Source organism: Garra rufa, chromosome 11, assembly GCF_049309525.1.
Source record: "Garra rufa chromosome 11, GarRuf1.0, whole genome shotgun sequence".
Classification (NCBI taxonomy): domain Eukaryota; kingdom Metazoa; phylum Chordata; class Actinopteri; order Cypriniformes; family Cyprinidae; genus Garra; species Garra rufa.
In genome coordinates, this window is record NC_133371.1 from 38,893,492 (window position 1) to 39,001,469 (window position 107,978).

The 107,978-nt window shown below is 34.3% G+C and overlaps 1 protein-coding gene across 2 annotated transcripts; it reads right to left on the bottom strand.

Annotated features, from left to right (window-relative positions):
• Positions 1-33,089: 33,089 nt before the first annotated feature.
• Positions 33,090-101,367, bottom strand: sema3e (sema domain, immunoglobulin domain (Ig), short basic domain, secreted, (semaphorin) 3E). 2 transcript variants are annotated; one of them, XM_073850285.1, is made up of 17 exons: positions 100,919-101,367; positions 73,514-73,674; positions 70,632-70,691; positions 70,370-70,489; positions 57,026-57,119; positions 56,115-56,231; positions 50,882-51,024; positions 49,400-49,514; positions 47,892-47,961; positions 46,800-46,944; positions 45,053-45,275; positions 42,672-42,763; positions 42,529-42,570; positions 42,009-42,175; positions 39,608-39,675; positions 38,999-39,126; positions 33,090-34,051 (listed from the first exon to the last, which is right to left on the bottom strand). In XM_073850285.1, exons 1-17 carry the CDS (start codon positions 101,022-101,024, stop codon positions 33,596-33,598), a joined length of 2,307 nt encoding a protein of 768 aa, XP_073706386.1. In that variant the 5' UTR covers positions 101,025-101,367; the 3' UTR covers positions 33,090-33,595. The 2 variants fall into 2 exon arrangements, with proteins under 2 accessions (XP_073706386.1, XP_073706385.1); XM_073850284.1 differs by having other exon boundaries at positions 57,026-57,122.
• Between the last annotated feature and the right edge of the window lie 6,611 nt (positions 101,368-107,978).

Genomic DNA, 107,978 nt, shown 5'->3' on the forward strand with positions numbered 1-107,978 from the left:
TAGTATTTACAGTTTTTGCATAAGTTACTTATTATATTGGACTATATATAACTTTATGAAAATTAATTTATATGCAATGTTTTACTACAAATCAATTTATTTTCACTGTCTTTAAAACTGAGATTTATCCTGTGGCTCCCTCGTGTGGATAACATTAGTATTATGGCCTTCATCTCTGAATCACATTAATATAAATGGCTAATATTTTTTTGGATGATTACAAATGTTTAATGATTACTTTACTGATAATAAAGCCTGTATTAACAATGTGATTCATTTTGTGTGCGCCCCCCCTAAAGTTTTTTGCACCAGCCGCCACTGATATATATAGTCTATATATAGAAATTAAAAAATAATAAAGATAATACTTTTATTTAGCAAGAATGCTTTAAATTGATTAAAAGTGATAATACAGACATGTCTAATGTTACAAAAAATATATATTTCTCTTCTGAACTTTCTATTCATCAAAGTAAAAAACTACTTAGCTGTTTACAACATAATAACAATAATAAATGTTTGTTTGAGCAGCAGGTCAGAATATTTGAATGACTTCTGAAGGATTGTGTGACTGGAGTAATGATGCTAAAAATTCAGCTTTGAAATTACAGGAATAAATTACATTTTAAAATATATTCAAATAGAATATTTTAAATAGGAAAAAAAAATAGGAAAAATATTTCAAAATTGTAGTGTTGTACTGTAATGCAGGCTTGGAGACTTATTTAAAAAAAAACATTAAAAATTCTACTGTCTAAAAACTTTTGACTGGTAGTGTGTCTGTTATAGACCATACTGTTAAAGTAATTATCGTCCATGTTATTTAATAACTACAATCCAAATTGTGAGTTCAATTCTGCAGTTACAGTGACAAAACTCGGCAACGACAGTTTTACTACGGATATTGTTTATCAACATGTCTAATACTGCTTAAAAATGTAGCATGAATATGCAACACTGAAAATCTCGTGTAAAGCATGACTGCATTCGCCCTGTAATTGACTGAGCGTTTGGACGTTTCCCTTCAGCACCTTGGACAGCGCTCTACGCTCAGCTCATGCATCACGTCTCTCTCTCTGCCTTTCAGCGTGAAATACAACACGCCATACCATTCAGAGCAGTAACTCAATGCGGACACATTTATGATGAGCAACTTTAAAGGGTCAGTGGATTTTCTGTGTGTATTTCTTCGCAAATGCAGAAATGTTTTCAGTACACCGCACGTCATCAAAATTCCAACCACATTCACACTAAATAGTCACACTGTGTTCTTCCAATAGCCTACAAACATTGACAGATTAAGTTTTTTCAGCTTCTGCTCCTTCAACAACATCTATAGCCTGTCTATAGAAATCAGAAATCCTCCGTCGGCATATCCGGGTTGTAAACCTCCGCTGCATGTGTCAAACACAAATGGGTTTACAACCTAATGTTAAAGAAAACTTAACGTTACGTTATTTAAAGGCTTGTCAGTTTTGAATACAAAAAATAAGAATATGTTTAGGCTCTAATTTACCAAAAAACACTGTGATATTATAGCTTGGCTATTTGATGTGGTTGTAGATGGTTGATGATCAATCTCAGTCAGTCACGATCTGCAGCAATCACACTGATCTCGCCACACAACATGCATTGAAACGGAAATAAACGAGCAAACGGTGAGAAATTGAGGTTCCCTCACTGTCCCGATCATGATGCATTCGCCCTTGATCAAACCCTGTCGGAGGATTTCCCAGCCTCATCACTAAAACCGCATCCATCCAGACTAGAAGTATTCCTCTACTACAACACACCATAATCATCCTTCCTCACAACTACCGCTGTGATCACATGGAAAAACATGAATATTTTTATCAGAGCTGCCGGCTGGAGTGGCATAAACAGCATCCTACCTTACGGCGTACGAGCATCACTATTTATTCTCCCATTTCTGTCTCTCTAGTGCTGTTTGGTGATCGGCTGCTCAGCGTCTAGGATGGAGGTTACGAGGATCTGAGGGCATACCCGCTTTCACAATCGCCCCCTCTGCGCATGCGCCGCACATGACAGGTGATCAGCATACATCACCTCGCGAAAATTGAATTTAAAGCGACATAATCATTCGTCTTTGACAAACGGTCCGCTAATAATCAGCTTTCGTTTGTTGGGGGTTTGATATCGTTTGGGCAAAAAATAATCATTTTATTATTGTAAGCACAAAAGAATGTTGACAGTGCATTAATATAAATATATAAAGAAACAAAACATAATATTATTCATGGATAAATGGATTAAACAACAAACAAATAATCTAAATAAAAACTTGAGAACTGCAATATTATGCACCCTAACCAACTTCTGACCAATTAACAAGCAATTCCTCATAACAAATAATTTATGATTCCAAATGTTTAATCACTAATACATTTCAAAAATACTTTAGATAAGTGCAAACGTTTACATACACCTTGCAGAATCTGCAAAATGTTAATTATTTTACTGAAAAATATGAGTCCCAGTTAAACTGGCTGCTGTTCTTCAGAAAAAAATCCTTCAGGTTCCACAGATTCTTTGGTTTTTCAGCATTTTTGTGTATTTGAACCCTTTCCAACAATGACTGTATGATTTTGAGATCCATATTTTCACACTGAGGACAAATGAGGTACTCATATGCAAATATTACAGAAGGTTCAAACTCTTACTGGTGCTTCAGAAAGAACCACAATGCATTAAGAGCCAGGGGGTGAAAACTTTTGAACAGACTGAAGATGTGTACATTTTTCTTATTTGGCCTAAATATCATATTTTTTTTCATTTAGCACTGCCGTTCAGAAGATACTTAAATGTTTCCCAGAGGACAAAATAAGTTAAATTTACCCTGATCTTCAAATTCAAAAGTTTTCAGCCCCAGCTCTTAATGCATTGTGTTTCCTTATGAAGCATCGATAAGCATTTGAACCTTATGTAATAGTTGCATATGAATCCCTCAGTTGTCCTCCGTGTGAAAACATAGATCTCAAAATCATAGTCATTGTTAGAAAGTGTTAAAATAAACAAAAATACTGAGAAAACAGAATATGTGGGACCTGAAGGATTTTTCTGAAGGACAGCGGGCAGTTTAACTGTTCAGGACAATCAAGGAACTCATGAACAACTATCACTTAACAAAACACAGCTGTGGATCATTCAGGTAACAACACAGTATTAAAAATCAAGGGGATGTAAACTTTTGAACGGGGTAATTTTTATAAAATTCAACTATTATTTTCTCCTGTGGACTATGTAAATGTCTTACATTAAATATCTTAATAAATAAAAAACAACATGCATTTTCTATGATCCCTCTTTTTCGGTAAAATAACATTTTGCAGATACAAGCTGCTATGACATGCAATCTGGCTTATGTTTATTAATCTAGAAGGTCAACTGCAGTCAGTACAAAAGAGTGAGCCTGTGGCAATTGCCTAAATCAGTTCACCTTCAAATTCACAGTAAACACTGATGGGGTATGACAATTCATGCTCTCACTTGTCTCTTCCACTTTTTCTCTATGCCTGCTTGTCATTTGTCTGTACATTCTCACTCACATGCGAGAGAAGCATGCTTTTCTCTGTCTGCATTATAGGTTTTTTGCCTGGCAGGATCAGATATGGTCCTGGGAGAATCTAATGTGCTCCACTCTACTGCTAATGGTCGATCCATAAAAGACCATCAGTGCCGCCATGCCAGCACCATTACCTGAGTCTTGCTGCCCCATCCCTCTTGCAGAATGGAGCTCTCAACAGTCATCAGACTTTAGATATTTCAATAACCAGCCAATATAAGAACTCCACTTTCCTACTGTCTCTAAAGCAGTGGTGGGAATCCAACAAACACTGATTGCATTATAAATTTGCATAGTTAGCTAGTTTATTTTTGTGCAGTAAATAGTTATGGTTCTGCATTGGATCACCAATTCTGTTGGCGTTAAACTTCCAAAAAGTTTTCAAACCAAGTGTTAATCTCGTCTTTACTGAACATTGGTTCTTTCCCATAATATCCACTCAACATTTGAGTTGATTTTGTTAAAGCATTACATTTAAAAAGGCCTGTTAACTGCCTTCAATGTTTGCAGAGCATGAGTGGCCACTTATCACATCTACACCGTCAAGGGCCAGACATTCCTTATACAGTAAGTGCTCATCTTTTATCTTATTTTTTTTCAGGCTGTGAACTGAGCCAAACTTGTACCTGTTCAAATCAAATGATTTTATTGACTCCATATTCTCTCTCTGTTTTCCCCTTTTCTCCAAATGTCTAGTTGCTAGTGGAGATTTGTTCTCTCAAAAGCCAGACTAAAAACCATGTTGGATCGAGGTCACATAAATCAGGAGCACCTGGCTTACAGCCCAGGTGAGTTTTCTACAAGAAACATTTGATTCAAGCCAGTAGACCAAGCCTGTCACCCTGCAATGCTCTGAACAAGAGCAGTCTAAACAATCTGCCAAGAAGCTACACCACAGAGATTGCATCTCTTCAGCATCTCTCTGGGGATTAAGGCCAAAACCATAACTGCCATTTACTCCTTCCAATGCAAATTAATACTCATCACTTTAGAAGGAGCTCTCAATCATTCTGAGCTTTGGTCTAACAGTGGTCTATGGAATAATCATATATCACGTCACTGTAATGTGCAGAGTCAGATGATATTGGGGAGAATGTCTCTTCCAGCAAAGTCAGCATGTCTTGAAACCATATCATTAATGGATCTGATACAGAATTAAAGGGTTATTCATCCATAAAGCAGAGTTCATAATTGAACCGAGAATGCATTTTAAATGATAAATTAAATAAATAATTTGAACTTGAAATGCAGTAAAAATCAAGATGCAGAATTGCAATTCATATTTGAATATGTAAGTAGAATAACATTTCTTTGAATTTATTTCAATTTATTATAACACATTTTTTGAACCTTAAGTCTTTTAAAATGTAAATTTAAGAATGATAGATAGCCTGAAAGGTGGATATAATGACAGTGGTAGATATAATGATAGAATGATAGACATGACAACAGAATGATAGATACACAAATATACATGATACATAAATATAACAACACAACAGACATAATGCTAGATATAACGACAGAATGATAGAACGATAGATAGAATGATAAATTGATAGAACGATAGACAGACAGACAGACTGACAGACTGATAGATAGATAGATAGATAGATAGATAGATAGATAGATAGATAGATAGATAGATAGATAGATAGATAGATAGATAGATAGATAGATAGAGTGATAGATAGAGTGATAGATGGATAGTGTTAAAACTATAGGTAGAGTGATGGAACAATAAAAAAAATGATAGATAGTATGATAGAGCGATTGAGCGATAGTTAGAACAATAGATAGCGATCGATAGAATGATAGATAAAGTGATAGAATGATAGACAGAGTGATAGAACGATAGGTAGAGCATTAGAACTACAGAATGATAGGTAGAGCGCTAGAACAATAAAACTATAGGTTGAGCGTTAGAATGATTGATAGAGCAATGGAATGATAGGTAGAGCGATAGAACAATAGATGGAACGTTAGAACAATAGGACAATAGGTAGAGTGTTACAACAATAGAACGATAAGTGTGATAGAACAAGAGCGTTGATAGATAGATAGATAGATAGATAGATAGATAGATAGATAGATAGATAGATAGATAGATAGATAGATAGATAGATAGATAGATAGATAGATAGAAAGAATAGTGTTAGACCGATTAATAGAACAATAGATAGAACAACAGAACAATAGATAGAACAATAGAGCGATAGAGAGTGTTAGAACGATAGGTAGAGCGTTAGAACAATAGAGCGATAGATAGAGCGATAGAACGATAGGTAGAGTGTTAGAACAACAGAGCGATAGATAGAGCGATAGAATGATAGGTAGAGTGTTAGAACAATAGAGCAATAGATAGAGCGATAGAACGATAGGTAGAACGTTAGAACAACAGAGCGATAGATAGAGCAATAGAACGATAGGTATTGTTAGAACAATAGAGCGATAGAGAGTGTTAGAACGATAGGTAGAGCGTTAGAACAATAGAGCGATAGATAGAGCGATAGAACGATAGGTAGAGCGTTAGAACAATAGAGCGATAGATAGAGCGATAGAACGATAGGTAGAGCGTTAGAACAATAGAGCGATAGAGAGCGTTAGAACGATAGGTAGAGCGTTAGAACAATAGAGCGATAGATAGAGCGATAGAACGATAGGTAGAGCGTTAGAACAATAGAGCGATTGATAGAGCGATAGAATGATAGGTAGAGCGTTAGAACAATAGAGCGATAGAGAGCGTTAGAACGATAGGTAGAGCGTTAGAACAATAGAGCGATAGATAGAGCGATAGAACGATAGGTAGAGCGTTAGAACAATAGAGCGATTGATAGAGCGATAGAATGATAGGTAGAGCGTTAGAACAATAGAGCGATTGATAGAGCGATAGAATGATAGGTAGAGCGTTAGAACAATAGAGCAATTGATGAAGCGATAGAACAATAGGTAGAACGTTAGAACTACAGAATGATAGGTAGAGCATTAGAATAATAGGTAGAGCGTTGAATGATAGAGCGTTAGAACAATATAATGATAGGTAGAGCGTTAGAACAATAGAAAGATAGGTAGAGCGTTAGAACAACAGAACCATAGGTAAAGCGATAGAATGATAAAACAATAGAGCGACAGAACAATAGTCAGACAGATAGAGTGATAGAGTGATGGAATGATAGGTAGAGTGATCAAACGATAGATAAAGCGATCGAACGATAGATAGATAGATAGAACGATAGAACGATAGATAGATAGAACGATAGAACGATAGAACGATAGAACGATAGATAGATAGATAGATAGATAGATAGATAGATAGATAGATAGATAGATAGATAGATAGATAGATAGATAGATAGATAGATAGATAGATAGATAATACATTTCTTTAATCCAATATGAATTCCTACATTAGCACGAGGTTTAGTGGTTTGTGTTGAAATAATGTATTTTTACAAATTCTACCAACATGCTGGAAAATGTTATAAAAGTGTTTCGAATGAGGTATGTGTTGTAAACCAGAAATCGCCTGGAAACATACGCGTTGCCAAATAAAATTGTCTCTAATGCAGTAACATTAACATAAACACGAAATCCACCCCATATCTCTATTCCGTCATTAAAACACACAGATCAAGACAGCCAGAGAGAGAGTGACGTTTCCCCAGAGTCTGTTCCTGTGAGTGAGAGTGTGTACGGTGAGGACGTGAGTGAGTCGTGCATGGCTTCAATCCCCCGCGCTTCGCTCTCCCACTCGGCCTGTGCGTCATGTGTTGGGGGAGGGCCGCGTGTACGCGTGTGTGGTGCTGATTATGTGTTGCGTCATGCGTGGGGAAGTGTAAACACTAGGAAGCTGGAATCATTTTTCCTCTCCCACCATTAGTCTGTGTGTGGGTGGGTGGGTGTGTGTCTGTACACATTGCCAGATTGGATTGAAGATTTGCTTACAGCACCATTCTCACCCAGAGGAACATTTGATTGCTCAGATATTGCACTTTCAAAACTCAATAGACTGAATGGGTTTCTCATTTATGTTTCAAAATGCAAAATCAACTTTGTCTCAGATATTTCTACACCAATGAGATGTTAAAAATCTACACAAAAGAGATTATTGTTGACACATAAAGAGTAAAGAGAAGGAATATTTGCGCTTATATCGAGATCTCTGACTTCTGGTTGCAGACTTATACAGTCAAAAGTTTACATACACCTTGCTGAATCTGCAAAATGGTAATTATTTTACCAAAATAAGAGGGATCATACAAATGCTAAGTTATTTTTTATTTAGTACTGGCCTGAATAAGATATTTCACATAAAAGACGTATTACATATAATATAAAAATGACCCTGTTCAAAAGTTTACACTTGATACTTAATAGTATGTTTTTATCTGTATGATCCACAGCTGTTTTTGTTGTTGTTGTTGTTTAGTGATAGTTGTTTATGAGTTCTTTGTTTGTCCTGAACAGTTTAACTGCCTGATGTTCTTTAGAAAAATCCTTCAGGTCCCACAAATTCTTTGGTTTTTCAGCATTTTTGTGTATTTGAACCCTTTCTAACAATGACATTAAGTGTCAGGGGTGAAAACATTTGGAATTTGAAGATCAGGGTAAATTTAACTTATGTCTTCTGGGAAATGCAAATATCTTCTCTAGCTTCTGAAGGGCAGTACTAAATGAAAAAAATAAGATATTTAGGCAAAATAAGAAAAATTCATTCATTCATTCATTCTGTTCAAAAGTTTTCACCCCCCAACTCTTAATGCATTGCGTTTCCTTCTGGAGCATCAGCGAGTATTTAAACCTTCTGTAATAGTTGCATATGAGTCCCTTAGTTGTCCTCAGTGTGAAAAGATGGATCTAAAAATCATACAGTCATTGTTGGAAAGGGTTCAAATACACAAAAATACTGAAAAACCAAAGAATTTGTGGGACCTGAAGGATTTTTCTGAAGAACAACAGGCAGTTTAACTGTTCAGGACAAACAAGGGACTCATGAACAACTATCACGAAAAAAATCATCAGGTAACAACACAGCATTAAGAATCAAGTGTATGTAAACTTTTGAACAGGGTAATTTTTGTAAATTCAACTATCATTTTCTCTTGTGGACTATATGTAAACGTCTTTAATTATTCAGGTCAGTACTAAATAAAAAAATAACATGTATTTTGTACGATCCATCTTATTTTGGTAAAAGAATTAACATTTCCCAGATTTTGCAAGGTGTATGAAAACTTTTGATACTGAACTCCTTTAAAAATTACCATAGTATTAACTATACATATGCATAATATTGTATATATACACATTTTTATACACAACTGTTCAAATGCTTGAGATTAGTAAGATTTTGTAATGTTTTTCAAAATCATGTATGCTCAACAATAATTTATTTTTTTTTAAAAGTAAAAACAGTATTATTGGGAAATATTAACATTTTAAATAGCCATTTCTATTTAATTATTTTTTTAAATGTAATTTTTTTTTCTGTGATGCAAAGGTGCATTTTCAGCATCATTACTCCAGTCTTCAATGTCACATGATCCTTCAGAAATCATTCTAATATGCTGATCAATGCTGAAATATTTTCAGCTTAATATTTTTGTGGAAAACGTTTTTTCAGGATTCTTTGATGAATAGGAAGTTCAATTGAATCATTTAAAATAAGACCCTTAATGTCTTTACTGTCACTTTTGATCAATGTAATGCACCATTTCTCAAATAAAACATTGATTTCATTAGGAGGTGATCCTCTCTTGTCATTTTATTGCTTCATTGTAGCTTACTACAGGTCCATGTTTCGCTCAGCTGTTTGTTTGTTTGCATATGTGTGTGTGCGTGTGTGTTTGTGTGATGTCTGGGGATGTAGGAGCATGTCTGCGCTTTCGGTAAGCTCTGCTGCTCTGCTGGCCCTGATATGTTATTCCTTTAAGCATGCTTAAACCTTTTGACATTTGTCCTGAAACAAACTTTCTCTTTTTCGGTGTCTTTAAGTGCCTCAGCTTTTCACGCATAAACAAACTGAGATATAGAAATGGATGCAAGCATGCGTTAACACTGCTAAAAATATAGACGTACCAAAACATGAGGACACGAACAGATGGACAAAGCCGACATTGACAAATACACATTCACACGTGCTCTCATCACACTAGGCCTTGAATATTCTTGCTTTGACTCAGCAGTATTCATTCACGTAATAAGAGTATATTTGAAGAGCACATGCTTATGTTATTAATTGGATGTTGTAATCTACTTCCACACACACACACACACACACACACACACACACAAAAGCAAACATGCACACAAACCTCTCTGCATGTGGAGTACAGCAGAGGGTCAGGCTGTAATCAATACTGTAACTTGATCACACACTGTTTGCCAGTTTCATTAAATTTAAATGTCTGCCCTGGAGAGGAAAAAGATGGACCGGCTTGTCCAGCCAGAAAAAAATAGCTTGACAGCTAGTTCACGCTGGTCAACAAACCCCCATCCCTCCGTTATAACATCATTTCATATCTGCAAGCCAAGCATGATGTAAAGCATGCATGAAGCTTGCATGTATGATAGTGTATGGTTACACTGTTTAATGTATAATCTTACAGCCAACTTCATTCTAGCAAAATAAATAAATAAAATCAAGTATAGTTTAGAAAAAAAATAAAATAAAACATGATTGGAATCACTTACCTATTTAAGCCCTGACAAATTAGGATTGAACGCATGCAAATAACCCAAGTCCAGTGTGTTTAATAGCGTTAGGCTGTGAATTTCCTTTAAAAGCTGTTAAATCCACAGTACATCAGCGTCTTTCCTTGTCATCCATGTTCACAGACTGCCACTGCGCTGCCGCCACTAACTCTGATTTTCCCCACCACTGACCATCATCAACTATCAGCCTAAAAATACTCTTAAAGAGACAGCATCACTCTCTCTCTCCCCTCGCGCTCTTTGGACACCCTTCCAGCTGACTAGGGACTGCCCTAATCTCCTCCTGCTCGTACGGACCAATCAGAAGCAGGCAGGAAATCAGTAGTGATGTGTAGTGAGAGAAGAGGAAAGAGAGAGAGAGAGAGAAATAGGCAGCTGCGGATAATAGATATGGAGGGAGCGCAGACAAGAATCAGCAGGAGATTATGTACTTAAAAGATCCTGCTCGGTATATGATGGCTTTGAGGATGCCGTAGATGGGTTTTAACCATTACCATTTCAGCTTATGTTACAGCAATATAAAATGTAGATGATAGATAGATAGATAGATAGATAGATAGATAGATAGATAGATAGATAGATAGATAGATAGATAGATAGATAGATAGATAGATAGATAGATAGATAGATAGATAGATAGATAGATAGATAGATAGAACACTAAAGAGATAGAACGCTGTAAAATAGAACGCTAAATAGATGGATGAATAAAATGCTAGATAGAACACTACAAAATACAGTAGAATGCTAGAACGCTAGAGAGACAGAATGCAACAAAATAGAACGTTAGAATGCTAAATAGATAGACGAATAGATAGAACACTGGAGATATAAAGCGTTACAAAATAGAATGCCAATTACATGGATAGACAGAACACTACAAAATAGAATGTTAGAACAGTAAATAGATTGATAGATAGAATGCTGGAGAAATAGCATTCTAACATTATAATTTGTAGAATCCATCTATTTACTGTTCTGATAGATGGAAAGAATGCTCAAGAGACAGAACACAACAAAATAGAACACCAAATAGACAGATAGGATAGATAGATAGAATGCTACAAAATAGATTGTCAAATAGATAGATGGATAGATAAAACTAGAGAAATGGAACGCTACAAAATAGAAAGTTAGAGCACTAAATAAATAGATGGATAGATAGAACACTGGAGAGAGAGAATGCTACAAAACAATGTTAGAACACTAAATAGATAGATGGATGGATAGATAGAACGCTGGAGAGATAGAATACTACAAAACAGATCACCAAATAGATAGATGGATAGATAGAACACTGGAGAGAGAGAATGCTACAAAACAGAACAGCACATATATTAATGGATAGATAGAATGCTAGAGAAATAGCACATTACAAAATATAATGTTAGAATGCTAAATAGATAGATCGATAGAATGCTAGAGAGACAGAACACAACGAAATAGAATGCCAAATAGATAGAGGGATAGAACATTGGAGAGAGAGAACACTACAAAACAATGTCAGAACACTAAATAGATAGATGGATGGATAGAACACTGGAGAGAGAGAATGCTACAAAACAGAATGTTAGAACACTAAATAGATAGATGGATAGATAGAACACTGGAGAGAGAGAACTCTACAAAATAGAATGTTAGAACACTAAATAGATAGATGGATAGATAGAACACTGGAGAGACAGAATGCTACAAAACAGAACACCACATGGATAGATAGAATGCTAGAGAAATAGCACACTACAAAATATAATGTTAGAACGATAGATAGATAGATAGATAGATAGATAGATAGATAGATAGATAGATAGATAGATAGATAGATAGATAGATAGATAGATAGATAGATAGATAGATAGATAGATAGATAGAACACAACGAAATAGGACGCCAAATAGATAGATGGATAGATAGAACTCTGGAGAAATAGAACGCTACAAAATAGAACATTAGAACACTAAATAGATAGATGGATAGATAGAACACTGGAGAGAGAGAATGCTACAAAATAGAATGTTAGAACACTAAATAGATAGATGGATAGATAGAACGCTGGAGAGACAGAATGCTACAAAATAGATTGCCAAATAGATAGATGGATAGATAGAACACTAGAGAAATGGAACGCTACAAAATAGAACTTTCGAACACTAAATAGATATGTGGCTAAATAGAACGCCGGAAAGACAGATCGCTACAAAATAAAACGCCACATAGATAAATGGATAGATAGAATGCTAGAGAGATAGAACGTTACAAAATAGAACTCTAGAGCAGTCATTCCCAAAGGCGGGGTCCCGACCCACAAGTGGGTCGCGGGAAATATTGTATGGGTCGCCAAGTCGAGCACTATTTTTCAGTGCGCTATAAACTCTTGATTAAAATTTATATGTGTAGTTCACCTATTAGCCACACGAGGGAGCTCGTTGTTTTCTTCTTCTGCTTTCTTTTTTTTGTTGTTGTTCTTTAGCTGCGCTCTGCATCGCCTGTTTCATACTCCGTCTGCAGTGCGTATGCGTTGCGTATTTTTTTCCGCACCCATGTTAACGGATTAGAGCGTTCACACTGCACGCGGTTGCTGTCCAGCAGTGCGTCCCAAAAGCAGTGCGTTTGCAGCAGAGCAGCGATCGTTTCGGCAGAGTCTATTTTTTGCTGTGCTGCAAGCGTTGCATGTGCTGAATTAAAGTGACAGCGCATTGTTCGCTGTAAAAATGAACATGTATTGACACGAAAATATCCCATAAATGCATATAAATGAAGTCCACTTTTTCACAGTCAACACGTGGCTTTTTGGCTAGGTTTAAAATAAGGAAAAGTGCTTTTTTAAAGAAAAAGGCAACATAATACGTGCACTTGTCCAGGCAGTTCTTTAAAGCATTGTTTTTAATAAAGATTTAATGCGAAAGAAAAGCATGAGAGCCGACTGTTTCTGTCTGTGGTAAGTTTTAATTAAAATATTTTTGATAGCCCAATTTCAATTAGAAAAGGAAGCTATAGCCTCCCTATGTTGTGTTTAAATGTGTTGCAACTTGCTTGAACAACTTAATATACAAATCTAGAAGTCAAGTGCATTGAATAATATGTTGTTTTTTATTGAGTTTAAACGTGAAAATGTCTGTTACTGTATTAGTGTACTGTGATAAAAGAGGATCACAATGCTGAAAAAGCACTTGTGGATTTGAAATCAAAATAACGGATAAATATTGTGTTTGTGGTAAACAGCATTTTCTGCAAATCTGCATTTTACTTAAATAAAAAAAAGTGCTTTGTCAAATATCTGTATCTCTTTTAAATAGTTAAGTGGAAGCATGACCTTAAAAATGGTCACACATATTTTGTTAATGCATAAATTCTCTTCGTGATATATAAACTATATGGGCTTAATGTTTATTGGGTCACAAGGATTTATCGACTTTAAAATGTGGGTCCCCAGAAAAAAAGTTTGGGAAACACTGCTCTAGAGCACTAAATAGACAGACAGATAGATAGAAGACTACAAAGATAGACTGCCACAAATTAGAATGCTAGAATGCTAAATAGATAGATGGAATGCTGGAGAGTTAGAATACTACAAAACAGAACGCTAGAACGCTAAATAGATGGATGGATAGATAGAACGCTATAGAGACAGAATGCTACAAAATAGAATGCTAAAACACTTGAGAAATAAAACACTACAAATTAGAAAGCTAGAAAGCTAAATAGATAGACGGATAGATGGGACATTACAAAATAGAACGCTAGAATGCTAAATAGATAGACAGACAGATAGATAGAACACCAGAGAGATGGAACACTGCAAAAAAAGATGGAATACTAGAACACTAAATAGATAGTAGGGCTGCACGATATTGGGAAAAAATTACATTGCGATATTTTTTTTTCTTGCAATATATATTGCGATGTGTACAAATTCATTTATGTTCATCAGGTTGTTTTGAACTGCTTAAAAATCAAATAATAATTCAAGAATAATTGGGGTAATTTTGTAAGCATTTTCAAAGAATAAAAAATGTAAAAGTACAGTATAATCAAAACCCTGAAATAAAATACCTTTTAAAGCTTATTTTGGGTAGTTTCATAAACAGTTTGACTCAACTGTCAATTCAAGGCTCTAATATGAAATTAATAATGAATGTTGCTTTTACCCTGATGAAAGGGAAATCAGCTTCTTCCTTTCACGAAAAACATTAAAAGCTTAGCCAAGATGGAGGAACAGCTAGCTGATCATAGCTGTTACAGGGATAACATTTTTTAGCAGCAGAGCTATTGCAAGCAATTTTTAGTATTGGAAATCCATTTATCTTTGTTTATTTACCTTTGCTGAAACTTCCGCGTCTTTAGGAGAGCGCGGGTCATGGTTGCTTAGCAACGGCAGACGCCACTCTGCCACTTAAGTTACAGAGCGCTTTGGAAAGAAGGAAAAAGCGGCGCGCCTAGCGTTTTCCACGCGTTTTTAGGCGCGACATGTGAACGGTCCCTTAAATTCGTAGTGTTTCCGCGAGTTGTGGCAACAACTGCCAGGCACTCCCCACTAAAGCACCTGTTTTTGGTCAGCACAGCAGCATCCCTTTTGTATCCAAAATACTTCCATATGACCGACGTTGCGTTTCTTTTTGCGACCAAATCTTCCATTTCGGCGCCTTTCTCCCGTCCCGCGCTCATTTCGTCATGCGCACGCAGAGACTGCATGCATGAAGTAGGTGAAGCAACGTGTGCATTGTAGTTTTTAAAGAACCTTTAAACATGAGTTAATTACTTTATCTTAGACAAATATAGATCCGTGAATAGAAAGTTTAGAAATATAGAAAGTACATTTTTAAATCAGACACATAAAATTTTTTTTGGCCTGCATCGTGACTGCCACGATGTGACTATCGCGCATGCGTACATTGCGATGACGATGATGAAACGATCTATAGTGCAGCCCTAATAGATAGACAGATAGATAGGACACTACAAAATAGAATGCTAGAATGCCAAATAGTTGAATAGAACAAATCCTAGAGAGATAGAACGGTACAAAATAGAACGCTTAATAGATAGATGGACAGACAGAACGCTAGAGATAGAATGCTCAAAAAAAATGCTAGAATGCTAAATAGATAGACAGACAGAGAGATAGAATTCCAGAGAGATGGAACACTGCAAAAAAGATGGAATACTAGAACACTAAATAGACAAATAGGACATGACAAAACAGAATGCTAGAATGCTAAATAGATTAATAGAATGAATGCTAGAGAGATAGAACGGTACAAAATAGAACGCTAGAACGCTTAATAGATAGATGGTCAGACAGAACGCTAGAGAGATAGAATGCTCCAAAGAAATTCTAGAATGATAAATAGATGAGGAAGGCAAAACTATACAACGATATTTATATAGATATATAGAATGCTAGAACACTGGATGGATAGAAAGGACAATCATCTGAAAAAAGATGGGGAAAAAATAAGCTGAAATCCTAATTGCAATTGTACCACAGTACTTTTATAGAACTTTTCTTTGACAGTTTTTTTGTCTGTAAGATGTAGATCGTAACACGTAGAATAATTTGACGTATGGGAGAACAAGTTACATGCTAAAGTTTAGTACTTAGATTCATGGATTTGAACAACCATGCTATGGCTGTCAAACAACAAAATGTCTCACATATTGACTGAAGTAAATTATTTAAAGACGCATGGTAGATTATTAGAACCGACTCAGAAGTTTCTTTATTCCTAGGTGCACCATCAATATACCTCTTTGAATAAATGAACAGGACGAATCACAGACAGAGTGAGAGGATGTTTTAACTGTGAAGGCTTAACTGACATGGCTTGTTGATGAGTTTTAAGGTGAGGTTCTTACCCAAGCCGCATCCTCCTCCTGCCACACACCGTCTTTGATGGAGTAACGCAATAGCAAGGTCTAGACACCTAGCACTGTATAATTGACGAAGTGTAAAACAAGATGGGCATAAAACCTACCTCAGAAGTCTTGCCCTCGACTCTCAATGTTGTTTTAATGAGTCACACTCTCTCCAGACCTCAGGCATATCATTTTGTAAATGTTTGCTTTTGGGAACGCGGTGAATACAGTGCCCAGCATGTCTTCAAGCTGAAAGCAAACATCCAGAGACCATCTGTTGCATTGTGCGCTTGACATTTAAACAATCCATTTTATGGATTCAAATGAAAAGTTATTGGGATCGCATTGCATTGTTTTACAACAAAACATTTTTATTTATTTGGATTTGCCTCAACAGCAACTACAATGATAGTCAAGTGAGTTGTAGAACCTCTCGCTATAACTTTTAGAATTAAAGGAACACTACACCCCCCAAGGTTATTAAGTTGAGTTTTACCGTTTTGAAATCCATTCAGCCTTTCTCCTGTTCTGGTGATATCACTTTTAGCATAGCTTAGCATAGATCATTGAATCCTATTAGACCAATAGCATCGCGTTCAAAAATAACCAATGAGTTTCAGTATTTGTCCTATTTATAACTTGACTCTTCTGCAGTTATATCGTGTACTAAGAATGGCAGAAAATGTAAAGATGCAATTTTCTAGGCCGATAAGATTAGGAACTACACTCCTATTCCGGTGTAATTGTCAAGGAAGTTTGCTGTCGTAATATGGACGCAGCAGGCGCAGTAATAACATGCAGCGCCTGAAATTAGTTCCCAGCTAGGTAACTTCCAACGAGGAACGCTCCCTGTGCATGCAGCTGGTCACGTTGTGCTGCGATGTGCTGCGTGATATTACTGCGCCTGCTTCGGCAGCAAATTTCCTTGACTATTACGCCGGAATAGGAGTGTAGTTCCTAATCTTATCAACCTAGAAAATTGCATCTTTACATTTTACGCCGGTCTTAGTACATGATATAACTGCACAAGTATCAAGTTTTAAATAGAACAAATACCGAAACTCGTTGGTAATTTTTGAATGCGATGCTATTGGTCTAATAGGATTCAATGATCTATGCTAAACTATTCTAAAAGTGATATCGCCAGAACAGGAGAACGGCTGAATGGATTTCAAAACGGTAAAAATCAACTTATTAACTCGGGGGGAGTTGGAGAATGAGCCTATTTCCAAAAAAAAGTGGAGTGTTCCTTTAAGTAGGAATTTTTTTTTTTTTTTTTTTTTTTTTTTTGCTACTGTGCCTTTAAGTTGCCTTTAAGATGTGAACACACTCTTTGCATGTAAAATAGATAAGAATGCTTACTTGCAGGTTGTGGCTTTGCCGTTGAGTCCAATGAGCTGGTGCAATAACTGTCTCTTTGGGAAGTCATGAAACTGAGCTGAACTGTGCCAGAAAACTGTTATGGCCAGACTGAAATGATCAAGCACTTATAAACTTAATATAATAATTATAAACTTGCCTGACACTGGGATCCTTTAAAATGACAGGCCTGATTGTACTGCAAATTATAAACACTCCAAAATAATATCTACTTATTTTAGACATTTGCAAAATTCTGAATAGGCTTTGTTGATGCTTAAATATGGGTGATTATGTGTTTCTGTACTCAATATGAAGCTTTGTTTCAGTAAACTATATCTTTTAAATGAAAGGGAACTTCTCAGCTACAAAAATATTGCACATTGAACTTGTTTTTCCAGATGCAGCCCAATTATAACATTGAAAGCATCACATTTTAAGCGACTTCAAACTGCACATATGATGCTCAAATCTCAAAGCATTTTCTGGTGGTGCAGTACTGAGACGCTGCTTAGAAGTTCATGATTGTTCCCTCTCTATGATTTGGAATAACAAAGGCAGGTGCGTAATGACACCATTTCCAGCATATGGAGCGCAGGGTTAACATCTGCACTGCTGAAAGCTTTTATGTGACAGGACTGTCAACTGCAGCCATCACAAAGAACAAACGGGTAAATGTTTAGCTTTTATTCATGCTGGATTTAGAGTTAGCTATTTAACTTCAAAACTATTAGACACACATGTGGCTCTTTAATGAGCAGCATTGCCAAAATGAAACGAAATAGCTGTGTTTTACCAGAGTAAACACTTGCTTTTTCCTTTTAATTAACAATAAAATGGCATAGCGGCTAACATTAAGTGTTCTCACACATTTTAGCTGCAATTTAATGGTTGAAGCAACTCTGCTGCTATTCTCTATAAAATAAATTTAAAAAGGTTGTTGAAACTTTTCCACCAAGACTAAACAAGCAGTTTTAGTGCAAATAAATATATATCATTTGCTAAAACATCATACCATTGAACTGTTTGTTAATACTATAGTGAGCAACCCACACAGCATCTTTTTTTCCTTCTGGAGCATCAGTGAGCATTTGAACCTTCTTTAATAGTTGCAAATGAGTCTCGCAGTTGTCCTCAGTGTGAAAAGGTAGATCTTTTTGTGCAAGGAACAAAGCAAAAGTAAATCTTAATAATTTATAATTTGTGTTTATATACAGTATATATACTTTTTTTTGGCTTTGTACTGCTTCTAAAGTAGTAGAGTTTTACAAAAAAAAAATGTAGGTAAAGGTACACATTTCTACTGTTGCCAATGAAAGTCCTTGGCCTTTTGGTAACATCTCAAAGCAACTTAACTCGATGACCTTGAGTTTCATGTCCAGGTTGTTGTGGAAGGCAACACGGAAGAAAAATAGCATCACTTTTCAGGTGTAACTTTCATGACCGGGGGAGAAGTTATACTTCAATATCACCTTCACTGGCTCTGCATGCCCATGGGGGTGTAAAGTTAGGGAGGTTACTGTACTCCAGTGCTACACCGAGAGATCGAGTCTCTTCTCAAATATTTATAGGCCGTCACTGCCACACAGCTGTTGCCGCTGCTACTGCCCAAACGCACGCTAACTGGCCCGTGAGCCTGCCTGTCAATCACCACACTGATGCTATCACATAATACAGCTATAAAAATACACATTACGTTTGTCACTTCATTTTTGTGCGACTTAGTCTGTATGACGTTCTCTGAAATTATAAGGGCTCAAACTCAGTCGCCTGTTTGAAAGGAAGTGAATACAATGAGAATATTGCGTACTGTCAGAAGGCTTGATGTAAGACTGCAATGAACCATATTTTCTTACACAATGCAGCCTCTCATGTTAGATGACTGAAGCAGAAGTAATGAGACACTCTGTCCTTACGCAAACTCATTTTCCTCAGGCCGCACACATCTCGGCCAAACGCTTTTCATCACTTGTATCACTTGATATCCGACACTCACGGATTAAAGCTTTAGCTTTTGAGCTGACCAACTGGTGGGTTTGTAGGAGATGACGTACAAACACAGTAGGCCTCGTTCACTAACTGTGAGCATGAACATATTTATGCATAAGAACTGTGTGCAGATATTTCAGTGCAGAAATTATGAGTCATGACAATAGATTATTCTAAATTTAGAACCAATTTTAGAACAAAATCAAGTCAAGTTTTACATACAGTCAAGCCCGAAATTATTCATACCCCTGGCAAATTCTGACTTAAAGTTACTTTCATTCAACCAGCAATTTTTTTTATTTTATTTTATTTTTTATTAGAAATGACACAGATGTCTCCCAGAAGATAATAAGATGATGCACAAGAGGCATCATTGTGGAAAAAAATATTTTTTACTTTTTGCATGTTTCCACTGGTATTTTTGCCCATTCATATTTAGCGATGAGCTCCAACTCTTTCAGGTTGGAGGGTCTCCTTACCATCACCCTGATCTTTAGCTTCCTCCACAGATTCTCAATTGAATTTAAAGGTTGTATCAGCGATTTCTAGGCTGAAAAACAAAGTGTCAATTTCAGCTGACCTTTCATCACGATCCGCTCGCTGCCTGCCCCATAAATTGTCTGTGAAAAAAACGCGTCTCTCTGGTCAGCCTAGGGTCCGAGATATGCCAAAAAAAACAATCGGCACTACCAACCTTTCCACACATAAACAAACATTGTTCCAACCAATCAGCGTCAGGGGTTTGGTGTTGTGGACTTTCCTACTGGTGCAGGGATGTGAGGGAGGCGGAGCGAAAGTCCACAACACCAAACCCCTGACGCTGATTGGTTGGAACAATGTTTGTTTATGTGTGGAAAGGTTGGTAGTGCCGATTGTTTTTTTTGGCATATCTCGGACCCTAGGCTGACCAGAGAGACGCGGTTTTTTCACAGACAATTTATGGGGCAGGCACCGAGCGGATCGTGAAGAAAGGTCAGCTGAAATTGACACTTTATGTTTTAGGCTAAAAATCGCTGATACAACCTTTAAGCAGGGTTCTGGCTGGGCCGCTGCAAAATGTTAATGTTTTTGTCTGCTAACCATTTCTTCACCACTTTTGCTGTGTGTTTTGGATCGTCGTCGTGCTAAAATGTCCACGGTTTCCAAGTTTCTCTGCAGACTGCCTGATGTTTTTGTTGAGAATTTTGATGTATTGCTCCTTTTTCATGGTGCCGTTTACTGTGATTAGGTTTCCTGCTCCACCGGCTAAGAAAAAACCCTCAAAACATTAGGTTCCCACCACCATGTTTGCCAGTGGGGATGGTGTTCTTAGGGTTGAAGGCTTCTCCTTTTTTATGCCAAATGAAGGCTACATCATTGTGGCCAAACAATTCAATTTTTTGTTTCATCTGACCATAAAAAAGAAGACCAGAAGTCTTCTTCTTTTCTCAGATGAGCATTTGCAAAGGCCAAGTGGACTTCTGTGTGCCTTATCTGAAGAAGTGGTGTCTTCCTTGGTCTGTGTCCGCGGAACACAGCGGTGTGCATTGTCTGTTGGACTGTCTGCCTTGAGATGTTGCCACCAGCAGAGCCCAGATTCATCAGGTTCATTAAAGTAACTTTAAGTCAGAATTTGCCAGGGGTATGAATAATTTCGGGCTTGACTGTACATACAGAAAGTCCTGCACACAAAACTGTAATATTTTGCATGAAACCTTTTGTGTACACCTAAGGACACTTGTCAACATTATTAACAAATGAGATCCAATATCTTGGTGACAAAGTCCAATTTCAGCCTTAATTGTGATTTACGACATGATGTGTCGAGGTGTACGAGCCATGCAAATCTACAAGTCAATGCTATTGATTTTAAAATATTTCCTGTATTGTGTGTCTCCTTGTATATTTTGAGCTGTCAACATGTGTTTGCTCTCCTGGTAACAGCTGTTATGTTTTTACAGAGCAAAGGTCGTGATTATGTAATGTGTGTACACGAGAATGTGAGATTACAGAGCGGAACCGAAGACACGAATATCCACACAGCGGGTTATTACTCTCAGATTAAACACATTCCATCCTGACAGCAGTTTGGTTAAGCTTCCCCTATTGTACAGAGTGTAACAGAGCAGGGGTCATGTAGACAAACGAGGCATACAATGTGATATTATAGAGGACGTCATTTAATCCTGCAAGGGCAAAGGAGCTTGACTTTCTGTTTGAAGACCACTGGTTTTGTCCCATCACATTTAAGGATCTATATTTTAGATCACGTTTCATAATTTCAGTTTCCAGCCCTCTGATGTCTGAAATTACCTATAAATCTTCAACTCTTTCAAATTAAAGGCCTGAAATGCTTTGGACTCATTAGTCGATGTCATATGTGACCCTGGACCATAAAACCGTAAGTAGCATGGGTATATTTGTAGCTGTAAGTAAAGATCATAATCCATAAATATATTTCATAAATGTCCTACTGTAAATGTATATAATTAAATTTTTGATTTGTACAATTTGTACAACTCCAAAGTTCTCATAATATCGACTTTCTCAATATTTAGATTTTTTTTTTTTTTTTTGCAGCCTCAGATTTCAGATTTTCAAATAGTCAAATATTGTAGGCAGTGAATACCGGGGGTTCAAGGGCTTTAAGGCATTTAAGCACATATGCAAAAAGACATTATGCAGCAAGCCTTTTCTTGCAAATACAGGTAATTTACCATATAGGAATATTATGTTTTGCAACATTCATGACTCTTATAGCACCAGCTGTTGTCTGATCTCCTTAAAAGTTTGCATCCTTTAGGCTTTATAGGATTTGGGATAAATTCAGACAGGACACTTTTCTAAACAACCCAGTTAGAGCTTTCCAAACGGTAAATTTTAACATTGTTTGATAATTATTGACCTAAAGAGTCCAGAAAATTGTACTGCAGTGTTTTTTTCCCCAGATTGAGTTAAAAACCTAGGACTATTTCGCGGAAGTAGTTTTTTTTACATCTTCTCAATCATTTAACAAATGATTTGATTGACAGCAGTGCAACAGGCAAAGTTGTCTGAAATTAGGAGTTCTGTGTGCAAAAAAAAAGTGCAGTGCACAATCGTTTAAACCCTTGAAAAATGCGATATCGTCCCCCTAGTGGCCAATTTCTTTCAAAATTCCCACAGTCCTTTGGGACCATGAGTCAAACAGGTCCAGCAAGTTTTGTTCCGATCAGCCTCTGTTAACCATGTCTAATAGATTCTCAAACTTCATCTGCCAATGGCGGCCATGTTTTTTTTGAGATACGCAAATATCCTTATAGACACTTGTGGCACTTTGGACCAAGACCGTGCACAGCAATTTTCATGTTGATAGGACAAATGGTTGCATAGATATAGTTATTTTTATGTTTCCCCTCTTTTATAGCACTACCAAATGGCCAAGCTCCATGAATTTTGTCCTGCAAATGTCCTGATTTTGGCGAAGATGTCTCATTCCGTTTAGGAGTAATAGGCATTTTACTAAACCTGCCCTGCCCCTTATGAACGTTCTGGCGACCCTTTGCAACGGTGAATCGACTGTACGACTTTTTTTTTTAATAATTATTGACATTCACTCTACAGAGAATTTTTCTGCACTGGTTTGGTTTCGATTGGGCGAAAAACCTAGGACTAGTTTGCAAAAGTAGGTTTTGCAGAAAATACGATCAAATCTGAGGCATGCGTTTTGTCCGGCGTGAGCAATTGCAATGACATGAGACACTTGAGTCTGCAACTGATGATTTAGGAGTTATGAGTGATTTCTTACTTTTGATTTCTGTTGTGCCCCCCGTCAGGCTGACTGGGGCAAGCTGTGAGTACTACCATCCCTTCGAATTTCAAGTCTCTACGACTTATGGTTTGGTCTGCACGCTCAGTTTTACATGGAGATCGCTGATCTGTGACCATTCTAACAATCACAATAGCATTTCAGCGCTACAAGCTTGAACCCCTAAAAATTGACCCTTATGACTGGTTTTGTGGTCCCGGGTCACATTATGTTCTCAGTAATGATGTCTAATGGTATCCGGGTTGCCAGATCTCCAGACTAAACTAGTCCAAAACCAAAAGTCAAAACATACTACTTCCAAACCAGTACAAAAGATCCTAGATTATGCATTTTCAGATTTCCTTTCATTTCAAGGCATGCTGAATAAGTAAAAAGCATCAATTAAAAACTGATGCTTAAAAGCCAAACATTATCATTGCCAAATGTCAAACTCTCAAGCTTTGAGAAGAAAAATTAGGCCGCAGCATAATTAAAAAGTAGCTCAGTTCTGTGGGAAAACCACAGACTTGGCAACACTGCACTGTATGACCCATTAATCACATTACATTACACTTTCTTCATGGATGTCCCACAGGACTCTGTATTCGGCCTCTTAATATTCTCCATTTCCGCCAAATTACTCAGTTCTCTCTCAGCCGCATGACTTCATTTTCATTTCTTTTATATGCTGACAGCATACATCTCTACTCAAATGATCCAGTTTTTATTCCTGACATCTCTGAGATATCACTCTCTTATAACAAAAATGCATGTTACTCCTAGTCACAACCTCCTCAGATTAAACTCTCTTCACCTCAACTCAAAGTCACACAGGTCCCTCCAGAGAGAGAAAAACCATGGCATGACCAACTCACATTACAATCCTGCCGTTTCATGCTTCACAACTTAAAGAAAATGAGTCCCAGTTCCTTGGTCAAGCTTGAGGTATTTCACGACCACATAACTTGCTGGCTTTGAATTTACAAAAATGACCCCGTTCAAAAGTTTACATACCCTTGATTCTTAATACTGTGTTGTTACTTGAATGATCCACAGCTTTTTTTAATTATTATTTTAATGAGTCCCGTGTTTGTCCTTAACAGTAAAACTGCCTGCTGTTCTTTTCTGAATTTGAAGATATTTAGGCAAAATAAGAAAAATGTCTTCATTCATTCTGTTCAAAAGTTTACAACCCTGGCTCTTAATGCATTGTTCTTCATTCTGGAGCATCGGTGAGTGTTTAAACCTTCTGTAATAGCTGTAATAGAGTCCCTCAGTTGTCCTCAGTGTGAAAAGATGGATCTCAAAATCATACAGTCATTGTTGAAAAGGGTTCAAATACACAAAAATCTTGAAAAAAAAAATGTTGGACCTGAAGGATTTTTCTGAAGAACAGCGGACAGTTTAACTGTGCAGGACAAACAAGGGACTCATGAACTCTAAACCAATCCAAAAAAACAAAAAACAAAAAAACATATCTGGATCATTCATGTAACAACACAGTATTAAGAATCAAGGGTATGTAAACTTTTGAACAGGGTCTTTTTATATATATATATATATATATATATTTTTTTTTTTTTCTTGTGGACTATGTAAACGTCTTTTATGTGAAATATCTTATTCAGGTCAGTACATGCATTTTCCATGATCCCTCTTATTTAGTTTTCATTACATTTTGGCTACTTTTTATATATATTTTGTAAATGCTACTAGATAAATATTTACATTTGTATAACTATACTTAAAAAAAATGTATATACTAAATCATGCCACTTTCTATTCCATACAGCAATAAATAATTTGAACAAATAAATAAAAAACATAAAAAATTAAAAAGGTGTTGATACATTGAAAAAAAGAATACTAATATATAAAAAAGAATATTGATATATATTTATATAAATACATATAACTGTATTATTTAAATTGAAACCTGTAGGTTTAAAAAAAGTGTCTACAAAATGTCTTTTTTACAACATAGATTTTGCTATATGAAATGCTAATTTTATGCAATTAGCATTCCTTTTGCCAAACTGAGGTTTGGTGGTACTGTACATGATTTGTATCCATAATAAATATTTATGTCAATTTATATTCCTTTCTTTTCTTCTCTGCTGATGAATTTCTACTGGTCCTCTGCTTTTCTTTTCTATCTCTTCTGTCTCGTTCGCTGCCAGTAGCTCTCCTCTCTATCTCTCTGAGTCAGTGTCTGCATGCTCACGCTGAGTTGTAGTGGGTGAAGTGTCACACAGGCTGATGAATTGTGGGTATTACTTCCACTCCCTCGCTGTCCTCCTCCATAACTGTGCTCCAGGCAGTGTGAGTAAAGCGGAGCCTTGAGTGTGCGAGCGTGGTGTTTGCGTGCCTGTGCGTGATGTATTGTGCTCCGCAGACCAGGGACTGATGGCTATCTTATGTGACCTCTGTTCTCAGCGACGACACTCTTAAAAATAAAGGTTCCAAAAAGGGATTTTCACAGCAACGTTATGGAAGAATCATTCTGAAGAAGCTTTTTCCATTATAAAGAACATTTTGTGCAATGAAAAGGTTCTATGATCGTTACTGTCTTTGGATAAAGTTTATGTCTTGGTCGTACAGTATTTCAAGTAATTCTTGTTGTGAAATCCTCTTAAGACTCATGAGAAACTGATTTGGGATTCATCCTGAACTAAACTGCAATATTTGGAGAAATTGCTTCTTAATGGACGCTGGGAAAATCAGGCTGGGGTCTCTGATAACACATTTGCTCAGCCTCCTCTGGCGTCATTCTGAAGTCAGAGACAAGTGTTTATTGGAGAGCTGATGAACTTTGATAAAGAACAGTGGGACTAAGCTGTGCTCTGTGATGATATCTGCAGTGCCACGTGAACGCCTTTCAAGGGATTTAACGTGTCTGAGAGCGCCAGGAAAGCTGAAAGGGAATGTCAGCAAAGATTACAAATAATTATTGGTACTTACATTGTGTTTGATGGATTATTAAAATGGTAGAGTAAATCAGCAGGTACAGTAATTGGATTTGGTTAAAACTGCAGCCTGCTTTGATGCATACATGAATATTTTACATTGATGGTTGTCCTTTTTTAACTTTAAAGGATTAGTTCATCCAAACATATAAGATCAGTCATCATTTTCTGACCTTTAATATGTCACATCAAACTTCATAGCTTCTAAAGAGCTACAATGGAAAGTAACATTTTATTTTAGTCAGTAACCAAGCAAAGTAAAAATGTTTACAAATAGTCCGCAAGAGAAAATACATGTAATAGTTGAATTTATAAAAAAGACCCTGCTCAAAAGTTCACATTCATTTGTTGTTTACATACTGCGTTGTTTTGTCTTTTAGTGATAGTTGTTTGTGAGTCTCTGGTTTGTCCTGAACAGTTAAACTGCCCACTGTTCTTCAGAAAAATCCTTCAGGTCCCACAAATTGTTTTTTCAGGATTTTTGTGTATTTGAACCCTTTTCAACAAAGACTGTATGATTTTGAGATCCATCTTTTCACACTGAGGACAACTGAGGGACTCATATGCAACTATTACAGAAGGTTCAAACGCTCACTGATGCTCTAGAAGGAAACACAATGCATTAGGAGCCGGGGGGTGAAAACTTTTGAACAGAATTGTTTTTGTACATTTTTCCTATTTTGCCTAAATATATTTTTATTTCATTTGGTACTGGTCTTCAGAAGCTACAGAAGATACTTACATTTTTCCCAGCAGACAAAATAAGTTAAATTTACCCTGATCTTCACATTCAAAAAGTTTTGAGTTCAACTGTATTTTATATTATGTGTTACTTTTCCCCTCACAATTTTAAGAAAAAAAAAAATCTCAGAATTCTAAGATGTAAACTAAGAGCTCTGAGTTAAAGTTAATATCTCACAATTTAAAGTCTTTAAACTTTGCTTTGGCTCTATTGCTGCATGCTAGACCAGATTTTGCTCTCATGAACATCCTAAAAAACACATCAAGTTTTACAATCAAAATGGGAAAACAGCCAATTATGTTGCCTTTGAAATAAAAGTTCACCCAAAAATGAAAATTCTGTCATTAATTACTGACCCCCATGTCGTTCCAAACCTGTAAAACCTTTGTTCATCTTCAGAACACAAATTAAGGTATTTTTGATGAAATCTGAGAGCCATCTGTCCATCTGCATAGACAGCAAAGCAACTACCACTTTCAGAGAGCTTTCTGATCCTGCATAGACAACAGCACAGCTGACACGTTCAAGGGCCAGAAAGATGGTAAGAACACTGTTAAAATAGTCCATGTGACATCAGTGGTTCAACCATAATGTTATGAAGCTACTAGGATCATTTTTGTGTGCAAAGAAAATAAAAATAAGAACTTTATTCAACTTCTTCTTCTTTGCTGTGTCAGTCTTCGACATGCATTTATGTGTGGTGCTTCTGACACCATTTCAACCACTGATGTCTCATGGACTATTTTAATGATGTCCTTACTACCTTTCTGGGCCTTGAACATGTCAGCTGTGTTTCTGTCTATGCAGAGTCAGAAAGCTCTCGGATTTCATCAAAAAATATCTTAATTTGTGTTTCAAAGACGAACAAAGGTCTGACAGATTTTTCATTTTTGGGTGAAGACTAAAAGGTCACAAGCTGAAATGAAAGGCGTTCGGTGACTATGCTGAATATTAGGAGGATATCTATGTTAAGACCAGATAAGACACCTCCACAAAACGCCGGTGCACTGTCAATGGATCCCTTTCATCCGCAAGCATAGCACGATTGCACACTTTTTCAGGAATCCTTTATAAAAAGAAGTCTGTGGGCGAGGTGAGTAAAGCTAAAGACAGGAAGCCGACTGTGTGAGGTGTTCTTCTCATGAGAGGAATGAGCTCAATAAAACTCTCTCTGAATGAAACAGAGCAAACATCCCTGCTTAAGAGAGTGTGACTTGTTTGCCTTTCAAGAAGCTAAAATTAGCCCAAATCTACACCAACAGAATGAAGTGCTCAGCAAGAAAAGTCTTCTATGTATCTTCAGGAAATGATTCATAGATAACTTTCAACTTCGGTGCCTCCTTTATAGTTAAAATGTTTGGTGATGTTAAAAAACTGACCATCAGTTAATGAGATTCTAGGTAACAAATATCAATAAAAACTTGGCTTTTTAAAACTTTTTAAAATGCAAAATGACTAATTTCAACAATAAGAACGATAGTCAAAATGCATGTGCAAAAAAATGTTTTAAACTAAAATTAATCATTTTAAACTAAAAATTTTAAACTAAAATTAATATATAAAAATAAAAGCTAATTCAAAAGAGCAATAAGTACTATAATAGTATGTAAATGTATGTAAAAGCACAGACTGAAACGCATCAATCTGTCATTTCAATGCAATAAAACATTAAGCACAACGCTCGAACACGAGCACAAGGTTCTTGAACTCAGTGCTATGTTGAAATGTTTTAAATGTGAGAAAAATGAAGGACTGTGGAAGCAATCTTCATTATAATGAATCATCAGCACGGGGTCTGCCGCATGTTTATGGGAAGGCGTTATCAGCGACACACTTGGGCGACTGTCTCGCTCATAAATGAAATACATTATTTCCATTGCAGACCGCCGTACATATTGCTAATTAAGAGGCCCATCTGCAATAAGCAGAGAGAAGAAGAAGAAAGAGCAGAAGAATGGCTGTGGTGGAAAGTCACAAGGCTGAAGACAGACAGCAAGGACTGGAGAACCAGACTCTGAATATTAATACGGCATGTTACGGACCTCCATGAATACAAACCGCTTCCATCCATCATGTCAAAAACAATATGTTTTTTCCCATCATGCTCACCCTGAATTCCAAAGCTGGGTTTTAGCAAGACATAGGTTCATAAGAACATAAGATGTTTCGAGAATAAAGTCTAAATGATGAGAATAAAGTTGAAATTTTGACAATAAAGTTTGAAATGTTTCGAGAATAAAGTTGAAATGTTTCGCTAATAAAATTGTAGCAATTATGGCAAAATGGCCTGGATTGAGAGAACCGGGAGAAGTTCCCAGGCCACCGGAACAGATTTGGGATTATTAGCAGAAATCATACTATGTGTTATACTCACAGGGACAGTATGCTTGGAAATAATATTTCACGTCTTCGATTGCATTAATTTAGGCCTAGTTGCAGTGCACCAGCCACCTAAAAATAGCAATAAGCTTTGTGCTTTTGGTACATTTAATATAAAACAAAGTCTTAGCTTTCAAAATCAGCTTTTTCAAAATCACACTCTTTAATGTGGTGGAACAGACTGATTTATTCATGTGAATCAATTGTCTTTTTAATGATAAAATATACTATTTTCTTTGTAAAAAATGTCAACCATCTACTCTGCAAATACACCCCGAGGCATCCAATCTTTCATTCATCACGTGTTTAATTAAAAACAACAATAAAACGTTCTACTGAAGTGGACTCTTAACTCTAGTAGTTTCAGTTATATTTTTGTCTTTTCTGAGGTAGCCTAAAAGTGACTATTCACAAGCTGTTTTATTCAAGGTATAATACATGAAATAATTGAAAATATTATTTGTTGTGCGCCAGCCATCAAGTAATCTCAATAATGTTGTGATACTGTATGTTGCTTTTAATATAACACAGCTCAGCTTTCAAATTCTGTCAGTTTTAGCACAAAATACAAATTATAATGTGCTTTTCCTCTTTATTAGAAGTTCATAGCACAATGAATGAATATAAATGTGAAGGAACATCAGAAAGAATGAAAAAAAAAACAGTAAAGCGTGATTTAATGAAACAAATTCTCACTGTAATCGGAAAGATTCAGATGCTGCGAATACAGCAATCTGTCACGCCACATTAAAGAGCATGAAAAACACCTTATTGTAATAGACATAGGCTATTTTTTTGTATTTCACTATAAAACTGACAGATTTTTAAAAAGACATTGGAATATCTCCCATTTGCATATGCAAAAGGCTGGAATATATGGTTACTCTCAAAATATTATAACTTTAATCTCATAATTGCTACAAAGTAAATTTCATAATTTTAACTTTATTCTCAAAATATTTTGATTTTCTTTTTTAAAACATTTCGACTTTCTTCTCGTAATCGTAGATTTGTTTGTGTGGTAGTAAAACGACGTCGTAGTTGACTTTTGTCAGATGCAGTTTAAGTAAAGAATGCCTAAGAAAAACGCGATTTAGTATCTGAGGTAAGATGAGATGTTGTCAGGCAATGTCAGTGCTATTATTCTATCGTTATTTGTTACGAAATAGAACGTCTCTCACCTCCGAAAAACGAACAATCCTGTCTTATCAGACGTTATACTGTGCCGGTGGCGCGCACTCTGCAGTTGCACGCGCAAATGCGGTGGCGCGCAAAATAAAGTAGGAGAATGCAACGTATGAAATAAAAGTAAAGTACCTATAAATCACATAACTGGAACGATCGTGTGTTAGCTTGGAAGGATTTGCATGATATTCATTCTATTCAGGAGCAGTTTCCATGTTTCAATAACAGTTCATGTTAGTATTGTATATTCGCTTAACCCAAAAATGCCATTATTGTAAATGTTTTTTTTTTTTTTTTTTTTTTTGTATATGCTTAAATGTCTCTGGTGGCTCATACCAACTTAATTGTATTAACAAAACCTAGGACTGCCGTTTAATAGCCTTACCTTTATAGGTTGTTTATTCATCATCCACCTTTTTTTTTTCGTAAGAACAGGCACAGCCATTTTATGGGTCAGTCTCGGGTCTCATCCAGCTAGTTTTAGCTCTTCAAAACAGCTTGTTTTGCTGCTTGATATTACAAATTGGGCATCTTAACCTGTTATTTTATTGTATGATCTTAATTATGAAAACACTGGTTTGTAGTGCAAATTTTTACTGTTTACTACACCCATAGGCTTACTTCAACATGGAAGAAAAAGTTGGATTAGTCATATTCGTACAATTTATATGTTAAGTAAAGGGGTGTGTCAGCAATTTTTAGTAAAACAAATTTGTCCCGTTTCTTTCTTTTGGTGCATACTGGTGTACTTATATCACAATTTGGTCAGTAACCCAGATGCGCAGCCATATTGTCGATACTCGGATGTAAACAACAGCATGGATTGCATCCTTAATGTACTACTCAATATGCTGTCTAAACCAAGGAAAATGGTTTTCTAACTCATATAGAGAAGGACATATTAAGCAAGAAAGGGTACAATATTTTGACAAACTAAAGTTAATAGGTGGTAAAGATATGTATGAGCAGTTAATTAAGATATCAGTCTAATATTTCAACTACCTGACTGGAAAAGATAAGCACAAACACGAATGTTGTCAAGATTCTTACCCTGGAAATCCTAGTTCAGTTTGGCCAACCACAGACGCCGTTTGTTCCTCAGTTTTTTTTACTCTTCTCCTGGATTTCTTATAACATTTGGCAGTCTATAGTTCTCCAAATGTTTTTCCTGGACTGATTAGCACAGCCCAAAACATAATTTACCAATTTCAGCAGCAGTAATAAGCATTCAGTTGCTTTGTTCACGTTCAGTGCCACAAATATGGCCAATTAATGACACCTCATAAAAATCGTGAACTCAACTATAAGGAGATCAATGATACCTGGAGAAAGTTGTCTGTTAGCATTCCCATTCATCTCAACAGGAGCTGATCAATGGTGCAGTTACAGCATCTACCAGCAGGGGTTCACAGGGCCACGCTTACCAGCTAAACCTCGACCCTGTGTGGACGTATGGCATTTATTATACAACACATAGCAATTAACAGATTTAACACACTGTTAAACACCATGATACAGGGCAAAACTCTTGACCTCACTGAAATATCATAATTTAGGTCTAATTTAAGTTCACAGCAAAAATATCGTTGTATGTCTTACACACTAATCAAGGAAGATGATTTTTTTAAATGCATTATGATCAACCTATATACACAACTCAGAACATCTAAAACCACTACAATAACACTAACAAATCTTACACCAACTAGAATAATTTACAAAATAATGAAAATACAGATAAATACACTCAGTATGTGCGCAAGTTGTCAGGAACCGAATAACCTTTCGCAGAAACCTCAGTTAAATGGAACTCTGGAATGGTCAACAGTGGAAAGTCATTCTGTGAAGTCTTCGCAGGAAATCTCACATCGTTGACAAGAGGACAGCAGGCCTTCGCCATTTGTCATTGTTCAGAGCAGTCCAAGAAGAAACGTTGCCTTTTCGCATCCTGAGAGGGTCTGTGAACACCTTGTCTTTTAATGGCCCAGTCAGTCAGGTAGCACTGCATGTTTCCGTAAAAGCAACTTTTTGAACACAAATGTTACACAAGAGCCCTGTACAAATTCTCAAATCGATTACACATTTTCTTCCTTTTCTTCTATTTTAAAGGTACACCAAGTATTTCCATGCATTTGTGGTATGCATGCTTTATGTATATTTTTCTAGTTTTCCATACAAATGGAATAGCTGAATGACCTAAATATTATATTCTTTAAAATGTGTAATACATTCCACTTTAAAGACTTATAGTTCCCATAATGCAATACTCAACCCAAAATAAATCTTACTTATTTTTAATCTCCTTATTAATTATTTGACCAAACTACTAACAGTTAAAGTATCCTAATACCAAATTGAATTAAAAATGTAAAATAAACTTTTTTATTTCTAATAACAGGAAGAAATACACCATTATTCAAAAGTTTGGGGCTGGAAAGACAGTAATATTGTGAAATATGCTTACAATTTAAAATAACTTTTCTAGTTTAAAATGTAATTTATTCATGTGATGCAAAGCTGACTTTTCAATGTCACATCCTTCAGAAATCATTATCAATGTTTAAAACATTTATGTTGCTCAGAATTTTTTTTTTTCATAATTATCACATAAATAGAAAGTTCAAAAGAACAGCATTTGTTTGAATTACAACATTTGTGTAATAAAAACAGTCATTTAATACATTTAATTTGTCCATGCTGAATAAAAATATTTATTTCTTAAAAACTAATTTTAATAACCCCAATTTTTTGAATAATATTGCATATCATCAGAAAAAATGTAATTATCATACAAATGTGTCATTGCATAATGTAAATCATTTATTAAGCGTATGAAAAAAATGACTTGGAGTACCTTTAAATATCTGGAATATTGACTACAAATGAATGGCTTTTAGATCAAATGATGCAACTCTAAAGACTCTAAAATAAATTTTTAAATGACTTTACCAATCATTCTTTCTTTTTTAATAATAATAATAACAATTAAAATGTCTATATGCAATCACCCACACTGAGCATGAGTTGAAATGTTTTGTTCTCTCTTTTAACAGTCTTTACTGTTCCTGTGTATGTCGAGGTGCCCGTGCTCTCGCCCGCTGCTCTGCCCCAGGTGTGTACCGCCATTTGGGTGCCATTCCTTTAAGTTTCTTTCTCTTCCTGTCAGCCACGCACCACACCTTCTCACAGTACTGCTCCACCCGCTGGAAGTTGCTGTAGCCGATTAGCTGCATGAAATCTTTGTACCAAAGCTTTGAGGAGGATGGAGCAGAGGGCAGGCTGGGGAAGGGACAGGGTGGAGGTCTGTGCAAAGAATCGCCTTCCTCTTCCTCGCCTTTATGCAACAAACCCTCCACTTTCCCCTCATCCAGCACCTCTAAAGTGACACGGACCACTGTCTGAACAAAGCCGTGCTCTGTGGTCTGGCACACGTAGACTCCTGCATCTCCCTTTGCTATTTTAAGGAGCAATAGGCCGTGGGGGGTTTGAATCACACGATCATCACCTTTTACCTGAGAAAAAAAAAGGGAGAGAAACAGCATGCAAAGATATAATTAAATTTGTGTACTTGGCTTGCTAGGATGCTAGCCTGTTTTGGCTGGTTTCTAGGCTGGACATCTTCTTCAATATAAATCTATCTGCAGTATTATGAGTAATGAATTACAAGTAACAAAAGTTACGTAATCAGGTTACTTAAAATGAACGCTAAAGTAATGTAATGCATTACTTACCGTAAAAAGTAACCAAGTAATGCCATTAGTTACTTTTTTACATTTACAACAAAATACCGGAGTTACTTTTCCAAATAAGTAACGCAAGGTGACAAAAATGAACACGAAAGTGATAAAATGCATTACTTACCGTAAAAAGTAACTAACACAATTAGTTACTTTTTTATGGAGTAACGCAATATTGTAATACATTACTTTTAAATTTACAACAAAATACTGGAGTTACTTTTTCAAATAAGTAATGCAAGGTGAAATAAAATTACGCAAAAGTAATGTGATGCATTACTTACTGTAAAAAGTAACTAAGTAATGCAATTAGTTACTTTTTTATGGAGTAACGCAATATTGTAATACATTACTTTTAAATTTACAACAGAATATCTGAGTTACTTTTTCAAAAAGTTACACAAGGTGACAAAAATTAACCCAAAAGTAATGCATTACTTACCGTAAAAAGTAACTAAGTAACGCAATTATTTACTTTTTTTATGGAGAAATGCAATATCGTAATGCATTACTTTTAAATTTACAAGAAAATACCTGAGTTTGTTTTTCAAATAAGTAATGCAAGGTGACAAAAATTAACGCAAAAGTAATGTAATGCATTACTTACTGTAAAAGTAACTAAGTTACACAATTAGTTACTTTTTTATGGAGAAACGCAATATTGTAATGCATTACTTTTAAATTTGCAACAGAATATCTGAGTTACTTTTTCAAAAAGTTACACAAAGTGACAAAAATTAACCCAAAAGTAATGCATTACTTACCGCAAAAAGTAACTAAGTAACGCAATTATTTACTTTTTTTATGGAGAAATGCAATATCGTTACGCATTACTTTTAAATTTACAACAAAATACCTGAGTTAGTTTTTCAAATAAGTAATGCAAGGTGACAAAAATTAACGCAAAAGTAATGTAATGCATTACTTACTGTAAAAGTAACTAAGTTACACAATTAGTTACTTTTTTATGGAGAAACGCAATATTGTAATGCATTACTTTTAAATTTGCAACAAAATATCTTAGTTACTCTTTCAAATAAGTACCACAATGTGACAAAATTAACGCAAAAGTAATGTAATGCATTACTTACCATAAAAAGTAACTAACGCAATTAGTTACTTTTTAATGAAGTAATGCAACATTGTAACGCAATATTGTAATGCATTACTTTTAAAATTACAACAAAATACCGGAGTTACTTTTTTAAATAAGTAACGCAAGGTGACAAAAATTAACGCAAAAGTACTATAATACTAAGGCAATTAGTTACTTTTTTTTTTTTACAGAGTAACGTAATATTGTAACACATTACTTTTAAATTTACAACAAAATATCGGAGTGACTCTTTCAAATAAGTACCACAATGTGACAAAAATTAACACAAATGTAATGCATTACTTACCGTAAAAGTAACTAAGTAACACAATTAGTTACTTTATGGATAAATGCAATATACTAATGCATTACTTTTAAATTTACAATGAAATACCTGAGTTACTTTTTCAAATAAGTAATGCAAGGTGACAAAAATTAACACAAAAGTACTATAATATTAAGGCAATTAGTTACTTTTTCATGAAGTAACGCAAAATTGTAATGCATTACTTTTAAATTTCAACAAAATATTTTAGCTAATTTTTCAATTAAGTAATGCAAAGTGACCAAAAGTAATGCAAAACTGTAAAAAGTAACTAAGTAATGCAATTAGTTACTTTTTTATGGAGTAGCACAATACTGTAAAGCTTAACTTTCCCCAACACTGTTAACCCACATGATTTAAAGGTATAATTATGCATTATATGTGAAAGAAAAAAATACTTTTGGGGAATCTGTTCTAATCCCTTAACTCAAGTTAGAGCAACTGTAATAGCAATGCTTGCCTTAGCTAATACTACTAATACATGTGTCATTATTTAAAGTCTAATTTACCATGATTCTGTAGAGAGATGTCTTAGAGCACAGAGATAGTCAGGGTGACATTACTCTTTTCTATCTAATATGAAGTGAATCACTGAGGGCTATATTACCCAGCCTCCCTGTGGTCAGGATAGTAGAATGAAGCTTTAATCTATATTTAACAGGACTCTCTCAGCAGGGGTTCAGACCGTTGCTTGTGATGAAATAATTTCAGAGTCTGACCATGTAAGAACAGCCGAATATTATCCACATTATATGGTGTCTCGGCAGACACCAAAATCCACTATAAAAAAAAAATAATAATACTGTTTTTGTGTCACAGAATGTAGTTTTAAGAGTTTTTCTCTTCATTGCTAGTTCTGAAGTGACATTTTTAATTAGTATAGGAGGCTTGGGCTCAGCTGTTAAAACTGTCAAACTGAGGTTTGAATCCATGGCGGAAGGAAGTAGTTTTCACAAAAGAGTTTTTGAAGACACTCCATTGTTGTTTCTTATGTATTTACATGCTTGTGCCATTGAACTGTTGTATAAACGCAATATCACACTCGTTGCGTGTCATATGTCTGAATATTGGCATGTTGTGATTGCCTGTGGCCTCTTGCTTATATACGGCCAAATCACAGCCATGCCAGTATACAACCATATTGCACTTCTACTCATGTGATATTGCTCATATAAGCATTATGTTAATAAATTTTTATAATATAATATAATGTAACATATTATGTGACCCTGCACAACAAAACCAGTCCTAAGTAGCACAGGTATATATGTAGCAATGGCCAACAATACATTGTATGAGTCAAAATTGAAACTTTTTTGCACCAAAAATCTATTAAAAAAGGATATTAAGTATAGATAATGTTCCATTTAGATAATTTGTAAACTTCCTACTACAAATATATCAAATCTTAATGTTTGATTAGTAATATGCATGGCTAAGAACTTCATTTGGACAACTTTAAAGGCGATTTTCCTAATATCTCGATTTTTTTGCAGCCTAAGCTTCCAGATTTTCAAATAGTTGTATAACCAGCACTCTCTTCACCCTCAATACCACGACTGAGGTGAGTCCCTTGAGCAAGGCACCATAACCCCAACTGCTCCCCGGACGCCGCAGCAATGGCTGCCCACTGCTCCGGGTGTGTGTTCACGGTGTGTGTGTGTGTGTGTGTGTGTGTGTGTGTTCACTACTGTGTGTGTGCACTTGGATGGGTTAAATGCAGAGCACAAATTCCTAGTATGGGTCACCATACTTGGCCTCACTTCACCTCCTTTCCTTTCCTTTTCCTAATATAATATAATACATATATAAATCTATTAGGGCTGTCGAAAATAACGCGTTAACGGCGTTAATTATTTTGTTGTTGTTAATTACGTCAATTTTTTTAACGCATTTCACGCATGCGCAGTGTGACGAATCATTTGTCAGGATTGGGGAGCTAGAGGCGAGATGGAGCAAGGTGAGCCTATGGACGGATTAAATATAAAAAGAATGATGATGGTACAGTTAACAAGTACAAGCCTGGGCGACAGCCCCTCTGCAACTGGAGTGGTTAGCCAAGCTTAGTCCCGGTTCTAATGGGGAAGACGGTGCTATATACCCTCAAACCAAAGCAAACCAATTGAAGATCTGGCAAACAATCCAGCGTTGTTCATCTCCTGACTAAGTGTAGACGCGATGTAAATAAAATATTCATTGTGTAGTTTAGAAAGCTTTATTGATTATAACGGAACGTTGTGAGATCTCTATGAACTAGATTTGTGACGCTTTTAGTGATAATAAAGGGAGCGCGCTTTGCACTTTCCATGCCATAATCCATTCAGAATTTGTATGAAAATTTCGTTTTTCTTATGTTTTAGGAATTACATCTGTACGTCGTACAATTACGTTCATTCTCGAAAGAGCGGTGACTGACACAGTGACAGAGTGGAGAGTGGAAGATACATAAAGCCGCTTTGCAGGTCATCGAGGCACCAGCTCAATCAATTGCATTTTTTCAGTGGAAGCAATTTCAAATTATCCGTCATTTTTGCTCACAAAGGAAAAAGTAATACACCAAAAAACGTTGAAGTGTTTTTATAAAATAAAGAAAACAAAAATGATGCGCTTTCTGTCGTCTTGTTCTTGAACAGGAGTGCTTAACAAAAATAAAGCTAAATGCATGCCTCACAGAAATGATAAACAAATCTATAGAAAGTTTTAAATTATTACTTAACGAAATAAAACAAATCGAAAACAAAAACTTGTTTAATATGTAATCCTTAACGATACATTTCTCTCTCAAGGCGCGTCCAAAAATGAAATTGCAGGATCTTTGCGACATTGACTCACATTGACTCACAGTGAATACACTTTATTAATAAATAATTCAGATATGTCCTTACTCTTTCCCCGACACATTTATTATTTATTTTTGCTGGTATTTGTTTTAGCCTACTGCGTGCGATTGAACGCGGATCTCTTCCAGTTGCGCCATCCCAGCCGTTATCGAAAGTAAAAGCAAAAGTCTTGTGTTGTTTCCACCAGCGCGACATTATTGATGGATGTCTAAAATATAAAAAATAAGGAGTAGTCTAAAACAGGCCCGATGCGGGCCCTGGCATAATATGAAAATGTGAAAATTATGTATCCTGTTATTTATATTTTGGTATGCATTTTAGAAAAAAAAAATGGTTAGGATTCAGGTGTTGCAAATAGTGATTAATCATGATTAATCCACTGAAAAGTCTGATTAATCTGATGAAAAATTTTAATCATTTGACAGCCCTAAAATCTATATGTTCTAGATGTGAGTTTGTACCTCCTCCATGTCCACTCCATGTTGAATGTACCATATTACAGATGCCTGCAGTGATCGTGGTCTACACTCCAGTAGGGTGCTATTGTTCTCCACACCATATACCAGCTTTTCTGAGATGCTTTGTTCTTCTGTAACACACAGACACACAAACAAGATTGATTATACAATTGATTTCTTAGGGAAAAAACAAGTGTACCGACCCAAAACTTTTAAATGGTAGTGTATGTAATATAAAATAAATATAGAAAATGTATTATGAAATATACAATATCTCTATATATCTATATCTAGGCGTTGTAGTATAGGCTTTATAGTTTACTTTTTCCACACATAATTAGTATCTTTTAACTTCAGATTGAATGTTTCAAAGATACCAGAGCTTATATTTAATGTAGGTTTGATTCAAGATGAAATGGAGAAAAAGAATAGGGAAAATATTTCCGGAATAAAATAATTAGGCCGTCACTGTCAAGTAAAAGCACCATTTGCACATAGAGAGCTAGAGACTCTCATTAACTGTACTCTGACCTCTTCAACTTTCACAGATCTCATCCGCCTCATTTTTTCCTAGAAAGCTTCTAAGTCTCTAATATCCTCCATTGAACATACCGCTAAGCTGAAGCCCGTTGCACTGCTGAACCGCGTTGCCATGGCGGACGTCTTGCCGTCTGAAGCGCCTGAAGATTAAAAGAGAAAAATGAGACGTTGATATAACCCAGACACAGCCCGCATGTCTGCCTGCAATTGTCATAATATCATCCCGCCGCCCAAGGTGTGTAACAGCATAGCGAGGTGACAGAAATTCAATCAGACTAGCTCTGGTTTTAGTACGTACTCTTTGAGTAATGACTCTGACAGGCATTTGGTGCCGATTGTGCGCGACTTGTCTGGCTTTGCATACAAAGGGAGCGTGTGATGGGTATTAATATGGGCGAGAGGTGTTAGCATCAATCGCTAACAAGCTCAGACTGATGACCACACTGAGACAGCTGACAGGCCTTTGAGTCTGGATTAGGGAAACACTCCCACTCGCCCTTCGCTTTACACACAAGCGCACACGCGCTATCCTGCGGCTAAGTGAAACATCAAAAGAGCTCTCACAAAAACACACACTCTCCAAGTTCACTGAGCTCACTAATGGAAACACTGGGTTGGAAAGCCAGAATTTGGAAGATTATGGTACACACACATTCTGACAAGCTAAAAATGTAGACTAAAAAAGTTGCTTAATCAAGAAATGCAATAATAATCTCATTTTGCAATGCAAGAAATGAGAATAAAATACAGAATCTTTTCCAAATGTCAAGACGCCTGAGCTTTTCTTATTAAAAAACCAATCTACCATCGCAGTACTGTCAGGAAATGCACTACCAGTCCAAGACTGATATTTACAGAGCACTTTTATGTAGAGTACTGCCAAATGAACAAGTTATTTTCGTGTGTTTAAGATTGAAAGATTAAATAATAAAAGGCATATGATGTAATGACTCCTACTAAAAGAGGTTTAAAGGAAAAGATTGCCACACTTGGAGAACATAAAATCTACATTAACCTAAACAATCAAGAACACATTACCTAGTAACTGTAAGCAATATATGTATAATGACATGTTAATATTATTATGAATATTTTCGACCCTGGTCCATAAAACCAGTCATAAGGGTCAAATTTCTGAAATTCAAAGTTACACAAGTTACACATCATCTGAAAGCTGGACAATATGTGGGAAAATATTGGGGAAATCTGGGGGAAAAAGTTCATATATTGAGAAAATCACCTTTAAAGTTTTCCAAATGAAGTTCTTAGCAATGCATATTACTAATCAAGAATTACATTTTGATATATTTACGGTAGGAAACTTACTAAATATCTTCATGGAACTTGATCTTTACTTCCTATCCTAATGATTTTTGGCATAACAGAAAATAATTTTGACCCATACAGTGTATTGTTGGCTATTGCTACAAATTTACCCATGCTACTTAAGACATTTTATAATTAAATATACACACACAAACACACTACCAGTTTTTGAAGTAACAGTAAGATGTTTAATGTTTTAGCCTGCATTTATTTGATCTAAAGTGCAGAAAAAATAGTAACATTTTGAAATATTTTTACTATTTAAAATAACTGCTTTCTATTTGAATATATTTTAAAACATAATTTATTCTCGTGATTTCAAAGCTGAATTTTTAGCATCATTACCCCGGTCACATGGTCCTTCAGAAATCATTCTAATATTCTGATTTGCTGATCGAAAAACATTTATTATTATTATTATTATTATTATTATTATTATTATTATTATGTTGAAAACAGTCAAATTTTTTATAATAATTTTTGATCAATTTTAAGCATCCTTGCTAAATAAAAGTATTAATTTCTTTCACAAAAAAATAAAAATAAAATAATAATAATAATAACAAATTTTACTGACTCCCAGCTTTTGAATGGTATAGTGTATAATGTTACAAAAGCTTTTTATTTTAGATAAATGCTGATCTTTAGGTATTTCTATTCAAAGAATCCTGTAAAAAAATGTACTAAACTCTTATAAATATTGATATTACTGATTAAATATCAGCATATCAGAATGATTTCTGAAGGATCACTTGACACTGAAGACTGGAGTAATGATGCTGAAAATGTAGCTTTGATCACAGGAATAAATTACATTTTAAAATATACTTAAATAGAAATAAGTTATTTTAAAAAGTAAAAATATTTTACAATATTACCACTGTATTTTGGATCAAATAAATGCAGGCTTGGTGAGCAGAAGAGAATTCTTTACCACTTTTGACTGGTGGTATATATTTGAAACCTAACAACTCAAGGGGGCATAAATGATGACAGTTTATATTTTTTAGCTAAACTATTCCTTTAAGGCTTTATTTTCTGCAAAGCTGCTTTGGAACATTATGTACTGTGAAAAGTCTTATAGAGATAAACATGACTTGACTGAATACAAGACTTTTATTTTATATCTATATGAAATTGCAGGTACCTTTTTGTATGCAGCCCAGCAGGGTAGTACCGAGAACACGTGAACCCGTCCCATGCACAGTAGGGGTCTCTGGCCAGACAGCAGTCGGCACAGGCTGAACCGTACAGCCCACACTGGTGCACGCGGATCTGTGTTACACCCAGCTCAGAGCCCACGTACAGCTGTTGCTATGGAGATACAAACACTGCTGTCAACTGCTTTGTTGCACGTGATGAATGCCATTATGTCCAAATCATCACGTTAGCATAATGGGGATAAAATCATTCCACTGAATTGGCCATTATATGTGTGCACTGTAAATAATTCAATACATTACAGTAATAACACAGAACAAAAGATGTGCATATCTGATTCATATTTACTAACAACATTATTAAACTATAAAGCATCTGACTTGTTAGAAATTCTGAATTGCGATTGGTATCAAGGTGATCACTCATGCATGAAACGTTTACTCAATACCACCATCTCCAGGTGAGAAAAATATAGTGTCTGTGAGGACTAACTGAGAAAGTCTTACTCGCTTGGTAGAGATGAGGATCTCTGTAATAGGAACAGGGACCTAGAATGAAAAGAAAAGTGTTTAGTGTTAAGATTGTTTCTAACTGCAATTAAATGGTTTCAATATAGAGATAAAAAGTCACCCAAAGGACTTCTGATGACCTTGAAAACCTGCAATTCCTCCAGAAGAACCTCTTCAACTGTGTCGGCTTCTTTGTTGTAGATTGTGATCATTTTTAATACTACAGAATTATCTGAGTTAAAGAGAGAAAGACATGAATTATTCATTTAGAAAATACACTTTATACAGTATATTTTTTATTATTATCACCCAAATATAAGCCCTGTTTGAGTCTCTTGTGCTCACAAAGGCTTCATTTATTTGATCAATACAGTAAATGTGTGTGAAATATTATTACAATTTAAAATAAGTGTTTTTTGGTTTAATATACAGTTGATGTTAGAAGTTTACATACACATTACTGACCTGAATAAGATATTTCACACAAAAGATGTTTACATATAGTCCACAAGAGAAAATAGTTGAATTTATAAAAAAGACCCTGTTCAAAAGTTTACATACGCTTGATTCTTAATACTGTGTGGTTACCTGAATGATCCACAGCTGTGTTTTCTTTTTTGTTTAGTGATAGTAGTTCATGAGTCCTTTGTTTGTCCCAAACAGTTAAACTGTACCCTCTGTTTTTGGGGCTCACTTATGTATTTGAACCCTTTCCAACAACGACTGTATGGTTTTGAGATCACTCTGAGAACAACTGAGGGAGTCAAATGCAACTATTACAGAAGGTTTAAACACTCACTGATGCTTCAGAAGGAAAAACTATGCATTAAGAGCCAGGGGTATAAACTTCTGAACAGAATAACGATGTGTACATTTTTCTCATTTAGTACTGCCCTTCAGAAGCTACAGAAGACACTTACATGTTTCCCAGAAGACAAAATAAGTTACATTTACCCTGTTTTTCACAGGCTCTTAATGCATCGTTTCTCCTTCTGAAGTATCAGTGAGCGTTTGAACCTTCTGCAATAGTTGTATATGAGTCCCTCAATCATCCCATGGATCTCAAAATCATACAGTCATTGTTGGAAAGGGTTCCAATAAACAAAAATGATGAAAAACCAAAGACTTTGTGGGACCTGAAGGATGTTTCTGAAGAACAGCAGGCAGTTTAACTGTTCAGGACAAACAAGGGACTCATGAACAACTGTCACTAAACAAACAAACAAACAAACAAAAAACAGCTGTGGATAATTCAGGTAACAACACATTATTAAGAATCAAGTGTATGTAAACTTTTGAACAGGGTCATTTTTATAAATTCAGCTTATATTTTCTCTTGTGGACTATATGTGAACATCTTTTATGTGAAATATCTTATTCAGGTCAGTACTAAATAAAAAATAACATGCATTTTGTATGATGATGATCCCTCTTATTTTAGTAATATAATTAACATTTGGAAGATTCTGCAAGGTGTATGTAAACTTTTGACCTCAACTCTATTTTAAAATGTAATTTATTCCTGTGATGCAAAGATGAATTTTCAGCATCATTACTCCAGTCTTCAGTGTCACATGATCCTCCAGAAATCGTTATAAGTTGCTGATTTCAGTCTAAAATAAGATTTCTTATTATCATCTGTTCAGTATAATAATTCATTATTAGGTTGAACAGTTGTGCTGCTTTTATTTATTTATTTATTTATTTGAAACAACTATTTAAATAACAAATTTTTAAAAAATTGTTTGATGAATAGAAAGTTCAACAAAAGCATTTATTAGAAAGATAAATCTGTTGTAAAATTAAAATGTCTTTACTGTCATTTTTGATCAATTGAATGCATTCTTGCTGAAATAAAAAAAATAAATGATCTTACACACCCCAAACAGTAGTATATATCTTCTAAAATAATTGTCAACTTTTTAGAAATACAGTAGCTTTTAATTAGCTTTTAAGCAAAAGGGGTTTTGCAGACTAGAAATCAAATTATTGTTTATTGTTACGTTCCTTTAAAAAGCAAAATAAATAATAAGGTACTGCATATATTTAGCATGACAAGCAACAATCATTACATAAAGCCTATATATGACCCTGAACCACAAAACTTAGTCTTAAGTAGCACGGATATATTTGTAGCAATAACCAAAAATGCACTGTATGGGTCAAAATCATTGATTTTTCTTTTATGCCAAAATCCTTAGGATATTAAGTAAAGATCATGCTCCATGAAGATATTTTGTGAATATAGAAAAACCTAATTTTTGATTAGTAATATGCATCGCTAAGAACTTTGTTTTGGAGAACTTTAAAGGTGATTTTCTTAATATTTACATTTTTTTGCACAATCAGATTCCAGATTTTCAAATAGTTTTATTTTAGCCAAATATTGTCCTATCCCAACAAACCACACATCAATGTATAAATCTAAAAAAAAAGCCAAAAAACCCTTATGACTGGTTTTGTGGTGCAGGGTCACTGTGAATCAGATGTAAAAGAAAATATAGGTACTAAAATCAAGTACCAGTCCCTATGTAGAGAACATTGTAGTGTCCATCCTCAGCTTCCACCCGGTCCACCGCCAGCTGCGTGAGTTTTCGCCCTCCTTCGGTGTCCAGCAAAATAGGCCGTCTGTGAACGGGCTGCACAGGCTGGAACATGAGAGGATGGGAACGCACAAAACGCAGAACCTCATCCGGATACTCCTTAGAACTGGAAAACTGGCCTCCATTTACCTTACTGGCACACTGCGAGAGACAAAAATCAGTAAATGCGAATACGGAATTCACCAAGTCACGAAAGCCTTTCGGTTCTTTCATTTTGTTTCTCCTCATCTGAGAATAGCTTTCTCGCTGCTATAACCTTTTAGAACAAGAGACTAATCAGAAATCCTGCGGTGCACGACTAAAGCTACCAAATTGCCTTTTAAAAGGTCAGCTGTCAGAGACATACTTTTTTTCCCCATGCTTTTCATAAGAATAACCGCACACGGATTCTGAGATGTGAACAATGGATATACTCTGATTCTTCAATATAAGACAAGACATAACACACCAGAGAAAATGACTGTGAATTACAGGTCATTACTAACTATTGGAAACCGATCCAGCTCTGGAGATAAATAGCCAGAGAAGGACACTAATCAGCACACATCTGATATAATTATAATTCACATCACAGCAATTTAAATGCCTCGATTTCACAGTACCTCCGTAAGTGCTCGGTTTCAGGCATTAATGTTAAAAAATTGGCATGACACGCTCGAGGAGAATAGTGATGTGCACAGCCATGCTGAAAATAGACTCATCTTCCATGAGAGATTCTGTGTGTCTTAAAGGAACACTCCACTTTTTTTGGAAATAGGCTCATTCTCCAACTCCCCCCGAGTAAATAAGTTGAGTTTTACCGTTTTGAAATCCATTCAGCCGTTCTCCTGTTCTGGCGATATCACTTTTAGCATAGCTTAGCATAGATCATTGAATCCTATTAGACCAATAGCATCACGTTCAAAAATGACCAACGAGTTTCCATATTTGTCCTATTTAAAACTTGACTCTTCTGTAGTTATATCGTGTACTAAGACCGGTGGAAATACAAAGCTTCAATTTTCTAGGCTGATAAGATTAGGAACTACACTCCCATTCCGTTTTAATAGTCAAGGAAGTTTGCTGCCGTAATAAGGCCGAAGCAGGAGCAGTAATACCACGCAGCACATGTGCAAATGCTAAACTAGCTGGGAACTCATTTCTGATAATACTCCGCCTGCTTCGGCCATATTACGGCAGCAAACTTCCTTGACTATTACGCCGGAATGGAAGTGTAGTTCCTAATCTTATCAGCCTAGAAACTCGCAGCTTTGCATTTCCACCGGTCTTAGTACACGATATAACTACAGAAAAGTCAAGTTTTAAATACAACAAATATGGAAACTCGTTGGTCATTTTTGGTCTAATAGGATTCAATGATCTATGCTAAGCTATGCTAAAACTGATATCGCCAGAACAGGAGAACGGCTGAATGGATTTCAAAACGGTAAAAATCAACTTATTAACTCGGGGAGAGTTGGAGAATGAGCCTATTACCAAAAAAAGTGGAGTGTTCCTTTAAGAAATAAGATCCAAAATTTAACATTCACTCAAGTGGGCCGATGAATGACACTGTGTGCCAAAGGTGTAAATGCAACATGCTGTGACATATTGTACAGTGGGATTTTTCTGATATGATGACACAAGGTGACTGATGGAGCCAATGCACGAGTAAATATCACTCACCGATCCAGGTCGTGGATAGGGGACCCTGCCATCATACACCTTCCAGTGGTGGTCAGTCCGTTCCCGGTGTGCAAAAGGGCCGTTAAATGCAGCACGGATGTCTTCCATGTTATACATGCACACTGCGTATCCTTTAAACACAGCGCTGAGTGGAGAAAAAAAACAGATGCAGATGAGCGTCCAGACTGCTGACTGTCAAAATAAACTAAGAATATAACAACATTACCACTACCAGGCAAAAGTTTTTGAACAGTAAGATTTTTAATGTTTTTTTAAGCACTCTTCTGCTCATCAACCCTGCATTTATTTGATCCAAAGTACAGCAAAAACAGTATTTTTTTTTCTATTTGAATATTTTAAAAAATGTAATTTATTCTTGTGATTTCAAAGCTGAATTTTTAGTATCATTATTCCAGTCACATGATCCTTTAGAAATCATTCTAATATTCTGATTTGCTGCTCAAAAAACATTATTATTATTATTATTATATTGAAAACAGCAGAGTAGAATCTTTTCAGGTTTCTTTGATGAATAGAAAGTTCATAAGAAATCTTTTGTAACATTATAAATATCTATTTCATCACTTTTGATCAATTTAAAGCATCCTTGTGAGATAAAATAATTAATTTCTATAACTTCTTTCCCTAAAACAAACTTTAAAACTCAAGCTTTTAAATGGTATAGTGTACAATGTTACAAAAGCTTTTTATTTCAGATAAATGCTGATCTTTGTCTTTCTATGCATCAAAAAATCCTGAAAAAGCTACTAAACTGTTTTAAATATTAATAACAATAATAAAAATGTTTCTTGAAGAGCAAATCAGCATAGGATTATTTCTGAAGGATCATGTGACACTGAAGACTGGAGTAATAATGCTGAAAATTTAGCTATGATCACAGGAATAAATTGCATTTTAAAATATATTAAAATAAAAAGTTTTTTTTTTTTTAAATAGTAAAAATATTTCACAATATTACTGCTTTTGCAGTATTTTTGATTGAATAAATACAGGCTTGGTGAGCAGAAGAGAATTCTTTAAAACATTTTAAAAATATTACTGTTCAAAAACTTTTGACGTGATCTCACCCACCTGGTGGTGCTGAACAGACCAAAGATCACTGGATTTTTCTCATCTTTCTTCCGTAGCACGAACACATCCTCTGAAATTACACATAGATACACACAAAATGTATTGTTATTAAATAAATGTGAAATTGTGCTAAGCATGCTGGATCAACATCTCAAATTGTTTGACCTAAAATATTTACTTGATTTTAAGTTTGACATATTAAAAAAAAAAAAAAAAAAAAAAACACTGATGAAATCAATAAATACTGATTTGATTACTTTGTTTTTAATTTATTTTTGATTTATCATTTTATTAATTATTAGATTTTCAATCAACTCACAAACTCATGGATCCCAATTTAACCCCTACAGAATTATTATTATTTTATATATATATATATATATATATATATATATATATATATATATATGTGTGTATGCAATATGGATAAACTCAGCGACTGGATTTAGAGTGTATAAATATAACATCTACATTTTGGAAAATTTAAATTAATAACTTTACAAAAGTGACAATGCCAACTGAACATATCATAGTCTCATCTTGGACTTCACATCATTGGAACAGATGAGGTGTGTTTAATAGGATGTCAGTGCAGTAACAAATGAGCTTTCATCTAAAGGCCAAAGGACCCATCAGAGAGATCCTCCAAGATTACAAAGTTTTGTGATGGTTAAGTAGCACAGCTGGTGAAACAGATTTAGAGTTTCAATTCGCACGGCTTGCTTATACTGTGAAGACATGGAGATCTATTGCAAATTCATCCGGATGGACAGACAGTTGGATGGATGGGGAAAAAAACGAAAAGCTAAATGTGAAAAGCAAAAACTGATTTATCAGCAGTCTTGCTCTGAGGCATCTGATGAATAGAATCACTGAGCTAGAAGAAACGGCTCATCTGGAGATAAAACTGCAGTTTTTCTTCTTTTTTGTGCTATTGTGGCCATTTAGGTCAAGCGCCCATCTTGATATACGTTGATGGATTCCAGATACAGCTCAGAGCATGACAGTGACTTCCTCTGTATATTACTAACACAAGAGCTAAATCAAAAGTTGCACACTATCTTATTATACAGTAAGAAATATCAGTATATCCCATCACAAATATGTCAAAGTTAACCAGATGCAACGTATATCACTTTGGATAAAAGTGTTTGCCACATGCTTAAAAGTAAATGCAATTTTATATGCATTCATAAGTGCAAGCTAATTTCAACTATGTATATGTGCAAGCTTCATGGGCTAAAATCACCCATAATCCCTTACACTACAAAATAAGCAGAGTCTGTGATGTTCAAAATGCTTACAGCACATCAAAAACACATTTTCAGACCTAGGACTGAAACACCATGTGGAATGAAAGTAAACAAATTAAGTTTCATCCCACATCTTGCAATTATTGGCTAAAATCCCACTCCCATGACGAGGTAGAAGGTGAAATACTTTCATGGTTTTAGACAGGCATGAAAAAGGCCACTGGAATGGAAGACAGAAAGTAGAATATCCCCTACCGAGCTCATCAAAGTGTGTGTCAATGCCGTTGGGTCCAGCCACTGAGCAGATCAAACGCGTCTTCAGGAAAGAGCTCCATCTGTTTACCAGCATCCTCTGGCCACCCTGGTCATTCTGACAGCGGGGAGGAGATAAAAAGACACTTAATTTTACCTGACCTATGGGTGGTGCTGTCTTGAAGCACAAGATTTTGACAAAGACATAAAGTAATTGGCCAGGGTTTGGCTGGTTAGCTTGAGAAATGTAACCCCTGCTGGTTGATGCTGTTATGGAGCAACAATTTGACTCATTATGGGGTCAAATAGCATCGTTTTTCATTGAAAACCATTAAAAAAAAAAAGTGTATTTTGTAGGGCTGCCCGCATAGTCGTAGAAAAAAAAATCCACAGGAAGTGACGAAGTCACGCAGTCCGTTATGGACAGTTTCTTAACGGCTGTTCTATGTGGTAATACAGTACATCAGGCAGGACATCAACCTCAAATATGGCTTATCATCTGAAATACTGTATGTAAGTAGTAGCAACTTGGCATGGTCCCTTAAACTAATGTTATCGTAGAAAAATGTGCGCTATTGAAGTGTCTGTGCGGAGTGTGGAAGCTGAACATAGCGCATTTCTTGCATGACAGATGGAGGCACCGATGTGGTCACTTGCTCTTAAAATACTCCATTTTTGTTCATAACGATAAAGGACTCTACGTTTATTTGTGTGCACTCACAATAACAACGAAAAGTTGTGCTTTTGTAAAATAAAGCAACAGCATGCACTTTCTGCCATCTCTGTCTTTGTAAACTTGAGCATGAAACTTCGAAACTCTGTGCATACTTGCCTTACAGATATGATAAATATATCTATAGAGAGTGAAATGTATATTTTTTTGAAATCAACCAATTTAAATAGAAATCAAATATTCTATTCTAGTGCAGAGATGATGAGTCAGTGTCGCTGACTTCATCTCTTAAGCCGATAACAATGAAAACACTAGTTTATCAATAAATTTTTAAAACGTTAATGCAGTTTTCTTGCTGTTTATGTGTCGGTGCGCTGTGGCAAGCTTTTTTTAATAAACGTGTAATACTTAAAATGAACGACTACTAGTTAACCAGAATTTTTTTTTAGTCGAGGGCAGCCCTAGTATTTAGAATTTTTTTCCCTGCAAGCTTTTTTTATATTATAATGTTTTGCTAGAAGTTGCTTATATTATCTCTGTCTGTTGCTTTTGATGTCACTGGATAGCAATATAGGAGCCACACAAGCAGTGTTGACGTCATTGGCATTTATTGAAAAAAAAAAAAAAACTGGTTAAAAAATCTTTCCTACTATATGGTGTCCTGCATCAGCTGAAAGGATGCTATTGAGATAAAGAGGAAAGCTAAGTGAATGTTTTCTTTAAGCATTATAAATTATGCTTTTCAATGCTAAACAAGACTAATTTGATTTAAGAAGCTAAATAAGCACATTTTTGGTATCTATGTGCCATACCGCACAGACTCTGGCCACTCTGGTGTAAACCGCTTTGTTTCCTCCCTCCATGTTGGCCACTCGTTCCGTAAAGAAATAGTAGACCTTGTCGTCTGCAGGATCATCATTGTCAGGGATCACTGCTGAACCCACAAACTTGGGTTCTAGAGGAAAAAGAATAATAAAGAGATGTGGTTAGAATTACACAGAAACACACTTTTTTTCCCCCCATGTTTTTGAAAGAAGCTTCTTATGCTCATCAAGGTTGCATTTATTTGATACAAAATAGAGTAAATATTTAGAAATATTACTACATTGTAAAAGTTTTCTATTTTAAATGACAAAATCTGAATTTTCAGCAACCATAACTCAAGTGTTGTCACATGATCCTTTAGAAATCATTATAAGCATTTATTATTACAAAATACTGCTTAATATTTTTGTTAAAACTATCTGTTTATCACTTATTATTGGTGCTCAATTATTATGAATGATTCTTATTATGAATGTTGAAAACAATTTGTTGGTGTTTAAAGGGATAGTTCACCCAAAAATTAAAATGACCTCATGATTTACTCATCATCAAGCCATCCTAGGTGTATATGACTTTCTTCTGTTAGATTAACACAATCAGAGATATATTCAAAAATGTCCCCGCTCTTCCAAGCTTTATAATGGCAGTGAATGGCTGTTGAGATTTTGAAGTCCAATAAAGAACATCATCCATCATAAAAAAATAATCCACACAGCTCTGGGGGGTTACAAAAGATTATAAACTGTAATCTCTAGAGATGTATAAAGTTTTAATATTGATTTAAAACGTATTAATGCATCAATTCACTTTATAAGGCCTTTATTAATCCTGCAGAGCTGAGTGGAGAACTTTTATGATGGATGGATGGATGGATGCACTTTATTGGACTTCAAAATCTCAGCACCCATTAACTGCCATTATAAAGCTCGGAAGAGCCAGGACATTTTTAATGTAACTCCAATTGTATTTGTTTGGAATAAGAAAGTCATATACATCTAGGATGACTTGAGGGTGAGTAAATCATGGGGTAATTTGCATTTTTGGCTAAACTATCCCTTTAATATTTAAACACTACCTTTCAAACACATTTGAATTAAATTAACAGTAAAGGCTGTCAAATAAAAAGAATCCTAAGAAAAATGTGTCAGGGTTTTCAGAAAAACACTAGATGATCATGATTCTGAAGGATCATGTGACACTGAAGACTGGAGTAATGGATGGTGAAAATTAAGCTTTAACATGCAAAATAATGTGGAGGATATACATCCGTCATTTTAATGTGCAAAATGCATTTTCCTTATATAATCGACTACAAATAAATCCACTATCTTAATATACAGCGTGATCCGCATGTCGGAGGCCGCTACAGCTTTGTGCAGTGAATGCGAGTGGGATTAGATCTTCAGCGCTTCATGAGTCAGCAGCGAGAACACTTAACACCAGTTAACACCATTCAAAACATGAACAGAACTGAACCGCAGACTATCAAGTGCACACAGAAAATGTAAAAGCCTCCACAGAGTCGTGCTCTCTGCTCTGCGTTACGCACTCGTATGTTATCGAGCAGATGACCCAAGGATGTGATGGTATTTGACCGTGGTTTATTATGTCTGAATGGATGTTAGAGAGATGGATGGTATGTGTCAAACAACTCGCTCTCGCACTCTCTGTATGATTAATGCATCGCAGCAGGGGTCGGAATCACAAGTGAGAAGTGTGAGACAACACTGTATTCTTAACACAGACTCAACATCTGCCACACACACTTAGTCTATCTTCAGAATGAATACAAAAGCTTATTCATGCTGAATTTATTGCACATTTCAATGCACGTTCTGGTATCAATGCATACAGTTGAAGACAGAAGTTTACATACATGTTGCAGAATCTGCTAAATGTTAATTATTTTATAAAAATAAGAGGGATCATACAAAATGCATGCCATTTTGTATTTAGTACCAACCTAAATAAGATATTTCACATAAAAGACGTTAAAATATAGTCCATGAGAGAAAATAATAATTGAATTTACATACGCTTGATTCTTAATACTGTGCAACCTGAATGATTTTTTTGCTTGTTTAGTGATAGTTGTTCATAAGTCCCTCGTTTGTCCTGAACAGTTAAACTGTCCGCTGTTCTTGAGAAAAATCCTTCAGGTCCCACAAATTCTTTGGTTTTCAGCATTTTAGTGGATTTGAACCCTTTCCAACAATGACTATGATTTTAAGATCCATCTTTTCACATTGAGGGGTGAAAACTTTTGAACAGAATGAAGAACGTACATTTTCTTTATTTTGCCTAAATATCATATTTTTTCCCCCCATTTAGTACAACCCTTTAGAAGCCACAGAAGATACTTACACATTTCCCAGAGGACAAAATAAGTTAAATTTACCCTGATCTTCAAATTCAAAAAGTTTAATGCATCGTGTTTCCTTCTGAAGTATCAGTGAGCGTTTGTACTTTCTGTAATAGTTGCAGTCCCTCAGTTGTCCTCAGTGTGAAAAGATGGATCTCAAAATCATACAGTCATTGTTGGAAAGGGTTCAAATACACAAAAATGCTGGAAAACCAAAGAATTTGTGGGACCTGAAGGATTTTTTCTGAAGAACAGCTGGCAGTTTAACTGTTCAGGACAAACAAGGGACTCAAAAAAAATAAAAAATAAAAAATAACAGCTGTGGATCATTAAGGTAACAACACAGTATTAAGAAGCAAGTGTATGAAAACTTTTGAATGGGGTCATTTTCATAAATTCAACTATTATTTTCTTGTTTCTCAACTATTATAATTAGTCTTGTGGACTATATTTTATTTAAAATATCTTATTCAGGTCAGTACTAAATAAAAATAACACTTATTTTGTATGATCCCTCTTATTTTGGTAAAATAATTAACATTTTGCAGATTCTACAAAGTGTATATAAACTTTTGACTTCAACTGTATACAGTTGGATTCTGTGTCCAGCATACACTTTGCAAAAATAGCAATAGTAGTATTGTAGTACACCACTGTGAATATATCTCCAGTCACACTTGGCGTGGAGCTGATGTGTTAACTGCACCTACAATAAGGCCACAAGCCTTGCTACAGTGATACGCATGGTAAAAGCATCACTCTCAATGGGCTCAGTCGTATCGGTCTGGGCTGAAGGCCAGATCTCTGTACGGCTGCAGGAGGAGATATACAGCAAAGGGAAGCATTAAACCGGCTCACAGCAGGATGCCGCAGGCCTCTCTGAACCACACACAGGATGGCCTGTACATCAATCTTGAATTTAGTTTTATCGCTCTATTCTATGTATATGCATTTATGTGTATAATTGTTTTATATCCAAAAGCTATACATTTTGCATAATTTATAGTTGGTACAATTCTTCAGGGTTTTCATAAAATTCCTTAGTGGTCATGTAAAATCAACACCCTTTTTACCTTGTCAAAAACAGCTGCTCACAGTGAGCAGTTTCGATGCATGTCATTTTAAATGATAATGAGCTCTGCTTACTCCGCCCCTCGAATTACCATAAAAAACAAAACTAATCCACTGCATCCTTAGTGGCTCTGATGTCGGGAGAATATGAAGACTCTTATGTTCACTTTCACATGCAAATACAAAACACCTGAATTGCTTACGAGACATTGTTGTCGCTACCGCTACTCTTTTTAAAATGTTCTTTTTTTAAAGAAGTCTCTTCTGTTCACCAAGCCTGCATTTATTTGATCTAAAATAAAGCAAAAACAGTAATATTGTCAATTATTTTTACTATTTAAAACAACTGCTTTTAATTTGAATATATTTTAAAATGTAATTTATTCTTGTGCTCAAAGCAAAAATTGCAGCATCATTACTCCAGTCTTCACATGATCCTTCAGAAATCATTCTAAAATGCTGATTTGCTGTTCAAGAAACATTTTTCATTATTATTATCATTAATACTTAAATCATTTCACAGGGTTGCACAACTAAACCCTGCGTTTTGAGGGGTGTCCCCAGTTAAAAATCAAATTCGGCGGGGTAAAATACACATTTTTTAGCGATGTTCTCCTGGTAAAATTTACATTTTTATTTTTTTGTGGTCGCTTCAACCCGCAGCAACAGTTAAAGTAACCCAATTCTGCAGGAAAACTGTGGACTTGGCAACACTGACAGTTGAGTACATTTTTTTCAGGATTCTATGATGAATAGAAAGATTCAAAGATCAGCATTTATCTGAAATAAAAAGCTTTTGTAACATTTTACACTATACAATTCAAAAGTGTGGAGTCTTTTTTTTTTTTAAAGAGATTATAAAAAAATACTACTTTTATTTAGCAAGGATGCTTTAAATAAATTAAAAATGATGATAAAGTCATTTTATGCTACAAACTATTTCCATTACAGATAAATGCTGTTCATCTGAACTTTTTATTCATCAAAGACACTTGAAAAAAAATTCTACTCAGCTGTTTACAACAATAATAATAATTTTTTTGTTGAGCAGCAAATCAGAATATTAGAATGATTTCTAAAGGAATATGCAACTGGAGTAATGATGCTAAAAATTCAACTTTGAAATCACAGGAATAAATCACATTTTAAATAGTAAAAATATTTTTAAAAAAATGTTACAGTACTTTTCCTGTACTTTGGATCAAATAAATGCAGGCTTGGTGAGCAGAAGTCACTTATTTAAACATTAAAAATCTTACTGTTCAAAATGCTGTTCATCTGAACTTTCTATTCATCAAAGAAACCTGAAAAAAATTCTACTCCTCTGTTTTTAACAATAATATATAAAATAATAATATTTTTTTTTTGTTGTTGAGCAGCAAATCAGAACATTAAAATGATTTCTAAAGGAATATGCGACTGGAGTAATGATGCTAAAAAAAATTTGCTTTGAAATCACAGGAATAATTACATTTTAAAATATATTCAAATACAAAACATTTATTTTAAATAGTAAAAATATTTAACCATTTTTACAGTACTTCTCCTGTACTTTTCCAGAAGAGACTTCTTTACCACTTTGAAAGATGTCAAAAGTTTTTGAACAGTAAGATTTAAAGTAAAACAATTTTAAATAATATTTATATATATATATATATATATATATATATATATATAAAACTTAAATATTATCCTTTTTGGGGGTCCACGTTCTTCTAAAGAACCCAAAGAAACATTTTTTTACAAGCCAAAGTGCATGTATTTTCAACAGTTTTTTTTTTTCTCACCATTTAGCTGCTGCCTGTCACCCACTTCAGTCCGAATGAAGCTGCGGTTGCCTAGACGATATAGAGCGGCATCGTTCTCCCAATAATCAGTATACAAGCCAACAAACAACTCCCCACCTGTCAATCAAACATAATTTAGAGAGAGAGAGAAAGAGAGAGGCAGAACAGAAAATTATAATTGACTGGAATCAAAATTGGGAAATGTTTGTTGCATTTTACATGAACAGCTGAAGTGTTTTGTTTTGGTTTTAAATCATTCACATCAACATTTACGGTCAAACGTTGCATCACTGAATACTTAGGCTAATGCGTAACAGCTCTGGTAATGTGTTTGTCATACATTGAGATACCACTAGGTGGCACTGCAGACACTGTAAATAACTAGAACTCTTTCACTAGTGTGAGTAATAAATCCTGTGGTAAGTCACGAAGTAATGATCTAAAGGGCAATATCAATTTAGCATCTAAAGATTCTTTATTATGAACGATCCTGATGCTGGGCCGGCTGGGAGAGACTAAATTAATAACCCGGCAGAAAAACTGTCTGCAGCTGCTCTCAGAAGGGAAGTCATCAAATTCATCTCTCAATTTCCCTTCAATCAAATCCCTGCCGCCATGTGAATGAGCGCTCTGAAGGATTGGAGCTGAAGTGTGTTATGAAGAGCTTTCATGCTCGGTGGCCTCTGGCTCAAAATGCACTCTCTTCCTTTCAAAACTCAAGAACACACATCCAGATGAAAAGGAGATGGGGGAAGCTATGGAATAATAATGATGTAATGGGATGAAAGATATTTGGATGTAAACAGAAGAAGGACTGAGAAAAGTCTGAGAATATTAAATAGATGAAAGGATGGAGGACTGGAGGAGAGGTGTTTTGTGGAAAGCTGCAGGATGAACGGATGGATGCTTACGGTACACGGTGGATGCTGAAGGGCTGTTGGGATGGAATGGACATCTTCCTCTGCCACTTTCTATGTGATCAGACTCCAAAGTGAACTCTCCTTCCTGCTGGAACACAAACACACATACGCACACACACGTTTAAAAACTTATAGTAAAATGAAAAAAGTGGAATGAAATGAAACAGAAATCAAATGAAAATTAAATAGAAATTAAATAAAAATTTAATTAAGTTCAATCGAAATTAAATGGAAATTAAATAAAAAGAATTAAGATAAAAATTAAATTTTAAAAATTAAATGAAATCAAATGACATTAAAATAAAAAGAAATTCAATGACAAAAAGAAATAAAACGAAATAAATGAAAAAAGAAATCAAATGACATAAAAAGTAAAAAAGCAAAATTAAATAAAAATAAATGACAAAGAACTAAAATGAAATGTGATAAATACATTTAAATGAATTAAAATGACAAAAAGAAAATGACAAATACAATGAAATTACACAAAAAGATAAAATAAAATGACAAAAAATAAATGAAATGACAAAATAAAATAAAAATAAATTTAATTAAATAACAAAATGAAATCAAATAAAATGACAAGAAATGAAATAAAAAGAAATGACATACAATGACAAAAAATAAAATGAAATGACAAAATGAAATAAAATAAAATGAAATGACAAAAATAAATAAAATGACAAATAAAATTAAATTACATTAAAAGAAATATAAAAGACAAAAAATAAATAAAACAACAAAATAAAAAGTAATAAAAATGACAAAAATAAATAATTAAATGAAATAAAAGTAAATTAAATTAAATAAAATGAAATAAAATAAAATGACATAAGAAATAAAATAAAAAACAAAATGACAAAATTAAATTAAATTAAAATGACAAAAAGAAATACAAAAAAATTAAATGAAATGTCATAAAAAGAAATAAAATGAAATGAATGAAAAGAAAAATCAAATGACAAAAAGAAATAAAATGACAAATAAAATGAAATTACATAAAAAGAAACAAAATAAAATGACAAAAAGAATAAAATGAAATGACAAAAATAAATAAAATGACACAATAAATTTAAATAAAATCAAATAACTTAAAAATAAATAAAATAAAAATAAATTAAATTAAAGAGAAATAAAATGACAAAATGAAATAAAATGACATGAAATAAAATAAACTAAACAAAATGAAATAAAATGACAAAAAAAGAAATAAAATGAAAAGACAAAAAGAAATAAAAATGATAAAATTAAATAATTAAATTAAAAAATGAAATCAAACTACTTAAGAAATAAAACGAAATTAAAAGAAATTAAATGACATAAAATTACAAATAAATCAAAGGAAATTACAAAAAGAAATCAAATAAAAAAAACAAAATGAAATAAAATTAAAATAAATAAAATAAACTAAATGTAATAAAAATAAAAATAAATAAAATAACAAAATAAAATAAAAAGAAACTAAAGGAAATAAAATGACAAAAAGAAATCAAATGAAATGACAAAAAAATGAAAATTAAATAAAATAAAAAATAAAGTAAATTAAATTAAATTAAAAAATGAAAATCAAATCAAATAACTTAAAAAGACAAAATGCCGAAGAAATAAAATGAACAAAAACAAATAAAATGTAATAAAATGACAAAATAAAATAAAAGTAAATGACATAAAAAAAAGAAACGACAAAAATAAATAAAAATTAAATGACATAAAAAGGAATAAAATAAAATGAACTGACAAAAAGAAATAAAATTAAATATAAATAAATGGAAAAAAAATGACAAAAAGAAATGAAATGAGAACCTTAAACACTAGTTGTCAAACTAATAAAATTATATTTACTAACTACACTACAAATTTGCAGTTGCACCATTAGACTTGAAGTAGTCCATGATTTGGAAAAAAGTTATTCCATCAACCATTAAAGTTATGGACTTATTTTTCTCACGACATTAACCCCACTCAAAATGCCATCTGTTCATCACCAGCATATAAGATCCCCAGCATGACTGATTTACATGCCGGCATCCTCTCTAGCTTCTTAAAATCTTAACCAGTAAGAGCTGGTCAACCAGCCTCAACAGAAGCATCATGCTGGTTGAGCAGCTTCATTATTAGTTGTGCTGGTGAACAGCAAGCAAAGTCATGCTGGTGTAAGCTGCTATTTCAGCAGGGTAGACAAAATAGAAATCTGACACTGCAAAGTCAGTTTTTAGCACTGCTAGCAAGAAGAATAAAGAAAAAAAGGGAAAATAATCAATCAGCCTGCGGGCAAGTAGTATCATAGAGTGTAATGTATTAACACATCAGTATCAGTATATTACAGTAGCTTTGGATCAAAAAAACACAGGCCTTCACTGCATTTCGTGCAGTTTCAGGGGAAATATATCATCCAGGTGAAGCAACGAAGGGTAAAATGGGATTGCAAGTCCTTCCCCACATATAAAACGCCTTTAAAGAATCACTTTCACTTTCAAGTGTTATTGCAAAGCTCACTTTTGCCGAAGGTTACGATATAAGTCGCAGAACAGAGCTTGATTTATGTGTTCTCTCTTAAATTAAATAAAATAACAAAATGAAATTGAATTAAATGACATATAAAATAAAATAAAAAGGAATTTAAAAAAATAAATAAAATGAAATTAAATGAGAAAATGAAATCAAGTGACATAAAAAGGAATTAAATGAAATAAAAAGAAAAAAAAGAAAATAAATAAAATGACAAAATGAAATAAAATAAAATGATAAAGAAATAAAATAAAAAGAAAATAAATAAAATGACTAAATGAAATTAAATTAAAATGACAAAAAGAAATAAAATGAAATTACATAAAAAATAAAAATGACAAAATGAAATAAAACAGAAAATTAAATTAAATTAAAACATTAAATTAAATCAAATGACTTAAAAATAAATAAAATGACAAAAAAATAAAATGACAAAAAAAATAAAATGAAATTCCAAAAAGAAATAAAATGAAATAAAAATAAAATGAAATAAAATCACATGAAATGAAATTAAACAATAAAAAGGACAATAAGAAATAAATTTAAATGAAATAAAATTACATGAAATAAAATAAAAATAAATTAAATTAAATAAAATGGCAAAAATAAATTTAATGAAATAACATAAAATAAATAAAATGACAAAATGAAATTTAATGAAATAAAACAAATTGACAAAAAAAATAAAATGACAGGAAATAAAATAAAAATAAAAAATAAAATGACAAAATAAAATAAAAAAATTAAATTAAATTAAAACATTAAATGAAATCCAATTACTTAAAAAGAAATCAAATAAAAATAAATTAAATCACATAAAATGACAAAGAAATAACATGAAATTCCAAAAAGAAATAAAATGAAATAAAATTACAAAATGAAATGGCAAAAATAAATAAAATGGAAAAAAATAAAATATGAACAAAATGAAATAAAATAAGAATTCAAATGAAATGACAAAAAGAATTAATGACAAAAATAAATAAAATGACAAAATAAAAAATGAAATCAAATCAAATCAAATGAATTAAAAAGAAATAAAAGAAAAGGAAATTAAATTTCAATGAAATGACAAAAAGAAATTAAATAAAATAGCATAAAATAAATAAAATGATAAACTTAAATATAATGAAACAAAACAAAATGAAAAAATATATAATGAAATAAAACAAAATGACAAAAATAAATAAAATAAATTAAAATGACGAAATAAAATAAACAGAAACTAAAATGACAAAATGAAATAAAATAAAATTCAATAAAATACAATGACAATGACAAAAAAAATTTAAATGAAAAGAAATAAGATCAAAATCAAATCAAACGATTTAAAAAGAAATAAAACAAAAGAAAAATAAATTGAAAGACAAAATGACGAGAAATAAAAAAAAATTAAATGACAAAAAGAAATAAAATAAAAAAGAAATGACAAAAAAACTGAAAAAAAAATTCATAAAATGAAATTACATAAAAAGGAATAAGCTGGTATTTTCAGCAGGGTAGACAAAATAGAAATCTGACACTGCAAAGTCAGTTCTTAGCACTGCAAGAAGGAGAATAAAGAAAAAAAGGGAAAATAATCAGCCTACAGGCAAGTAGTATCATAGATTAACACATCAGTATCAGCGTATATTACAGTAGCTCTTCATCAAAAAAACACACAGGCCTTTACTGCATTTCCTGCAGTCTCAGGGGAAATATAACATCCAGATGAAGCAACGGAGGGTAAAATGAGATTGCAAGTCCTTCCCCACATGAAAAGCCCTTTAAAGAATCACCCTCTCTAGCGTTATTGCAAAGCTCACTTTTACCAGAAGGTGACGGTACAAGCCACGCAACATGTGTCGCAGAACAGAGCTTGATTTATGTGTTCTCGCAGCGTGTGAACCTTGAGAAACAAACACCAGACATGTAACACCAGTCCATCCATCATTTCCTGTCTTAGGATTGTTCTTCCACTCTTTCCGCAGGTAGATGTTTTTCCGATCATTACTTCATACGAAGCAGGAATGGAAATAAATCCTTAGCCAAACCCATAACTTCAGTTTCATTTTATGAAGCGTGTTGTTACATGGGAGAATTATGGGTATAAATCATAAAGGTTGGCTGCGGTCGACGTGCTGGTATATGCCGAGGGGCCTTAAGGTCCTTTGCAAATGTACAAATCTTACTTAACACAGTCTTGTGATCATCAGACCGATAGCATCAGAGCTTGTGGCTAACACACATGCTTGTGAATGTGGATATCTGCTCGAGCAGATGATGTGCCTGAAGTAACGTTCATGGCGTAGATGAGATGAAACGGTAAGAGATTCACATGATAATCAGCACACCTTACGGCTGATGAGGCAAACACACACAAACTCACATGCACACCTTGCACAAAGACACATGGTTCGGATTTAAGTGAGGTTTGGTGATCGTGTTGCGTATGGTCAGGAGGGTTAAAACATTATGTGAGAGATCACCTGAAACTGACGGCCACAGAATATCAAAACTGAGTGTTGGTGGAACTGGAAGTGATGTGTGTGAAGGGCTGGTTCAAAACCATGTGAACTGCAAACTGAGAGAAATGAAATGTAATATAAAAAATGACAAACAAATGCAATGAAATGAAATAAAATGACAAATAAAAAGACAGAAAAAAATAAATAAAGTTAAATAAAAGTGAATTTAAATGACAAAATGAAATAAAATAAAGTTAAAAAAATAAGTTAAATCAAATGAAATGAAATGACAAAATTAAATGAAAAAGTGAAACGAAATGGCAAAAAGAAATGAAATTAAATAAAATGACAAAATAAATGAAATGAAATAAAATGAAAAAGTGAAATGGAATGGTAAAAAGAAATGAAATGAATTAAAATGACAAAATAAATGAAATGAAATAAAATGACATGAAATGGCAAAAAGAAATGGAATGAAATGACTGTTAAATTAAATGAAAAAATGCAATAAAATAAAAAAATTAATTAAAATGAAATTAAATGACATAAAAAGAAATAAAATGAAATAAAATGACAAAATTAAATGGAATAAGATGACAAAATATGAAATTAAATAAAATGGCAAAGAAAAGAAAATGAAATAAAAAGACAAAATGAAACTAAATAAAATGACAAAGAAATAAAATTAAATGAATTAAATGATAGACAAAATGAAATAAATGACAGAAATAAAGTGAAATTAAATGAAAACAAATATAAAGAAATAAAGTGAAATTAAATTAAATGGAAATGAAATGACATAAAAAGAAACAAAAAAAATAAAATTACAAAATGAAATGGAATACGATGACAAAATATGAAATGAAATAAAATGACAAAATTAAATGAAATAAAATGAAAAGGTGAAATTAAATTAAATGGCAAAACAGAGATTAAATAAAATGACAAAAATAAAATGAAAAAGTAAAATGAAATGAAATGACAAAAAGGAAATGAAATGAACTTACATAAAAGACAGAAAGTCAAATTAAATCAAATCAAGTAAAAAAATAACATTGAAATTAAATTAAATAAAATGACAAAAAGAAATAAAATGAAATGACAAATAAATAAAATGACAAAGTCAAATGAAATAAAATTATTTTTAACTACATTTTAAGTTAAAAATGTCAAATTAAAGGTTTTACTTTGAAGTAATTAAAAAAATATTTTGCTATACACTTTGATTGTTGAACAACAAATAACGTAAAATTATACTTGCAATATGTTAATCCATATTTACAGTTAAAATATTTTAAGTACTAAAACTGCAACATCATCATAACAAATGTATAATTAAAATAATAATTTAAATACATGACATGAGTCATCATCTGAAAGCAGAATAAATAAGCTTTCCATCGATAGGACAATATTTGGCAGAGATACAACTATTTGCAATCTGGAATCTGAGGGTGCAAAAAAAAAAAAAATCTAAATATTAAGAAAATCGCTTGGAAGTTGTCCAAATGAAGTACTAAGCAATGCATATTACTAATCAAAAATTAAGTTTTGATATTTTTACAGTAAAAAATGTACAAAATATCTTCATGGAACATGATCTTTACTTAACATCCGGAAGATTTTTGGCATAAAACAAAAATCAATCATTTTGACCAATACAATGTATTTTTGGCTATTGCTACAAATCCATGCTACTTAAGACTACTTTTGTGGTCCAGGGTCACATATTGTATTATATATTAGGACACTCACTACGCTTCGAAATAAAGTTTTATGTGTTCACTCTGGTATGGTGTGAGCGAGATATGATGTGGGTGCATTAGTACATAAGCATGTGTAAAGCCCATGAGAAAATGCAGGGTTTCGGTGAAAGAAGAGACAGCGAGAGGGAACGGTGTGCTGCAATGTGTCAGGTGATGTGCATATGGGCGCAAAGGGCCAGAATGTTTCTTAGATTCCCGATATTAGAGAAGGAATGCATGCTGGGCCGTTCGCCTATGGGTACGTGTACACACCCCTCACTCGCTCTCTCCGGTTCTGCTCTGTGTCTCTGTAGCTTTATCAGTCTTTCCTGTCATCATAGCTACATCTGCAACATGTCATCCCAGCACTCCAGGGCCGAGTGTGTGTATAATTGTGCGGGTATGTGAATCCATCTTCGTCGGCGTGTGTATATCTGAATGCGAAGCTCATATCTTACGTGCACGGATGCACATGTGTCTCGTATGCGTCTCATTAATGCTTCCAAGTGTTTAGGGTGTGTGCTGGCGGCCTGCAGCTCAGCTCTAGAGTTATCAGGCACCCCGCTGAAGCCTGTCTCCTCTAATTAAACCCTCTCTGATCTCCTGCCTATGGCTTCCATAACGCCCGTGGCTTTCTCCTTCACCTCTGCCGGAGGGTCAGGGAGTTAGAAATGCTTCCTATTCCCAGCTATGAGTGCCGATCTCTGAACCTAACAAAGCGGGAATGAGATGGGAAGGGAATTCTCCATCCTGAAACCTCCGAAAGACTGAAAAGAAAGCCTGTAGGCCGCCTGCCACGACGCGGCACAGGAAAGAATCCAGATTCTCGGTTTCCCTTCAAATAAACGTCTTCTCTTTGCTCTTTTCTTCTTGCCTGTTCCTTCAAATAAGGCTGGCTTCTCTGTGATTAGCCGCTCTGTAATTTGACTGGGGCTCTCCTGGGAGGATGGAGATGTTTGTTTTTGCTTGTCTGCATGTTTGGTTGGAGATTTTAACAGAGTGAGAATGATAAAACTTCCCGTCGCACACTAAAACAAACTCTGTCTGTCTCTCTGGAGACCAGGGTTTCACCGCAGGCGGTTGAAGAGTGTTAAAGTTGCATTGGAATGAAAACGCCGTCTGGAGTACTTTTTGTCACTTTTACACTGTGACATTATTATTGTTGAGGTTTTGCCTCTTCGTTACAGAGATAGTAGAGAGAATGGCAGGAAGCTGCTGGGAAGAGAGAACGGGGAAGGCAAGTGATCAAGATGCATTACAGACTGGACTCAAACTCGCATCAACAACATGAGCAAAATGCCAAAATGTGAACAGTTATCATCTGTAATGCACAAGTTCTTCTTTTTCCTGTAAGAATGGGCGCAGCCATGTAAATTTAATATGTCTGGCTTTTGGCCTCATTGACTTCCAGCTATTTTTAGATGTACAAAACAGATGAAGATATTAAGCGATAGGCCTTCCATGGAAAAAGTATAGTTTTTAAAATATATTTAAACTTATTCTAACATAAAAGGTCTTTAAAGTTGTGTTTTGGGCCATTATGCTTTGACACAGTATCTGTCAAACAAACTAATACTGAAAGCACAATATGGCTTCATCAAGCCCGTTTCAAAGCCAAGAGGGCACTTTGTTCAGGCGATCAGCTTGTGATCCGGTGTTTTCCGTGCCTTAGAATGGATCAGTTCACAGTAAATGAATGCAGTGAACTTGTTTATTGCATGTGCTGTGAGTTCAGCACTCGTTTGGGAACACGATGGCCACCAGTTATGCTTTATTTTCACTGCAGAGGATTGCAGCATTTTACTAGATTTGCAGTGAGGCGCGATTTTTGTTAGGCTGTTTTCACTGAAGCTGGATTTTTCTGTCAAAAAATAAAACCTTAAAAGTGCAGTATGAACTGCTGTCAGCTAGTGGTTTAAATGGGTAATGTTACTGCAGTCCAAATTCAAAATATCTCCTTCAAGTGTAGAAATTAGTAAATTTCCCAACTGTAGTGTAAAGCAAAAATAACATAATTATGAAACATTCATTTTCATTTATTTTTCAATGCAATTGCTTTACAATATATGGCTATTACTGTCATTATTATTATTATTATAATTCCAATCTTTTGGCTTCTAAAACACCAGTGTGAATGTAATTTAGACTGAGACAGTATACCACAAATAAAAAGAGGGTTGAGTCCCCTTTAAAGTTTAGATACAAGTCAATTCACCTTTTTCTGACTTAAGTTTTCTTAGTTAAGAACATGGATTGGAGTTCTTAATTTTGAACTTTTAAAGCACATTATAGTCAAAAAATTACACTTCTATTATTAATTTCTCACCCTCATGTCATTCCAAACCCATAAGACCTTCTTTCATCTTCAAAAAGCAAATTCATATATTTTTGATGAAATCTAAGAGCTTTCCAACCCTAAACAGACAGCATTGCAACTAGCACACTTGTGTATGTGGGTCGAATACTGACACAGAAGAGAAGTAATGGTTGAATAAAGTCATTATTTTTGTTTTCTTTGTGCGCAAAAAGTTTTCTCATAGCTTCATAAAAATTACAGTTGAACCACTGATGTCACATGGACTATATTAACAACGTCCTTACTTCCTTTCTGGGCCTTGAACGTGGTAGTTGCGTTGCTGTCTATACAGGGTCAGAAAGCTCTCGGATTTCATCGAAAATATCTTAGTTTATGTTCTTAAGATGAACAAAGATCTTACAGGTTTGGAACGACATGAAGGTGAGCAATTAGTAACAGAATTTTCATTTTTGGGTGAACTATACCTTTAAAAGTATCACCACTGCAGAGGACAACCTGTTAAACAGATCTGAATATATGATTTAAGCTGAAATTAAGTAGTGCAATGACATGCTAGAGGTTCAGTCCATATCCCATTCCCATTAACTTCATGTTCTCTTTAAAGTTCTAAGTAATAAAGAGGCAAAAAAGTACAAATGAAAAAGCTTGATATTGATGTATTAAAATTAGCATGCAAAGCATGAAAACCTTCAACTTTTCCACACAGAAGTGAAGATGTAGGTCACATTCTTCAATCTCTACCTCTCTAAACCACCAGATTTCTAGCATTCCTTTCAACTATAATACGATTCCAAATGCTTTTACATATGTCTTTCCTTCTAAGTGCAAGCGGCGAACTTTCAGCAAGCCGAATACCAGCCACTATGTTATCAAACAGCCCTCCAAACCAAAAGAAATGCGCTTCTAAACCTCACGGTGACACACAGCATCTGGATCTCTTTACAAATCAAAGATTCCAGAACTCAAAACACGACCAGTGTTTTAGTGTCTTGAGATGTTAAATGCTTTAACTCGTTACCACTCGGACTGGTTTCAATTATCGCAAGTCTCTCTGCACGACTCCAGCATGTGTGCATACAGCGAGAGTGACGGTCGCAGACTCCAGGGGTAGTTTCCAATACGGCCTCTGGTGACAAACAACAGCACAATACTGGAAACAATTCATCTGTGAGTCACTACGACACATTCCTCAGAAGGCAAACAGTTTTGTTTTCTGGAACATAAGACAGAAAGAGGACAAAAGGCGACACCGGAGCATTTTCAAGCTCTCCCTACATGCGACCTCAGTTTGCTTCCGATACAATAAAAAGCTTCAAAGATGCTGTGGTCACTGAGGCATCTCCGAGACTTTGTTGTCAACAGCTGTGACTAACACTACAGTTTTAAAATATGCCAATTCCATTGCCTTTGTTCACATTGAAGCCTTTAACTTTGAAAAACAAGGTTTCAAAAGCAGCAGTGTTTTTTTTGTGTGTTATCCTTCAAAATAAAATGAAATTTTGCAACCTTATTACATTTTTTTTTAAATCTGTTTTTTATTTTAACACATTATAAAATGTAATTTATTCATGTGATGCAAAGCTACATTTTTAGCATCATTACTCCAGTCTTCAGTGTCACATGATGCTTCAGAAATCATTCTAATGTTCTCCCAAAAATCTAAATTAGTCCAATAAAGTGCATCCATCCATCAAAAAATTCCTCACACAGCTCCAGGGGGTGAATAAAGGCCTCCTGTATGAACTGATGTGTTTTTGTAAGAAAATATCCATATTTAACACGTAAGAATCACTCTACTGCTTGTAATTAAAAGTTCAAAGCGAGGATTTGTGAAGAAAAATGTTGGAGGATTTCGATATAAACCAAGAGGAGACAGGTTTTCCTTTGCTAAAGTAAGGTAACTTTGCTTCCTTTGCTCGAGGGCTTTATTAAGCCCCCAGAGCCATGTGAGGCACTTTTTTTATTATGGATGGATGCACTTTATTGGACTTTTTTTGGACTGATGAAGAGAAACACCCGCCTATGCTGTTCTAAAGCTTGGAAGTGCAGGATAATTTTTTAATATAACTGATTGCATTCATCTGAAAGAAGGAAGTCATATACATCTTAGTGTTGGGCGATATGCTCAATTTTCATATCGCCAGCCTGTGAGATAATTTATTGCTAATTTATTTAATAATATGTAAATGTGTCAATATGTAATAAATTCCTTATTCGATTAAGGGTAGTTTATGTGACTGACACAGTTGTGCGAGTACAGAGCGCTGACGGTTACGTTAGTTCTGTCGGAGAGGTTCAAGTTTACTTTCGGTTTCATTCTCTGCTATCTTCAGTGAGTGGTAAATGTGTGTGCTTGAATGTAAATGAATGTATCTTTCTATGCCCGTCATATTGCGATAATGTTACCGCTGTATGTCTGATCTTTGTCATCAGTTCATGTTGTAGTTCAGTTCGAATAAAATGATGAGAAACGGTGCCCGTGTAATTCACGTGGGTATGTTTAGCGCCATTTTATCGCATCGTAATTCTTGTTAACGCATACAGATGTTACTGAGGTGAATGTTTATGTTTCCTATATACAGACGGATTCTGATATATCGTATTTCATTCAGCCTAAACCACATTTTACTACCTCTGTTATCCTAATGACTGTCTACACTTAAGTCTACACTTAATCTATGTATGATGAATAAATCTCTTACCCATTTTCACTGCACACATCTGCGGCGCGACGCGGCCACTCTATGCTTGTGTTTATACGACGGCAAATTTCTGAGGCATCCTAGAACAGACTCTCTGCGCTGCATCGCTTAAGTTCGGTGCCTTTTTGACGGATAATAATAATAATCGTCTTACTATCGTCAAAGGCATCAGCAACAGACGATATCTCTGGCTATCGTCGATACACGATACTATCGTCTATCGGCACAACCCTAATACATCTAGGATGGCTTGAGGGTGAGTAAATCTTGGGCTAATTTAGATTTTTGGGTGAACTAACTTTAACCAAGACATTAGAATGATTTCTGAAGCAGAATGTGACACCGAAAACTGGAGTAATGATGCTAAAAGCTTTGCATCACAGGAATAAATTACATTTTATAATGTGATAAAATAGAAAAAGTCATTTACATCTAGGATGTCTGGGGGTTAAGTAAATAATAGGCTAATTAAAATTTTTGGGTAAACTATACCTTTAATTTAAAGGTATATAAATATACCTTTTATTTTTTTCAGCAATGATGACTTAAATCTTATATTTTCAATATTATTTTAATTATTTTTAAAAAGTTTATATATTTTTAAATACATGTAATTTATAATTTATATATATATATATATATATATATATATATATATATATATATATTAGTGGTGGGCCGTTATCGGCGTTAACGTGCTGCGTTAACGTGAGACTCATATCGCGCGATAAAAAAAATATCGCCGTTAATCTTTTCTCAAAGTTGGGTTGGGAGCTGGGTCTAAACTACGCAAGATATGATGACTTTCACCTTGATATTTTAGCGCGGATGACGTATATCTAGTTGAATTGCAATGTAGGGGGCGAGAACGAGTCTTCAACTTCTGTGAAATTACCACATCAAATGAGACGCGCAGACATGGATGCAGTTATGAAGCCGCTTCAGGGCAGGTGCGTGCGATGCTAGACCCTTTTTACTGGGGCACGTGCCCCAGTGAAAATCTGCTGTGCCCCAGTAAAATCTCAAGTTTGAGTTATAATTTACTTTGATAATCCCGAAATAAAGACATTATACTATATGCAACAACTGAATTGACGCTTCTAAAAGCAACGCAGTTTATTGGAAGATGCACGCAGATAGGCTATCCATGCCCGTGCGCGCCTGTATATTTTACTGGAACGCGCACGTCGTACAGCCTTTTGCGCAGAAGTACTTGGTTACACAAGTTTGTATAGTTAATTGTGTTTTAAATGCAATTGTCAAGCAGTTTGTGATGCATTTTGGAAACAGGAGATGAGCGCCTGGTCTAATGCGCCACCTGGCTTGAGAAACCCGTTCTCAAAGACTTACTTTTAGTCATTATTTGGGTAGCACACATATTCTGAATGCCTTCAGAAGAATTCAAATTAGCCATTTTAATCTAGATTAATCTAGATTAATTTCAAGATTTAATCTAGATTAATCTAGATTAAAAAAATTAATCTATGCCCACCACTAATATATATATATATATATATATATATATATATATATATATATATATATACACACACACACACACACACACACACACAATATATTTATTTGAAAAAACACTGCCAGAGTAGATGATTTACCTCAGTTCCACGGCCCACTCTGATATATCCACAAACTGGGCTGAAGGCTCCAGTCCCACATGCTAAAAGGTGGGTGCTGTTATAATGCTGCACCAGCTTAATGTAGTTTGCACACTCCGGCTGAGAGAGGGACAAAGAGAAAGAGATAAAAAGATAAAGAAAATACGTTTTAAGAATGCTTTTAACACATTTCAGGATAAACACTGCAGCCATGTAACAGAATACCACCGTGTCATATATACAGGATGTATAACAGATTTACCTTCTCTCTGCCCTGCATTAAACAATCCCCCACCTGCTCCTCAGAGCTCGTCCAGTGAATCTAAAACAGAGGAACAAGCACATGAGTTCATGTTGTTCTGGCACAAAAAAAATGTCCTGCTGTACTTGGCTAAACACAGTCATTGTTATATTTTTCAAACCTGTGGTTGCATGAAAGACATATTTAAACTGCATTCCTGTAGTTCAAACAGAAGAGCATGAACTGATTAAATTTAGCTACACCCTGAATATAATGTTAGTCGATTTGGATTAGTGTTGCCAAATGCATAAATGTAAATCTTTGTACATATTAGAATCTTAAACCTTCATATTAGTACCAAAATGGACCATTTTAGTGTCTTTTTAAAGGATATCACTCCAGTGATAGCTTTTGTAGCATTTTTTCTTAAGGTGTTGAGTGAATTATAACTTTTTACAACCCACTAATTATAATACTCCCTAAGAGGAGTTTCCAGTTAAAAAGATTTAACACCTGAAGAAATACAGTCAAACCAGAAATTACTGTATTCAGACACCAGATATAATTTTTGATATTTTTTTACTAGTGGGTGCAGGACACTATAGTTCATTTATGTAAGTGAGAATGGCAAAATCAAGTAACTGTGACATATTATACTTAAAAAGTCTTCAGACAGTAAAATTTGGGACCAAAAATTATTCTGACACTTTGTTCTGACCATGTTTTGCTTAAGTGTTTTTTCTTTAATTGTTAATGTAATCTTTTTACACCACAGACTGAACAAAATGAAGCATTGCTAGTTAATTGGTCAACAAAGTACCAATTAATACTAACAGTTGTCTGAATTTTTGCTTGATTGTAATGCATTACATACCTTTCTATCAAAGTTATCTGACATTATTAAGCTGAATTCTTGTCATATTTATAACCATTTTCTAAACTATACAGAATAAACTGTGATAATGTGAGAAATGTTGAAGATATCTGAATAAATTTTGGTTTGACTGCAAATTGCACCTTCGACAAATGTGTTTTATAATCATGTACACTCACATGAGATGAAGACTCACATGAGAGATCTATAAAAAGCTGTTACATAAACGGCTTTTTATGTAATACCATTTACTTTATCTCAGCAAAGCCGTCTGTTTACTACTATCTCTGACAAACATCAGACCGGAAGTCATTCATTTCCAATGGAAAATGGTATAGGGAGCTTCGTAGATACAGATGGATGCAAATAGAAAATTTCTGAATTTATTTTTAGCATTAGGTGCATCAAAATAGTTTTAACTTCTGCGACTGAACTGTATGCAACCAACATACAGATGGCATGTACTCTTTTCAAAATCATGAGTGTGATTTGAGACTTGAGATTTTTATGTATTAAAATGTAATTCTTTGTGGATAATTATATAAAAAAATAATTATTTTATAATTCTTACATAACTATTTATATAGATTAGCCTCATAAAATGTATTATGTTTTTTCCTTCAAATGCATGAGCAGCCACTCTTTTATATTCCTACACTGCCATTCAAAAGTCTGGGATCAGTAAGATTTTTAATGTTTTTTTTTTAAAGTAGTCTCTTATGCTCATCAAGGCTGCATTTATTTGAAAAACAACTGTAATATTGTGAAATATTATTGCAATTTAAAATACAGTTTTTCTTTTTTAATGTATTTTAAAATATAATTTATTCCTGTGATTCAAAGCTGAGTTTTCAACATCATTACTCAAGTCTTCAGTCTCACATGTTTCTTCAGAAATCATTCTAATATGCCGATTTATTATCAATGTTGGAAAGACATTTTTTTTTAGGATTCAGCTTCATTTTTTAGGATTTTTTGGATGAGTAAAAAGTAAAAAAGAACAGCATTTATTAAAAATATAAATACTTAAAAAGTTTTGAACAGTAGTGTATAGTGTTAGAAAAGATTTCTATTTTTTTTTAATGTTTTTTTACTTGTTATTCAAAGAATTCAGAAAAAAGTATCACAGGTTGAGAAAAAAAATGAAAAGCATGTTTGCAACATTGACAAAAAAAACAACAACATATTAGAATGATTTCCAAAGGATCATGTGACACTAAAGACTGGAGTAATGAAGCTGAAAATTCAGCTTTGAATCACAGGAATAAATTACATTTTAAAATATATTAAAATAGAAAACTATTAGTTTAAATTGCAATAACATTTCACAATATTACTGTTTTTTCTGTATTGTTGTTCAAATAAATGGAACCTTGGTGTGCAGAAGAGACTTCTTTAAGATCTTACTGATCTTAAACTTTCAAACAGCAGTGTACATTCATTATTCACTAATTTTACCAGCACAAAAAAGCGAAGAATAATAAATGCTTCCAATCTGAAAGTTGCGTGAGATTGCCATTAGGGGCCAAAATGTGCAAATCATAAATGAATGTCAGAAACAGTGGCTTCTTAACTGCCCTATTATCATGCACTTTCTTTTGTGCATAAATTACAGCTGACACCTGTTAACAGGTATTTCTACAATGCACTCGAAAACCAAAAACATCTGTTTTTGCATGACCATGCATCCACGACAATAAGTGTAACACAGTACTAACAGCATACATAATACAGAAATTATATTTAATTCAACTACATAATAAAAGTTTCAGTGCAACAACCTAAAAATGAGCACAAGGATTTGTGAATATTTGTAAATTGTCAGGAAACAGATGGTTGCAATACAATCTCTGGGTTCTATTTGTATGAGTGCTGTTTTTATTTATTTAATAAGCACGTGTGCCGTTATCCTGAGATTTATTTAGCAACAGACGTAAATTACTTTTGCGCAATGTAGTCATGAGCCAAATGAGACGACAGACAGATGACAATGCCCAAATCCTGAGAACATCTATGTAAATGCATGTACCACTTTGTGAGGGGCAGTGATGCGCTCCAGATTGAGAGAGTACAGGATGTCTTTTCCTCCGATGACCAGCCTTTCCTGAGTCTCGTCCAGTAACATACTGTAGTGCTGCAGACGCCCCTCTCCGGCCTGGAACACCCTCGTCCTGTTCAGCTCCCATAACTCTGCAGACAGAAATTAGAAAAGCATTTTTATTATCTAAAAATGCTCCAGTCTTTAGTGTCACCCGATCCTTCAGAAATTATTCTAATATGCTGATTTGGCACTTTTGTAACATTATTTATTATTACTGAACCCAAAGTGCAGTGTGTTGAACCGTTATAAAGCTCATGACTCCAATGTCTACTCTACTGTTGCATTTCTTTCCACCACAGAGTGAAGTCAGGCGGCTGGAACAGGATTAAACAGTGCACATAAATGACCAAAATCAGACAAAGATGCACTGTTTCACTGAATCGTGATATGAGAGAAATTGGATTACACGATTAATCAAGGTGTGGGATGTCTATGACTTATGACAGATTTCCTGAGCGAGTTTGCGTGTGTGCGTTGGGTCGCTCCGTGGGGAGTTGCCCTCGTAATGGTCTTGACCTTCTGATTTATTCAGCGTGTGTGAGTTAGCCCTCCAGTCATACACACCCTATGACAAAATGTGTTTTTCATTTTAAATGCTCTCTGGTTGTTCTAAGATTGAAAAATGGCAGGCTCCCAACACACACAGATGCAGGCAGATCCATTGATAAGTGGATACACACACACACACACCACTGGACGCTGGTTGAGTTCAATAACATATGAAAAAGAACCACTGATTAAAAGAGAAGCATTAAAAGGAACAATTCAGCAGAAAATGGAAAATTCTGCCATTGCTTACTCGCTTTAAATGTAATTTCTAAACCCGTATGACTTCCTTTCATTTATTTGTGCATTTTATAGAATATCTTAACCACTTTTTTCAATATAGTAATGAAAGTGCATAAGGAGCTCCAAAAAGTGACATACAAATCACAAAAATGGTTTATATGAAGCATAAAATGAAACAGACTGAGATTTAAGAAGCTACAGCTCACTGGAAAAGATTATCATTGAATATTTTTTTTTCCAAATTAATTTTTAATTATTTTTATTTTAATCATTTTAATTATTCTGATTCCCTTTTTTTTCCCAGTTTGATTTTTCTTTACTCTGTTTTAATGGTTAAATTAACAAAATATTAATCAAAAAGTCTTATTAACTGGAATCATGAAACTTGAAAATGTAATGGTTTCATTGAATTTTAATAATCAAAATCATCTCTAATTAGCGGATTTTTTTCTTCTTCCCAGAAATACTGTTTTGTGCTTTTACATTTTTCTGGTAAATATTCCTTTTGAAAAAATGTTTTAATAATTGTTTTATTAGTAGTAGTAGTTCTATCAGTACAAGTAGTAATACATTTCTATCACAGATTTTTAAAGTTAAAACAAAAGTTTATTGCCGTTTTAAGACCTTTACATTTCTGTTTGTATATGATATAACAATAGTTTTTCTCAAAAGAAATGTTAAAATGCCCATGAAGTGACTCTCAGAGCAGTTCTACAGATTTCAGGGCTCTAAACAAAAAAATCAACTAAGCAGCCATTGGCTCTTATAAGAAACAAATTTAGACACCAATTTTTTTTTAGGTGCCACAGAATAAATGTGTTTCATGTATTTTTTTTTTTTTTTTTTTTTTAGAAAGTGCAATTATCAGCATTTTAATCTTGTAAACCATGTAGATGTCCTGGTAACTAAGGTTCACTTTAAGAGGGAACTAAACGTCTTTTCCAACTTGAAAACTATTTCACAAATAATTGTTTATTACACAGAATCCTTGCCAATATCATGGACCATAAGCATCACTTGGCAACTAAGTGTGGTTTGGGTTCCTTTTTAATGCATCCTATAAATGTTGTCATATGTCTTTCACTTATCCATTCGTTTTTCATCATTATAAAATGCAATAGCTTTTTGCATTCTTCCTTACGTAGACAACAGGTTAAGTTAAAACATTAATATGCAATAGCACATAAATATAGCAAAATGCTCGTGTTTATAATTATTTCTCTAGCTGACTGATGAGCTTATGGACGCTGAATGGTTATTCTGAGGTAAATGTGTTGTTAGGTGGCATTGTTTACAACGTTTTCCGCAATTTAAAACACTGAATGAGCAATTACATGAGAAATGTACGTTGTACTGTAGGCTCTCTTATAATATAGGCAATTTTTATGTTAATTCATGTTCATTTCGTACTATAATAGTAAAGAGCAAGATATGAGTTCACTTGCCACTCGAACTGAGGCGCTAAGAGACGCTAAAAGCTATTGATCCTTAAGAGCACCAAACCAGTATTTATTGTTTGAATTTCGTTATGAATTTGCCATAATTTTAAAGCTGATACTTTGTTTATTTAAAGGCAACAAAGCTTATTGCGAATACTGGACGGCAAGTGCAATACAAATAATATGAAGTTCATTAACACACGGCATATAGACTAATATCTTGATAACAAGAAGCCATCGAATATAAACGAGAATTGTTAAGGATATTGCCAATATCCACACAGCGGACAGCTTTACCTGTTGTAGTTTGGTCAAGGTGTGCACGAAATGGACACTACTTCAGACGCCTCTGTCATTTTCAATCTCTCTCATGCTGTACAACTGGAGCTGCGTTTGGCAGGTGTGCCTTGTTTGGCAAAGATGATGACTTTTTCATTTTTGAAAGTCTTTTTTTTCCACTATAGAACTTTGATGCGCATCGTCTCAGTTTAGTACGTGAACATAACGTAATATTTGATCGCAAAACAATCAGGGGAAAAAAACATGAGGCTACGTGCGATTTTTAAGTCCATAACATGTAAATTTATACCTCGGAAAAAACTTAACTTGCAAATGAATAGGCCTATTTTTGGTCGCAAATGCGGTCGTTTTAGTCGCAGTCTGGAGTCCCCCATGTGTTCATGTACTCAGGCTGTAAACACTGCGAGTGTATGGAAGGCCAAATAGTTCAAAAACATATAAATTTTAACTTGTCAACAACACGCAAAATATGCGGATTATAGGTATATTTCAGGATTCATATTTAAATAGTATTTTTTGCAGCTTAATATTCACAGACATTAGTCCATATCACATTTTGTTTCATGTGTTCTAACCTACTTTTGATTTGCAGATTATACATGTATTTCATGTGTTAAATCATGGTACCTCATGGCAAAGAAAGAGGGTTTGAGAATTAGAATTGTTGCTTTCCACAAAGATGACCAAGGCTATTAGAGGTTCAGTAACACCCTGAAAACAAGTTATACTACAGTGGTCAGGGTCATACAGAGGTTTTACGAGATGGGTTCCATTCGGAACAGGCCTTGCAAGGGTCGATCAACGAAGTTGAGCACTCGTTCTGTGCGTCAGATGCAGAACCTGGCTTCAAAAACAGATGCATGAGTGCTGCCAGTATTGCTTTAAAGGTTGCAGAAGAAGAAGGTCAGCTTGTCAGTGCTCAGACCATACGCAGCACACTGCAACAAGTCAGTTTGCACGGGCGTTGTCCCAGAAGAAAGCCTCATCTGAAGCTGGCTCACAAGAAAGCCCACAAACAGTTTGCTGAAGACAACATGTCCAAGAGCTTGAATTCCTGGAACCATGCCCTGTGGTCTGGTGAGACTAAGATAAACTTGTTTGGCTGAAATGGTAAGCATGTGTGGCGATGCACTGGTGAGTTTCTAGAAAATTGTGTCTTGCCTACAGTCAAGCATGATGGTGGTAGCATCATGGTCTGGGGCTGCATGCAGGGGCGTCGTAGTTGGGGGAAAAGGGGGACTAAATTACCAGGGCCCCAAGTGTGGGGAGGGCCCCCGAGGATCAACCCCCCCCCCCCCCCCCGGAACGTAGTACAGCGGGGGCCCCTTAGCTGAGTCAGTGCACAGGGCCCAGAACGACACAGCGACGCCCCTGGCTGCATGAGTGCTGCTGGTGCTGGAGAGCTGCAGTTCATTGGGAGAAACATGGATTCCATTATGTACTGTACATTCTGAAGCAGAACATGATGTCTTCCCTCCAGAGACTAGGCCGAACGTCAGTTTCCCAACATAATAATGACCCCAAACACACCACAAAATATTGACACTTTGGACATGTTCACTGTGTACTCACTTTTATTGCCAGCTATTTTAACAAAAATGGCTGTATGTTGAGTAATTTTCAGGGACACTAAATCTATACTGCTATACAAGCTGCACATTGACTACTCTAAAATATATCCAAGTTTCATTTCTATATTGTCCCTTAAGAAGATATACTAAAATGGTTGCTGAAATGTGAGGGGTGTACTCACTTTTGATGCGATCCTGTATGTGTGTAATTAACGAAACTGCACGTCTGCGCCATTCCTTTAAACAGACATGCAGAACAAGCAGGATTCATATTTAAATAGTATTTTTTGCAGCTTAATATTCACAGACACTAGTCCATATCACATTTTGTTTCAAGTATTCTAACCTACTTTTGATTTATTCATCCAAAATTTGGCAAATTCCATGACATTCTATGTACAGTAAATTCCATTTTCATGACTGGATTCAGTGATTCCGCAGGGCCTTAATTAATGAATGGCTTCAATTAAACTGTTTTCACCACACAAATCTATCATATCACTTTTAGGCGAGTTGCTTAAGTCCTACGCACCAATTGTTTGTTTTCTTTTGTCCCCATTCATTCTAACTGTGAGAAAAAGAGAGACCACAATTTCTCCTTTTGTGCTCCACAGAAGAACGAAAGTCATACAAGTCTGAAATGAAACGTGGGGGAGTAAATTTTCAATTTTGCTTAAACTAATCTTTTAAAAGAGCCACTTAGAATGTTGAAGGGCAAAAGCATGTATGGAAAGAAGATAAGCGAAGCAGACAGACAGATAAGGGATAAAACTGGATTACCAAAATGATAGCGGGAGGGATAAAGAAAGTGGAAAGAGAACGACAAGGTCAAAGACAGACATTTGAAGAGGCAGACTTTGATCACATTTTACTGTCTGAGAGCATTTCTTCTGAAAGACACTCAACGTGTCTTTAATTATGTTTATGAGTCTTGCGGTTAATAGAAATGCCTTAGGATACTCCAAAACATAAAAACAAGTAACACTCACACACACAGTGCTCAAGTTCATTTGGAAGTCAGTCAAAAACCTCACTCTGCTCTTTTACACTATAGGGTCTGAAAGTCAAGACAATGCTGAAAATCTACAATTCAACATCTAATAAAAAGTTTTAGGACTTTGAGAAGTAGTTCTGAAACATTATGACATAAAATGAACCAATATTTAGGAAGTTATATGACAGAGATGACTTTCTATATAATAATAATAGAAAGATAATGACGAAGAAAGATTATTATTATTAAATCAGCTTAGAAAAATGCTGGACCAAGTGCAACATATCATAGGTTTGTTTAGATGTTCGTAGGGTGTCGTCATGTTGAAATCCCATGAAACAATTTCTTCGAAGTGTGGTGCCCATGTGGTGTATTGAAAGAACCAAGAGTGTGTTAAATGAAACAGATCACTGAATTCTTTCAGGAATCATTTCCAGTTCCCTGACTATATATACAGTAAAACAACAAACAGATTGGATGAAGAATTTCACATTTCATTCACTTTGATTAACCAGGGTCTTTGCTCTATTGATGTTTATTTGACCTGTCATTTTGTTTTATACATGTTCAATATGAAATCAATTCCATAGGGCTCTTTCATTCATTTTGATTATGAGCTTCTTTCTCATTCTAAATCTATGGGTTGGGCCTCTCGCTCATGAAGATAAATGAGACAGATAGAAGAAAGAAAGAAAACCAGACATAGCTCTTGATTTGACTGGCCTCTATATGTGATGTTTCTTAGGGAGGGCTCATCCACCATAAATATTTATTTAATACACTCCATTTATCAGCAGAAACCACAATGAAGACATACAGGGTCATAATGTTTATAAAGAGACCTTATGTCTAGAACAAACAGCAAATTGCACATATCCCAACACAAGCCAAGAAAATAATCCCGAAGTCCCTGAGGCAACGAGCATTTTAACCCCTCACCGTTAATAACGCAGTGACCCTGACTGGGCAAGGGTCGTACCATTAGGCTGTTCAGAGGAGGAGCGGGGGAAGAAATCAGACAAAGAAGACAACCATCCAACCACTATAATAAATTAAAAACATGAGTATCCTCACTAACTGAAAACATGTACATGTGATACTGAGTATCTATAACTAAATGGATATATTAACAGTAATTGTGGATTTGTTTCTTACAAACTGCAATTTTTGCTTTACAAGATGTTAATTGATGGACTGGAATTACTTGTGGATTATTGTGATGTTTTTGTCAACTGTTTGGACTCTCATTCTGGCGTACCCACTCAAAAGACAAAATCAATGGTTGCCACCTACTTGTAAAACTACGCCACTGCAGAAAGAGTTACTGAGAAACTTGAGCAAATTATTCAAGGACACACAAAAAGACAGTAACTTAAGTTGTTCGAATTAATTGATTTGGTGATTCATACTCACTCAAAATACAGAATCAATTGTCATCACCCACTGGTAAAACTACACCTTTGCAGAATGATTGACAGAAGAACTGGTTGAGCAAATGATTTCATCACTTGCACAAAAATATAGCCACTTGTTTCTTACCTGAATTAATAAGTGTTTAGATTGAATTGAGTTAGTGATTCACTCTCGCTCATAAGACAGAATCAATTGTTGCCACCTGCTGGTAAAACTATGCCATTCCAGGGCTCTAGAGTGCGACCAATTTGGTCGCACGTGCGACCTAATTTCTCAATGGTGCGACTAAAAAAAATCAAAGGTTGCACCGGTGCGACCAGCCGTTCGAGGGGAAAAAAACGAAACTCCGTCACTCTTAAAGTCTCCCTGTTGCTCAACAACAGACACACATTAGACCCATATCGTGGTCTAAACCAATCAGAGATGAAGGACGGATCCCGCCCCCCCTCTGATTGGCCGTGGTCCAGATATTCCTGTACGTGTGTGTACGTTTGAAAATGCATGTGATGCAGTCAGGATGTCTCCACATTGTTAAGCGTTCACAATGCCTCCTCCGCAAAAACACGGACTGGATCGCGGACTCCATTCATAAAAACCGAATTTACTATGGCGCGGAATGCCACGTAATACGTTGATTTTTGGATTGATAAATCAAAAGTTGGACTGTCACTTAATTCAAATCGCGATATGGACTAGTGTCTATGAAAACTGAAAAGCAAAAAGACCGTTTAAAATGAATCCTGCATGTTCCGTTTGCCTCTATGTATTAATGGTGGAGACGTGTATTATTATTTTTTAACTACACGCGTATAGACTACTGAAGCACGCGTGACGCTCCCGCTAATTTTTGGCATTTGCATCTCACATGAACAGATAAATCTCCAAACCTACTGTGTCACTTTTACCGTTTCATTTGAGAAAGCATCATATCATACAGTACACACAGAAACTTCACGGCAACCTATCAAAAAAAAAGTATGGTTTAACATGAAACAGAACAATATTAGTCATGTATTACTTTTTTACAGTATAATGTAGGTGTTTATATATTCCTATTTATAAATCATATATATGTTTGCCAAAAATTAAAAATGTTTATTTTTCATTTGATTAAAAATAAATAAATGTTTATGCTTTCATTTGATTATGAGAAAAATTAAAACAAGAATTTCAAAAAAAAAAATAAAAAAAAAATGGTAGAGCCCTATTGTTCAAAATGTTAAAATAGAGAGTTTTGGACTTATTTTTTCACTGAAATTTTTTCGTTATTACACAAAGTAGGGTAAAGTACTGGGGGGAAAAATATGCTTCAAATAAACAACTTTATATTGACCAGATTGTTAGTTAATCATTTACAAGTCAATATTGCCTATATGGACAGGGATTAAAAAATAAATAAAATAAAAAAGTTAAAAAAAAGTGAACTTGTAAAACTGCGGTGTTAAATGTGATGGTGTTGAAAATTTGGGTGCACCTAACTTTTGTGCTGGTGCACCTAAGAAAAAAAGTTAGGCGCACCAGTGCAACCAGTGCAAAAAGTTAGTCTAGAGCCCTGCATTCCAGAAAGAGTTACTGTGAAACTGGTTGAGCAAATGATTCAACGACTCGCACAAAAAGACTTGTTTCATTCCTGAATTAAGAAGTGTTTCCAACAAACTGAGTTGGTCATTCATACTCAAAAGATAAAATCAACTCTCGCCACCTATTGGTAAAACTACACCGTTTCAGTAAGAGTTACTGAGAAACCATTTGAGCAAATGATTCAACAACTTGCGCAAAAAGACAGCCACACTTGTTTCATTCCTGAATTATTAAGTGTTTTGAATGAATTAAGTTGGTAATTATACTCACTCAAAAAACATTTGTTGCCACCTACTGGCAAAACTATGCCATTGCCGAAAGAGTTACAAAGAAACTTGTTATCCAAATGATTCAACAACTTGCACTAAAAGGCAGGCAGTTGCTTCATTCCAGAATTATAAGTGTTTTGAAAGAATCGAGTAAGTGATTCATACTCAAAAGAAAAAATCAACTGTCGCCAACTACTGGCAAAACTACACAGTTGCAGAAAGAGTTACTGAGAAACTGGTTGAGCACGATTTAACAACTTGCATAAAAAGACAGCCACTTGTTTCGTTCCTGAATTAGTGTGTTTTAAATGAATTGAGTTGGTGATTCATACTCACTCAAAACGCAAATCAACTGTCGCCACCTACTGGTAAAACTACACAGTTGCAGAAAGAATAAATGAGAAACTGGTTGAGCAAATGATTTAACAACTTGCACAAAAAGACAGCCATTTGCTTAATTCCTGAATTAATAAGTGTTTTGAAAGAATCCAGTAAGTGATTCATATTTAAAAGAAAAAATCAACTGTTGCCAACTACTGGCAAAACTACACAGTTGCAGAAAGAGTTACTGAGAAACTGGTTGAGCACATGATTTAACAACTTGCACAAAAAGACAGCCATTTGCTTAATTCCTGAATTATAAGTGTTTTGAAAGAATAGAGTAAGTGATTCATACTCAAAAGAAAAAATCAACTGTCGCCAACTACTGGCAAAACTACACAGTTGAGAAACTGGTTGAGCACGGTTTAACAACTTGCATAGAAAGACAGCCACTTGTTTCGTTCCTGAATAAGTGTGTTTTGAACGAATTGAGTTGGTGATTCATACTCACTCAAAAAGCAAAATCAACTGTCGCCACCTACTGGTAAAGCTACGCCGTTGCAGAAAGAGTTACTGAAAAATATCCACCGCTAGTGTGTAAAACACAAATACAACTCTCATAATGCTGACTCTGAGGCAAATTTAAGAAACAAAACTAATGGATAAACAATGATTTGTATGTCACTGGCAATTAATTCATTCAGATTGTAAGTTAAAGTGCATTTTTATGGGTCCCCCTATGCTTTCAAGTCAGGAAGTGACTGTATTTATTCACAGGAAACACTGTCAATCCCATTCTCAGCCCTGTCAGCTAATAAAATTGAAAAAGCGGTTATTGAAAGGGAAATGACCCAATCTCTCTCTAATCCAAATCCCCATGTGCTGAACAGGCTGTATTTCCCCATAAGCCAACCTAAAGACCTGTTTCCTCTGCCTAAGTCATCTGAACCTCAGCCTGGGGCGAGCAGGTCTAAGGAAGTGCTGATTCTCCCTAAAGAGGCCTTTGGAGGCTGGAAGATTCCAGATTTAAGGAGAGCTGATAGGGTGATTGCGGATGTGGACGTCTACTCCCTTTGCTAAGGGGCTATCGGCTGTCCACGATAGGGAAGTGCTTTCATCTTAGGAAGGAAAAGAGCTTCCTTCTTTCATCTGTCACTCTGAGTCTTTTGTCCAAGAGGAGAGGTCGTTTCGTAGACCCCCTGATGGATGAACTTTACATAAATCATATTTTTGCTCACTGTAATATAAGGCGAACTTGTTTGTATGAACAGGGGTCCATTTTATTTCAGTCAACAAGTAGGCAAAAAGCCAAAGCTAATTACTATAAAAGATCTGATTCTGAGCAGAAGACTGAGAGACTTTGTTGAAGTCCTCTAACACAGCATATTGACTGTGTTAACCTGCTAACCCTGGTAATTATCGTAAGGGTTATCCTGTATTTGGGAATATGATCTTCGCCTTTTTCCAGACAGACTGCATGTCTGGGTTAGGCTATATATCCTTCACAAGTAGAGCTCTATGTAATGGAATCAGTCCATTCAATATTTATTGCTTACTAATAAAATAAATAAGTTATAAGCAACCAAAGTCAACGGAAAATCAAAATGCTGCCTTTTATAAATCAATAAATGTTGATTTGTAGGTTTATTTCTATAGATCTAATATAAAATAAAATAAGAAATAATAATAAAAAAAAATATTAATAATAAATAACAAATAAATAAATCTCGACTGTGAAGGTTTTTGGTTTAGATATGAAGCCCAGAGGGGTTTATTTCTTGTGGGTGGGCTAGAAAGGAGATGGCCCTGATCTAGGGCCCGTGTGGCCTCGTAAAGGTGGTGTGACTTGGGGCTTAAAATAACATTAAAGGGTTCTTACCGCATTGTGTATTATGTACATGTGATTCGCGCTGACTTGTGTTATTTGTACTTTCAACCTATGCTAAATTGCAGCTGTCATACTTCAATGAAGAGGAAGTGAAGCTGGCTAACATCAACCTGCCCTTTGCTCAACAATACATTACAGGAGACTGAAATCATCAAGAAATGTGGAGGTGAAACAAGCCAGGTTTAAACTCTTTTTGCCCATATAAGAACCACAACACACCAGATCTCTGATCATTACATGATGTACTTGACGGATTTAATGCATAGGCATTAACATGATTCACTTTTTGAACATATAAAGTGCTTAATAATAAACACAAAAATGGTCAGAGGATTCTGGTCTTGTGCATGTTTCATTAGTGCATGTTATTCCAAAAAATGAAAAGAAAAAAAAAATTAAATACAAAAATTAAATAATATAGTACGCTTAGAATATTATGCAAGTAAACAATCAAAGGTAAGAAAATTACAAAATTACAAAGCCAAAACTACGCATTTAGACACATTTCACATAGGAATCATATTCTTTGCATTATGTGCTTGCATTTGTTTACACACATTTATCTAGACATTGTGTCATGGGAAATCTCTTATAATTGCATGCTCTCATTTCATCTCTATGATGAAACAATGGCTCTTTAGAGATAGAGCACATTGCAAAGTGTTTTGTCTGTGCTTTATAGCACGTAGGTTGACATTAAAGCTTTTACCAAAGCGTTTAAAGCAACAGTGGCACATTGACTCCACATTTAGATGCAACGCTCAGTTAACAGTGAAGAAATGAGATGGAGAGAACGTTGATAAAGATTATTTCCATAAACAATGTCAGCAGCCGAAATGAGGGTTTGTTGAATGACATAGTTTTCAGTGAAAGTATGATCAGACCTAGGGAAAAAAATGGCCTCATTGAGTGTGATATTACGCAAAAGCTCCGTATGGAAAATAGAAGAGCAGTGTGACAGACACTGCATAAAATGATCATGAGAAAAAAATGATCATGAGAAAAAATGGATTTTATAAATCAATTGCGAGCAACGGTCAGTTAAGAGTGAAGATATGAGATGGGGAGAACATAGATAAAGATTATTTCCATAAACAATCTCAGCAGTCGAAATGGGGGTTTGCTGAATGACATAGTTTTCAGTGAAAGTATGATCAGACCTAGGGAAAAAAATGTTGGAGTCATGGAGTGTGATATTACGCAAAAGCTCTGTATGGAAAAAAAGAAAGAATAAGAGCAGTGTGACCCGTCAGACATTGCATGAAATGATCATGAGAAAAAATGGTAACTCAATTGCGAGTTTATATCACACAATTCTGAGAAAATAAATTTAGGTTCGCAAGTTTATATCTCAATTCTGACTTTATAACTCACATTGTCTCACACAAGTCTAAGAAAAAAGTCAGGTTTGTGAGATTATATCTTGCAATTCTGACTTTATAACTGTAAATTGTGAGTTAATATCTAATTTCAGAGAAAAAAAAGTCAGATTTGCAAATTAATATACAATTCTGTGATATAAAAAAGGCAGATTTGCGAGGTCTCATTTGTGAGTTTATATCTCAATTCTGACTTTATAACTCACAAATGTGAGTTTGTATCACACAATTCTAAGAAAAAAGTCAGGTTTGTGAGTTTAAATCATGTGTGTGTTTCTCTTAATGTATAATATATCAAAGGTTTTGTTGTGACTAATTTAATTTAATTTAATTAATTTTAAGTATACTTGCAGGTACTAAAAAACAATTTTGTTGTATTTTGCATAGTTTTACGTATTTTTGGGTGTAGATTTATTGTAGTTGTTGATGTATTGGTCAGTAACATGGTGTTTGGTCATGCGATTTTGATCACCTGGAGATATAAAGAGTGGCACATTAGTATTCAATTTGTCTGATGAAGAGCCTGCGTGCTCGAAACGTCACATACGCTATGCGAAAGTTGTTTTAAAAATAAATTTTTTCGATATTTTTGGAGCTTCGGTGTTGCCGACTTTACACTTTATTTTTTTTTACTTGAGTTTATATCTTGCAATTCTGACTTTATAACTCTAAATTGCAAGTTTATATCTCAATTCTGAGAAAAAAAAAAGTCAGATTTGCGAGTTCATATCTTGCAATTCTGACTTTATAACTAAATTGTGAGCTTATATCTCAATTCTGACTTTATAATTCACAATTGTGAGTTTGTATCACGTAATTTTAAGAAAAAAAGTCTGATATATGAGTTTATATCTTGCAATTCTGACTTTATAACTCAGTAGCAAGTTTATATCATGCAATTCTGAGAGAAAAAGTCAGATTTGTGAGTTTTTATCTTGCATTTCTGACTTTATAACTCAATTTCAAGTTTTTTAATCACACAATTCTGAGAGAAACAGAGCAGGTTTGGAAGTTTATATCTTGCAATTCTGATTTTATAACTCCAAACTGTGAGTTACTATATCAATTCTGAGAAAAAAAGTCAGATTTGCTAGTTTATATCACATAATTCTAAGAAAAAAGTCTGATTTGTGAGTTTATATCTTGGAATTCTGACTTTATAACTCAATTGCAAGTTTATATCATGCAATTCTGAGAAAAAAAAAAGTCAGATTTGTGAGTTTTTATCTTGCATTTCTGACTTTATAACTCAAATGAAAGTTTATATCACACAATTTTGAGAAAAAACGACAGGTTTGTCCGCTATATCTCAATTCTAAGAAAAAAAGTCCAAAAAAAGGGAGGAAAAAAGCCCCATATGCTTGAGGGCCAGGGTCTTTTTCACCTGTCAATCAAGTTAACAGAGACAGACAGGTATTTTGATTTCAAACATCAGCGCTGACTGAAACAACATGCTACTGGCGATTCCACAGTGGCTACGAGATAAACTTCAATTACCTTGTAGGACACATGATGTGTTGATACATAGCAAATTGTCAAGCACACAAACACAAGACGCATGTCAGTCATCCAGGAGGCGGAGCTAGGCAGACAGAGGTCAGGTCCTCCTGATGGAACATGCTGTGGACCGCATGAGGCTTGTGGAGAGACACATGGACGCTCTGTCAGATTTGGCTTGTCATGTGTTATCCTGCGGTGACTGATTGATTTCAATAGCATTTTGTTAGTTTTGAATTTTTCCTCATGCTGCATTTCTTCAACATTGCCAGAAAAAAATGCCGTTTATAATAAAAACATGAACTCTGTGGAACTGGAAATTTTTAGCAAGGGAACTATGATGAAGGAACATTTGCTGTCCATGCAGTAAACATGTACAATAGAAGAATGGTTGTGGTTAACAAGGCCAAATACATCATATTATGAGCTAAAGTGTCACGAATTAATGAAAACGACTATTGCTAATAAAAATTTTACCATAGACATTTCTAACATGAATCCACTTTTTATGGTTTGACTCACTGAATGAAAAACAAGTGTTATTGTAACTTTTTATCTCACTTTCTATTACGCAATTCTGAGGAACAAATGTCAGAATTTGTGAGTTTAAACTGTATCTGCGATTCAGACTTAACTCTCAATTGTGAGTTTATACCTCAAAGTCACATTTGGGAGTTTATATCTTATAAAGTTAAAGATAAATGCTTATAAATGAGTTTATATCTCGCAATTCTTACTTTACAGTATAACTCAAAATTACAAATAAATATCTCAATTCTGAGAAAAAAAGTCATATTTGAGAGTTTATATTTTACAGTTTAGACTTTATGGCCTGGTTTCACAGACAGGGCTTAGGCTGAAACAGGATTAGGCCATGGTTCAATTAGGACAATTAAGTAATTTTTATAAACATGCTTGCAAAAAAAAACATGTGTGCTGGTGTGCATCTTAAGACAAAACAAAGGCACTGGTATAATTTAAGATCAAACAGTGCAATTTTATTTCAGTTGAAACAACTCAGACTTACATTTTAGTCTAGAACTAGGCTTAAACCTTGTCTGTGAAACTGGGGGTATAACTCTCAAATGCGAGTTTATACCTCAATTCTGAGAAGAAAAGTCACATTTTGGAGTTTATATCTTGCAATTCAGACTTTATAACTCTCAGTTGCAAGTTTATACCTCAATTCTAAAAAAAAAGTCAGATTTGTGAGTTTATATCTTGCAGTTCTGACTTTATAACTCATAATTACAAGCTTATATCTAAATGCTGAGAAAAAAGTCAGAAATGCGAGTTTGTATCATGCAATTCAGTGAAAAAAAAGTCAGATTTGCAAGTTTATATCTCGCAATTCTTACTTTATAACTCACAATTACAAGTTTATGTCTTAATTCTGAGAAAAAAAGTCACATTTGGGAGTTTATATCTTGCAATTCAGACTTTATAACTCTCAATTGCAAGTTTATACCTCAATTCTAAAAAAAAAGTCAGATTTGTGAGTTTATATCTTGCAGTTCTGACTTTATAACTCATAATTACAAGTTTAAATCTAAATGCTGAGAAAAAAGTCAGAAATGCGAGTTGTATCTCGCAATTCTTACTTTATAACTCACGATTACAAGTTTATGTCTTAATTCTGAGAAAAAAAGTCACATTTGGGAGTTTATATCTTATAAAGTTAAAGATAAATGCTTATAAATGAGTTTATATCTCGCAATTCTTACTTTATAACTCACAATTACAAATATATATCTCAATTCTGAGAAAAAAAAGTCATATTTGAGAGTTTATATTTTACAGTTTAGACTTTATAACTCTCAGTTGCAAGTTTATACCTCAATTCAAAAAAAAAAGTCAGATTTGTGAGTTTATATCTTGCAGTTCTGACTTTATAACTCATAATTACAAGCTTATATCTAAATGCTGAGAAAAAAGTCAGAAATGCGAGTTTGTATCATGCAACTCAGTGAAAAAAAAAGTCAGATTTGCAAGTTTATATCTCGCAATTCTTACTTTATAACTCACAATTACAAGTTTATGTCTTAATTCTGAGAAAAAAAAAGTCACATTTGGGAGTTTATATCTTGCAATTCAGACTTTATAACTCTCAATTGCAAGTTTATACCTCAATTCTAAAAAAAAGTCAGATTTGTGAGTTTATATCTTGCAGTTCTGACTTTATAACTCATAATTACAAGTTTAAATCTAAATGCTGAGAAAAAAGTCAGAAATGCGAGTTTGTATCATGCAACTCAGTGAAAAAAAAAGTCAGATTTGCAAGTTTATATCTCGCAATTCTTACTTTATAACTCACAATTACAAGTTTATGTCTTAATTCTGAGAAAAAAAAAGTCACATTTGGGAGTTTATATCTTGCAATTCAGACTTTATAACTCTCAATTGCAAGTTTATACCTCAATTCTAAAAAAAAGTCAGATTTGTGAGTTTATATCTTGCAGTTCTGACTTTATAACTCATAATTACAAGCTTATATCTAAATGCTGAGAAAAAAGTCAGAAATGCGAGTTTGTAACATGCAATTCAGTGAAAAAAAAGTCAGATTTGCAAATTTATATCTCGCAATTCTTACTTTATAACTCACAATTACAAGTTTATGTCTTAATTCTGAGAAAAAAAGTCACATTTGGGAGTTTATATCTTGCAATTCAGGCTTTACAACTTGCAGTTGAGAGTTATAAAGTCTGAATTGTAAGATATAAACACCCAAATGTGACTTTTGTTCTCAGAATTGAGGTTTAAACTCACAAAATCTCAATTCTGAGAAAAAAAGTCACATTTGGGAGTTTACATCTTACAATTCAGATATTATAACTCTCAACTGCGAGTTTATACCTTAATTCTGAGAAGAAAAGTCAGAAATGCGAGTTTGTAACACGCAATTCAGTGAAAAAGAAAAAAAGACTTCTTCTCAGAATTGAGTGAAACAATCTCGAAATTGACAGCTATAAAGTCAAAACTGTGAGACATAAACCTACAAATCTCAAAGGGGTGGGGACAAAAATGGCCATAAATAAATAAATGAAGCCTAGCATCTGATACATTAACGTTAACATGAGCAACTCAGGGGCATTTCCAAAACACTTTTTTTTTATTACTACCACTGTACTAAAAGTCTGCTAGGTGGATCCGCCTTCACTAGATATTTTCAAATACATGTGTGATTATTACAAAACCGCTTTCAGTGTTTCAACAGGAAACACCCATCTCTTCATATTATATTTATGAGTTTTTCAGTTTTTCACTTCAACCGTCTGAATGTTTCATTAAGATCCTCTTTCAGTTCAATGTCTTGGCATGTACAGAGATAAACACACATTTTAAGTGCTATCCTTTGAAAACAAACTGAGGGGCTTTCCATGGTTTTATTCCCTATAATTTTCTCCCACCTGGAATAACCGCTCACATTTAAGAGCTGCAAAACTCTCAAAACACAATCATTGGATACATTAGGTCCTGTCGCGCACTCGCCTCATGGAAAAAGAAGCCTTTCAACACCCAAAGCCGATGGGCTGAAAGATGCCAAAGATTTCAGTCCATAAAACATTTTTCTCATATTTAACCTTGGAAAACATAAGAGAGAAAATCTAAATTTACTACTCAAGATTTAAATAACAATAAACCCTGACATTTATACATCATAATTCTTGGAGCGTCAGTCGGAGTAGATTAAACCTGACTAAGTAGATCTCCTGAGTAATGTCACATCGTAATTCACTTACAGATATAAGGCGATTAGCTCTACTCAAACGTCCTCCCACAAGAACTGCCACAAATGCCTCAAGAGACAAGTCTGTAGAGAATTACTGGGTACCAAAAAAGAGGTCAAGCAATTTTCAACTAAAGTATGAAATCATTTATCGACCCTAAGGTTCTCAAACAGTAGTTTGAAAGCTTTTCGGGATGACAGAAAAGCCAGTCTGAAATGAATGCCGAATGCACACAAAGCGAGTGAATGAATATAAAGAGTGTTAGCTGAAGGACAGAGAACATCCAAACGAAATCCATCAACTGTTTCACTGGAGTACAATATATCAAAGATAAGAATGGACCGCCATCCTTGAACGTTTGATCAGATTCCAAGCCATTGTCTTATTGAAAATGGTCATTCGGGTCGTTTGATGTGAGGAAACAAGCTGATTGATGGATACATTGTTAATTACCTGACCTTGGAGATTGACCAGAGAACAATGTGCATTCACTACATCCACTGTAAGTCAAAGAAAACCCTTGTTCTCTGGGGCCATTTGTGGGTCTGCTGTCCAGCGCTGATTGCACTGACTGTGAAGTTTATTAAAACCCAAGATTTCTTCCTTCCCGTCCCGCTGTCTCCGAAGAGCCCGTCTCCATGACGACCCTTCGGATGCCCCGTTTGAAAGGAAATTATGGGTTTATTGGGTAAACAGACCTTTTGGAACTGTCAGGAGAAATACTGAGAAAGACACAGCGAGAGGTAGGAAGAGGTAAGAACAGACCAGAGCAGGAACAAACTCTCGTAAGAACATCATTAATTACCCAGTGACCTGCGGGCCAGATAATCACATGCAGCGCTATCTGGATACAAAGACTGGGTGATGAAACAGCGGGAGGTTTGCTTGTATAAGTCCTTCTCCTTTCATGTGTTGTGGACCCAAAGCAAAACTTGCTTTGGAATGACAAATAGGTGACTATTACACCTGAGCATTTAAGACTATGTCTTTCTTTTAAGAAAATGTCTCTTTTTCCCCATATGTAGGGCCTTATGAATACTGTTTTTATTGTTTTTATGTTTTTTTTTCCCCTCAAATTTTGTTTTATTAATTTTTTTTGACAAATTCTGTGATTTCCATTAATTTTCCAAATTGCATTTTAATGGTTCCATTAAATTTTAATAAAAGCATCTCAAATAATTGATTTGATCAATTATTTCAATATTATTAATATTTTCAGAAATACTGTGTTGTGTATTTACATTTTTCCACTAAAATTCTGGTAATTTTCTTTTTGAAATATTTCTTGAAAAATAATGTTTTAATAATCATTTTATTATTTATAAAACTATGTCTAATTAATAACAATATTAATATTAAATATAATAATTTCTAAGACCCTATGAAATACGTTTTTATTATTTTTTCTTCAATTTTGTTATTAAATTTTTTTTTTTTTTTTTTTACCAAATTCTGTGATTTCCGTTAATTTTCCAGATTGCATTTTAATGGTTTCATTAAATTCTAATAGTCAAAAGTATCTCTAATTAATTGTTTTTATAAAAAAAATACAATTATTATTATTTTCAGAAATACTGTGTTGTGTATTTACATTTTCTGCTAAATTTCTGGTAAATTTTTCTCGGAAATATTCCTTAAAAATAATGTTTTAATAATAATTGTATTATTAGTAGTACTACTATCATTACATTACGTAATATATTTTAGTCACAGTTTCTAGACTCTGTTTTAATGGTTAATTTTTTTAATATAAATAATAAAAACAATGACTAATTAATAATAATAAAATAAAAATCATGAAATTTACACAATTTAACAGAAATGTATTAAAAGATTAACAAAACCTACATTTCCAAGGCCCTATGAAATATGAGGGGTTTTTTTTTCTCTAAAATTTAGTTTTACTTTTTTAACCAAATTCTGCGATTTCCATTAATTTTTTGGATTGCATTTTAATGGTTTAATTACATTTTAATAATCAAAAGCATCTCCAATTAATTGATTTTATATATAAAAAAATATTATTATTATTTTCAGAGACTGTGTTGTGTATTTACATTTTTTAGCTAAAATTCTGGTAAATCTTTTTCGTAAATATTCATTAAAAATAATGTTTTAATAATCATTTCATTATTAGTAGTACTATCATTACATTACGTAATATATTTCAATTACAGTTTTTAGACTGTTTTAATAGTTAAATTTTTTATTTAAAAACTATGTCTAATTAATAATAATAAAATAAAAATCATGAAACTTACACAGTTTAACAGAAATGTATTCAAAGTTTAACAAAAATGACATTTTAAGGCCCGATTAAATGCATTTATTTATTTTTTCTTATCTATTTTTTTTTTTTTTTTACCAAATTCTGTGATTTCCATAAATTTTTTGGATTGCAGTTTAATGGTTTCATTAAATTTTAATAATCAAAAGCATCTCTAATTAATTGATTTCATTAAAAATAATTTATTATTAATATTATTATTATTTTTAGAAATACTGTTGTGCATTTACATTTTTTAGCTAAAATTCCGGTAAATCTTTCTCGTAAATCTTCCTTAAAAATAATGTTTTAATAATAATTTTATTAGTAGTAGTAGTACTATCATTACATTACATAATATATTACAATTACAGTTTTTAGACTCTGTTTTAATAGTTAATTTTTTTTATCAAAAACCATGTCTAATTAATAATAATAAAAATAAAAATCATGAAACTTACACAGTTTAGCAGAAATCTATTAAAAGTTTAACAAAAATTACATTTCTAAGGCCCTATGAAAAACTTTTTTCTTTTTTTTTCTTTTTTTTACCAAATTCTGTGATTTCCAATAATTTTTCGGATTGCATTTTAATGGTTTCATTAAATTTTAATAATTTTAATAATCTCTAATTAATTGATTTTATAACAAAATTATTTATTATTATTATTATTATTATTATTATTATTATTATATATTATTATTACTATTTATTATTTTCAGAAATACTGTGTTGTGTATTTACTAGGGCCGGGACTTTAACGCGTTAATTTAGATTAATTAATTACACAAAAATAACGCGTTAAAATTTTTTAACGCATTTTAATTGCACTTAGTTTTGCACCGCGGAACGTTTCTTACTGGATGAGGTTCCGCGGACCGATTATACTGGAGCACCAACTAGCGTTTAGACAAGCTGCATCCGTCCTAAATAGTATTTTATGTCCCAAATCGTAGTATGTTTAAAAAATTATTCCAAAGATTCCCGGATGGTCTACTACTTAACGATCAATGCACACTCTTAACGGCTAATATTGCCCGCAACACACTGCGCCGTGAAGGAGGATTCGATTAGAACTACAAACACGCATAAAAAGTGTTAAAAAACTACAAACATGGAGGATATACGCGACCAACGGACAGGTAGAGAAAGGGGTTTACGTGATAAATAATCAGTGTGTAACCTGATAAAAAATATTTTTTAAATGTTATCCGCGTTATATTCCATGTGCAGCAACATTTATAATGATAGGTTTGGTCATTAACGTTTAAATGCATAATTAAGCAAACACAAGAGCAGAGTTCTCGGCATGAAAGACTCGTTAAAGAACGTGCCTCTTGCTACACTTAATGGCAATATTGCATTGGTCTGTTGGACTATAAAATAAACAATATTTTGTTGCTTAAGCTTATGTATTCAGTCATTATTCAATGGTATACTAAAAATCCATGTAAAAATCTTAATTCTCACTGTTCTCAGGTCAAATATTTATATGCGATTAAAATGCGATTAATTTCGATTAATTAATTACAAAGCCTCTAATTAATTAGATTAAATTTTTTTAATCGAGTCCCGGCCCTAGTATTTACATATTTACAGGCCATATAAAATATGTTTTTATTTCTCTCAAATTTTTTTATTTTTTTTATACCAAATTCTGCAATTTCTGACTGACCTACTGTAGATTTATTCATCCAAAATTCGCTAATTCCGTGACATTCTGCGTTAAACAGAAAATTAAACTTTTCTGACTGGATTTCGTGACTGTGCCATGTTTTCAACAGCAGAGAAATCATAGGGCAATCCATAGGATGAAAGTCATCAGTCTCCAATGTTGTTTGTACCACAACTTTCTTCAGAATATCTTTTGAGTATTCTATAATCTTCAGAAGAAATGCAATTATACAGGTTTGTAATGTCACGAAAGTGTGTAATTGATACAACTGTCCTTTTTTGGGCGAATTATCCCTTTAAATGTGTTTAGCATCTGTTCCAGACCACCTCCAAATGATTTCAGTGATCCGTTCACAATCCAATCAGCGAAAGCACATGTTAATGACAGACGTAAAGCTGGCTGTAATGACTGGATTACGCCAATTTAAAACACAAGAACAGCATACAGAAATGCCCAGCCGAAACCTATGAAAACCTTCATACGAATTATGTGGATTGGTAAAATATTACATTTGAAAACGACATCTTACTCTAAACATTACAAAAACAGTCTTCCGTTTGGGAACAACCCCCCCTCCATTCAACAAAAAAGAAAATAACCCTTGGCAATCTCATTTAAAGTCATCTGAGCATACAAGCCTTACAGCAGAGACCCGAGGAAGCAAGTTAGCGATTATAACCCGAGCCTAAACGCAACATGAGCTGTCTAATGGGCTGTTATACTGTCAATTTAAAAACAGAATATAAAAATTAAACACAGACCTTGGTCTTCCTCGCTGAAAGCCAGAAGCTCTGTAAAACAAATCCCAAGGCTGAATTCAAAACTTAAAGATCATGTTCTGCAGTAAAAGGTGATGAAAAAGCGATTTAGAGCGCTGAAAGTGTGATTAGTCACTTAGTGATGACTGACAAGACCACATAACATGACGAAACTGAAGTATGTTGCCTGTTTGACTGTACTAAAGTGTCAGAGAGCTCAATATTCGTCTTTTCTCACATTTATGTGAGAATTATGTTTGGATAATTTAAAAAAAAAAAACTCATAAAATGTTCACGAACATCCATTTACGTGATGATAGCTTGAGGTCCGTGAGGATTTGTATGTTTGAAAATGGCTAGAGATTCGGGATAAGAAACTGACACTCTTTATAAGTAGCTGGGACATGGGCTAAAAGCTCTAGAGAGCTTTTGGGGGGCTCCTTGTTGAGATTTTGCAAGGGGTAACTGTTCAGTAATACCGCACCGAAGCCAGTGTGGTTTATTTATACAAGTTAATGCACGAAACTCAAACTCTGTCTTAACAGCGTGACATCACCTCAAAACCGGAGTCGGACACTCCAGAACCAGTTGGAAGTGTTTTGAAATAATGTTTAGAGTAGATTGAAACTGAATTCGCTCTCGAATAAATATATAACTCTCGCAGATCATGTGCTCAACGCGTTGCCCCTCGGACCCTGCGGTAGGGAAGCACCGCTAAATGATTCGGCCTCACTCTCATATATACCTGCATGTAATCAAGGTGCCAGTTAGGCTCGGAACGCTCCGTTGGGATGCGGTTGGCAATTTGCATGCCTGAAATCACGGCAACGTTATTATCCCTCATAAACAAACACTTTGTAGCAAGTTGTAGCTTCTACTAATTACACCTATTTCAACTGCAGTCTCTTAACTCTCACTTTTGTTGTTTTTAGCATGATTAAACCCTTAAAGCCATCTAAAAATAAATATCAAATATGTGCAACCACCTACACAATCCCACCCAAACACCTACAAACCAGCTGAATACTTGTTGCTTCAGCTGTTAGACAGTGAAGCCAAAACATGGCTTTTGAAATAAGATTCCTTTACACCTAATTAGCATTTGCTGTAGATAATTTGTATTTCTTTAAGCAAAGCTTAGCCGAATCATAACAGAGCAGCACCTTGCCCTTAAATCTGAATTGCAAATTCCCTTTTGAACATTTTCTACTTGGTTAGCATCATGCAAATGTTCGCAAATCTTTACATTGTCTTTTTATTGGTGTATGTCCAGCCCTATCACTGTCACTATTAGATCACTATTAGAAGCTTAAAGAAATCCCATTCAGACTTTAATGCCTAAGTGAAAATGTATTTCATTCAAAAAAAATAAATTGCACTGTAGTAATTTTTCAGTGCAATGAACTGAAATGTAATAATCACAGATACTTGTTCTAGTCAGGTGGAAACAAAGGTGCATTCATAAAATTCACAGAGGAGACAAACTCAAGCTCTATAGATATTGATAAGCGTGTCAAATACGCTTCACGAAAGCACACAAAACACAGGTTGCTACAAGCAACTCCTGGCTAGGAGATTTCATAAGTCCACAAACACTACCCTTAGAAAAACATACCATTGTAACTATAGGTTTTGCTCAAATACTACCTATTGATTAATACAGTAAACATGTGGCAACTCAAAAGCATGTATATAAATCACCACTGTCATTAAAAAATCAATTAAACTGACAGAAAATCCTTGGATAGAATTTTCCCAATGGTAAAATTAACCATTGAAGAACCCTTTAGAGTAGTGTTGTCAAAAATACTGACTTCGGTAGCAGAAATCTATCAGAGTATCTGTCTATGAGCAGATATACACTTCCAGTCAAAAGTTTTTGAACAGTAACATTTTTAATGTTTTTTTTTAAGTCTCTTCTACTCACCAGGCCTGTATTTATTTGATCTAAAGAACAGCATAAACAGTAAACTTTTGAAAAAAAAAAAAAAAAAAAAGTACTATTTAAAACAATAGTGTTCTATTTGAATATATTTTATAATGTAATTCATTCCTGTGATTTCAAAACTGATTTTTTTAGCAACATTACTCCAGTCTTCAGTGTCACGTCCTTTGGAAATTTTTCCGTCCATTCTAATTTTTTGATTTACTGCTCAAAAACATTTATCATTATTAATATGTTGAATACAACTGAGTAGATCTTTTCAGGTTTCTTTGATGAATAGAATGCTCAGAAGAAGAGGATTTATCTGAAATAGAAATCTGTTGTAACATTATAAATGTCTTTATCATCACTTTTGATCAGTTTAAAGAATCCTTGCTAAATAAAAGTATTAAATTTAAAAAAGTAACTAATTTAAAGAAAAATCATACTGACTCGAAGCTTTTGAATGGTATAGTGTATGTCACACAAAAGCTTTTTATTTCAGATAAATGCTGATCTTTGGATCCTTCTAGTCATCAAAAAGTCTTAAATAATTTTAAATAATAGTAAAAAAAATAATAAAAATGTTTCTTGAACAGCAAATCAGCATATTAAAATAATAAAAGACCGGAGTAATGATGCTGAAAATGTTGCTTTGAAATCACAGGAATAAATTACATTTTAAAATATATTCAAAATTTTACTGTTTTTGCAGTACTTTGGGTCAAATAAATGCAGGCTTGGTGAGCAGAAGAGACTTCTTTAACCATTAAAAATCTTAACTTTTGACTGGTAGTGCAGATGAAGAAAACCGATAACCGATATCTAAACTAATATATGTCTGATGTAAAAATTTAAATTAATGTCAAAATAAAAAATAACAAGGGCTCTGACAAAAACTCCTTATGCTTTTAAATTATTCTATCAGCAAATTGGTTTTAAATATCGGTGCCGATAATCGTCCAGGCCGATAATCGTTCAACCCCTAATCTACAAGACATCCTCTGACTGCCCTTTGACAAAAATGATGTAGATTAAAAGAAAATATACAGATATACAGTCTCTTCCATCTAAGTGGGTAGCTCTTGGCCAGAATAAGCTACACAAAAGCTCACACTTTTAAAGGCTACAAGACTACACAGCAGTTAACAAGGCAAAAGAGACCAAACCCACAATCAAAGTCATTTTTAGGGCTATTAAAAAAACTGAGAGCTAAAAGACATGACTCAGACTCTGAAATAGAATAAGATGTGAAACCAATTTTATAATTAACAGTCTAGTAACTTGGGCATTCAACAAGCTCTATGTCTGGTAGGCAAAAAATTCCCACTCTGGTTAGCACATAACGCAGCCGCTGGCAAAACAGGGCAATTTTTAATTAAACCAACTACTGGTTTTAATTTGAGTGATAATTTAAGACATCTTTAGATTTTAGGAGGAGCATCCCATGAGTTTAACCACAAGTCAACCTCCTGTGATTGCTCCAAGGTCTACAAAAATGCCTCAGCTACCTCTGAGGTCTTCATGTTATTTAAATTTTAAAGCATGCATGCTTTTCATTCCATAATGATAGGATACATGCAAATATGCTTCTTCTGCTGAGTAGAGAACGCTTTATCAGTCTAGACACGCAGAGAACGCCAAGTGAATGACAGAAACAGAAGAATGGGGGAAAAAGAGGAACTATAAAATGACAAATATCTATTAAAAATACAATATTTACCATTTCAGGTCACATCAGATTACAGTTTTACCCTCAAAATCAACCTTTTAAATTAAGCCACAGGGAGAAGAATGGCATTGAGAGGATTGGGAAAGAAATTCCACATTTTATCTTTGCCTAGGGATATTTCCCCTGCTGCCAGGCTGTTCTTTCGCCACACGTCAATCACAATTTGCTTGAGTTTGCCATCAGCTACATACTCAACCCACTGAATGTGACACTGGGAATCAATATTATGACTAATCTAATGAGACAATCCACTCAATCACCTCAGTCTAAAACCTTTGGCCAGTGTTTTCCCCAAAGGAGAAGTGTTGTTTCCATGAGCAGGTTTTACAGATAAATCATAGATGGTATTGGTTTGATTTAGCATTCACTTAAATTCCACATGGACTCTCGACCATGACCAGCGCTGGGGTGTGGATTTTCATACGACACAGTTTCCACTGCATTTGATCAAAGAGGAAGACTGAGAGCGGTTTGGGCTATTTGCTTCGGGCTAGGGTGTTCATCTACAAAGGATGCCCCCATCTATCCTTGACTTTCACTGTAAACATGCCAAGGAGAGACCAGTATAGTAAAAAGAACAGTTGACATTCCTTCAGTGAACCGCTTAAGCTGACAGAAAACCACATTGTAGAAGCTCAACCACCGTAACGGTGAGGAAAAACACAAATAAAAGAGAATCCAGATGTATTTATGGAAGCACAAGTGACTTCATCATTCAGTCACACTTTTTTGACAGATTAAATATGTACACTCAAAAGCCTAAAAAAAGGTAAACGTCTTTTAAAAATATATACTATATTGGTATCTTTAGTAAGCAGATTGTAGGAAATCAAAAAAATGCATGGGTATTTGTAGCAATAGCCAAAAATACATTGTATGGGTCAACATTATACATTTCTTTTATGCCAAAAATCATTAGGGTACTCAGGAAAATCATGTTCCATGAAGATATTTTGTAAATTTCCTATACTGTAAATGTATTGTATAAGTCTCAATTTTAAAAAAACTGGCCCTTATAACTGGTTTTGTGGTCCAGGGTCTCATTATACGAAGAACATACAAAATTGTACAAAATGTGAGATTGTATGAAATCGTATAAATAACAAAAGAGATCATATGAATGAAACATACAAAACTTTGTAAATGAAATCGTAATAAACTGTACAAATGAAATGACAAATTTACCTATCATTAAATAAATTGTAATTATTATAAATGTGACCCTGGATCACAAAACCAGACTCAAGTAGCATTGGTATATTTGTAGCAATAGCCAAAAATCCATTATATGGGTCAAAATGATCAATTTTTCTTTTATGCCAAAAATCATTAGGATATTCAGTAAAGATCATGTTCCATAAAGATATTTAGTAAATTTCCTACTGTAAATATATCAAAACTTAATTTTTGATAAGTAATATGCATTGCTAAGAACTTCATTTGGACAACTTTTAATATTTAGATTTTTTTGCAACCTCAGATTTCAGGTTTTCGAATAGTTGCATCTCTCCAAATATTGTCCTATCCTAACAAACCATAAGTCAATGGAAAGCTTATTTATCAATTTCAATTTCAAAATGATCCTTATGACTGGTTTTGTGGTCCAGGGTCACAAATGTACTTTTTAATACTTTAAGACAATTGTCCAATGGACGAAAGTGTATTCAATATGTGTAACCTGTATTGGGATGTCCATCTAAAAGCATTTGAATCTAAAATTATGAGCAACAACTACAATTTAAGTTTCAATTTGACTGAACTTCATGCACAAGCATTGCACAGACACCCACACACACCTGTTGCCTTACCTTTGTGAGACAGTCGTAATCTTGGATACACAGTCTTTGTTGATTGAATTGCAGAGCAGATCCATATAGTCATGCAAAGCATGAAGGTCCACACACCCCATGCCATCCTCACACTATCCTCTCAAACGTCTCGCACTGACTTCTTACGATCCTCCAAGAGCAGCCTCCATCCGCTGACTGACTGAATTGCGGGTTACAGAAGAAAATTAGTTTGCTGTCATCAGAGCAGAGTGCCGAAACTCACTTCATTGACACTCAGGGTGTGCTTTGAGAAGCTTCTGTGGATTCCAGTGTAAAGAAAGTGTCTCAAACGTGCGCAATGCTGTGACTCAACCCTGGCTGACGGTTCCTGTGACTCTTACCACAGGCGATGGATTCCTCAAACTCATAAAAATGTGTGAGTGTGAGCGTGTGTCAGACAACAAGCGCACTGATCTTGGAGAGCGTCCACCTCCTCTAATGAGAAGAAGCCTCCTCTTTTTCCTCTCTCTCTCTCTCAGCTCTGTGAAATACTGCCCTTCCACGTGCCAGCCCTCACTCCCCTCCTGACTGCTTCAACTCCTCTGCCGCACACATGGACGACAGCCAAACACTCCCATCCACCCCCACCCCTTTTTTTCACTCCCTCCTTCTGTCTATCTCAATCTCTTAGTTCCTCTCTGGCGTTCTCTTCCATTTATGATGTACTTCTGTTCTCATCTCAGGGGCCATGTTTACATACAACTGAAAATTTTGATTGTAATTACTGCAACTGCACTTGGACCATGTAGGAAATGCCTTAATTAATCAGAAATCAGTGTCATAAACACTTCTTCCCCAGAAAATCCAATATATAATGTATTTATTTATGAGCATGTCCAAATGAAAGTAATTAAGAGTGACTTGTGGAAAAAAAGCATTTTTGAAAAGTGAAGTTATCGTTTTTTGGAAGCAACACTGTTTTGACCAAACATTAAATGATATAAAAAAAAATTAATCAATCAGGGTTCCGACACCAGGGTTATGAATGAGAATCAAGGAATAATTCATCCAAACATGAGAATTCTGTCATTACCTGTTTGCATCCAATGTTGCAAATTTATCTTCTGGCACTAAATATCACTAAGAAAAGTAGTAGCAGAATTTTTCACTTCCAGAATAAAAATATCCTGATAATTTACTCATCCCCATGTCATCCAAGATGTTCAAGAGAAAAGATATTAAGGTTTTTGAGAAAAACATTCCAGGGATTCTCTGTATAGTGGACTCCAATGGGAGCCAACGGGTTGAAGGTCCAAAAATGCAGTTTCAGTGCAGCTTCAAAGGGCTCTACACGATCCCAGCAGAGGAATAAGGATCTTATCTAGTGAAACGATCTGTCATTTATACGTACTTTTTAATCACAAATGCTCGTCTTGCACTAGCTCTGCATTTCAAAATCATGTTGGAAAGGCCACATGTGGTTAGTTCTTCATCTCTGTACTCCGGTTCAAAAAGGTAAGGTAGTGGCGAAAAACTCTCAAAAAATCTCATTTTCTCCTTCAACTTCAAAATCACCCAACATCGCTGTTTTACCTTTTTTGTAAAGAGCGTTTGACTTTAAACACTGGGTTGGTACTTCTGCCTACATCACAAGTGAAAAGTGAAGTATATAAATTTTTTGTATATACATTTCTAGATAATACCCTTATTCCTGGCTGGGATCAGGTAGAGCCCTTTGAAGCTGCATTGAAACCGCAATTTGGACCTTCAACCCATTGATCTCCACTGAAGTCCACTTTATGGAGAAAATCCTGGATTGTTTTCCTAAAAAAAAAACTTAATTTCTTTTTGACTGAAACAAGAAAAACATCTTGGATGACATGGGGATGAGTAAATTATTAGGACATCTTTTTTCTAGAACTAATACTAATACTAGTCAAAAACCACCTCAAGTGAGCATAACATTTTTTTGCAAATTAAGGGAATATATATTTTTTTTTTTTTCAAAATTCAGTATTTCCATCACTGGTTTCTGATGCAATACTTCAAAACGTGCATAAAACCAAAAGGATGGAAACTGCTATTATTGGAAGTCAGTGGCCTTTAGAATGTCATCTTTTCCACAGAGCAAAGTCATACAGCTTTGGAATGACATAAATTCTGTGGTTCTGTGGAGAAGATGATATTGTGAAGCGCACTTTTAATGATCACAGAATTTCCCTTTTTTTGGGGTTGAATTACTAAAAATATCCTGTATTTTCTCAAAAGAATAGCTGGAAAAACTATATTATTATAGACAGTTGAAGTCAAAAGTTTACATACACCTTGCAGAATCTGCAAAATGTACATTATTTTATTCTAAATAAGAGGGATCATACAAAATGCATGTTATTTTTTTATTTATTACTGATCTGAATATGATATTTCACGTAAGCTGTGTTTTTTTATTTTTTTGTTTAGTGATAGTTGTTCAAGAGTCCCTAGTTTGTTCTGAACAGTTAAACTGCCTGCTGTTAGTGTTCTTAGTGTTCCAGGTCCCACAAATTCTTTGGTTTTCCAGCATGCATTTTTGTGTATTTGAACCCTTTCCAACAATGACTGTATGATTTTGAGATCCATCTTTTTACACTGAGGACAACTGAGGGACTCATATGCAACTATTACGGAAGGTTTAAACACTCACTGATGCTTTAGAAGAAAAAACAATGTATTGAGAGCCAGGGGTGAAAACTTTTGAACAGAATAAAGATGTGTGCATTTTTCTTTTTTTGCCTAAATATCATATTGTTTTCATTTAGTACTGCCCTTCGGAAGCTATAGAAGATACTTACAGGCTTCCCAGAAGACAAAATACGTTAAATTTACCCTGATTTTCTAATTCAAAAAGTTGATGCAAAGGCTATTAATGCATCATGTTTCCTTCATGGAGCATCAGTTAGCTTAAACTTTTAACTTCAACTGTATATAAAAAAAAATCCGGATTTCAATAAACAAGTAAACTCCTGATGCTCTATTAAATTTCTTGGCCTCTTTCTCTCTCACACACACAAACAAACATTAATTTTAAGCAGGGGACCCAGTTACTTTCCCAACAATGCAAAGCGCCAGTGCATCCATCTTTAAAGCAGCTGTTCTAGATCAAATTTATCTGTAATTTTCCAGTTAAAAAGTAAAAACAAACATGTCCTTTCCTGACAATAAGAATGAGGCCTTACAAGTGATGTAATTAAACCAACACTGCACATGATCCAACTGTTGTTTATAAAGCAATGTTGGGGAACAAAGAATGCAGCTGTTAGCGAAAAACAATAATGCCACAAATTCTGTTCTGTGTCAGTCCTGAACAAGACAAATAAATGCTGACAAGAAAACCTGGATTTGTTAGATGAGAAAGCACTGATTGATCTCTCTGACATACTGTCAATACAGACCTGGCAATAGTGTATTTTGCTTAAATTTAGCTGTAGCCAATATGTATTAAAGGAGAAGTTCACTTCGAGAACAAAAACTTATAGATCCAAGATGTTCATGTCTTTCTTTTTTTTTCAGTCATAAAGAAATCGTTTTTTGAGGAAAACATTTCAGAATTTCTCTCCATATAGTGGACTTCTGTAGTCCCCACAAGTTTGAACTTACAAAATGCAGTTTAAATGCAGCTTCAAAGGGCTCTAAATGATCCCAGCCGAGGAAGAAAGGTCTTATCTAGTGAAACGATAAGTTATTTTCTAAAAAAACTGACAATTTATATATTTTTTAACCTCAAATGCTTGTCTTGTCTAGCTCTTTGTGTGCTCTGTATTCTGGTTCTCCTCGAACTTCAAAATCGTCCTACATTGCTGCAGAAGTACCAACCAAGTGTTTACAAAGTGAACGTGATCGAAGGCCCTTTACAAAAAAGTTAAAACAGCGATGCAGGTCGATTTTGAAGTTAGAGGAGAAAATGAGATGGGAGTTTTTCGACATACTCTAACTGTCTTGAACCGGAATACAAAGAGTTCATGCAGAGCTAGACAAGACGAGCATTTGAGTTTAAAAAGTATATAAATTGTAATTATTTTAAGAAAAAAACGAATCGTTTTGCTAGATAAGACCCTTCTTCCTCGGCTGGGAACGTTTAGAGCCTTTTGAAGCTACTTTAAACTGCATTTTGGAAGTTCAAACTCGCGGGCCCCATTGAAGTCCACTATATAAAGAGAAATCCTGAAATGCTTTCCTCAAAAAACAAGTTCTTTAGGACTGAAGAAAGAAAGACATGAACATCTTGGATGACAAGGGAGTGAGTAAATTATCTGTAAATTTTTGTTCTGGAAGTGAACTTCTCCTTTAAGGCGAGACACTGCAGGTGAATAGGGTAAAAAAAAAAAAAAAAACTAATAGTTATCACCTTACTTACCCAGTTAATTGATTACATTGATAATTGCAAACATTTTTTGTATTACAAGTTTTCTAAAATGTTAGGTTTAAATATGCAAATGAGGCATCATAGAATGAAATATGTGCTAATTTGCATTCATTTCTAGTTCTAGTGACCATTTTTGGGGGAATAAAATGTTGTATAAAATCAAGCAAATTATATATGAACAAATCCCTCTGTAAAAACCTTCAGGATATAGCCAGGAATAAAAATGTAAAGTTTGGTGTGTGTAAGTGCTACTGAAGTGGAGATTTATGGCTCAGTGTAGGAGAAAAAACTCATTTTGAGAAAACAGCCTTTAAAAATATGGACTGTAATTGAAATTTATTGACACAAATAGATAAAGTGCTATAAAAGAAAACTTAGTGTCTTTTGGGTGTTTTTTTTTTTTTCCACTTGTCAGAAAAAAACACTTTATGAAACACCAAAAAGCCCAAAATCTCAAACTTGACAGTGTTTTTGCCTGCAGTGTCTCCACTTAAGGTGCAGTCATATTTAGTGTTGTTTGAACCATTTTCAAAGGTAAAATACAGCGTTTTAAATAGGAATCTCCATGCTTTGGTCATTTACCTAGAGGGAAAAAGATTCCTATTCTCTATTTAGCAGTGTAGCGATAAATGCAAAATCTGCAAATCATTTTTTGAGAGTTCATCTGAAGCAGATCTCTCTGTGTGAGCGCCTCTTACAGTTTACAGTCCATCTTGTTGTTTTCCGATAAGTGAAATGAAGGACAGAAGTCAGCACAGATGTGCATTCATTCATGTAAACCACCAATAACAAATAAGAGGGAGCACTCATGCTCTGGTCATGACCATACAATCAATTCACAGCGTAGATCTTGAGCTGTGGTGGATTGTGAGCAATCACTTTCATCTGCGTTTGCGGTTACGAAGCCCAATGCAGGATTCATTACAGCAGCTGTGCTCACCAATGGTTATTTTTGCGAGCACCATTAAACTGCACTTAACTTTTCTCTTTCATGCCCCGTTTCTTTGTCATTCTCACATCTACATGTCCTTCTTGCTTTGCGAAGTTTGATTTCCTCCAGTCTGTGACTGATGATCAGTCCCTGAGGATCAGACTGTAGTTACTGGAGCACTTGAGCAGCTTTTGCATCCATCAAAAATGATTATCAAAGTCATTCGCCTGTCAGCTAAGAAGAAAAGAGGTCGCTCTGTTCCTCTTGATAGCAGCACTGCGCTGTTATTTCGTAAACCAATGGCAGCTGATCCGTGTTAGATTCTGAGATGATCTCATTCTGCGTTCACATGTGGCATTCTGGTTACGCTCGCTGAATCGGGTGACATCATATCGCTTGGTAAATAGTCTACTGGACCTCTACCTTTTTTTCCCCCTCATCAAAATGTGATCAAAAAGACTGCCATTTAAACAATACCACATAGTCAGGACTCATTAAAAATCAGTTTATTCCCATCTGTAGGCAGGAAGTAGTAAGCCACAAAACTCAGAAAAACAGCTTATAACTTAATGGAGTTTAGACCAAATAAACCCCTAAAATTCTGGAGAAAAAAAAATACAGCAAAAAAAAAAAAAATACAGTAATATTTTTATTTTATAATAGCAACCCTGGGATAAAATAAAAGAGAAAAGTTATTTACAATGTGTTACTTGTCTTGTTATTCTTATAATAGCAAACCTTAAATAAAATAAAATGGTAACACTTTACAATAAGGTTCATTAGTTAACATTAGTTAACCACATTAGTTAACATGAACTAATAATGAACTGCACTTATACAGCATTTATTAATCTTTGTTCATGGTAATTTCAACATTTACTAATGCATTATTAATTTTTTTTTAACATTAGTTAATGCAGTGTGAACTAACATGAACAAACAATTAACAACTGTATTTCCGTTAACTAACGTTAATGAAGATTAGTAAATACAGTAACAAATGTATTGCTCATGGTTAGTTCATGTTAGTTAATACATTAACTAATGTTTAACTAATGAACCTTATTGTAAAGTGTTACCAATAAAATTGTCACTCTAAACTTGTTACTTGTCTTGTTATTCTTATATTATAATAGCAAACCTAAAATAAAACAAAACCTAAATAAATAAAATAAAAAAGATTAAAAACCTAAAATAAAATGAAAAATAAATAAAATAAAATAATAAAATAAAAGAGTTAAAAACATGTTACTTCCTTGTTATTCTTATAATAAATAAAAAAAGTTAAATAAAGTTAAATAAATAAATAGAAATAATAAATAAATAAATAAATAAATAAATAAATAAAGAGTTACTCAAAATGTGTTATTTGTCTTGTTATTCTTATATTAAAATAGCAAACTTGAAATAAATAAAATAAAATAAATGTTGCTCAAAACTTGTTACTTGTCTTGTTATTCTTATATTATAATAGCAAACCTAAAATAAAAAATAAATAAAAAATAAATAAATAAAATAAAAAGTTACTCAAACTGTAAAACTTTGAGTAGAAAAAAAAGTTACTTAAATGGACTAATATACTGATATAATAGACTTTCTTATATTATAAAATTTAAAAGACTTATAATTTAATTAAAAAATATATGAAAATAAGAATGTCACGTGGAATTTGTTATATATTTTATTAAACAAATTAAAATGTATTAATTATAAGATATATATATATATATATATATATATATATATATATATATATATATATATAT

Coding starts and splice junctions, on each gene's coding strand:
- sema3e (XM_073850284.1), bottom strand. CDS start 101,024: ATGGCATGGGGTGTGTGGACCTTCATGCTTTGCATGACTATATGGATC. Junction 56,232..57,025: donor TTCAGCATCCACCGTGTACC/GTAAGCATCCAT, acceptor TTTGATTGACAG/GTGGGGAGTTGTTTGTTGGC. Junction 46,945..47,891: donor GGTCTGTTCAGCACCACCAG/GTGGGTGAGATC, acceptor TTCTCCACTCAG/CGCTGTGTTTAAAGGATACG.